The sequence below is a fragment of the Nipponia nippon genome, unplaced genomic scaffold (assembly GCF_047370975.1).
Source record: "Nipponia nippon isolate SJK-2023a ecotype South Korea unplaced genomic scaffold, ASM4737097v1 scaffold_6, whole genome shotgun sequence".
Taxonomy (NCBI): Eukaryota; Metazoa; Chordata; class Aves; order Pelecaniformes; family Threskiornithidae; genus Nipponia; species Nipponia nippon.
In genome coordinates, this window is record NW_028262380.1 from 49,476,796 (window position 1) to 49,598,691 (window position 121,896).

At 40.0% G+C, this 121,896-nt stretch overlaps 1 protein-coding gene and 1 long non-coding RNA gene across 9 annotated transcripts; one reads left to right on the top strand and one right to left on the bottom strand.

The window, feature by feature from the left end:
- Positions 1-57,609: 57,609 nt before the first annotated feature.
- On the bottom strand, positions 57,610-76,623 carry LOC148051457 (uncharacterized). Of its 3 annotated transcripts, none has more exons than XR_015699762.1 (5): positions 76,571-76,623; positions 75,149-75,302; positions 68,279-68,425; positions 62,141-62,222; positions 57,610-58,147 (listed from the first exon to the last, which is right to left on the bottom strand). It is a non-coding gene; the product is annotated as an uncharacterized LOC148051457 (long non-coding RNA). The 3 variants fall into 3 exon arrangements; XR_015699761.1 differs by having other exon boundaries at positions 76,578-76,615; XR_015699760.1 differs by lacking the exons at positions 75,149-75,302; positions 76,571-76,623 and adding an exon at positions 72,790-72,906.
- A 190-nt stretch (positions 76,624-76,813) lies between these two features.
- GATB (glutamyl-tRNA amidotransferase subunit B) lies at positions 76,814-121,577 on the top strand. Of its 6 annotated transcripts, none has more exons than XM_087736438.1 (13): positions 76,814-76,967; positions 79,040-79,190; positions 92,377-92,490; positions 95,587-95,785; positions 96,768-96,890; positions 102,416-102,529; positions 103,597-103,681; positions 104,013-104,057; positions 105,522-105,711; positions 112,265-112,398; positions 112,813-112,891; positions 118,440-118,574; positions 121,111-121,577. In XM_087736438.1, exons 1-13 carry the CDS (start codon positions 76,819-76,821, stop codon positions 121,237-121,239), a joined length of 1,647 nt encoding a protein of 548 aa, XP_087592564.1. In that variant the 5' UTR covers positions 76,814-76,818; the 3' UTR covers positions 121,240-121,577. The 6 variants fall into 6 exon arrangements, 5 of the variants coding, with proteins under 5 accessions (XP_087592564.1, XP_087592566.1, XP_087592565.1 ...); XM_087736441.1 differs by lacking the exon at positions 76,814-76,967 and adding an exon at positions 77,357-77,391; XR_015699666.1 differs by lacking the exons at positions 118,440-118,574; positions 121,111-121,577 and adding an exon at positions 108,857-109,047.
- Positions 121,578-121,896: the final 319 nt, after the last annotated feature.

Sequence of the window (121,896 nt, forward strand, 5' to 3'; positions counted from 1 at the left end):
AGAAAATTACTGTTGGCAAGAGACACCTAGGATTGTGCATAGAATGGATTTTCCTTTTCACAGCCAGTGTGGAAAAATACATAAAGTAGATATCTACATATTTAATTCTTCTAGATTCCAGCTGGATCCCCCTGAGCACTTGTTTCTGTGAAGCAGAACAACGTGGGTGCCTCCACTGACTCCAAATACCTTACTGCATCAGGATAGGGTGTTTTCCACAGCAGTAAGAGATACAGACTCCCTCAGGACAGATGAAAGAGCTGAACTTGTTTTCTTGCTGCATGTTTTATCCACCGCATACGCAAAGAGCAGCATTGTCATTGGGCACTTTCTCCAAAGACCGTCCACTGAAACCGTTGAGGGATGCAGATAAATAGTCCACCCTGAATGTACAGCTATACTAACAAGTTAGGAACATGAGAAACTGCCATAGCTTCCTCCTATCAAAGAGGAAATAACATGCATGCAAAGGTAACCAGGTAACCCTGACCCGATGATACACTAACATGATAACAACATGAGAAATGGCAGAAATGAGCAGCATGATATAATAACAGAACAGGGGTACCAGCTTAATGGAATTGTTAGCCATGGCAGAAATTACCTGGGCAACGATATCCCAAACAGCAAAGGTGTAAAAATCAGCAAAATCAGGACCAATGGGGAAAGAGTAAATGTTTATTGGGGGGGGGGGGGGGGACGGGGGACAGGGACACGACACGACAGGGGACAAAAGTGGTAGAAAAAAAGAATTTGCAAGGGGAAAAAGGGGAAAAAATTACTATAAAAGACAGCAAAATCATTCAGTCAGAATTGACCAGAGTACCCATCAAGCAGTCATGTGCTTGATCACCACAGTTTGCGCAGGTCAATAAAACCGCTGCTTCCATCATGCCTGCCTCTGACTGACTGACTTGCAGAGTCACAAGCGAACAGACAGATTTCCCCTGGCATCAGTGAGGGAATACTTGGAGCACTCTAACATCAGCATGGAAACACCTCACCTTTTCCTCTCTTACAGGAAATATTTGCAAAATTTGACAAGTCTCAGTCAAACTCACCACGTTGCAACAATTTCAAACCATATTTTTAGCAAACTTAGTGGTCAACAAAAATAAAAAAATAACTACTCTACATACACTAGTCCTTTTATAATTCTCAGTGCATGAAGCCTTCTACAGAAAATGTGTAAGCTTCGTTACACAGGAAGTTTCGGAAAGCTTTTTTTATAAGCTTTCTAAGGATATTGTTCGCTACATTCCACAAAGAGAGCTACTTACGATGAGGGAGAGGAAATGGATTGCCAATTATATGCTTAGCAGCAGGCCTGTCACAGACAACAGCACCGTTCTCAAAATATTGACACCAAATCCATCTCAAAAGGAAACATTTTCTACTAGGATAAGCACTCAGAAAAACCCAGGGACTGATCTAAACGTGACTGTAAGATTCTAAACGTCTGAGACTCACAAAAAGCAGGCTTTTAAATCCCAACCTGCTCTCCCATATGACCTTTTCAGCTTTCTTGGCTGGAGAAAACCTTTAGTCTAAATGATTTGATCTTCACTGATTCTAGACCCGTCTGATTTTAGATAAGTATAATTCTTCCATTTTCTTCCAGGAAGGTAATTTCCAGTTTGATGCACACTTTAGACACTTTAAAGCTTACATGAGCCTAAGTCAACACTATCAGCTGCACCCTTTTGCATCCCCTGCCTGCACAGCTGCCTCTCTTCTGGCACATGCATTCAGTGAGCAGGATCTGGGAGCTGTCCTGAAGTAACGTAAACAACTTAGGGTATTTGTCAGGCTAGTTTGTAAATCCAGATCTTATCCCTTGCATAGCCCCACAAATATTTGTTCACGCATAGACAAGGGGCTGTATGGGGCTCCTTCAAGAGCAGTGCCAGGTTACGTCAACTTTTTGGGTGTAAGAAGCCAAGAATCAAGAACTGCCCTAACTGCAACACATTTTAAAAAAAACAAACCAAGCCAAAGCAACCCGCCCCCAAAAAACACTTGAAAACCAGAATTATTCTCAAGAGACTTGAAACCTACTTCTACAGATTAAAGAGGTTTGCACTAGTGATGCTTGGATAAAATATTGAACTGCTTAGTCTGCAATTACCTCTTCATTCTAAAAGCCTTTTTTGGGTGTGAATTAGCAAGAGGAGAGCAATGGCAAGTTTGCATCAATTAATTGTTGATGGATTAAACTTCGGATTAAATTAGTTGAATTTACTCCAGCGTAAGGCTGAAATAATCGTAACTAGGACAAACAGAAGCTCTCCTTGCCTACCTTAAAGGTTTGCTTTAGTACAGCTATTACCAATGGCTTTGTATTAGTACAGCTATTCCAAACACCAAAGCCCAAGTGAAGTGATATTCAAGACATACACCTAAACTTCAGCTGAAATCTGTTTTCTCTGTTAATCAAAGGCTTTTCGGGCATTCCTACTTAGATCGCATCTAGGGATCTTTAAGACCTGATTTTCAAAGGTTTGACACAGTTTTACAGGGAAAAGGTGAACAGACTTCAGAGGAGAAAAATAATTCTTGGAAACTCAAGTTTTTTCCTAGAGATTCACGTTTCACCTCAAGCATGACACTCATTCAGGAATACTTTTTAACACCACTACATTTAAAATTTTTAAAAAATACAGGTTTGGTTACATAATCAAACCAGAGGCTAAGCATCTTCGCAGCAAAGACAAATAAATTTTAATATATAACCTAGTCCTGTATTTCATATAACTTAATCATATAGTGTACAGAACCAAACACTCACAAAAAATAAGTCAGCACAGCAAAATAAAACCCCGAAGAGTTCTTAAATGCCTTTGCATTTTCTACCGTATCGTGGAGAATATTAGATGGAGAGGCCATAAATGGCAGATTTCAGTTCATATAAACTTGTTCCAAAAGCCACAGATGAACTCTGTTCTGACTTACCACAAAAGAACTGAAGGCTTTGCCATTGGGATTTGTATCAGGAAATACTGAGAGCAAGCACAAGGAATCGCCCATAACACTTCTCTCTGGAAAAAGTGTTTCCTCATCTGATCGATGTGTCTTAATGGTAGGCAAAAAGTTAATAAAGTTTAATCCAGTTTGCACAAGCAGTTCCAGAAATCTCTTTCCAAACATGTGGGGAAAAGTTCCCAGATCCATCCAGGCTTTGTGCAGCTCTTGCCATAAGTCACAGCAGACCTGTGACCACTCTTGCCTATGTACAGCTGCTACGTATATGTTGAACACGCTACACGGATCCTTGGCTTTTTTCCTCTTTCAGTTGCTAGATACCATCTACAAGAACACTTATTTAAAAAGGAAATCCTTGGTCTTCAGATGCAGAAGTTTCATGGCTTCTTTCTCAGAGGAAAAAAAATGTCTCTCTCTCCCAAACAGAAATAATGGTAACATTGCTCAGAGAAGGAGATGCCAACAGAGCAAAGACTTAAAATGAAAAGGACAATTACTCAAGGGTGTAAAGGGAGGCAAGTGAAATGTTCCAATCAAGTCCTGAGAGAGGATTTGAGAGTCTGAATCTTACGCATCTTCGTACTCCTGATCCATGGCTGACTCCAGCATGTTCAGAAGAGTAGCCTCTCTTACCATCGTGCAAAATACACAAACCAACCCAGGGATTTTCACGTTCTACTGCTACATCAGCGAAAGCTCACATTATATGACTCCTTAAGGTAACATTAAAAATACACAAATCCCTAAAATACAATATTGCTTCTGTACTGCTATACCACAATTAAAAGAAAGCTTATTCAACTGAATTTTTACAACAAACTAACTTTACAGAAACAGATGCTACTTCATACACAGTGAAAAGGTCTCTTCACAGTACACTTACGTAAGGCATCATCTCTTCCAAGGCAACAATGGCACTGTGTGTTAGAACAGTGCAATGTCTAACTTTTGGTCAAAAGTGGTTATCAAATTTCTATTTTCTACCCAATACAATTTTTAACTGATCTCTAGAATTTATTTCTAGGTACCAGCCTAAAGGAAGAAAACCGTCTCCCACTCAAAGCGAATGCTGCAGCCTTTTACTAGCACTAATAGATGTTCTACTGAAGAATGCCAGCCATGACTCAGACTTGCTTCCTCCACACAGGAGATGTTAAGCTTTGACATTTGGGAAGCCCTGCAGTCATTAAGCTGTGAATTTTCTTCCCCACCTCCTCCCCGCCCCCCCCCCCCCCATTTGTTTCCCTGTGTTTTAAAGTGGAAAAATAATATTCTCCTATCAGCAGCCTTCAGATGAAGCTGGGCCTTTAAGAAAAAGATCAACTAAGACACACAATAAGGAAAAAAAAAAAAAAAAAAGAAGAAAAAGAAACAGGAGCTGGCAGAAAACAAACCACAAGCTAGACAGCATTGTTTCCATGACTAATATTTAAACCGTTACAGCTATACAAAGAAGAGTAACAAGGAACCTGCAAGAATTACAGTACCAGTAAACTCACAGAAGTCATTGTTCATTGTAGGAGCCTCACAGCCAGCTCCAGCCTTCTCAGCAAGGCACTGCCAGATCCTTCACACTGAGCTGAAAGGAATTTCCATATTTTAAAAGACCTAAGCACGGAAAGCAAGCTATAATATTTATTTGCCCTTTAAACAACAAGCACACACACACACACACAAAAGAACAGGTTACATGTACACAGAAACGAGTGAGTTGTCAGGATGCATGCCAGCTACACCCTTCCCATCAGAAGCTAAACAGGGAAAGGCGTTTTAAGAACCTACCTAGAAAAGAACAAGACCCCATTTTCAGTCCCAGCACCCAAGTAGAGATAAGACAACCAGTAATTCTAACTACTTGTTTGATGTAAATCACAAAGAGTCAGCTGATTAGATCTAGCCAAAATTGAGGCATCCTGCAGATGCAGAAATAAATAGAGAGGAGCCATTTTCCACAGGTTCAGAGCGCTGCCACTGCAGGGAGGCTGGGCTCAGCCCAGCTGACAGCATTGCTCAGTGCCATTACAGAGACCTTTTTTGTTGGAGCTCTGAAAATTTAGGACAATGCAGAGAGTCGTGTCAGCTCTCTTTATTAAGGTCCTTCCAGAGATTTGTTTGACACTATATATTTTCACCAGATCAAAGGATCTTATATGTATGTTAGGCATGCTGCACTTTCTCCCCTACTCTCAAAGTTTGAAACAAAGCATTAAGAACCAAGGTATGAGCCACTTAGCTGCCAAATAAAGATCAAGGATGATTAAGAGCCTCTGGCAAATAAAGATCAAGGATAGTTAAGGGCCTCTGGCAAACCTGATGGTACAGTCCGTCCCCATCCAGCTTTAAAAAGGATTGAATCAGAAGCCCTTACTGCTATTACACAACAGAATTTTTTTGAAAGTTTCAATTCATTCCCTTTAAGATCCATGAAGTTCAGTACCTGTTCTTCCTGCCTATGGTAACTTCTGCTTTTTCCTTTCTCTGATCTTCTGTTGTATTTGAATTAAAATGTCTGTAACGGCTGTTCAGTAGTAGGCTACTAGCTGACATTAATAATGATACTGCTACTCTGAAATACCGTGTTCCTGTTATAAAAAAAACAAAAAAAAAAAACCAAAAAACCCACAAAACAACAAAAAGCCACAAACAACTGAATGAAATAATTAACACTTCTTCCTGATCAAAACTCAGATTCATAGTTTGAAGGCGTTTAAGAGCTGATGTATGAATCCAGCTCTATGGATATGGATAAGTAAAAGCTGATCATAAAGAAAAGAGTTGATCACAGGGAAACAAACAAAAATGCCCATCAACTTTGATTTCTACTGAACATTTGGATTACACTAGAAAAGAAACACTACAGAAATGTCTCTAGAGACTGCAGTTTGGGGACTCACCATTATAGCCTGGGATGCTTTAACAGATGACAATGCCAGACTGATTAGAAGTTATCCAGCTGAACATTTTGCTGTCAGAAATTGTGATTAGTGAAAAGTTAAATACGTTGTAATTGACAATTTTTTTTTTCCTAAGAAAAAAAAAAAACCAACAACCAGGGAACAGGGGGTTGTTTCAGGCCTTGTTTTAACATAGAAAACAAGAGATTTATACCTGAAGTATTTAAGAATAAAACATTTTTATTAACTCCAAAAGGTAGTTTAAGAACTGCATTCACCAGAAAGATTTTTTTTTTTTTTTTAAATTCCTTTTCAGGATAGAAAAAACATGTGTTTTGATTACAAGGAAAAACTTCATTTCTTCCCATGTGACTACATCTCCCCTAAACTAACACAGTATCCTCGCCTATTCCTCGTCTCTTTGGGGATGCTTGTGGGAATTCCAGGATTCGCTGCCTCGTAAGAGATGCAGCTGTGGTCCACTGAGAAGGGTGGAAGCATGAGAATTTCCAATCCTGACAAGACCGCAAGGAGTGCGCCTCAGATCTAAGATTCCAATACTTCAATGCACATTTTGAAGTGGGGAAAAAAAAAAAAATAATAATCCATCAGTATCCAGACGTTTTTGTGAAATATCTTACTTCATTTTTACTTTACTGAAAAATATGGAATGCAATTTCAGCCAGACCTAAATTCTTTCTACGGAGCCAAGCACAAAATACAGGATATCTCCACGTAACTACATTTGGACACTTCCTCATTCCAATACAGGAAAGTCACCTTCATTTGAAAGCATTATAGTCATCGCTGCTTAACAAAAGGATTAAGAACCACTCAGGTAACTAGTCCTTATCAAAGTCGTGACCAGCAGTGGTCCTCAGTACAGCAAAGCGGTGCACAAACCTGGTTATTCCATGCCAGGGGAGGAGAAAATTGAATTCCATTAACTAATTCCATTAAAGCTGATGGCAGTGTTTACTGCTAATATTACCAAAACATCTACCACTTCCTCTCACTTCAGATGTTTCCTCTCTTTCAGCACCTCTAGTGGGAATTGTGTCTCAAAGTACACTGAATGCTTGTCATTCACCAAGGCTTCTTTTTTGGAAGTGTATCATAGGAATGACTATATATTGCAAGAAACACATATATTGCATCTGAACAACTATTGTCTCTGCCTTTGGCTCATTGAAGCTCATTCAAAATTTCCTAAAAGCCACCGAATGACAGTTTCAGACTGAACGTACTGAGAACTGTGGATGAAGCACCCACATCTGAGTAGGAGCTTGCATAAAAATAAAGAGCAGAACTGCTCCAAAATCAAGTAGCAAGTACAAATCACACGGCAACATTATGCTTTACGTAGACACAATCTTCACTGGTTCAGCTAGTGACGATCTGAATTTTCACTGCACATATATTTCTTATGGAGAGGCTCTGTATTTGTTTAAATTTCTTCCTCCTCTGTTTTTGGTTGTTTTGGGTTTTTTTGATCTGTCCCGTTCTTGGTCTTCTTTTTACCTCTAGTCTAGAGCAGCATTCAGAAGAAGAATCACTGAACACGTATGGGAACATACATTTTAAAGACTGCTCTGCAGAATCTGCAATTCTGCATCAGACATTTTCTTTATGGCCAAAGCCTTGGAAATAAAATTTTGGCACAAATTATAGAATACCCAAGTGGACTCATACACTGTGTGTATACAATACACAGAGTGGACTCTGTGCATCATAATTCAAATTATTCATATTCTAATGCATTGTAAACTAGTATGAAAACTAATTTACAGAGCAGATGAAGGTCATGCAACTATGGAGAAAATAGAAGCAAATGGACATTTTGTTCATTCTCAAAGAGAATAAAACTGTTTGCACAGTGTGGACTGTTCTTCAGAGGTTTTTAAGGTAAATATGTTTTTATCAAACAGGTAAATACAGCAAAAATGAAAATCAAACCTCTTATCAGCTTTAAATGGTTTCCTTTTTTAATATCTATCTTTCAGTCCTTATGAACTCTTACTTACCTGTCTATAGTTAAGCCAATAGCATAATGTTCAGAAATGCCTTTTTTTTTAATGTGGTAATCTGTGCCAGAACTACAAAGCTTTTTAGGTATCTAAAAATACAATCAGGCCCCTACGTGTAGATTCTCAATTCCTGTCTTAAAAACAAAAAACTTCACTTTTTCTCAACTCTTTGGAACAAAACAAGAACAAGTGACTGGCAGGAACCTATTCATAAAAGATTATTCTTGTTTGTAGATGACAGACAGCAAAGCACCTTTCTTGGAGTTGCTGGCAGGCAGCTAGGCTCCAGAGGAGAGTGGAGATAAAGACAGAAGCCACCACAGTGATGTCTGTTTGCTCTAGATGGCTCCTTAGGCAGCATGTGAGTTTCTTTGCGTTGCCTTTCAGAGGTGCCTTCTTTCTCCCTTTTTAGGTGACTTAAGCACCTCCTTCTAAATTCCGGATTCTGTTTCCCATGCCAGACATCTAAAAATCAGGCCCTGCAGAACATAATTCAGAAGCTCTTATTCAAACAATTCATGTTTTGTAAAAACACCCTTTTAAGTGGCAGCAGAGGAGCTACATTTAGAAAAATGGAGGGGAAGAGAAGAAAGCTATTCAGTAACAAAACAGACAGTACATGTCAACATTTTGTACGTTAGAAGTGACAGTACACCTTTCTTCATCTACAAAAAGAACAGAGTCAATGATTTAGCTGTTTGTCCAGAGGCAAAAATGATTAAAACATTGAACTGGACACTTCTTGAGTAAAGTGACGGAACAGTTCATGTAGAGAGCATATATATTTATTACGACTCAGCCAAGTTCCAGAAAGGGCATGTAGCAACATATACACAGCTACCATTGTCAAACAAAGAACTTCTACAGGTCCTTTGGTAATTCAACAAAACAAAACAAAAACACCTTGAGACAGCTAAAATACTTTCTCAATAAATCTTGAAGGTTCACTTTACACCTCTGAGATGCCATTTTGTTGAATCAAATAAATCTTAAGTCTCAGAGGTGAACTGAAATTTCAGAACAAGTGCACATGCCTGGGACACTCTTAGATTTAAAAGGTTTTAAAGTGATTTAGAAAATCACAAATGGCTGTACATATTAAAGCTGCAGTGTCCAAACAAACTGAGCTTGAGAGGAAGTGAATCACAGTCCTTTTATAACATGTTCAGAGGCCTCTCAAAACACCAGTATACATAAAATTCAAATGACATTAACTCCTTTTAGAAAATGGGGCTATACAACTGCGGGGAGATCCATCTCCTAATCAAGTAATTTAGTTATTGCCACAATGACTCCATTCATCCCGAGATAAGAAATCATACTGGAACAGAAAGCCTTGCTTCTTTAATTTGTTTCCTGCCTGCAGGCTGAGGTCCTGCACACGCACACAGCCCCACTGACCTCTCTTGAGCCAAGACTTGTGGACCATTTTCTGGTGAGAGGCCATATGACAGCATTTCCGTAGCTTTCAAGGTACCGTCTTCAATATAACAGTAAAAGAGGATGCTTCTGGTTAGTTCAAATTTAATATACTAATAGTATTCTGCTTCTGTAAAATTTAGAAGCATATAAATAACAAACCATTACAGTGACAACTACCGAATCTCTATGTTTATAGAAAACTGGCAGTTCATAAATAGTAAAGTGTGCTGTTAGCAACAAAGTACAACATAGAGATGCTATTTTTCCTAAAGATAGGGAAACAGTAACCATTACTGAAATAATTCATTATTTATAGACCTTTGAATTTTAAAGCCACATGACTGCACTACAAGTTTGCTATTAAAATTCAGAAAAGTATCTGTTTGCTATCCCTTTGATGAATGTGCTAAAGGCAATGGAAACAGTAACTATTGCTGACAGATTTCTCAATGATATAGTGGTGTCTGCCACTTAATCATCAATACAGGTTTTTAAATGAGCCCTAATATTGCCAAATAACTATCATGTAGCTTCATTAAAGCTAAAACATAGGAGTCCTGTCACAATTGGAGATGGCAATCATGCATCTATAATTTGCATCACGGAAGCGTTACAGTGGGGAGAAATACACTCCAAGGCAAACTTCCCTTAGGGCTCACTGCAGGGAACTTCTAATGCCTCCAGAGTTAGAAAGGAACACAATCACATTTGATATCTAGTCAAACCATGCCTTGAAAGTATTGTGACAGCTCTCAGAGTCCTTCAGCCAATCTGCATGACTTTTGCAGTCAGAATCTTTTCCCTTTCAATTTCATTGGGTACTACCCACCTTAGTTTTTCCTCAAAATAATTTCCTTCTTGTAATGCTATCAGTCAGAAAGATCCCAAGAGTAAAACACGAATGGACAAAACAACAACAAAAAAGCCAAACCAAAAAAACTTACCTAAAGTAGTCAAACAAGCTATACAGAAGAATTAAACTGGAAAACTAAGAATACGTTCTGTAGTCAATCTCCCCTTGTTATAATGTTTGGATGCTATAACAGCAGCAATGGGGCTATCCTGGAGACATATTTTCTATCCAAATTGTAGATGATTCCAATATGAGTTTTTTAAAATAGGAAGCTTGCTTGGGAGGAAAAAGTTCTTTTATCAAGGTCTGTTCAAACAAGAATTTTCCATCTTATCTCAAAAATGACCTCTTTGTCAAACCCCAAGTAAAGTTTCCTTGAAAGATTTAATGAAGCTGTAGAGATCAGGACTAGCTACGAGACTGGGAAAGACAAACTTCAGAAGTTTTATTGGCAGGTAAATTACACTAAGACTACTCTGGGAGGCTTAAGCTGACTTCTCAAAAGCTTCCAGATTCAAATTTCTCTCCTGTTAGGTACTCTTCTTTCCCTCTTCCTGCTGCACACACAGGAACCTTGGAGGCTTTTAACAAGTTGTGCCTATGCTATCCTATTACAGCACCCAGGTATGTCTCTCAAAGCCCAAATCTGTTGCTTGCCCATGCTGTGCTGGCCTTGAACCTCATTCAGGGCATCATAAAAGTTGCCTTGTTGGAATATTGCAGAGGAGAAAAAGAAACTCGGGACCCTCCAGTACATACCCTCAATCAGCTTGGATTCTTTAACATGCACTTCCCATTATCCTTGCACCCCACTGTCACCCCACTCTCATATGTGGCACCACTCTTCAAATACACACACACTTGGTTGACCTGATGTTGTCACACCAGGAACAAAGTGCCAAGGAAGTCCACTACATCACGTAAGAAACCTGTTCCAGATTCAGTGCCAGTGGGTTACACGTGCACTCCTTACTGGAGCTAAAGCCTGCCTCATTTCTACAGTGATGAAGGTGAGCCACTTAAGTAATCTGGCCACAGTGCCCAGTTCCACATCCTCCTACTCACCGGCTTTCGCACACAGCAACCCTCAGGCTGGAGATCTTGATTCAGCACTGTTAGCCAAGGCCTAATGTTACTGCCACCCCTGCCAAACAATCCAAGCCTGCCCAGCAACCAGCAGCATCCCACAGATGGTCTGCTGGGTGAGGGTTTGTAACTACACCACTCTTGAATGAATTGGTAAATTAACACTTAAAATCTTCACTGAAGTTTGTGTCTCAGAACGGACGTTGTCCATAGTCTCTCCTGCATGGAAAGCAAAAACTTGACACAAAGAGAATTAAGAGGCTGTCACAGCTGCTTAGTGTTCAGTCACATGTGACATCGAGGAAACACCTCCACTACACAGAATGAGTACATGTTGTATGGCTTCCACTGTATTAACAATACTCTTGTTTCCCCACAGATACCAGGAGAAGACTGCAGAGAAAGGGAGCTCTTTCAGGCTAAATAACAGGGAATCTTCCCTCCATATGCAATTAGGATGAAGAAAAAAGGATAGCATCAGCATACTGTTACCAACAGTTACTCTTCTGTATTTTCACCTAGTCGGGTTTTTTGTTTGTTTTGTTTTAATAAGACTATCAGTAATGTTCTGCTAATAAGGAAAATCAATTTGCTTCTAGCAAACAAATACACCAGCAACAAAGGTGAAAATTCTCATTAATCTCTCAACACATAGCTGAGACTTGGAAAACGCTGCTTATAGAGAAAATCCTTTGTGTCAAATATATGAAGTGTGGGCATCTTCAGAAGTGCTTAGAATGCTCTTATCAAACCATCAAACCTTGTCAAAAACTTGCACAGTTTCAGATTTTGCAATAACCTTGAATCCCAGCCTGGGTTGTCAAAATTTTTTGACCCAATTGTGAGAGATTTATGCTTTGTTAAAACCTAAGATGATTTTTTTAAGTTAGAGTTGAACTCCAAATTCAATATATGTGATTCTAAAAAAAAAAAAAAAAAAAAGCTATAATTGCTTTAAAAATGCCAGAGAATTCCTAACAGGAATCTAGAAGCAAAATCAGCAACTTGTGGTATGTTCAAAGGTTGCATTTTGGGGAATTTCCTCTAGTGAAATCTCTGAAATACTGGATTATTTGAACCTATTACAAAAATATCACATGAACAAAAGCATTTTTAGTGGAGTTCTTTCATAACTCAAAATTCTAAGTACTTATGAAACAATCGAGAAAAATGTAATCCTTGTTGTTTCTAGCTTTTTTCCAAAGATTACCAGAAGTAAGGAGAACTCATCTGAGGATGTACCACCTTCCACTAGGGTCAACTGCTCAGTGTTAACTTCCCAAGACAGTGTTGTTTTCTAGTAGAGAGACTTGAGTTATTCTATCACATTAGCTTCCATAGGATATACTGTCTGGAGAACTGGGAAGAAGAGCAGAAGAAGAGACATAGCTGATAGAGTACTTCCTTCTCATCATCCTCTTTCATGCGATTTCCTCAGATTCACATAGACCTCAGGAGATCACTTTCAGGGAGCACATTTCTTGATCTTTCTAAAGGAAGCAGCAAAGGGGGTAAAAGACCTCTGTCTTGTAAATATTTGCATGTAATTCCGCTAAAGACAACTGGTGAAGTTCTTTTACTTCTGCATAGGAGATAATGATGTCCTTCAATAGCAAGCATAAAAAATTCTGGCAGAATCTGGATTTGTGCTGAACTGCAGCCAATATAAGGAAGACTTACTTGCACAAAAGGCAACTTGGTACCATAAGAAAGTTTGGTGGCAGTTGGTAGTACACAAAGTTCCAAACAAGAACATTTCAGAGCACATTATCATTTAAATATCTCAAAGGAATTTCCAGAATCAAAAGCAAGATGAACCTGCAGAATGTGCCCAGAAGACTGTGGTCAGTTAATGAAATCAAGAAAAGCCCCCGAATTACACTGCAGGATGAACCCTGGCAGCCTCAATATCCCTGGGAAAAAAATAAAAATAAAAATGATGCAACACAAGCACTTCTCCACTTTTCTTGGAGAGAAATATTCAAGATATTGAGTTATATCCATAGCATGTAAAATGCATTATAACAGGGAAACATTACTTTAGCAAGAGATATTGTTATTTTTTTATGAATTTATCTTTTTCATCGGTTCAGATCAGCAGCTGATCAAATCATAGGTCTGCTTCCTCTAAATCAGAGGCAAAGACAAAAACATGAGGACTGCAGTTGAGCTTCTTCTCCTAGCTGTGTGTCACCTGCTTTTAAGATCTCACAATATATTGCAGTACACAATATACTGCACAACATACTTGCAGCGCAAAACTGTTTAACCACCCACAAGCTGATGTAACACTAGCACAAGTTGAAATAGCATATACCATACTGGATTTACTTCCCCCCCCCCGTTTCTTGCAGATGCAGGCTTGAGCAAAGTAAGTTTCAAAGTCTTGCTCCTCAGCTAAGCTTTCTTAAGTTCAAGAGGACTCAGAATAAGGATATGTGTCCTGAAGTCACCTCTGATTTATTTAGTTTCAAATTTCTGCCAAATAATTGTTTTTCCCCCTCAATCTCTGCATGCCAACTAAAAACAAATAAAAAAAAATTCAGTCTTGCAAATACCTTACCGAATCTTGCAACAAATTGTTTTAAGAGCAAACCTACAAAACCTATGAAGCCAGAGATCAGTTAATGTCAGTACAGACAGAAGCAGTAAAATGTCCTACAATATTTAGGTTTAAATTGAAGACAACGACTATCCCCAGCTCAAGAAGGCATACTCACAGAAAGTAGTGAAGCCCTAGATATTGCGCAGAGATGTGAGGAACCTCCATTCTTGGAGATACTCGAAACTTTACGGAACAAGGCCCTTAGCAACCTGCTCTAGCCTTTGCATTGGCCCTGCATTGAGTAGGGGGTTTGACCATTTGACCTCCAGAGGCACCTCCTAATCTGAATGTTTCTATGTTAAATATTGCTCAATGCACAAACCTCCATTAAGTACACATACAAGCCTGGATGGTGCTCGATGACTAGAGATGCATTCACACATACACTAGTTCTATTCCCCGTCATGCTTTTGTGTGTTAAGGGCCTTGCCAGGTACTCTATAGTTGGCAGCTAGCAACAAACCACAACATACAAAGAATATTTTTGAGATTTTGGAGAAACTACAGGATAGCGTATAACTACATCTAATAGTGATAGTACGAGCCTTACTAATACTTAACCTCTGCAGCGTCAGAACAATTTAGAATGCTTGTTGTCAACCCTGATTTCAGAGAAGAACCTTCACTGCCTACAGGAAAAACTACATTTATGATATATCTATTCAAAAACAGTGCTCAAAAGACAGCCTGAGGACCTCCTAGCTATTTACCAGCTAGCTACCTTTTCCTGATTCATCATGTTGCTGCAGCAGAGCTTCCCTGACTGTGGGCCAAATCTGGTCTGGGCAAGCTACAGATTCTTTGCTTTCTCAAGGCCAAGCCTGAATTCTGCGCCATAATCCCAAGACACCATATGGAATAAAAGAAACATGGTTTGCAAATCATCCCTAAGGAGGGAAGAAATCCACAACTTTAGATTCAGAATTTTACAGAACTTGTGTAGATTCATGTCAGTTAATGAGGCTGAGCTGGTCTAAATCAGATGAGGAGAATCTGGTCCTGAAAGTCTCGTTTTCAAAACGTAATGTACCTGTGCTGGTTTTGGCTGGGATAGAGTTAATTTTCTTCACAGTATCTAGTATGGGGCTATGTTTTGGATTTGTGCTGAAAACAGTGTTGATAACACAGGGATGTTTTCATTACTGCTGAGCAGCGCTTACACAGAGTCAAGGCCTTTTCTGCTTCTCACCCCACCCCACCAGCGAGCAGGCTGGGGGTGAACAAGAAGTTGGGAAGGGACACAGCCGGGACAGCTGACCCCAGCTGACCAAAGGGATATTCCACACCATGTGACATCATGCTCAGCACATAAAGCTGGGGGAAGAAGAAGGAAGGGGGGGATGTTCGGAGTGATGATGTTTGTCGTCCCAAGTAACCGTTATGTGTGATGAAGCCTTGCTTTCCTGGAGATAACTGAACACCTGCCTGCCTATGGGGAGGAGTGAATGAATTCCTTATTTTGCTTTGCTTGCATGCGTGGCTTTTGCTTTACCTATTAAACTGTCTTTATTTCAACCCACAGGTTTTCTCACTTTTACCCTTCCAATTCTCTCCCTCATCCCACCAGCGGGGAGTGAGCAAGCGGCTGTGTGGGGCTTGGTTGCCAGCTGGGGCTAAACCATGACAGTACCATATATTTATCAGAGCAGGACTCCATTTTGTTAATGTTTGTTTATTCTGTTACTCCAGCATTTGGTAAACTGTTTTCATGTCCAAGACATTTAGTGTTATTGCTTCTTAGGGTGTACATGGAGCTGTAAGAGAGCTTAGAGCTTGATTCATACGACTAGTTACACGTGTTCTGTAATTTTGTCATGGATCTCTTACACAGCAGTCAGGCTGCAGGCTTAATACTTGATTCAAAGAAAAGAATAGCTGTATTACATGAAAAGATTGTAAAATGCTGGACAGGTGCTGGGAAACTGCAGCTCCACACAGTTATGGGCTTGGGAAAGCACCCCCATTTGGCCACTGATAGATTTAATCACATTGTCGCTGATTACCTCTTTTTCCCCTCTAAAGATCTGCCCTAAGTGATTTGTCTCTAAATTTCTTAAGACTGAAAGGATCTCCTGTGAAAGACCCAAAGGTCAGCCCTTAAGCCACAACTTTCCCAAGTCCTCTAATCCCAAAACCTGCTGAACAAAGGTCTGTCAGCATGGAGGCTCTTTGATTCCATACCACCTCAGATGCACCCCCTTCCCATGGTATACAGGCCTACTTTACTAATTCTCCTAGGGACCTTCCTTTGTGGCTGTCTTTGGAAGCATACTCTTCCTCACCTCTGGGGGAAGATGCTAGAGATTATTTTGCTTTTCCTAAGCATTTACCAGCATCTAATGAATGGTATCTGTAGGCCCTACTCTGTGTCTGGTGCCCATACAGAATCCCAAACTCAGAAGACAGCTAACTTCTAGGTTATAAAGTGAGGGAAGGGGGCTTAGGAGGCACTAGCTACTCATTCTTCCCAACATATGGAAATCAATGAGGTATTAATTGCCTACTGGAATTCAGAATACTCTTAAAAAAGAAAATGCTACCTATGCACCCACAGCCCATTTTGTCAGCTTCTTATATCAGCTATTCATGCCTTCTCCCCTTGCATAATTCGTCCATCCCTACTAATATTTTTAAAAGTCTACTGAAACCATTATACTGAAAAAAGGAGAATCATCTTAAAATTTAAGACATATAAGTTGTTATGTTTTTGGAAACTGAATAGAATTCATTAGAGACATACGTTTACCACTAGCTTCTGATCTTCCTGCAATTACCTATTCTTCAGAACACCAGAGAGATTTAATAAAAACTGGTTCCTATATGCTGAAGCATTAATTCTTGTGAAATGGAAATCACCTTATCTAAAAGAGGATGAATAGAGTGTAGGACATCATGAATTACCTGTGGCAGAAAAAGCATCTTGCAAAACACGAGGCAACTCAGACGCTTGCTGTAGCGTCTGCTATCATTTTTTATGAATGGACTTATTCTATTGCGTTAATTTTCTTTTCCCTGTTTTCTTTTATAGCATAGAGCCCAATCCGATAGGGAAATGACATACCTCCCGCAGGATTCTGAATGTCCTTCTGCTTCCCTTAAAACAAACAAGGATCAAGGGGGTCCAGCACATCTTAGAGCTCTCATTTGCATTCTTGCAAGATGAGTCCCATATATATTGTCAGCATCATACTGATGACTGCATGGAACATCAAGAAGTTAAAACCAAGATATAAGTCTGAATGAAAAACCTAATGTCAGATTTCTCTCAAGTCTGGACACAAGTCCAAATTTTTTTAAATTGCCATACCCTTCAACTAATCTAAACAAATCCTACAATAAATTCATGGTATTTCAAAATTGTTACAGATGGTCAGTGCTTAGGGGCAACCTGATGTCTATATAATGCACTTTTTGTTTTCAGAGGACAGTCAGGGCTTTCTGATGTCACATAGGACATGCAAAACTGAGGCACACAAAAAAATATTAGTTAGTATTGACTATTTTTTTCCTGAAGCTCAGAAAAGAACTTCGAAGTCCAGAAATTTAGTTGTACAATTGTACCTCATTATTAAAAACCAGTGACAAAATTGAAACTGGATACATGCATGCAGCAAACTGAAAAGTAAATGCAAGAAGCGTTCCACACAGAAAACTGCATGCTCCCTCAGCCCGTGTGAGTGAAGGTAGTTTACAGTCTGCTTTGTAGCACAAATATCTCATCAGTACATTGTCTCTTTAGAGTTCAAAGTTACGGGTGTTTAGAAACATAATTTTCAAAGTCACATTGCTTTATGACTGTTCATATGTCTAAAGACTAATTAACTGTGACAAGCTGACCATTAGGAAAAAGCATTCATACACATGACAAGATGACAGATGTTTTAACACAAATACAATGCCATCCTAAAAAAAAAAAAAAAAAAAAAAGGAAAGATATGACAGGTTTAAGTTTCAATTAATTAGACATGTTTTAGAATACAGTAATCATTTTCAAACCAATGAACCATGTTAAACTAGGAATACAGTATTCCTTATTTTAAACAGTCATTCTACTCTCAAAATCAAGTGATTTAATAAGAAGGTATTACTTCTGTGCACTGCAATCTGTTCCCTTTCACTATTCAGCCTTTACTGACTGAAGTAAGGGTTTACTACTTCTACTTTCATTTACCTAGAAAAATGAGAGACAATAGGAAAGCAAGAACATAGGATTTCATTTCAAATATTTTTGCGATCAGCAACATAAAATAATCCCCAACCTTATAATCCTTAATTCTAATGACACACAAAATTGAGCTCATATTTCTATTTTAGAGCATAAAGCCTGGAATATTTGAGGGGAGAAAAACCTAGCAAACTACACCCCATATTTCCATTTCTTTTGTAGCCTTCATACCAAGAAAATGAAGGCTTTCAGTAGTACTCACCCAGCCTGTTTTACTCTACTATATTAGAGAACTTTTGCAGACGTGACTTATCCCAAATTCTGGATTATTCTGAAAGCCCGAGAGCTTTCACAACAGCCTGGTGGGCATGTGTTTAAGCTGCCCCTCACCTGACTGTCAGAGCTTGGCATCTATACTAGCATTAGTCCAGCTCATGCCATAAATTTCAGTAGCCTTTTAAGGAAACATTATGGCACTCGGCAATTATTGCAAGAAAGCGATAGTTGCATCTTTTCTTTTCATGCAGCAGCTAAATTCATGTCCAGTAACTACAGGCATGACTGCAAAAATGGCAGGAGTACCCTAGGCAACTTTACACTGTTGCAAAGATGCATGGGGAGAAGTATTTTAGGGCTAGTGCTGCTAAACATGTAATACAAAATTCTTATCTGGAGCACGTTCTCCTAGGGGTTTGGTTTGGAGGGTTTTTTTGTGGGTGGTGGTGGGTTTTTTGGTTTTGTTTGGTTTTTTTTTTAAGCAATTAAATGTTTTTGTGGGCAATGAAATTGCAGTTTTCCAACATGAAAAATTGCCCTCACCTTTTGCCTGGGCAAGGAAAATAAAGTATTACAATTAATTTTCATTTGTTGAAACTCATTAACAGAGTCCCAGCAGTGGCCTGTTACCACACATCAGAACATAATCCGAGTCTAACAAAACTAACTTCCAGATTACTATTTATCCACATCCATCCAAAGCCACAGAGTCTTTGGACATATAAGCATTCTGTCAGAATTCTAGTCACAAGTTTGTACCACTAAAATAGAATTTTTTAAAGCTCCCCTTTTTGCAACTGTTCTTACTCAATAAGAGCTCATAACAACTGTACCCTCAATAAGAGCTCACAACAACCGCATGAGTGCAAAAAAAGACCTGAGGTGGGCACACCATTTCTCTTACCACCCTTGCACCATAGCAGGATACAGATTAAATTTCAGTACAATCTAATGGATTCTTTTCTTTTTACAAACCCCTGAGATGTGATCCCAGCATTGTCTCCCTCACGGGCCAACGCGCAAACCACAGAGCAGGAGAGAATATTCTGCACTCTGGCACAGTGGAAGTGTATTCTCATAGATCACTGGTGATCAAGAAGAGTAATTCTTCATATTGACTTGTTGCATAGAGATCACCCTAAGCCAAAGGAAACACTTTTTCTTAATTAATCTACCCAAAATTCCTGTTTTACTCAATGCAGTAGCTCCTGCTTTTTCCCCTGCTAAGGTTAGACTTGACGCTAAAAAGTTCATATCCATAGGCATATTACTCAAAGTCCAGGATTTTTGTTCAGGTCTTAAGCCTGTATCTAAAAGACATAGAAGGGGAAGGAAAAAAAAAAAAAAGATACATGACTCAGCTTAGCCAGTATGAGTTTGTCCTGTGGTACTTAGTGCTGCCATTTTAATCCTTCCAAAAAATGTTACATATTTCAGGGTCTGGAAAAGCCAACTGTAAAAAAATCAATGTGTAGTAAGTATTATTATTGCCATCTACAATTTTGTTAGTTCCTTAAATATATGTTCCTTCTGTGGAGTCTGGCATCCATGTAATAAGCAGGGACTATGTAAGTACTATGCAACAGAAAGTATCAACAGTAATAATGCAGTAATAATGACAGTAACAACTACTTACATAGGCTGAAACACTTCTAAAAACCCTGTTTGCATTGTGTAGTTCCAAACAGTGGAAAGCTAAGGCAGCTTGACAACTTCCATACACTGCAGCAGAGCTATGCTGAGACTCTGAAGCTCTGTTGGAGGGAGAAATATATGCAGAAGCAGAGTACAAAAGGAACATAAGTGGGATATAAGAACAGCTACCCTGAAATATTTATTATCATTAGTAATTAGTTATGGGACTTTTCTGAGTAGTATATTTCCTTCAGATCATCATGTTTAATAGCACCCAACAGATAGTCCTTCCTAAAATTGTCTCAACCTCTAACCCTTGTATAGCTTTTTTGAATTTTAAAACACCCTCTGACAATTGATGAAATCTAAAAATTTAACTACTCATTGTGTGAAAAAAATAAATTCCTTTTGCTTAAGTGTTCAATCTGACAATTTTCTAATTTGTGTGCTATGGGAAACAGCGAGTGGTCTTTCCCTAGTAACTTTTTCTCTTCTTTTCATAATTTTACAGGTTTGTATCATATTCTCTTAGGCTGACTCTTTTCTAGGCAGAGCACCCTTAGTCTCTGCTCGTGTGAAAACTATTCCATATACCTCGTCATCTACTCTAGTTCTACTGCATGTTTTTCAGAGTTAAGGATAGTTAAGTACGCTTTTATTTCATCCCCTTTCCAGCTCATTCATAAATATGTTAAATGGCAAAATCCCAGAATCAAAGTGCTAGAAGGAAGTTTCTAACAGTTACCCTTCTCCATTGTGAAAGCTGACTATTTTTACCTCAACTTCATTTCCTGTCTTTAAGTTAACTATTCCTCCACAGGAAGACCTTGCCACTTACGCCATCAAACTTAATTTCTTCAAGAGCTGTTTATAAGGGCTCTTTTCAAAAGACACTTGAAGAATCTCAGCATACTGTACTAAGCAGATCACACACATACATGCTCATTGACACAATTCAAAAACGCTAGGGGAAAAAAAAAATCTAGTAGATTGGTGAGGTACAGTTTGTCTTCAAGGCTGGAGGGGAGGGTAAAAATCCCTTTTATAAGGGTGTTTAATCCATGTTTATAAGACAATTAAAATTATTTTTTTCTACTAATATGCCCAGAGTAGAAGTCAGACCTTCTGGTTTGTTTTTTCCTACAGATCTTTAAAAATGTGCACAAATTTTCATTTCTAAATTCTGAGGCCACTGGAAGTAACAGATTTCACCTCTTAGCTCAGTAGTTTCATAACTGAGAGATCTCTTAAAACTCTTGAGTGGATAGCTTTCACCCTTGAGATCTGTAAATACTAATTTTACCTTTTTTAATTAATAAAATCATACATTACTGCTAAAATCGCTCTTAATGACAGTTCAGTAAGAGTAAATCCTCAGACCTGTCTCCTGTAAGCAAAAGTTCCAGTGTGAGAACATATCTATACTGTCCTGACCACAGGAGTGAATGGTAATGCACCTCAACTTGGCTAGAGCCACTGGAATGAAAATAATATCATGCTATATCTTAGGTTAAAACAGACTACACTTCAGCATCCTGTTCCTTAGTGGTTCACAGTTTGTTCTCTTTGATCCAAATACCAGAGTATTTAGATTTTCTGTAGGATTTTTTTGAGTATAGACAGATTTAGTGGTTTTTTTTTGTTGGGTTTGGTTTTTTTTTTTTTTTCCTTTTTTGGGGGGGGAGGGTGGGGGTGTTGAGTTTTTGGTTGGTGTATGGAGTGTCAGGTTTTGGTTTTTGCAACAGACAGCACATTGTATACCTACGAGGCAAGCAATATTACAAGAATAATGTAAACACATCTTCTGTCCTCAGTTACAGTTGCGTAGTTTCAGTATAATATTAACTCCAGTAAAGCTTCTCTAAATTTTTGTTGGTATAATTAAAACCAAAGTGTAGTAGCGCTAAAATAAACAAACCCACCCAAACATGGTCATACAATGAATTCCAAACATTACATATCCTAATAAATTTATCTTTGTATTAATGATAGTCATACCTTTAAAATCAACAGGCCAGAACTACCTCATATCCTATCAACCCATCCATACATAAAAAGTAATCCAGGCATTGCTTTAAAATGAAAATACTTCTGCTTAATCCTATAGCTAAAGTCACAATCAACTCTGTAGATTACTCATTATGTGTCAGTGTTCAAAAATGTACTTGACTGAAGCCCTACGCGATCAGGCTGCTACAGCTGTGTGGAACCAACATGGAATTCGTGCACCACCGCCCCATTTCATCCATTACACAGCTGAGGATTTCAGTTCCAATTCATTCTATTTTGCACAGAACCGGGGATAAGGAGGAAAGAAGGTCTTACGTAGAACCTAGTTCTTGAATGACCAACATAAATAAAAGTTATAAACCCAATACTAGTTACAGGTATTCTCCCTCCTGAGACCAGAACTTTGGCTGTGCCAAGAAGGCAAGGATAATCTATGAAGTATAGGAGATACTTTCTTCTTCCTCTAATCTTTTGCACTGCAAGTAGTGCTAGCAGAGTACTGTGCCCTCAGAGCATAATTATTTCAATACTCCTTTTAAATCACTGCAGTTATACATCTTCTACTACAGAGCTCCACATAAACACTCAGCTCTTGCTTTTGCATAGACTCTGCAGTAGGAGCAAAATCCTTTGCTAGGAATTATATTAAGGCACATCTGAAATTAATGTCAGCATTCAGAAGAGGTTGTTCTACAAATTTCTGAATCGCTGCATTAAAAAACTGCATCCTTGTTCCTGTTTTTCTCCATGACTGTTTATATTTTCTAATTCTACCAATTAGATGTACTAAAAAAAGTTGTAATTTAAAATCCAATTGCTTAAATTCAATTGCATCAGCAGTTGAATGATCTCTCAAAATTCTGGAGTCAGAGGTAACCGAGTTTAGGTATTTTTCAGACAAATTGGCAGGGGATTAATTAAATTTCCAACATTTTTATTTGCTTGTTTTGAACCCAGATAATCTTTTGTTCTTTTCAGTTGACTTGCCTTCTAGCACGCACAAATTGAAAAAGAGAGATCAACACCATCAGCATTCTTTGTACCTCAACTATATATTAACACACTTTCCTTACTGTGAGTACAGAACTTTTATATACATCTTAAGGAGGATTATAAATATAGAAGCACATATTTCTGCAAGAGTTTTATCAGAGGTAGAAGTGAGTAAGCATGAATTACGTTTATTATTGCACAGCATCTTCGGCAATTAGAATTTTTTTTTCCTCCTAGATTTTATTACAGATATAGGTAATAGGCCAGATCCATGTCCCATTGTGGCAAAAGAGTTTTTCCACTAATATCAATAGAAATTGAAGTGTTGAATTTTGTATAAGAACAGTTTAAAGACCCTTGCTTATAAACACCCTTTTAAATTGTTCCTTATGTATTTATGCTCAAGTTTAGGACTGATTTTATCTTTTTATTTATTTATTAAAAACCCAACAAACTTCTGTGGCTTTTCTATCTTGGACCTTACTGTCAAATCAGTACCCTAAACTAATTTTGCTGTACTAGCTATAAATACTGTACTCCAACCGCTGCACCTATTGTGAGCACACAGCAACAGGACAGCCAGAAGGAGAGGAGAAATTTACACACCCCCTACTCCTCTTCAGTTAAGAAATGTAGCTAACTGCTTTTCCAGAGTTGTTTGTGCCTCTCAGCTTCAGGGGATAAAATATTTTCTTGCTCTTCTCAAACTGAAGCAAATCCTTGACACTGCAGCACTGTTTGAACTTCATGATGCTTCTTGCTTCTCAGGAGGTTTTTCCTGTGTATGCGCAACAGAGAGAAGCTCTTCCCCCACCTTTCTCCGATGAGTCAGATATTAAAAAGCAATTTTGAACAACTCTTCATATTGTATAGCTAAGCTTTTTAGCAAAAGGAAAAGCATAAGCAGCTCAGAATAAAATCTATAGGGCTAGCGTCTCACTGCTTTAAAACTAAATAGTGACAATGGCTCTCACTGCAGAACTTTTTTTGCTAATAGTGTGTATATGCATATAAATACAGACAAGTCAGAAAATGCACAAAGAATAGTGAACTGGAATATCTGGAAAAATAAACTACATGCAGTGTGTGTTCCCAGTACTTCATCACAATACAAACACAAGGTTAGCTGAAATAAAGACAACGGTCCTCAGAAGTTTTCCCTACAGACCAATAATTTGTCAGCACAAATGATATTAGTGTTCAGTAGATGCCGAGTTTGAGATTTGTCATTCTCCAATGGGCAAAACAGACAAAGTTAATACTTGGGATCTGGTCCTGCACATAAGCACTCCGTGCTCTCTCTGCAATACACTGCCTTAACCAATAGTGTTTATGACCATGTTTGTCATTTGTTTCTGAGCCTGAGCCTTTTAATCTTGGAGCTAAAGGAATCATCTCTGCCTGCAGAATCTGAGGCACGCATATTTCACTGCTATAAATACCAAAGTTTACTACTAAAATTACTCCAGTGTCTGTGAAGATAAACCCTTCCTGGAAGTGGCTGGCTCCACGAAGGAACTAAACGATGGAGTTAAGTAGGACATCTGCAAAACAACTCAATCTGAGCATTCAATCAGGTGCTGATCTTTTCTCCCTGACAACCAATGATAGGACCCGAGGGAACAGCAGGAAGACATGCCAGGGGAGGTTTAGGTTGGACATTAGGAAAAGGTTCTTCACCCAAAGAGTGGTGGAGCACTGGAATACGCTCCCCAGGGAGTCATGGCGCCAAGCCTGACAACATTTAAGCAGCATTTGGACTATGCCCTCAGACATGGTGTGAATTTTGGGGTTGTCCTATGCAGGGACAGGAGTTGAACACGATGATCTTTGTGGGTCCCTTCCAACTCAGGATATTCTATGATTCAGCCTGAAGCCTCCCCACCACTAGTAAGGTTGCTAAGGACAGGGGATATACTCATGTGATCGGTACAGTCCATAAAACGTCATTCCTTATACCAACATTTTTAGTATTAACCATGCCAATGCTGTAAACACGCAAGAGTTGTATTAGAGACAAAAAGTGGATGTTGCATCACAGGCAAAAAAGGATGACTTTCATGACCACAGGAACAGTCAGTGTTTCAGAAGATATTTACGGGACCCCTTTTTCTGTAGCATGTGAGAATTCTTTAAAATATTAACTAATATTTCACCATCTCCCCAACGAACTGGAGTGTCAGCAAAACGAGCAAGTCTCCTCTCCTTAATCTTTTATGCAAAAAAAAAAAGAAAAAAAAAATCACAATAGACAAAATTCACGCAAGAATTCTGTCAGTCAGGTACTAAAACAACTCTCCAGAATCTCAGCCCAACATCTTAATTGAAATATTGTCCTTACAGATTCAGTAATTCCTGAAATGCAAGACAGTCCTTTACCGCATGGTCTTCTCTTTATCAAGCAGATAAAAAGCAAAACAGACCTCATTGCTGTTGTCAGAAATAGTAGCTCCTCCCAATCATTAACAGGAGGTGCAGGTACAGAAGAATAAGAACATGGCAAAGAAATAACTCCAGGTCACAAACTGAAATGACTTCTCTAACTGATCAAGAGTGAAAAGGGGTTAAAAGGAAAACCTGTATTGTACAAAGTCAGGATGCTTTGTACTTGGAGCTCTTCGAGTGTACTTGTGGCTACAGACAGTTAAACTAAGAGTATTTTCCATTGCTGATAGTGCCCTTTCCTAGTGCTATTCAAATCCTTTAAGTTTTCATGGTTTGGCTAATCCTATTTCTCTTTAAATCACATTAAGCCCTTCCATATGTCTTAGGAACATTGAAAAAAAATGAACACGTACCTTGCAAAGACAGCAGAATAAGTCTCTCACACGCAGAGAAATGAGCTGGCTAGAATTCATCACAGCTACGTTTACCTTAGGTACACAGCAGTGAAAGACATGGTTAAAGGATTGGGCAGCCTCCAAAGTACTTTCCAACTCCATTACTGCAGCTCTTGGTTACGCTAGGTCCCATCGACTGCCTAGGCAATAGACACTGCACACCACCATTTTCCAGTGTTTTGATATCAGACATAATAATTCCTTTACCAGCCAGAACATAAACCTTTCAAATGCCATTGCTGTTGAAAACTTAAAAAAAAATATAAAACACAGAACACTTGTGGATGTGCTAACAGGCTTCAATTGAAGACAGTTTTGCTTGCCCTGCCATACTATGCTAAAGCCATACACTGCTGTAAGCTGAATATCTGTAATTCATTATTTTTACATGTAAACAGAGCTTTTGTGAGCAGCAAACATCTGGAGTTTGAAAGTGGGTATGCTGCATTCCATATTGCAAGTTAACTTTTAAAACTACATTCAAATGAACTTACAGTTATGTTCAAGGACTTGTGTAAGGTAGTTCATTAACTGCTCTGAAATCCTTTGTTCAGCAACAAGACAGTTCAACTGCTATCCAGAGTGACATACTAACATTTTTGAACCCTAATCTATACGGACTGTGTTCACGACTTAGTAGATGCATCAGTCTGTGACCAATTCATTCTTGGCGATTCTGCTGATGCTGAAAACAAGGACAGGAATTAGTGCCAGTTTGGATGATAAGTTTTTCTACTGCAGACACTTCTTCACCAAGAAATGGACTGGTATCACCAATCCACTCCATAATAACCAATTAAGTCAATATTTTCCATCTACTGACAAATTAATTTATGGTCACTACTAAGACTGAATTTAATTGAGAAGCCTAAAGATGAAGATAGCCATACTCCATTTCCAAACTCTGAAACTCTTACAGCTACCGCTTTTCAGACACAGTCTTTATTTTTGTGGGGGCAAGTAGTACCTGTTGTTACTAACATAAGCGACTGAACCCTATTAGTTTTTTCCCTACATACGGCTCTCTCTTGAACCTCCTCAAGTCTGAAGCTTCACCTGCTGAAAAATGCTGGTTTTGTGTATACACAACCCAGGTGCATAGCCCAACCTGCTATTAACTTTTCAAATACTGCAGAAAACTAATTTTCCTGGAGATTATTTTTCCCTTCCAGACCATAAACCTCTTTTTTTTTCTGAGCCACGTAATGGATATGTTTCTCACAGCTCTATCCAAACCAATGTAATTTTTGTACCTTTCAAGAATATAAACCTCTCCCTTTTGTACAACAAATCATCACAGAAAAGTTTAGTATGATAGGCTGGGACAGGCCTATACTATTATCTCTTAAACGAGTAGCACTGTAGCTTTCACTGTGTAGTGCTATGCCTGCTAAGTTCCAGTGATGACAGTAAAATATGAGTCCTACCAAAAGGATGCTCTGCGTCCCCCAAAAGAAACATCATAAACACTGCACTGACAAATACAAAAACATCAGGGTTTTATTAATAATTGCTGGTATCAAAAAAACCCACAACCTTTTTTTTTGTTTGTGTGTGCTTATTTATGTTGCTTATTGTAATTATTGTATGGGAAGACATATAAGTTGAGAAAACAGCATTTGAAGCCACACTTCAAGTCACCATAATTACATTTCTCCGATTTTAGAGATTCTGATTCTCAAAACTACAGACAAAAATACTAAGAATTGTAACATGGATAGTAGTTATCTATGGGCCCAACTCTTCTTAGACTGAAATAAATTTATTAATAAAAAGGAAATTAAATCTTCAGAAAGCTTCAACTGGATCATCTAAGCCTATTCCTGTGCATTTAATTAAACAGAGAGTTAAGACATCCAGGACCTTGCGTAAGACGTTCCATCTTTATCTTGAAGAGTCAAACATTTATTTGTAAATTGAAATTAAATATCTCCTGGGTAGAAATATTGGTTAGGTGTATGTACTACAAACAAGCTTCTAAAGAAGTGAGGTCCAGTTATACATGGAATAAACTGAATTTAGACTAGCTAGAATGAAGACTACCCAGAAAAGACCGCCACCAACTAACAGATAGAGTGGTGACTGGGATTCAGGCAACATACACCAAAGCAAGCAATTTTATAACTTACACACATGATCAAGGAAACAGAGATGAAATTGGAATTGGTTTATCGAATAATTACCTTCACCATCAGCATGTTTGGAAAACACTCATGATTTCAGAGATCCTAGGAAGAACTATATGGGGGGTGATTTATAAACACCAGGCATAGAATAAGCTTTGTTTGCCTCAACATTATTGTTTAGAATGTACACTTTCAGATACTCACTGCCGCCCCCCCCCGCGCGAAAAGAAAGAGAGAGGTGACAAATTAAGTAGGGAAATAAACCAATGTGCTAATTAATGATGACATTTATTGTGTGTTGGGCCAGTGTTGGGCTCTCACTGTAGATAACACGAAACCCGTGTCCTTTCTAAGCTCAGGCTATACAGTCATGTTTTCTTCTCTTTTGCCAAACTGTACTATTTTAATAGACTCCTGCAATGAGAGAAAGCCCTACCCACTAAAGAGGTGAAGAGTGAGACGTTATCTATATTTTAGATATACAGCATGCTATGTGTTTCAGTTTTACTTCCTTCTTATTAAATTTCTAGTTTAGAATGACGTGGGACAAAATAGATAAAGTAGAAGCAGGGCATTTCTTCAAAGCAGAAATCTGCACAGGAGGAAGATATCAAGAGCTGGACCAATAGCTGAGGAGATGTTTTTCTCTGAGTCGGGCAGAGTTACACTACTGCCTTGAAAAAGTTTAGACATTGAAAATACAACCTGAGAAAAAGGAAGAGGAAAGAGTGATAAGCACATGGGTCTTTACAGAGTGATGACTGAAAGCCCCAGGAGTCCCTTTGGGTTTCTCCCACACCCATAGGTGAAGCTTACTGCTAAGGATTAAGAGAAAGATTAAGACAAAAGTAAGTCAAAACATGCTGACAGTAATCAGAAATAGCGGTTAAATAACAACAGCCTATACACCCTCAAGTGAATAAATAATACTTGCTATGAAAAAGTTTCAGTCACTCTAATCAGCTACCAGTCTCAGGCTCCCAAAGGAGCAGGGTATAGAAGCGCCTGCCACTTTCATTAGCACAAAAGGCCAAACTGGAGGGCTATTCTCTATGCCTAAATTTAGCCCAAGAGGAATTGCATTGTTTCACCTAGAGAGATGAGATGTTAGCTAACCTGTCACCTGAAGGCTGCAATTAAGACAAGGTGACCACAACCTGTGTTAGCCAGCTGATCCAACCTAGAGCACACTGAAGGAGAGGGCTACTTTTTGAGAAAAAACACAGCTCATTGTTAGAAAGAGTCCTCTTGGGGAACCAAGGGGAGAGACCACAGGCGGGATACGCACCCAGACTGATGTAATCGTATAGCTAAAATAACACATTCCTAAATCAGCTAAACTTCAAACTTCTTCCTCATTTCAGGGCTTTCAGCAATTACCCCAAGTCACAGTAGTGAAAAGGAACAAAACCAATACCACGCTGTGTCAATCTGAAATTCAGAGATGAAGGGAAAAAAAAAAAACACCAAAGAAAAAGAACAACCCAGGGAAAAAGGAATTTGTTGTAGAGATTATGAGTGCACTGCCAGTCAAATCTAAGAGCTCTTTAATCTGAAAATCACTTAATCTAACAACATAAAAATGCAGAATTCATTTAATTGTTTACAAGCTGTTATGAAGAAAGTGATATTTACTTTTTTTACTTTTAAATATACATACTAAGAGTGGTCTACATATTAAACAATAAAAAAAGTTGAGAATCAAGTTTTGAAATACAGTAAGCTCTATTCAATTATTTGAAAAACTTTCTGTGTTAAAGATAATTTTTTGCAAACATTTTATGATACTGACAGGCAGGCATAACTCCACTATGAGTATATGGTATACGCTATGTCCAGGTATTGCCTTTTTCAGCGCATTTTCAACAGTAGCAACCTTGCAAACTTTATCTCATCTATACAAACCAAGTCTGACACACCTTCACTTGCCTATAAAAGCACTTTTATTACCATGGAAAAAGTGCGAGATTTAAACCACATCTGGCAAAAGACACTAACAATGCTTCTCCCATTTAAAGTAGCAGATGGTGATACCATAGATGACAACACGCTTGGCAGGACAGAGTCATCTGTCCAGCTACTGAAGCCACACCATTAGTGGCTAGCAAAATTCAGTTTCATTGTGTGAAATGAAATCAGAACAACTAATGCTGGGGAACAGTTTGACTGCTGGATTTAATGAATATATGACAGCAATTCTGCCTGTCTAAAATTCTCAACAGTATCCTATAACCCCTTCTTTTCTTCAAGATACTGCTTTTCCTTTTGCAGTTTATTTGCTTTGTAAGCGATAGGCTCAGATGTTCATTCTTGTCCTTTTATTTCCATTGCAGTAACTTATAAAGACCCGATTTTACAAGACCAACTTTGCTCTATACCGGCGCCATGCTTGTATTGAGCTTCACTGGGCAATTATTTCTGTAATCTACTGTACTGTCATCATGCCTGGGGCAGCTGTAATATACAAACTTTCATATAAGAGGGATTCAAGGCATCATGAAATCAACAGAAGAGTTTCCTTATTGGACAGTATAGCATAATCAAGCGAGAGTAATGGAAATAAGTCCACAGCTATGCAGCATGTTACATATTGCCTTTGACCAAGCTGTACTTGATTCCATATAAAAATCATTACTTTTGTAAACAACACTTGTCATTTAAAAGTAAAATTCAGACTCTAACCCATCTTCTCTATATTAAAGAGAAAGCACAATTGTCGGTGAGATTATTTGAAGTTCTGTGAGTACAAAGCACATGGAAGTTATAAGCACCATATCTTCAAACCTGCATAAAACCAAAATTTACACCTTCTGAAATCAGCAGTGTTATTTACATGGAAGCTTACCCCGAGAATCCCTCTCTTAATAGCACCCATGCCTCTGACTGCCTGTTGTCTCCCTCTCTTCCCTGCCCCTACAAATAATTCCCTTAGCTCCCCCTGAATCACTCCCTCTACTCCAATAGTCTTTCGCTCTGAATTGCTTGAAGATGAAGGTGTGACAATACAGTATTTATAAGAAGCATTCTTAAGCACAGCTCTCATTTAATAAACAGCAACAAAGCTCTTATTAAATAAACAGAAAGTGTTTTTCATTGTAACATGGACAGAGTAAAGTCCAAGCCCATTCCTGAAATGCAAAGTATGACCAAGAAATTATAAATTCCCAGACATCAGCACAAATCTGAAACTAGAAAAACAGGATAATGTCCAATCTAGAAGAGATTACCACTGAAGGATTTACTTTTTATAGCCATTACATGACTAACACCGCAATGGTAGGCTAGCCTGCTGCTATTCCTTGTCAAAATCTCCAACATACTTCATGAAGAAAGAATGTGAGAACATTTTGCAATGCTGTTATGATTATAGCACATGCCTCAGTTTTTCTGCTTTTTTTGGTAGCATTTCTAAGACAAATGACCGAGTCAAAATTCTTATATTAAAATTAAGATAAACATGTGGAAATTTGCATGTCCTTTTTGATGCGAGATGCAATCGGTCCTTAGGAACAGAATGAAACACTCCCACTCAAAAGCATACCTTGGCAGTCAATGAAACATTCCCCTCTTCCCACACATACACAACTGGAGATTAACTTTGAAAATCAGGAACACTCTCTGCAACAAGGATCAAAGGAACCATGTGAAGAAAAATGCAGAAGATGGAATGGAAGATACTATTCATGGATTTCAGAGAGAAATCCGAGTGTTCCATCACCCTCTTTCTGAAAGCACTTTACTTGGGCACTCAGAACAAACCACTTTGACCTTCTATGATCCAGAACAGTAATTGTTGGTTTGGTTTTCAAAGAATGCTTTGTCTAGCTTGAACTCATCACTAGGTGTCTGACCTTCCTTAAGAAGTGGTTGTCACACACCCACTGTCTGAAATGGAGACAAGCAAGGGTACTGACCTACGGACCCAGTCTCGCAGCCTGAGCAGCTAGCGTCATAGAGATAGAGTGGTCCTAAGAAGATGTGCCAACATCGCCTTCAAGAAATATTTGGAAAGGCTATATGAAAGGCAAAAAATCCTCAGCAGAAATCTGGAACTCCTGGGTGGTCATACAATGACAAAACCTGAATCAGAGACCAAATCAAGTGGAGCAGAAGGTTCTGGCCACATAAGCTTAACCTGATTCATCAGGTTTCCAAATCATATCTTTTTTCTGTTTCATCTTACACTGCAGAATCTCAAAGTACACAGCTGGTTTAAAACACAAACAGACAAATAATCAAACTACTAATCCATTGCTTATTTCTGCCTTCCAAAAACTGAAAAATAACTTAATTGTACAGTCTAACAAGCTCCATGATTTACTTGCTGGGCAGTTCATTATTTCATATAGATGTCTTTTCTGGTTTGTTCAGAGTGCATAAAAGATGCATAAGCCCTCGGTGCCTATATGCATTCATTAGATAACATAATACTAATCAACCCTCTCATGAGCAACTAGAAACCTAGCTGGATTTCCAGGGTGAACACCCAATACAGCTAAATGAGAAATCAATACAGCTCAATAGCGCATTTTGCAAGACAAGTGCTGCTTCTACTCCTGCTCCCATGTACGTAGCTTAACACAAAGATATACAACCCGAGCGGAGAATGTCTCACCTAGAGTTGCAGCAGAGAACATGCCGTACAAGCAGGCTAAAATGTCAACCCAGTCAGATATTTGATTGCATGTACTTGATAGAAAGATAGAGTTCAATTTCCTATGCAGCAAACAAGATACTCTTGAGCAACTTGAATATGCACTCAAGTATCAGTTAGCAAAGATATCATAGCTTATTAAAATGAATCACAGTTCTACAATTTAAAATAGGAATATTCATAATTTTAAAGCCAAAACCCAGTATTGTACGGTGTAGTTCTTGAAGAAATATTTCTGGAAAATAGCACAGCTAGAAATAGAACTATATACATTATATATAAGGATGACATTGATCAAAGCCTGTTTCTGCACAAAAGGGTTTGTCAGATGGAAGAGGATCACAGTGGTGTAAAGCTATTGGTTTTAGCTAGCTTCTCTTAAGAAAAGATACTCTTTTCTTTAGCCTATACTATCAATATGAGCTCTTCTTGAGATTCAGTGTGCAATGTACGAGGGAACCCACAAAATTAACCCATGTGCTACCTCCAGTCTGTGATGAAAGGCCTTTCTCACTGTTTCCACAGTTCCAGCATAGGCAGCTACCTCTTGCTACTCTGTGCTGAGTGAGAGCATCTCAGGCTGGAGCAATGAGGAAAATACTCATCTCAGTACTGAACTCACAGCATGTAGATTAGGAGGTTTTCCTACCTTAACAGAGGACAGCAGGAAGGGGACAGACTGGTTTTATTATAAGCTATACTCTCTCCAAAATTAGAAGACTGTTACAAAATAAAAGGCCTTTAAAAATATCTTCTATTTGTGGTTTGTCTAAAGTTATTTTTTAATGCCCCCTCCTCATCCACAGCATGTGGAACAATTATGGTACCGGAACATTCACAGCTATAAACTGAGTAATGCAATTTTTGACCCTCGTTGCAGCCATCTTGACATGAATCCCGACAGAGACGAGAGCACACGCATTTCTATGAAGTGTATACAATCCATTCGTTTTTCCCCAAAAACCTTAACTGCAACCTCTCCGTTGTAACGCAATACATGTGTTGGTCCCAGTTCAACAGTAATGTATGCCTACGCCAAACCCATATAAATTCTGCACTCATATCAATAAAGTTTTGTATCCTCATCCATCATCTCCACTTCAGTCAGCCAGGCAACATCAACACTGCCATTTCCCCTGCCTTTCACTGCTCCTGGTGTGAACTCATGCTCCCCCCTTGCATTCTGCCCCATACAGGCCTTTCATACAGTTTTCAGACACTCATCTTACTTTTCTAAGTCTGGCAAAAGGCAATTTCAGAGGGTCTTTTACACTCCTGGGGTTTTCTTGGTGGGAACTTCATCAAGGTACTTCCTTTTTCAGAGGTTACTGTTACATGTCCAGAAGAAAAGTCTGGGAAAGAGTGAGGATCTGAGGGACAGACCTGGTTTTTACCCAGGAAGGATGGGGAGAGGAAAACTCAAATTTTCAGACTTGCTAAACTGTTCCTGCTCTAGTATGACAGCAGTTCTGGAAGTTTCAGAGAAGAAAGTCAAAGAACAGTGCTGGCTTTCTTAAGTAGCTTGGATGAGCGACTTCTCTTTCCCAGTGAGCAGCCAGGTAGGGAGTGTAGTCTCCCACAACCTCAGGCCCCTGCAAAAACACCACACCAAAGGCTGTAATCACATTAATAAAATGGGACACCTCACCGAGCTCCCCTTGAAAGCAAGAAGATAAGTAGCTAACTTAGCAAATTAAGATCCCAAATAATAAAGACTGATAAACCCACTTCCTCAGAAAAGCTCTAGTAGGCACGAGTTTAAGAACGTCTAAACTTTAGTGCCCCTTTTTATGATATACCATAAGGGTGAAAAAATATAACCGCAACCTAATAAACTGCTTAGCTTTTTTACTGATTTTTTTTTTTTTTTTTGGTTTTGAGGCCACTCAGTTCCTCAAAGAGCTAACACTGAGCACTTCATTCAGAAAGAGATGTACACGGGCATGCAAACAGCACGAGTGTTGCTCCACACTGAAGGTCAGAGCTTCGTTATTCCAAATTGAGACTCCTCCTCGCACAGGGTCACAAACAAAGGCTCTGAAGTTTATCATCAGGCAATGTTCAGCATTCGGCATCTAATGCTCGAACACTTCAAGAAACCTATAACAAGGCAGAAAAAAAATGAGAACAGATGGAGGGCCATCTTCAGTCACAAAACATCTTCGTGTTATAAAAACCTACCTGGAACGTGCATTTGAATAATAACTCAGAAAGCTGTGTCCAGTCTCTAGAACTGCTTTGTCCTGACTGTAACAGATCTGAGTGGAATTTTTATCCACTAGTGATCTTGGGATGAAATTTGATTTGGAAAATGTCCCGGGGGGGGGGGGCGAGTTTGGTTTTGGTGGTTTTTTTTTTTTCAGTTTTCTTCTAACAGTAAACCTTTTTATTTAATAAAGAATACTGAGGGCAAATAAAGATATTAATGATATATAATCAAATCCTATCTACATATGAAATAATTAGTGGTCTTCAAACTTCATTGATTTACTTCCCATGTTCTTTTAAAGCCATTTGAATGTGACCCTAGGGCAAATAACAATGAAAAGCCGGCCTGTAAGAAAATGTTTTCACTGTTTCACTGTCTTACTTAGCATCACAGTCAAGAAATAGCTACACCGGCATCCTTGCCAACTAGGTTCATATGACAACTGCTACTCAGATTATTTGGAAGCAACAGCCCAAAGAAGCTGTCCTAGCAAGAACTGCAAATTAGTGGATCCTTATTCCTCATTTAAAAAGTACTCTGGAGTATAGTAGGAAGGATCAAATTAAATATAATTTGGGAAATACCACTGCTATATGGGCTTGGAGCAATGTAGCGTCTACTTAGATTTAACAGCTATTTTTCTTTAAAGGGTCTGATCTGAAAACCATACACAAAAATCCTTAGTACTTATTTCAGTTGTAATGGCATTTCTATATTAAGAGTGAAAACTACGAGATCTGTCTCACAGCTTCAGCTCCCCTTCCCAGCCCCAGCACAGATAGGCAGCTCTGTTCATGGAGAAAATACAGAGGTCCAGGTTCCCTTTTTGGACCTGTTTACAAGAACACGTATAGATCTATGTAAGCTCCTCCACAAAAGGCTGCTTGAGAGACAGGGCACACTAATTTAACACCAAACCAAGCCCATGTGTGGTCAGCTCTGAGAATGAACAGAGCAAACCCGAGTCTATTTGTATCTTGCATCTACCCCAGAGAATGGTAGAGAAAGGATTAGAAGAAATGCTGTGCCAGCTCCCCTAGCCAGCACCTCCTATCTCAATTCACTGCTTTCCTCCTGTCCTTTACAGGATCAAAAAGGTGCTATTTCAGATTTGAGTTCGTATTAACAAAAGATATGTATATCCTTCTTTTGATCTCTTTGGATTTTAACTTTCAGTTCCTGTCCTCCCACACATCCCATTCCTGCATGGTGAAACCACGCCAATTCCACTGCAGAAGACTTTTGCACTCCTACAGACCAGAAGCTAGACATGCACTTCATAAAGGCTAAAATACTTGATCTACAGTGATCTTACTACCACTAACGCAAAGACAGTAGTCCAAAACAGGTTTACTAAAATTGTTGAGAATGAACAAAAAACAGTCCCACCCCACTACAGAACACGAGAATGAATGCTCTGGGACAAAACCCAGCAAGGGCGCCCTTCTGAACTGATGGTGTGATGGTACAACACATTAAAAGAGTAGCACAGAAAACCAAATACTCTACACAATTGAAACACATGCAAAATATTCCAACTGAATTTGTATCAGTATTTAAAGATCAAAGATAAAATTATTTCAGACAGGATGCTTCTTTTCCAAACAACATGCTTAAGATCATTTAAAAAAAAAAAATAAAATACCCGTTTCAATTAAGATTTTGGCAGTGGCTTTTGAACATCACAAGTTTGTTAAATTTTACGTAAAGCAAAATAAAATTACATTCTCAATGGACTTCAGCAAATTAAATGAAAATATTTCCAGCAGCTTACTTGAAAAGGGATATCATTAAAGTGCTGTATTCAATCTTATCTGTAGTTACCACTTAAACTTCTAGTCACGACACATTCATTCAAAACAAAATAGCAGATTGTAATGTGGGCTGATATCTGAAGGCATTTCATGAGCATACTCATGCTGAAGTCTAAATTTTACATGATCACTAGAGAGATTACCTTTGAACTAGTTACAAAAATGTTTTAATTTCTTTGTTCTCTCTCTGAATTAGCATGTGGCATTGGAAAATTTAGTATGATTTCTTTCCATTTACTTCCCTTGACTAGTTAGCTAAAATAAGATGCAACATAAAACTGCAGATCATCTTCCCTTCTAATAGTAGTGGGGGCAGAGGCAGAAAAAAGATCATTCAACTATTCAAATTACATAGCTTTCAAATTTACTGTCCAAAAATCCCAGGTTATGGACACGACAATTACATCCATTCCTTTTTTTGTTGCATTAGGACCATGATTTTCCTCTGTTTGTAATCAGTAGCACTGATGCTTCAATATGTTGTTAAATGGAAAAATTGCTTTGACACTTGTCACTACATCTTAAGCTAGAAAATGAGTGTGGTTCTTAATCAGAACAGACAAAAGTACTGTACCGTTTGATGAAAATTACAATTTGTAACTGGCTCTGTGTAAACCATTCTAACCTAATGCCAAGTCCTTGATGACAAGTGCTGCTAGGAAACATTACTGGGCAGCTCTATGCATGCAGACGGTTAATTCTGACTTCAGTGGAGAACAGTTCATGAGATCATGTACGCTCACAATGCAATTAACTCTTGTTTATCATTTCTCACATATCTGCAATGTTAGTGTATGTGTGGAGCACAGATACTTTGCATATCGTTTTAACTTTTCTGTTCGAGGCGTCCAAATCTATAAGGATTTGTATGCCTTTTCTTTTTAATAGGAAGAAAGGGACTAAAACACAATCAGTTTACAACCAAGCTTTGTCTCTACTGCTTGCTTTTACGATTCCATATATAAAAATTAGCTAGATTTGTGCCTACTGTAGCCACCTGCTGAAATTTCAACACCAAAATAAGATCTATAATTGGATACACAAAAACAGGAGCTCTGAAATTACAGCACAACAGGCCCAAAATTTGCAGCAGGGATAGTGGAATTCTGCAGCAGTGTTTATATGTAGCTGTCAGCAGTTGTACACCCACAGAATCTACTATTAGCAGTAAAAAAAGGCCAAGAAAAAAAAAAATCCCTTGTACACAACCTCCTACTTTTAGCAGCTCTAATTTGCTTTGCCCTTGCAGGAGCTTTTCCCTGTTCCCTCCCCTGCTCCAAAAGGAACGTATAGGACCCATACTGCACAGAAGAAATGCACGGGCCACCGCCATCTTTTCCATAGCATGTTTAGGAATCTAGATAAAGGGGAGATAAGAACATTTAATTCTTCAAGGCTTCCTCAAAATAGGGCTAAAAAATACTGTCTTATAGAGTGAAAACATAATTTTTAGTGAATTTATTTTTTTAAATAGAAGCCACTTACATTTATTAGCATCTCATATACTTCTGTGATGATTAAAATCCATACACAAGGCACAGGTAGAGAATGTTCTAGTCTGTTCTTCATGCATAACTTTAGTTTGCAGTTTTATTCACAACTTAATACCTTAGCATTTCATTTTTTAATATCCCACTGCAGTACCAACCCCAACAAAGCTCCTTGTACAAAAGGAATATGGCGTTGGCATGTCACGGCATACTGCATTTGATACTGGAGACACATTCACAGCTCAGGCATGTTCTAGATCTTCTCCAGCACTGTTCCAGGTGGCCTCAAGAGTACAAGAGCAAACTTTAAAAATCTCCAACATATGTTGGGGATCTGGTCTGGGACCTCAGACAAAACTTCATCCACAGTGTTGATGCTGAGCAGAGAACTGAGACTGAAACATCTAGAAAATACTACACTGACCATTAAGAGCTCCGATATGACTCAGAAAAGAAAGACAAATCTACTGCAGGCTCTCTTGAATTTAATGCCCTAACAGAAAACATCATGTATAGATGATTTTTTTAAGTATTCTTTTTGTATGCTTTTCAAGAAAGAGACAAGTTTTCCTTGTTTGCTTTTTACCTTAGAAACTTCAGGAGTCAGAGACCTTTATTTCTTCTGCTGAACGTAACTGGCAACAGATTCTGTCATGAATGCTCACACTTTATTTGGAGAGGTGGGCCAGAAAAACATCAGCTGCAGAGCTGCTGGCTTCAACTGATAGACAGCAACTGTGCCCACAGCCCAGGGCTCCCAGAGGAGTTTCCTGCTTACCTAGAGTACAACCTCCTTTTCTGATGGCTGCTTTTCCTCAGGAGGCAGAGAAATCAGCCAGAGCTGTTGATAGGGTGAGGTGGAATTGGTAGAATTATTATTATTATTGATACTCCCCTTTCTGCCTGTCCAGTCAAGGAGGCGTTGTCTAGGGAGCTGCTCACACCACTGCCGCAAGGACTGAGAACAGCTCTGACCCACAGAAAACGTACAATGCTCTGGGGTTCTTGCTTCTCTTTCTCCCTGGCCTCCGAGAGAAGCAATGGCCTGTAGTTCCATATGCAATTTACAATAGTACAAAGAACATGCATGATCAAGGAAGACCAGTGAAACCGATAAGGGACTGTGAAAATAAAAGTTAGTTAACAGAGGCAGGGAAAGAGAATTACAACTTCAGAGCCCAAATGAATGGTCACATCTCAAGTTGGACCAGATATAGAAAAGTCAGCTCTAACAAGCTCATCAAACTACTGTTTTGTTTTGGTGGGTTCCCCCCCGCCCCGCTTCACTTAGTAGCATTCAGTAGGTTTCTCTCAAATCTTCAGTCATGGTAGTTTTTATATTACTTAGATGGAAGCTTAAGCCTCTAATGTATTTCCTCACCTTTGTACCAGTCAGAGGGCACAGCAACTGTCAGTTACTGCTTACAAAAAGTACATTTTAAGCTATAGTAACTGTCTGAATAATTTGAGTCCTAATATCTTAGCAGTAGCAATCCAACTTTAAAAATTACTTTTTTTTTTTTCCATTTCTAGGCAAACCAAAGTATTATCATTCCCATGTATCAAAAATTGTACATTAGCTTAGAGATTTACTACATTGCATCTTTGTTCTTTCTCTCATTTTGGACCTCACTGGACCTGTTCCATGTGTTAGAGGGACAACCAGCATTGCTCACTATGCACAGCTTATTGAGGAATGTAAATTTGCTACCAGCACATTTTCCACTCCCACTACACACATTCCCATCTTTGGCCCACCTCTTCTTCTTCTTCCACCCTTCAAACTCACAAAACAGTCCTTTCTCATTCCCCACCAGTCTGCCCACCATGACATTTGTGGTTCCCAGCCCCCTATTAATAGTCCTCCTTTCTATCTCTCAGTGGCACATCTGTTCAGTCCCCAATTGGTTCTAGCTACTGCATTTGCTTTTGCCCTGCTGCAGCAGACCATTTAGCCCAGGGTCCCATCCCCGAGAGTGACATTAGGGGATGCTATTTAGAAAAAGCAAGCAAGCCTCACACTGCCTGCAATCCATTCCTCTGCTATTCCCCCGCCATCAAAAAGTGTTGTATTAGAGATGCTAGAGGATACATCCCTGCCTAATCCTTTAGTATCCATTTATTGACCTGTTGTACATGATTTAATCTAATCCTTTTCGAACCTGCTGAAATTCTCTACTTCTACAAGCATGTTCCAGAAGTTCACTGCCTGCTGTGTAAAATACCAGGGCTTCATATAGTGCCAAGATGCTGCCCTCTGTCCTGTTATAATGGCCCCCATTTTGCTGGTTCTTTTGGCTGCTGCTACTGCACATTCAGCCAACAATTTCAGAAATCTCTCAACGGACTCCGAGATATTCCTCTTGTGTTGCAATTGCTTGTTCTGAGCTTGGCTCATTATGTGGCTATGGTTCAGATTACTTTTACTTAGATGCATCATATCACTTACCTGTTCTGAAGCTTGATCTGCAACCTTCCCACCACCACACATGCACACAGAGCTTCATAAGGTCCTGCTGAAGTTCCTCACCATTAGCACACCACATTTGACTTCTGAAATAAGCTTAGCAACTGCACTTTTGGGGATTTCAATGTTTATCTCCTTTTCTGACTCACTGATGGTGATTCCTGAGGATCCCTCTCTTTTTCAACCCAAGAAGTGACTGATTACTGTTCCTTCCATCCTGGAAGAGGGGGCTGGGAAGATGCTACAGATTTTTTTCTCCTCTTCTAGACTGACCATGGTACTCAGGTTTCCTTTGCACCCCTCTCACACAACTTCCTTGAGCAAATGAAGCACACAGCAGCAAAGCAACAAACCTGCTGCTTCCAAAGGAACAGCGAGATTAACACGGGCAGGAAACTGAACTACTCGGATACTTCCCCCTACCTGCACCTGAGGAAACGTTACTACATTGTCAGAAGACGCCGTCATCTTTCCCCCATAGCAACTTTGATCATTGGCTCTATTTCAGGCAGTGCAAATGGGACAAGCAGACAGAAACATTTATTCTCACCACAACTGAAACCTTTTCTCCTATTATAAAACTTGCATCAGCCATCACCAAAAAAAAAAAAAAAAAAAATCTCTTAAGGTCAGGCAACACTACATACGGATAACATCAACCCCACCTTGTGAGGACATATATGACAATCACACATGGTTCAAGGAGTCCTGACAAAAAGTTCTGTTCTTTCAGGAAGAAATTTTTAGGATGCCTAGCCCTGCAGACACAGCTCTGTGTTGCATGCAATGGAACTGAATGCTGTAGTGCCTTGTGGGGAAAAAAAGACCCATAGAAGCAGGATAGGAAAGAAGCAATTGGGTCAGCATTTATTGAGAACTAGTAGGTGGAAATTTGTTAACTTGGAGGAGCAGCAAATACGGGTTTTTTCCACAGTCCTGTACCTACAGAGTCAAATCCTGGCTGACCCCTTTTCCAAGAGGAATGATCCGGCTTTGTCAGGAAGGCGTGCATGTCACCAAGACAAATTATTTCTTTATTAAATTAATTGCTATACAAGAGACTGAGACCTTTCCTTTAAGCTCAGAGGGAATCATACTATGCCCATGTCGTTGTTTGCCTTTTGATCTGCTAAAGAAAAATTATAGGTACAATATCCATTGAATGTATCTGAATATTCTTGGCAGTGTTGTTAGTGAGATGATGAAATGGCAGAATTCTTTGTAAAAGCAGTGCTTGAAGAAAGAAAATGTAAAAAAGAATGAACAACAGCGTTTACTTCCTTAATGAAATTGTGGCAGAACCTTGAGAAGAGTGATTCTTTTCTTCAGTGGTTGTCTCTTATCAGCTGCTTCATCTGTTTGCTTTGTTTGTCTGTTAGCCCCAATTGTGATGTGCTGTTGCTGCTTGACTAGCTAGATGACCTCAGCTACAATAGCTAAGGGCAGTGAAAAAAAAAAAAAGTCAGGAGTTTATAATGCCTTGTCCTCTTTCTGAAATGCCAGCTTCAATTTGCCTAGAGCCAGTGGTTCAAAAACATACAGCACATAATTACTTTTTAAAGAGTTAAAGTGTTACAGTTGAGAGATAAGGAAAATAATGCATTTAAAAAGGGGAGGGAGCTACTCCTGTGAAACAGTCACTGCTTTCAGTTCCCACTAGGAAACAATAAAAATTCCAGCTCTCCATAACTGGCATTTCTCAAAGATGCAGACACTGAGCACCTTGTAATCAAAGTCCTCCTTCTTTAGTCCACCAGATATTCAAGCATGCAGTGTCCCCAGCTCACCTCATTATGTACAGCCACTACAACACCTGAAACTGCCTGTCACACCACTGTTATACCACATCTCTTCTCCTTTAGCTTTTTTTTTTTGTTTTATAACTGTAATAAGGATCATTTTGGTGAGTAGTGGTTTGTACTCGAGCAGTTAAATGAAATTTAAGATTGTAACAAAACCTACAAGGCATCAGAGCTAGCATTCATAACAAACACTGTTTAACAGGAACATTATTATTTATGGGCAGAATGGTTCTGAAAATAAACTCCTACGCATGTTTAATGTCTTCTTTCCTTTATTTTTATTCTATGGCAGTAGGAAGGATTTAGAAAAACAACACAACCCAAAACAATGAAAGACAACTTGATGACCTGCAATGACTAACTATATGCAAAATTGCTGTGCAAAAAAAAAAAATCAGTTCAAGAGTTCTTCAATCTACTGTATATCAATAGATAAAACATGACAAAAATGTTCATTCAGAAGGAATCTTAAATTAAATTTCAATCTAATAAAGGCCATTTGTCTTCTCGATGACTCATATCCAGGAATGAAGAAAACATAATGTACATTCTCTTTGTCATGACCCCTTTTTCATTTCTTATTTCCTGATGTATATCAGATTATTGAATTTTACAAAATGATGAGGAGAAGATTTGGCAAGTGCTTCACTCCACAAACTTTCATTATTTTTAAAAAATTATCATATTTGAATACGCTCAAGTTTCAAATAAAGTTGAAGTATTTCTTTAATTAAGCCATTTTAGCTCTTAAAGTTAACCGAAAGACACCTGTACAGCCCTAGCTAGGCTGTGTTTTTATTCTTTATCCCATAAAACTGCAATGATATGCCTACAGGTCACCGCAGAAACTACAGATCACTTTTATAGAGCAAGGCAGATATGGAGGGGTATGGAGTTTTTGCTTTTAAGAGGAGATGCACATCCAGGTCATGAGCCTTGATCCCTAGTTCTCCCATACACAAATGTTCCCCCATATTTCAGTACACAGTAGAACTGTGGAGCGTGAGCTCCTTGGATTTGGGACTGGAAATACTTTATTTGGCTGTCAATCAGCACAGAAGGCAGAATCCACTTCACATACACGTTGCTAATCATAAGGAACCCAACATGGCTAAGATGCTAAAACTTCAAAAATTTGCTGCATTTAACAGGAATGTCAGGCACTTCTATTGCCCATTACTTCTTTCAGTTTATGTGAGAAAAATGGGACTTGTTTGGACACCCTGTTTACGGTCTGCAAAAACCCACAGCCATCCTTTTCAAACTAATGTCTGGTAAGAACAGCTAACTTTTCTGCTGTTCTATCTGATGGTGCCATTATGTGAAAAACTGCAATATACTGGGTAGAGATTTTAAATTATGTTTTTCATGGTAAGTAAAAAGCAAACAACTGATGTGACAGTACAAAATGCCAGGCATCATTCAACCTCCTCAAACCTTCCTAGACAACATTTAAAAGCCAAAAGCTATATTTAGGTCTACGTGACAATGGCTTCTGCCTTGTAAATCCATGATTTATTAGTCCAGGGGACAGAGTGCATTTTACCAAGGGAATTCCCCCAGTCAGTAAGTACCTCTTCAAAAATGGGCAGTACCAGTCAAGGGTGAACACCGCAAGGGCGGGGGGGGGGGGGGGGGGGAAGTTGTTCTAGTCAGACATATCAAGTCAAGTTCAGTTGAGCCCCACCTGCAATTTACAGCTACTCTTCTTTCTCAAAAGTCTTCAAAGGGGTAAGCATGGTAAATGTGCTTTCCCTTCCCCATGATATAAATAAGTGGATTAAAAAAAAGGCCTTTTTGCAGTAGCAAGTGGTTAGCATTAATGGTAGAAACACCTCACCACACTGTGTTATCACAAAAGAAAAGAACACATTTATCAGAGATATTGTCATGAAACACCTCACCGCACTGTGTTATCACAAAAGAAAAGAACACATTTATCAGAGATATTGTCATGAAGTTTGAGAATTATTTTGCACTACTCTTGACTAGACCTAAAGCTATTTCCACAGTTCACGTCAGCATGATACACATACACCTAGATAGGCACGCCAATTTTGAACAGTGTGTATGCATGTCGATACATATTCACGTACTCACATATTCACACACACTCTCAAACACATACACACCCCCACATTGTGTACAAGAAAACCATGAGGCATCAATAGGGGAAACTTCATACAGTCATTCACTATGGCATGGAGACTACCATGTTGAAGACTACCAATCAGTTGCAGTGTGATTTTTTTTTTTTTCCCCTTTTAACAGGACATTTTAACACAAAAACTTCTAAAATGGCTCAGTTTTACCAGAAAAGAACATTTTGGCAGAATAGCTTATGATCCCTGGGGAATCTGAATAAGCTACCATCTATATGAAGGTTTGCCAATACTGTTGCATTTCAGCAGTGATGCTAAGATACTACGTTCCGCAGTGAAACGTCAGGCTGAAAAGCACATTCCGTGCAGAGCACCACACAAGCCAGAAAGGCTCCTTATGAGTGGCAATATTCAGATTCCACACTAAATCCAGCAAAAACAGAACTGAAAAATTATAAAAGTAAGTTGAAGATATATACTGTGGGCTTTGACATTTTAAAAAAGCCTCAATTGAATCTTTGGGTTATGGGGTGGGAGGTATGATTTGGGGTTTTTTTTGTATGTAAGCACAGTTTTTGCTTGGCAGCAAATATTTTGGGCATATTAGGATATTTATTACTTAACTTATGAGGTATCTTAGTGCTATATAAGGTGTCTTCAGTTAATTTAACTTGCAAAAGTGCCAAGTACAGTTAGGCCCATCACAAAATTAATTTTCAAAATCAAATCAATAATGAACTACGGATGAAATTACACATTCATCAATATGGAAGTTAGCCTACTTGTCATTTATATTCCTTAAACAGATAGTTGGCATGTGCCTTTCCTACGAATATTGACAAGGCAGAGGGAACACACTGTTGTAAGATTTCATGGTTAATACTATGACAGATGATTTTGACTGATAAATCAAGTTCTAGGCATGAGATCCAGCTGTTTTTCTACCTGCTTTCTATCACATCCCATGACACGTCACATCTTTCTGCCTCAGTGTCCCCAAAAGGGAAATAACCACTCGCCTCACAAAGTACAGCGAAACAGAATCTGTTTCTAAGCTTCATATAATCTAGACAGTATCAATATAAGTGGAAGACATTCAAGTACCTTGCAATAAGTGGCAGTACCTTGCAGGATCAAACCTAACTGTACAGTTCTTTGAAGATCAAATACCTGGTGACCAAATGTAGTCTATTTGAGGGCAATATTTACCTTTAAAACTTAAGAGAAATGCTACCTATGCTTATTAATATTAGTCAAATCATCACCTATGCCACTGGTTTACAGAATAGCAATCATGGTAAGATCTCCAGATTTTTGAACGGTACTAAAATTAGAGTCAGAGCAAACAATGAAGAATAACACAATCAGATTCCAAAGGATTTGGATCATTTAGGTAATTAGGCCAGCAGATGGCAAATGCAGTTCAGCGTAGAAAAATGTAAGATAATTGGTCTGGGAATATGTGCTAAATGGAACAATCATATAGCATGATGATTAAGAAAAGGTGCTATTTGTGGGGAAAAAATTAAACCATTGGGGGGGGGGGCTATAACAACATATTAGCAAATAAAAAAAATTTTAAAAGTAAATGGTAAAAGGCATTTATTAGAACCTATAAGGTATAATGTATGTGAACTATTTTTACAAATCAAGAGATCCAGCCAGGAAGTGATTTAATTAGGTAACAGGACCAACTAGCATGAAAGCGCGAGTATAAGCAGAAGCTTTCAACACCTTACAGGATGCGTTTGGCGTCACATAGTATCGAATCCAAAGTCAGTAAAGTTCTTTGAAGATCAAGTACACTAGGATATAACTAAGGCCTTTTGAAGCTTAAAGCCACAAATGGAAATAAGCCTAGATAAAGCAAGAAACACTAACCTACCTGATTAATAGTCAATATCTCAACGAAAAAGCAACTTAGGGAAACTTCTCGGTCTCCCCATTGGAGTGGTTGGGTTTTGTATACGATACCAAAAATGTGAGTTCCTCATCTAAACTAGGCAAACCAAGGACTCTAAACACAATTTTAAATGACTACACTATCAGCTGTTCTAGAGTGAGTTTCCCAATTCTGGTCTAAAGCAAAGGTCCCTTTTCTAATACAAATTTCTTTTAAAAGGTTGGAAATTTAATTTTTGTTAAAACTTGGAAAATTCACAACCAGCTGCACTAGTTATATACATAATTTTTGTGCCATGGTGATCCATAATTCATGTAGAAATAAAACCTTGGTTCTAAGCATTGTGTTGTCCAAAAAAGATATAACACAACAAACAATAACAGCAACAAAGAGTAGAGTAAACAGATCTGGGATGCAGCTATGTAAAAGCATTGCAGGGCTGTCAGTTCTGGTACAAACTGGTCCTCTTAAAAATTAATATAATACAAATGCGAAGACGAAAGGCTAAGCTAAAAGGAAAGATTTGCGGAACATTGACACATAGGCACTGCTACACTTAAAGGATGTTATTACATATGACCACTGACATTGTAGGACAATGAAAGTTATGAGGAAAAGTACAGGCAGTCATGGCCCATTTTCACTAGAAAAGATGACATGGAGATGTGACAAAATAGAGATTTTTCATAACTACTGTCTGTTGTTAGTTATTTTTCACACCAGTAAAAGGCAAAATCTGCAATTAAAAAAAGTCAATCCTGTTTGTGCCATCAGACCTATTCAGAGGTCCACACAATTGGAGCAAGATTCAAGTCCAAAACTTAAAAGTTACAGAAAAGGAATCGAAATAGGAAAACAGCAGAACAGCTGTAAAAAGCAGACAGGTGGGATTAAGATATCAATAAATATTAAAAAGCACATGCCTAATCCTAAAATATCATTAGTTCTTGTAATAAAACAGCAAAGTTCTTCCCTTACACCATTAATTTCCTTTTTCATCTTAACCTGCTAACTTTATTTTGTGCCGGAGCTATCATATGAAAGTGCTTTGAGTGCTTTTCTCTGATTGCACTGGCAGAGTTATATGAACCATTACCTATCATTACCTTTATTTCAAACCTGTCAGTTCTTCCTCTTTGTAGCCAACAAGCTGTAAGAAGGGAAAAAATGCAGTCTCTATCAGAGAATAAAACCACCCATACAAAAATGAGCTGAAAGGAGCATGTGAACAAAGGAGAAGGGAGGGTGAAGAAAGGGAGAGATAAGAGACTTGATAAATCTGCTCGCTCTCTCTCTGCAAAGGACATTCTACTCTCCTGCTATCTAAAAATAAATAAATAAATAAACAAACCAACCCACAACACTAACACACAATGCATGCTGGAGCTGGCATCTGCCCGTGATTCTCCTTTCTTCTGCCACGCCTTGTACTTAAAATACCTCGAACATTCCACAAATATTATGCAAATAAAAATAACATTGATACCACTGCCTCATGCATGGAAAAAATGTACATAAATGGAGCTTGAGTACATGAGAGAAGATGCAGTTCCCTCAAAGCTGCATGTATCTTATGAAGTCTTTTTCAGTAAATCCTTCATGAGCCACACAATGAGCTGTGAGCAATTAATGTTAATTAAATGGCCCCCTCTAACTGTAGCATTGCCAGTGACACATTAATGACCTCAAGACACACTTGGATTTGGAACTTTTTTCCCCCAGGTGCGTGCCAGGCTGCCTTACCTCTGTAAAGCTGTGGCATGCTCCAGCTGCTACTGCACATGTATGGAACATCATTCCCATTTGCAGTCGCATGCACCATTCACCAAACACTGAAGGAAAGTAACCATTACACAAGAGCACTGCAGATACAGCTCAGAGACTAAAAACATGCCAGTAAGCTTTGATTTGCCTGCTTGAAACACCCCGAGAAGCTACATGAAATTGCAAAGCGATGGCGTACTGACAGGCAGACCATCATGAAGGCAGCTAAGCTAATGCAGCAGAAACATGTTCCAGAAGCTTGTTTATCACAGTCAATGCCCCGGGTTAGTAGCAAGTCTGCCTCTTAACATCTCAAAAATGAATAAGGAAATGAAAAAAAATAAATAAAAATCCTAAGTAGAGAGTCAAATCCCCCCCCCAGTGTAACACCATGGACCAAATGCCAGGCTACGGTGCCCTACTGTCTCTCAGTAAGTACTTTATTAGAAGGCAAAGGAATACAAAAGATCAGTTATCCCTGTACTCTGGAAGTATAATGGAAGCCACTGGAAATGACCAGAGGAAATAGTGTAATGAAGTCACAAACAGACAGCTGAATTCATAGTCATTCCTAATTTGGCCATTATCTACAGAGTGAACAGCAAACATTCATCTCGCATATGAACAGAAGATAAAGAAATCTAGCAGAGGGCCAGAATGACACGCAAGTATCCTTTGAAAGCAAATGCCTCTGGAAAATACTAGATATTCAATCAAATTGAATTAACTGACAACAAATGCTGAAGTTTAGTACAGCACTTGACAACTTTTATCTCCAAAGCTATCCAAAAAAAGAAGATAGAAGTATCTGGGATATGTGTTAAAGAATGAAGCCAGAGCATCTGCCGTGGCAAGCATGTTATTGGGCAGCTGGAAGAAACTAAAAGGCTGGCTCAAGGAATCTATCAAAGAAATGAACAGACGGAAAACTTATGGGACCTGATAACAAAGAATGTGCAAACAGTGGCAGAACGCACCCAGGGATTGCTGAGCCCAGCTGATACCCCAGAAGTCATTTGATGGCACAGAAAGGATTCAGATTCAGAAGCAGATTTCCCGTCTTGTTTTGAAAATATACCCATGCTCTATAGCCCACCTATAGGCTCCTCCTGAGCTGTGATTTACTAAGACCTCAAAACAACAAAACCTAATCTGTACACATACAGATATTTTTCCTCAAGGTTGTTTTTTGCTTGTAGGACCTCTTCTCTCCTTCAATCTCTCTTGAATGATGTAGTGCAGTTAAAACACAAGACTAGAATCAGTTTAAACTTGTGATTTTGGTGGGGTTAGGGACATGTAGAGATATTTCCACTGCTTTTCCAAGATCTAGCTAACAGCAGAGTCAAGTATACTAAGACGTAGGGAGCTTTCTGTGACTGTGATAAAGAGAAGCTCAAAGAAAAACTGTTCCAAGAGCACATATGGTGCAAGAAAAAGTCTGAAGAATAAAGTAGTAGTTTAAAGCAGAGAAAAGTTATGATGATGGCAGTATACATTTCTTGCAGCTAATATGCAGCTTGTCACAGCCCCTAAAAAATCACAGGTTAGTAAGTATGAAAACTAGAATGTAATAATGACATTGTGCATTCCAGCCAAAACAGAATTCACATTTGAATTTTATTTTCATTTCAATACATGAATACGTTCACTGAAGGCTACAGACTCTGAGCACAAAAGACCCAGATAAGTTCAGGTATTTTTATTTAAAAAGAAAAAAAAAATCTGTTTCAGTGCTTGGATCCAAAAGCAATCACTGAGAGATGAAAATACACACCCACTCAGAGGCACGAAGAAATAGAATCATAGAATCGTTTAGGTTGGAAAAGACCTTTAAGATCATCAATCCAACTGTTAACCTAGCACTGCCAAGTCCACCACTAAACCATGTCCCTAAGCACCATGTGTGCACGTCTTTTAAATACCTCCAAGGATGGGGACTCGACCGCTTCCCTGGGCAGCCTGTTCCAGTGACAGTTTTCTGCCCAGCAAAGCGTACGCCTGCCCAAGCCACGAGCAGCCAGTTTCTCCAGGAGAATGCTGTGGGAAACAGTGTCAAAGGCTTTACTAAAGTCCAGGCAGACAACATCCACAGCCTTTCGCTCATCCACTAAGTGCGTCACATCGTCCTAGAAGGAGATCACGTTAGTCAAGCAGGACCTGCCTTTCATAAACCCACGCTGACTGGGCCCAATCCCCTGGTTGTCCCGTACGTGCCACGTGATGGCACTCAAGATGATCTGCTCCAGAACCCTCCCCGGCACCGAGGTCAGACTGGCAGACCTGGAGTTCCCCGGGTCCTCCTTCCAGACCTTCCTGTAGATGGGCGTCACATTTGCTAACCTCCACCCAACTGGAACCTCCCCGGTTAGCCACGACTGCTGAGAGATGAGGGGAGGTGGCTTGGTGAGCCCTTCCACCAGCTCCCTCAGTACCCTTGGGTGGATCCCATCCGGCCCCATAGACTTGTGTGTGTCTAAGCGGTGTAGCAGGTCGTTGACCATTTCCCCTTGGGTTATGGGGTCTTCATTCTGCTCCCCGTCCCTGTCTTCCAGCTCAGAGGGCTGGGTACCCCGAGAACAACTGGTCTGACTGCTAAAGACTGAGGCAAAGAAGGCATTAAGCACCTCAGCCTTTTCCTTATCCTTCATCGCTATGTTTCCCCCCGCACCCAATAAAAGATGGAGATTCTCCTTGGCCCTCCTTTTGTTGTAGGAAAAGACTTTCAAGAAAAAAAAAAAAAAAAAAGAATGGAGAAAGCGGAAAAAGGGAGAAAAGCAATCCCAAAAAAGCAGGAAGAAGTCTGCAAATTGCACTGCAACAACAACATTGTAATTTGTTCATATTAGGCTTTGATACGTGTGAAATTCTGAACACAGCTAGAGCAAAATGAAGCCTGCTACAAAAAAAATTGAAATCTTCAATTTCCACAGAGAAAGGTCCAAATATAGCAAACATGTCAAGCTATTGTCTGCTGCATCACATACAGTTAGAATATATCAAGTCTTATCATTAGCATTATTTCATTTGAATTACAATTGCAGCCATAGTCCAGGGGATAATTTCCAGAGATTCCATCAGTGCTTCAGGGGATTCAGAATCTAAAACAGCAAGCAGCATACACAGGAGGAATGGGAGAATATTAAAGCATACCCTTTCAAACGAAAAGTGTAGGCTTCTTCCACCAGCAATCTATCTAGCCATAAAATAAGACCTATCTAGTACAAGACTTGCATTATCCCAGGCTTGGTGAAAATCTATCATCTATTCATAAATGCCCCCCTTTAAAGAACTGCATGAGGTAAACGAGAACAGATTCTAATAAGGCTCTACTGAGTAGGTCTGCACTCTCATCATGCACGGTCATGAAACTGAAGCAGCCGATAGTCACATATCTAACATTCCGAGCTTAAAAGGAGAGCATATGACTAGTCAGCAATTGAGGAATACTCTTTCCAGAAGTGCTCCATATCATAGGGTTCCACTAAGGGACACATCTGCAGCTGCAACACACACTTGCACTTTCTCTTGTAGTCTGCAAAATGGAATAATGCTGGCTGACAGAGAGCAATCAAACTGACTAGCTGTTTCTGGCATCTGGGCTCATGCAGAAGCAGAAATGTTAAAATGCTGCCTTGCAATTAAAAGGGAAAGCCCAAAACGTGATGGGTGCAAGTGAATTGTACAAGTGGTTCTTTCGGCACATGCCATTTGAAAAGTGTGCACTAAGTCTTTCCAACAATTTGACCTGTTTGAAGGCAGTGTTGTAGCAAAGTTCCTAATGAGACCAAGGAACACAAGTTGTGCATGTGATGCTTCTCTACTATACTCGTGAATTTACAGCTGGAATGCTAGGTGAGAAAAAACATCAGTCAGATGGACTTCTCTTCTGCAAGAAGACTCTATTCTCTAGGAGGTTTGCAAACACAGTATGCAAAGAAGTGGCTTATGGATGGAAAAGAAAGCCACAGTCATAAATATTGTCACTTATATTTAGTGTTACCATGGTGCCTGTGAAACTCTTTCTTTTGAGCACTGTATGAACAAAGATGAAGGGAAAAAAGTCCACCACAACTTGAATAAGAGACAGCAGATGGCAAAAGGGGAACGATGCAGGAGACGCAATAGGTGGGAGAGAATAAAGAGCCTTAAAAACAAGAGACAAATATCTTACATTTAATGTGACAGGTTAGATGGAGCTAGTTGATGAAGTCAAGGAAAGAAGTGACAGAGGTCAAACAGAGCTAAGGAAATTATCTTTAGAGCAGCAATTATCATTGACACAAGTGGGTCAAAACTGCATTACAAAGGCTAGGAGAAAGGCTGCTGGCATAATCGAAGGATACAAGAGAAAGGAATGAGGATGGCTGGGAGGGAAGACTAAGGCTTCTGTTTCAGCCATCTTGAGCTTCAGCAGGTGCACAGACAGGCCCAAGGAGATAGCAGACAGGCCCAGATTTTAGTTTCATCAGGGAAGCTGTAGAATACTTCTGTATCTTGTCAGTATCCAGAAGGTATATGTATGTCTATTCAGAAATCAGATCTTCAAAAGATGAGATTCTGAAAGACAGAGGACTAAAAAGAGTGAAGCTTTTGGAGATTATGGGGATGAATTAGGATGGTTTGGAGAGAAGGACAGGATCAAGATTCAGGAGGTACAAAAAAAGAATTCAGCACATTCTACATACTACATAAAAGCCATGACAACACACTTAGCAAAGGGAGTGGTGTTGTTGATCCTTATTATTTCTGTGTGAGCCCCACTATTACTCTGCATGCATGTGCATTAAAAAACAGAGAGGAAGTAGAACCTCAACTAACAGACTGCTAACTCTTGACTGACAAGGTAATCTAGGAACCACTGCAGGGAAAGTGCAAGAGCCTCACCAAACCGAACCAAAGACTACAGATAACATGCTATGCTTGTCAATATTCAAACTATGTTTTCTAAATAGATTAGTAAAGAAAAACAAAGAAAAAAAAGTCTCAAGTGTCATTTGCCAGGTTCCTACATCTGAGATCTCTTATATGGGCTTTATGCCGAGACAGTTTCTGGTGGATTGATTCCTCCAGTCAAAAGAAATAAATCTATGCTTACCCTAAAGGACCTCACTATTATATTTACTACCATCCACATCGCTTCTCTCAAATCTTCTTGAAAATTGCAGGGTCTCTCAAATCTTCTTGAAAATTGCAGGGTTGAATGGAAATGCCAGAAGTATCTTGAGATCTTTTGACCCATACGAACCCTGACAAGCACTCCTCTACTGCTAACGTGCTCACTGAAGAGTGTGACAAAGTCCACTCCTTTCTCATACCTTGTTGAAAAGCTGTGTTAAACTCTTGAAAAAATTGTCTTTTATGCTAAAGACTAGCAACATAACTTAAAGGTTTTACCAACCTGAAGACAGGTTCAGTCTTTTTGATCAACTGTTTTCAATTTTTTTTTAAATGAGTGACGAAATTCATCACACAGATGAAGAGAAGGGGGAGAGATACAAGACAGAAATAATGGGAAAAATGTGTTCTTTAGAAGCCCTTAAACTACTGAGTGTTGTCAGATAATTAAGATCTCTCAGGCAATTTTGTGGGCTTTGCATCACAAACCCTATAGAACCTAGCAATGGACAATACAAAAGCTGCTGAAGACACAATATCTTTCCCCCCCCCTCCATCTTCACAGGCTGACTTTGTTCCCAGATCTTTGCATGTATCAGAATAGTCTTGGAAGGAGAGGTGTAGCCAACAATGGAAGAGTGACAGGTTATGACTACTTACAGGAGCAGGATTTTTTTCAAGTCCACAGGACCAGACACAACCTGAAGCCCTGAAGGTGCTGAAAGTGTCAGCTAATCTGATAGTAACGCCTTTATAAAAATTCATGATGATCAGGTCACTGATTGGGGGGGGGGGGGTGAGGGGGGTGGCGGGGAAGTATGTTATGCTGGTCCTTAAGAAAAGTAAGGAGGAGAACCCAAAGAACAATCTCACCTGAAGCCCTGGAAATCATGGAGCACATCCTCTTTGAACACATTTCCAAACGCACACAAAACAAGAAGGTAATCAGGAAAAGTCAGCACTGAATTATTAAGAGTAAGGCATATTTAGCCAATCTATAGACTAGTAAGCTTGAGAAGGAGGAAGTGGTGGATATAATCTATGTATATTTTAGTAAGTTTTTTGGAAGAAGTATGGGCTGGCATAACAGACTGTCAGGTAGGCTGAAAATAGGCTGGACTACTGTGTTCAAAGAGTACAGTTGAGTACTGACTGCTCAGTGGTTGGCAGTCAAAAGTGAGAAACATACACCAGGGATTGATATCGGGGTCCATATTGTTCAATAACAGTTGAGCAATAATAATGAGAATCCAGAACAGCGCAAAGTTTTGCACCTGCAGTGGAATAAACCCATGCACTTATATATGCTAGGAAGCATATGGGTAAGTTTCAGCCCTGTTGAAAAGAATCTGTAAGATATAGCAGACACCAAGCTGAACATGAGTTACAAATGCTCACTTATAATGACCAAGGCAAACCGAGTACTTGACTGTATCAGCAGATGCATGGCCAGCAAATTGATGGGAGTTATTATCCCCCTCTACTGGGTGCTGGTAAAGCATCAGGAATCTGTGCCCAGTTCCAGGTGGATATGGAGAATTTGAGAACATCCAGAGGAGGATCACCAAGACGGTCATAGCCTAGAGAACATGATTTGTAAGGAGCAACTGAGGGAGCTGGGCTTCTGTAGTTCCATGACGAGGCTAAGGGCTGCTAGAAGGGATACAAGGCTGATGGAGCCACATTCTTCTTAACAGTAGCAGATGATATAACAAGCTGTCTTGACCACAGACTGCAGCTTTGGAGGTTCCAACTGGACATCAGGAAAAGAACATTGCAAATTTGTGTCCTAGAGCTGCTTAATTTATATGGGGGATCAACATATTCCCTGGTCAACCTGCCTTGTGTCCAAAGTGCAGACAGCTCATGCTAAACTTTGTCCTGTTGAATCTAACAGCCAGGTAAAATACCTCCAACTGACATACCAAGAAGTTAAGAAAAAAAAAAAACAAAACCAAACAAACACAGTATAAGCTCTACCTGCATAAGGCCTCCAAAACGCTGCACTGACTTACCCTGAAAACTTTTTTGTGTAGGGGGTAACAGGAAACAGGAGTAGAGATTGAAGTAGAGAGCATGTCTCCCTTTCTAAATATCTAGTATTCTGAAGTCGCCATAAGAAGGGCTTTGCAGGCCTGAGCTGTCATTGCATAACATTTCCAAATCATACTCTTTGCTCTGTGTTTCCCTTCTAGCCCAGATCTGTAAGTTTCCTGTTTACAGAAGGAAAAACCTAAGGCCCCTTATTTCTAGCTACTCTGTATGCCTGCAGTAAAACTGTCAACATTGAAACGCTCATGTAAACAGGTGCATATTTTAGTTCTTTCTCCCATTGGCATAATAAGTATTATTAAAACTAGGGCAGGCAGCAGATTTTTAAAAGGCTTTAGTTATATCAATGGTAAGTTTGAATGGATTTTTAGTCTGCTGTAGTAAGGCAGTAAAATATAATAGCCTCTTAACTGACACATTGTTATCAGTCTTATTATGGCTTTCTTCGTGCCTGTCAGTGGATTATGGTAATTTTTTAGTCACGGGTCTAATCAAAGTAGAAGACTGAGCTACTGACAGCTCAAGAGAGAGATAACTGCTTACATACTGTCATGAAATTCTAACACAGGCAGAAACTTCAGCATCTCTCTCGCCCAACTCTCCTCCTAGTAAAACAAAGCAACTTTTGGAACAACAGGTTCCTTTTCCACATCAAACAAAGGAACAAGGCAACAAAGTTCAATGCTTTCCCTCAAATTAATACAGCATTCAGAACAAGAAACCTTGTTCTTCTAGGCAGCTAGCGTGGTGCAGTTTAGAAAGGGTTTTGCGATCACTACTGTAAACTCATCTTAAGATCTACCTATCCAAAACACCTAGTCCTGCTTATTTCTGAGGATCTGGTCAAATCAAACCATTACACTGCATAGCAAAAAGTCCTAAGTAAGGCTGAAATACCATTTTCTCATTCAAGCAAGCAAGCTGCATTTACTTTATTTTTCAAAGCACCAAGGAATCGCTTTGTGCAAGCATTATACAGTGGCTTAGAAGGGGAACAGCCAGGACTGTAAATCCACGCAGGGTGTGCAGTGTGTATGAGTAGGCATACGTTACATGTAATGGATATAATCACACTGCAGCTCTTGGATTGTGTCATACATGTGGGGATTTCTGTTCTTCTCAAGCTTTGTGGGTTTCTACATAGTGGCTTTCCAATACTTAAAGGGGGCTTATATAAAAGAGGGGGAGAGACTCTTTACAAGGGCAGATAGCGATAGGACAAAGGGGAACGGTTTCAAACTGAAAGAAGGGAGATTTAGATTAGATGTTAGGAAAAAATTTGTTACTCAGAGGGTGGTGAGGCACTGGAACAGGTTGCCCAGAGAGGCTATGGATTCCCCGTCTCTAGCAGTGTTCAGGGCCAGGTTGGATGGGGCCCTGAGCAACCTGGTCTGGTGGGTGGCGTCCCTGTCCACAGCAGGGGGGTTGGCGTTAAGATGATCTTTAAGGTCCCTTCCAGCCCAAGCCATTCTATGATTCTACTAAAGTAGATACATGTACACAGAAGATCCCAGCATTAAAAACCTTACAGAGCATAAACCTTTTGCGTTCCAAAAACAGTAGTTCCAGTGTAATTTGTACTGAACTTCAGAGGGACAGATTAAAAACCGTGAAAGCTGAATTTATGCATAGATTTAGAGTGCAGACAAAACACTGCATGAAGGCAGTCCACATCAGCTCTCTGATAAAGTCAGAAAGTAGAGGAGCTTCCACTTTCCATTCTCTTCAGGCCTACCCCATGTGCCAGCTGCAGTGATGGTCAGTGACCCAATACATCTATTATAAACAGCACTGCAAACGGTAACGTTTCACACTGGCTACCGAAGAATGAAATTACACTAGTGCTTTATCCCAGCTGATGTGAGCTTGAAACACTAACCTAGAAGTAAAAGGATTAACTGAAGAACATAAGCCTGAGATCCCATCTACTAGACTGTCTACTGAACACTAAATTCCTAAGTGGCAAACAAAGACAAACCAACCAAAAACCCCAGACAGCAGACTGGTGGCACACATTATCTCACCAGCATTTATTGCCACTGATAGTACAAGAGAAAATGCGAACAGCGATCCAGGAAAGTAACACGCCCTGCTACCAAAGACAAGAACAGCAAGTTTTTGCTGAAGTTAGTGGCAATGTTGCCACAGCCTGGATTTCATTAATATGCCCTTTGTATATAAAAATAGCTTGTGAGTGTCCTGAAGCTTGATCTGATAGCAAGTGACATTCCTTCAATAAAGTAATTTTTCTTTCTTTCTCATGAACCTGTGGGATGTCAGAACACTGAGGCACAAGAACCAACACTATAAAGGCGCCTAAGAAAGAACCTGTTCACAAAACGTAGCCTTTCCCAAACATGGCAGTAACGGTCTGAAAAGAGGCCTTTTACATTTGACTATTTGCAAGTCTTCTGCTTCTTCTTCCCCCGCTTCTTTTTTATTTTACATTAGTTATCAACTGCTAAAAAGGCTACGATCAAAAACAAGTTTGGGCAAGTAAGCTAAGGATTTAATCTTCACATAAAAGAATGCAGACAGGTGCTGAAGTTTTAAGTGTTGCCTGATACTCCATTTGCAATATCAGGAATGGTACAAATCATACCCAAAGAACATCTTTATAAAGAAAGGCAAAACACTAAAAAAATCCAAATTTGTTTTCTATTGTGTGCAAGCTGAGAAAAGTTTCATTTTACAAAATCTGTTTAAATTCCTGGGTACTTGAATGTCCATTTTATTATCAGTCAAGTACAATAATAAGAACTCCACAGAGCTTCATGAGTCATAGTTGGATCCAAAGCTGACTGATGTAAAGGTGAAATATTATCTTCTCATGGACTTTAAAGGGTTTTGGCTCAAGCCTATAGCAAAAGACATGAAATGAAGCACTACAAAAACACTTGAAATAAGATAAAACACTTCTTAAGATTAAAGACAAATTATTATACAAATACAGAATCTTCATTACTTACTGCTTAACATCGTAGGATTTAATGCTATTTTCCATAGTTTCTACTCTTCAATAAACTAAGGTTATCTGCAATAGATATTTCTGCAAGACATTTCACCCTGCTTTTGCAAATCCTTAATCTTTTCCACCAGTTTTTGTTACAGACTTCAATCTCATCCATCCTTTTTAACAGCATACTAATTTCAGAAACTACTGAATCAAGCTTTAGCATAAACAAGTCAAAATGTAACTTGAGGGCAGAAAGCAGCGGAACCTGAAATATTTTCCAAGTAAGAGTGATATGGAGTTCGCTTTTGTGGCTGAAGGAAAGGCACTGCAAGTAGTACAACGGGGTTCAAATTATATAGCTGAACAAATACCTCCTACTAAAATTCTTCCTTTTATAGGTCTCCCAATTTACTGTCCTCTCTGGACCCATCATACATTTATCTCATTCACTATCTTGAGTCATATATGGGGGGAGGAGGAAGACACTACTTCATTCAGTAACCAAGTTCTAACTGATCAGCACTATACAGCATGAATTCTAACTAGTGTTAATGAAGCATCTTAAAAGTACAGTTTTCAATAGGTCAGTGATAGGCTCTGGGCAAATACTATGTGAGGGTTTTTCTTTTTTTTTGTTTGGTTGGTTTTTTTGTTTTTGTTTTTTTAAATGTTTTCCTTGTAAATAAGAAAACCTAGCCAAACTGGAAGAAACTTTTTCAAAGCTCCTATCAATACTCATCTTTTGTTCAATGCTATAAAATTCCATCTCATTAACATATGATAGACATACATTTATGTTACTGATACTACAGACTAGTAAGTGCCCAGCAGTTGACAAGTGAGATATCAATAGAAGAAAGTATTGCTCTTCTAAATGAAAGCCATGTCAAATGCCAAAATTGCAAAATGCTGAGATCTGGGATTACCAGGGATAATAAAGTCATGTGCCTCACCTTAACATACACTACTTGCAAGTTCTGCTCTAGCCACACGGTGCCCATCTCTTTTAACTACGCTTTTCAGCCTGGCACTTCAATACATTATTTTACATGGACTCAAGTACAACAGGATGCCAGCTTGACTGACAAGCAAGTACTGCCACTGCACAACAATGCAGCAAAATTAACATTTTGAGTTTGCTTTCCCTAGGAGGTATTCTCTGCCTTCCTAGTGGTAGGCTTCCTGCAGGGGCACCTGCTAATTTAAGGTGCTAGAAGGTTTAGCTGATAGTATAACATATACTTCTTGGTGTTATTTCTCACTACCACAGCAAGGACAACTACTGACTGCAAAATTAATTCTAAACTGTCCCTTTAAAGATAACTGGACAAATGCTAACTTCTCTTTCAAATTCCCTAGAAAAGGAACTTATTTCTCCCTCTACTCTGCTACCACCCTATAAGGTTCTGCTTGTATAACTGGCACAGAACAGGTAATATGATTTATGCTGATTTTGGCCCAATAAGGGAATAAAAGCTAATAGAAGGAGCTGAGTGGTGAAAGGTATACAAATTAAATATGGATTCCTTGATATCAACTTTGACTAATGTCTTCAGGGGATCCAGTATTTACTCTTAAGGGATTGAGGGCTGGGGGTTTTTGTTTGTTTGTTTTAGGGTGTTGGGTGGCATGGGGTGTCCTTTTTGTTTGCTTGTTCTATTGTTGGTTTTTTTGGGTTAAGATTCAGTAACACAGGTTGGTCAGCTGTGAAGGTCACCAGATAAGTACATGACACTAGCGTGTTTTTCTGCCTGTGTTCCCTGTACAGTGCACCTAAAATAACAACATCATCATATGCTACTTAGTGGAATTGAATCAATTATATCAGATTGCTGTGTTGTGTTCAAATACATGAAACCCAATAATGAGCATTTGGTTTATTGTTCGCCCTTTTCAGGAAACTCGGTCTTGTGGGAAATGGACAATCAAAATAAAACACTATGTTATAGCCTGTGGGGAGTGCTTCTGTTCCAAAAACAACGATAAGTACCATTGTCTTTCATTGTGGAGGCGTCCCCCACCAGCATGGGCTACTGTGATTAACAGGCAAATACAGAATGAGCCACCTGTATGCTACACAACAGACTTCTGAACAATACCACTTCTAAAGACCCAGAAGTATCAGGCCACAGATGGTGCTTTAAAAATCATCACTAGGGCAATTTATTGCATCTCACCTCAATCTTTATTGTTGCAATTATGCAACAATATATGCAAATCAGTCACTGAATTTCACAATAGCTATAATTCTTTTTCATTAAATCCATGGGATCACAATAATAATAGTAAAAGTAAATATTAATAATCCACATCATAGCCTCATGGTCCTGCATCACCATCTCTGATCTGGGGATCACCTGGACAGTGAAAGTCAAGATGTCACACATCTTAGTCCGGACGGAGGTCTCACAGTAACAACTTTTTAGTGACCAAGGATGCTGATGGAAATACCCAAGTTACTGAGAAAGGATAAAGCACTTTAAGTTTTGGACAGTTCCCAGACTCTTGTGACAACTGGCACCACTTCAGCCTTTCCTCTTTAGTTTCTTTTGTTGTTGTTTGTTTGTTTTAAAAATAATTCCCTTCTTAGGGGATTAGAGACTTGCTGCTCTTCTTTCTCTTTTAAAATTGACCCTCTGAACAAACAAATTTAGGTATGCTGTGACCTGGGAGGAGGTCATATTCTTTCCGTCTGGTCAACCATACTTACTAGGTTGCACTGTGATGGTTTCTCAAGAACTTTGGGCAGAGGAGATCTTACAGTCTCTATCAAATGCAGTTCAAGTGCACCAGCCAGATGGACAGAGGTTGCTTTCCTGCGCGAACTCCAGTCCACTAGAGTCCTCTTCGCTAATCATTTTCATCTTTTTGTTATTTTCCATACAAAGGACTGATTCTCTCCAAAAACAACTCTTGAAACACATGCATATTCTAACATTCAAATCTACACTCATATTTCAATCCTATAAGGGAACATTATGAAAACGAAATGGCAGAAAAATTAGCTAAAAAGACCCTCACATCCCTAAAATTCTATAGGCTTCTGAAATTCTAGCAGACAATTTTGGATCCAACAGGAGAAACCATATTGTGGTTGCTCCATATTATGGAAATTTTATGATCATCACCTCTGACTGCAAGATCATTGTAAGTTAAAGACAGATTTTCAAAACAAGTCTCCTGTTCCAGCTATTTCAGAGTAATAAAAAAAAAAAAAAAGAAAACACACATTACTCAAAAAAGTAATTTTAATGTGCTACTGAGAAGTCAAATGGACTACAACAGCATTAAATCCCAGAAAAATCCCCCAGAGAAGACTGACTCACCATCTAATTTTTTCAATTGCCATCATAAAAATTATTTCTGTATTGCAATCATTTCTCTTCCAGGGAAAGAGGTAGAACCTGCCTTCTCTCAAGCAGAACAATTAGTCTGTTAAGAAAAACTACATAACTTCTAATAGTAATTGGAAAGCGTTCGTATCAGAAGTTAGTACACTTCGGCAGGAATAATTAACTGCTCAAAGCACACAGTGAAGAACAGCTTGCTAGGTATCAGTTCTGTTGAAGAACCTGGTGGTTACATTGGATCACAGATATGAATTGAATAATTTTATGTTTCTTTGTTTTAGTACCATACAGTAAGAAAAGCAGATGTGCCATCCGTAGGCAAAAATATAAGTGGAAAGATAAATGAAGTAACTATTCAGCACAAGTAACGCATCAGCTGAGCTATGGATTCACATCTGGGCACATTTCAGGAAAAACATGTACCAAATGGAGAGGGTTCAGAGAAGAGAGATCAGGGATCCAAAAAAATCAGATATGAGGAAAGACAGACACAGGACTATTTAGCTTTAAGAGATCAAATGGAAACATACTAGTAAGTGTCTTACCGGATTATAAAGAACTGCTGCAAAGAGGAAGGGATTCATTTGTTCTGCCCATCCACTGTGGACAGGACACAAAGTAGTAGTCCTAATCACAGAAGAAGAAGAAAAAAAAAAAAAAAAAAAAAAAGAGAGAGATTTGTGGTAAATATTAGGAAAAGTTTTGCATTAGTAACAATAGTGAAGGACTGAAATAAGTTGCCTGTGAGGTAGAAAATATCTACTGCTGGTGGTCCTTGAGAACAGGTTAGACAAACACCTGTCAGGAACACCACCGAAGTACAGGCCCAGACACAGATGACTTCCTGTGATCCAAGAGTATTTCACGATTCTTTGCATACTCTCTTCCTTTTCAAAGTGTTTTGTAGCATGCTACTGTTACCCATGTTAGCCTGTCTCCACTTTTTGGCCTAGGATAGTACAAGTGTTCATTCACTCACTGAAAGCTGTTGCAAGCAGAACTGCCAGGTTTGAGGACTCGGAAACAATGACTAGTATTAGCTGAAAAAAAATTCATTGGATAAAAATCCTATAGAAAATACCTGAATTTGTGAGGAAAAAGAAGAGTAGTCTAAAGAATCAAGTAATAACTTCAGAAGTACAATCCACTGTAAGATTTCTTGATGGCTTGTAAGAGCCTGAGAATATTCTTGCTAAACCAAAGCTATGCGTTACTGCAGCTGAGAAGCAATACATGAAAGTTGTCAACTTACCCAGTATACTGTGCTTCATTTCTTTCACAAAATTTGAAAGGCTATGTAAATTCTAGGAAGACATACACATCATCGTCACCTGACACATACATGCACATACTAATTTTGTTTAGGAACTAAAATAAATTAAGAAAGAGAAATTTCAAACGTGACAAAGCAAGAACACTGCAATATTCACATGCCCTATCCTTCTCTGTGTTCATTTGTCAAATAAATCACAGCACACCAAAGCGCTAACCTGACTCCCTTCTCAAAGCATTTAAGAATTTTTTCATCCCTTACACAATTTAGCAACGATAGTATTTATTTGTGGAAGGAGGAGGTGGTAGATAAGAGAGAGTTAATGAAAAGGGTTATTAACGGGTAGCACAGTAGCATTAATAAGCATGGGGGAAGATGGGGCAAATACTTTAGTAATAAATAACAATTATTTGAAGCATTGCACACTGGCAAAAAGTCTCTGGGAGTCTTTCGCCTTATAGAAATAGCTGTTGTACCACTGCACTGATTAACCTCTTAGATTCGTTATGTTATTTGTCTTCCAATAAGAACGGACAACCAACAGGATGTCTACAGGCTCCAGTAGGATGATACAAAATTTCATGCAACTTTCAAGGACAAACACGGCAAGTTAATCAATATTATAGTTGGATTGCTACTTATGCTTATTCTATCTTAAAATATTAAAAACAAGCATAATTTTAAGACATGTGTGTCCAGTTGAGTGAATAGGCCCTATAGAGTATGAAATCTTATGGGACTATTTGTGCAATCAAGGAATTACCCAGGTTAGAAAAGACTAAAGGGTTTGACCCAAAATATTTTTTTCCCTCCATCCTTGAGATTAATTGTGGAATGAGGTAACAATTCAACACAGACACTATAATCAGCACCTGGAACTTCATCTACTTGTGAAGGACAGAATCAAACAACATATTCATAAGGAATTTTAATTTACACCTCAATTTTACTGAATTGAAAGGATGAGCGTGCCATTCGTTTCTCATGCCTAAGCCAAGGCATAGAATAAGTGAACAGCTTGTTCTACTGCTGGCACAAATGTAGAAGCAGCACAACTGGAATCCTACACAGGACGGCAAAACCACAACTGTATCTCAGCCAGCCTTCCTCACAGGCCAGCGCATTAGCACAAACCCACACTCTGTTGTGGTTTGTGCCAATACACCAAAGCACAGACACATGCCTCATTCTCTGCTGCAGGGGAGATGGTGTTCAGGTCTGGCATACAGGTGGAGGAGACAGCAGATACAGAAAAAGTTGCCTGCCCCCAAGTCCCGGTAGCAACGGTGATGATGCCTCTGTCACCCTAGTAGAGGCTCACTTGGTGACTATATTCAGATTGGGTCAGACTGTAAGAGGTCATTTACTTCCCTCTTGCGTAAGAAGGGAAGAACAGGTAGGGCGCTTACTTCCCCTTTCCTAAGGAACTTCCCTAAAGGCCCATATGTATACACATTTTGATAAACCACATTTCCTCTGCTGACTATATTTTCCCTCCGCTTCCATTCCAACCTAGTTGAATGGGTTGTGAGCCACTGTTTGGCTAGCCCCGAATTGTCCTAATATGTAAATTAGACTCCCCCCTCATTTAAATACCCTAGAGAGCAATTTTTCCTGCATTTAAATCATTGTACCACCCATTACATGGACAATTAATTCAGCCCCAAGTGTTTGCCTACACTAATGAATACATAACTAATGAAATGAAGATTAATTAAATACTAGTGCAGTGACATAAGATAGGAAGTACAATGAGTACTAAATTTTACTAATGATGTATTTATGAAACGTATGAACAAACTCTGAAACTGAAGGTTAAAACATCTATGAATCTAGACAACAAAAACAAACATACAACTCACTCACTGCCAGCATGCAATACACAATTACTGTATTATATCTGTAGTAATTGCTGTGGCAAGTCAGTACTCCAAGCAGGATGCAGCCCAAGCCACAAGCCATCAGGCACTGCATTCACCAGTTTACTACTAGGTAGCAGAGCAGGTGCAGCCCATTCATAAAATCCTCTACCCAATGAGTAGACTTTCTGGACTGGATACCAGCCTAGACTACATTAATTTCATATGGCTGTAATGACACTGTCCTCACTACACCAAGGTTTGATTTAAACTAGCATTGATGAAAACCAAGCTTCAACCGCACCACAATTTGGTTTGCTGCTACTGATTACAGGAAGAAAACACTCGGCCACGTCTGCACTTTGCTAATACACAAGCCTGCTGAGAAGCAATTTGACTTCCATTATAACTTAGAAGAGCATCAGGTTGGTTTTAAATTACATTTTAATGCAATGGTATTTAACCAGTTTTTCTTAAGTCCTGCATTGCCAACACCGAGTGGAAAACTAATAATGCTTTATTTCCTCAGCCAAAACCTTACCACCTCTTCAGCTTTCTCACACCATCTTTGGGACAATCTGCTTAAGACTGCACTATCTGAACATGCTCTTCTACCTGGAAAATCCTCATAGGCTTAACATTCTTTTGAAGGCCCCTCAAAATATTTTTCTTTTGCATCATTAATGCTATTGTCACTGAAATTGAGGCCATGGGAATTCCATTTGTTTGCTGCTTTGCTGTCCTTGGAATGGAGTTTAGGGAAGCTCTCTTGTATCAGCTAAGGGTAATTATGCTAAAACTGGTATGTGTTTGTATTATTTGTCAGCAGTTGCCACATTCTCCGCACCAAAACAGAGGTAAACAGAGGTGTACCCTGGAACACTGTGGGTTTTGCAGTTATTTTCTCACATACAAGTGATGATGCAAGAGGGAACAATGTGAACCTGAACCCAGACCTACTGTAACGGTGCTGAAAAAAAAGTAGAAACAATGCTGTAAAATCTGGTGGAAGATTTATATTACTATTATCCTCCAGATAATTCCACAGTTGGATATGAAAGCCAATATATAAAGTGATTTTCAGCTATCTCTTTCAAAATTAATCTCCGAGAAATAGCCCAGCGGACAAATACTGAAGGTCAGATTTTTTTTGGTTTAATAAGTAGGTAGATAAATAGCATTAGACAAGCCATGTTTAGGAAGCCTAGGTCAATGGTACTTAAATAGCAGTGTGCAGGATGGACAGAAACTCAGAAGCCTTAGGAGAGACAGGGTTTCTTGGCATCCTGAGCCGCTTGGTAAGTTATAGTGGATGGTCTTCTCCACAGTGCAGAGCTTCCGAGAAACTCCAGCTACACCCACTCTGGGAAAAAGAATCACTGCTGCTTGCAGACTGCATTGCTGGGTGGCACTAGTGAAACTTGGTGATAAATCTGCTGGGCTCACCTGCCAATCCTAGAAATCCAAGTCACGTTCAAAACTTCCAGCCATGCAAAGGAAAGCTAGGCTTTTGCTGTGTTCAAACAGGTGTCAATGTGAGAGCTGCAGAATAGATCTGAAATTAATCCAAATGTGTGTGGGATAATACAGCCCAACATCTAGATCCCTGTGTGAAACCTGCTGTCAAGATCCATTTATAGCTGAAGTTTCAAAACAGACAAAGGAATTGAAAGAACTCAGAAGTACTTAAGTTCTGACTGGAAAGAGCCATGTCAGGTACCTGAGTCTGTGTATGAGTGCCCATGTGAATTTAAGGATAAGGAAGCGGGGGAGAGGGGTAGCTAAATCAATGTCTCCCTCAAGTTGGGGTGGTAGGCCTGCAAGAAGAAGAAGGAAAAAAAAAAAAAAAAGTCCAAAAGCATTAGTTTAGGTTTTCTGCCATGTCTGTGATGAACATGCTTCTCTCTCTCTTCTCAGAGGGATTTAGAACAAGAATCAACAAACTTCTGTGTCAGCAGCAAAGAGCCATAAAGGTTCAACTATGCTCTGACCTGGTCCCATTACCACTAGACACATTTCTGTGCAAGTGAAAAACAGGATAGATGAGAGAGGGGAAACACCATCTACCATCACTACCATACATCTTGTTGATTTCACCTCACTAATACCAGGGCAGATCATGTAAATTACCTGCCCAGGGCCTAGTAAGTTTGGTCTCTTGAGTTTTCAGTTCGGTATAATCACTAGCTTGATTAATCGTGTGGCAGTTCCCTAATCCTGCTCTGCTCACTCAGAGGATAAGCACTGGATACTAATGTTTTTAAAGTTTGCAGTTTTTTTAAAGCTTCTAGAGGCCAAAGTCCATCTTTAATGCATATTATTAGTTCATTCCTAAAAATCAAACACCTGACTGATTGAAGCAGGTTACAGATGCCCTTGAACCTTTTGAATAATCACAGTATGCTCCTGATTTGGTTTATTTCCACTTCTAACAGCAGTGAATCAACAGCTTCCATTAACTGAAAGTACCTAGTGCCATCCTAGGATCTCAAAGATTGGATACTCCATACTCTCTTCATATTTACTTTACAACATTTCTGCAGTTAGTAGTTCTGTATCTTCTAATTCTAAGGTACATTTCGATATTTGGTATTCCATTTAAAGTCCCAGCTGTGGGAGTCTGGTGGCTTCATGAGAAACCAAATCCCTAAATTTGACTTTATATTGTTAATTAAAGTGAGTTTAAAGAAAAACTGAGAATATGCATCTTAATTACTTGGCTTTTTTTTTTTTTTTTTAAGCTGTTAAAAAACAAACACTTACTACTAATAAAAAGAAAGAAAGGAAAAAAAAACAACCTCACCCCTGTCTTAATTTAAGCCAGTTTTGTGATCTGGACTGGGGGGTTCAAACTCTCCACACTAAGAACTGCCCTTTCAATGAATTCACATCATATGGATTTGGAACCATACTTAAATGCGTAACAGAAATTCAACCCTGCACATCTAAGTGAATAGAGCCACACTGTGAAGAGATAAGCTATGAATGAATAGCTTAATTGGACACTTGCAAAATTAACTTGTCAAAAGTAATTACTCAATACATGATCCAACTGGAAATGTTTTATATCAACCACAATTTAAAATAGTATTTACGCTATTCCTTGGCCTTTGAAAGATATATTCACAATGTGCTGCTTATTTACTATGCTACTAGCATGCATTTGCAAATCTTTCAAGCACTCTTTGGTACAAAGAGACAACAAATTCATTTTGTGTTCATTTCTGAAGAGGTTAGCAGATACACTGACTATATTTTTCATGGAAATTTTCTCATTCTTTCTTCTCCTCAAGTTAGAGTAAAATCATCCTGACTAAATATATGTCTTTGCTTTCTATGTATAACTTTAAAAATGGATTTTAAAATGAAACAGCTGGAGACTGAGAGACATTTAGTGATTGGGAAAGACCAAGAAAACATGACCACAAGCAAGACTGTGCCATTACAAGACATCAGAACTCACATAGAAACTACCATGGAAGGCAGTTTACCCCTTTTCATTGAGGGTATAAGTTACTTTGCATTACCAAACGCTATTTACGCATACTTACAATACAGTATGTCCAGCTTGTTGTACTGCTCTCATCATTTGTCTCTTCCAATCACTGAGTGCCAGTAGTAATACTTGTTTTAATTTCTGTCCATTTGTTTTGTGTGGCGTTTTTCCCAATTAATGCTTAATTCCACATTTCAGAACACTGCAAGAAAACAACAGACAGGTTTTGGGGAAGAGGACTCCAAGAGGAGGTTAAATCTCTCCCTCTCAGGACCTAAAAGAAATAGTAAGTTTTGCATGACTCATATAGCAGTAATAAAAAGCTCCCTGAACTAGACAGTTCTATCTAGTACCATGAGATAGCAGATCATAATGGGAAAAAGAAAATCTCTTGATACACAGATCTATTTCTTTCATCCATGCATAAGGCAGCTGCATACCTATTCAAAAAATAGTGTCTTTCCAAAAATAGTGAATTTCCATCTTGGTAACACGGGAAGCAGTAATCCAAAGCATGCCGTTGAGGCCAGGTACATCACATAGCCTTCCAATATGCAGTTGCTACTGCATGCCTGGCCTAGCAGAAAGGTCCTTCTGTACATTCACTAAAAACATATGAATTGTCTAGTGACTGGTAGAGTATCACTTCTCCTCATACTGATACTACCCTGATGAAAAATGGCTTCCTGTGCAATCACTTATGTATTGCCTTGATGTACACAGTAGCAGAAAAAGAAGAGAAGAGAGATCAAAAGTATTGTTAGAACAAAAGCCAGCAATGCATTCATATGACATTACCACAACTTAGGCCACTATAGTGAGGATCAGGAGAGAGAAATACTACTAGAGTAGACAAAAAGTTGTGCTACCATACTATAAACGCTAATACTTTGAGAGGAAAGAGAAGGGCATATGGCAAAGCTAGAAAGGTTGGTGTCTAAAGTGGCTTAGGCAAAGGCATTATTGCAATTATCTAACACATGCTAACTCTCTTGGTTTTGCTTCAGCAGCAGTTTTGGGATCAATCCCAAACTCTTACTTAAGTCCCTGAGAGTTTTGTTTGAACAAGGCCTGTAGAAGCAGCCTTCTGACACGGTTGAAGTACACTGTGGTGCTGCTGGCTTGTACCGAATTCCTTGCACATGCTGCTATACTGGACAAAGCAAGGAGGAAATACAAACTTCAAAGATTATCCGGTTTATTAAAACTTAATGAGCCATTACCCCAATAAGTGCAACGCACACAACACCTCTTACATTCTGGCTTCAGACTGCAATTTACTAACCAGTTACCGAAGCACCTCAGTCCCAAAGCAGTTACTGATTGATCAGTTATTAAAAGTTTCTACAGAGAGAATTTCACTTCCATAATTGGAAGTTTAAGGGCCAAATCTGAGATGATGTAAAAAAAAAAAAATCCAAAACCAAACCCCCCCAAAAAACAGCACTTAATTATTTTCCTTACCTTTAAAAATAATAGTAAAAGAGGTATTCTACTATCAATGTATTTTATAAACTGGCATACTTCTTTAATACAGCTGTCGTCCACAAGACTGCACAATTATTCATACTTTTTCTAAGGAATATACTGGAAAACAAATGCTCTGTGATACAACATGTACAAAATACCACCCCAAGAGTCTTCAATGGGGCCACATTATCCCACGAGCAACCAGGTCACAAGTTCAAAACAAAATAAAAAAATTCTGGTTAGTCAGAAGCCTATGTGAAACAGACTGCTGTTACTGGTGGGCAGCAGTTCACAGCAGTCAGCATGAACTGATGGTGCCACAGAAAGCCCAAGAACAGAGTAAGCTACACAAGATGAAATACTTGATTCAATTTTGTTAGCAGTCCTTTCCATTAGGACACTAGATACACAAGTAACAAAACAGGAAATAGGTTTGTGCTGCTTCTCTGTGTTCTGTCCTGTTTTGTACCCAAAGGCACTCACTTCTCCAGGTTGTCACAATATGACTCTCTTTACAAGCTTCCAGTTAATGCCTGTGACTAACACACTAACTATCTTTACCAGCTCCATGGAGAAATCATAACCAGGATTCAAAACCAATGAGCTTCTCTGAGTCTGCAGAAGAAAAACCATACCACAAAAAACAACAAAAAAAACCCCACCAAACAGCATCTCTCCATCTAATCTACTAAATAGCGGTACTTAATTTTTTTCTGTACTTCACTAGTCACTTTGGTATGTGAGTATTTGGCATTTACACAGGAATAAGTATTATTTAAATTGTGAGATGGATGAATAATTTCAAGGGCACTGCCATTCTCTTTTCATTCTCGGGATGACGCAATGTTTACATTTTTTATTTCACTATAAGAAAAGCTACCAAACACATAGGTATGGCATAAATACAGTACAGAGAGGAAAAAACCCAAACACCACAAACATTCTTGTCGCTTATTAAAAAAAGCAGAACATAAATCAGATTTTGCTTCAAATGCCACAGGCACTGTGGGAAGATGAGGACAGCAGTGCAACTATATAAGTAATAAAACTAGGAAAAAAAAAAAAAAGTCCCAGAGTACAGACATTATATCCAGCAGGATAAGGGTTTCAACCTGTGTTCTTCGAGCCCATTTGGGTGATACATAACGCAATGTATAGGTGTATACATTTGAACGCAAAGAATATACAAACAGTCTTGAAAATAAATAACCCCTTATAAATCAATCCTAAATAAGCAAAACAAAAGCCTGTGTTGTTGCATAGAAAAAATGTGAGACAGGGCTGTCTCACTTCAGGATCTGGAACCTTATTCAAAGCTTTTGAGCACTTATCTGCAGTACTTTCCCTCTTTTTCCTCATTTCCATTTCTGCTGTGCTTTTAGTGCAGTAATTAATCACAAAGTTCCATCTGGTCAACCATTTTAGTTCACATTCTTATTGCTTCAGACAATTAAAAACAATCCTTAGTGCTAAGAACAATAAAGGCAGCCCCTAGAAGCACTGTGCTAAGGCTCTGGAATATAATTTTCTTTTAAAATATAACCTCTTCAAATTGGCTTCAACCTAGAAGTGATCTCACATTTTAAATAAATCCCTCTCTGAAAAGCACCACCTTGACAGAATTTAACACTTGAAACTATCTTTAGATTGTTTTAGATTAAAAAAATTAATTTTTAGACTAAACTAATGTCATTATTGTAACTGGCTTACTCCAAGCATTATGTTGCTTGACAACTCTTTCAAACAATTCCTTCACTTTATTCATGACAGAAGTCAATTAATAATTGAAGGTTTTGTTGATTATTAATGCCATCTCTTAGTCAGGGATCAGTCTTTGATGCGTATTCCTGATTTGACTGTTCAACTGAAGTTTTTCTTCTTTAACAAATTTAGCATACATCTTTGTATCTATTTTTTCCTGAGGTGGGGCTGTCAGCTGGAATCTTATAAATGAGTATATGAAACTGAAAGCCGTAAACAATTTAAAAGGATACCAGAACAGACAATCTATACCTCAAGTACAGTTTGGAAGATACAGTTTGTCTAAAATTAAATACTTTGACAAGCATCAAGACTATGTCAGGCTACCTTCAGAAACAAGAGATTAGGATTTAGTCTTGTACTTTGTACAATAGCATTTAGTTCCTTCCCTTATCCTGGGGTCAAGGGAGAAAGTTCTTGTTCAAGTACTGGTTACGTGAAACCATATGCTGCTGAAATCTTATATCCCTGACCTTATATATAAAGTCATAGATAGCCTGCAACAAGAGTTGTAACAAGAGTTGTGGCTCTTAATTTAGGAAGTAACAGGCCTCAGACATAACGCAGCTCTTTGAAATTTCAGTTGAAAATTGTAAACAGAAGAAACAAAATACACAAAAATGCAATGCAAAAAGTAATAAGACACAGGAACAAATTAGGCTCACTTCTACATGCTTTTTCTCTACTCCATATAGTAAAGAACAAGGAAAGATAAAGTGAAAACCAGAGGCTGGAAAGACATTTTAAATGCTTTCCTGCAGATGCCAACACAATTAGAGAGAATATACTAGTAAATTTTAGATCAGCTGAAATATTATCAATCACTTTTCTTCTGCATGCTCCATCACAGACACTACATGCATGAGATTCATACAATAGGTTTATGGACTCTAATCTAGACACTTTGGCCTAGTCTCTGCTGTTTCCAAACGTAGCTCCTGTTGCTTGAAAAGCATACTATAAAAGAAAACCACCACAACATATTCCTTATAGACTGAACTGGATCTAAATATAAACTCGACATGATTCCTCAACTGCAACTCAAGCATTTAGAAAACATTGTATATTATAACAGGTCCAAAACAAAAGGAGTAACCACCCCAGAAGTAAATCATACTGCTTTCCAACTAAAATAAATTAACATCTAGGCAGCTGGAAATCACACCAAAGGTAGCATAGGCTCATAATGTGAATTTTCTAATAACTTAGTCATGATACAACACCAATATAGCAGTGATATACTAGGAAAACCTCTTATGCCTAAAATAGCTGAACTTCACACTGGAAAAAGAAGAGTTTTATTTATTAAACAACAGGATTAGCAGTAGTACTCACCATAAGACAAGGTTAACTGGTGCTGAACTCCCTCAAACAAACGCTGCCTGTGTTTTTAGGGAATGGGCAACAAGGTTCCCCAGCTACAATAAGCCCAGTAACCACTTGGCTTCCAACTAACTCAGTGTCCTGAGACACAAGGAGGGTACTATGTACCAAAGTGCTCGTTATCAAGATTGCCAACACCTGATTCAAATCACACATGCAGTCACTTGCTCATTACAGCACTCCCAGGCAAGACATGCCATGTGAAAACCATTACAGAAGAGCCACAGTATAAGGGTTTCTCATGGCTGAACCAAAGATACAGGTTCTCTCCTACAACGAAGCCTCTGAGGAATAGTGAATTCACCTTCTACAGTAATACCAGGATCTGCATGTTACTTTTATATTTCCATTACTGTTTACAGAAGTTGCTTGTGCATGCATATTTATCATGGTAGTTTTTTCTAGCCGAGTCTGGCCTTTATTTTCAACTCATGAGTAATAACACTTTTATGAAATAAAATCAAACAGCACTACCTGTCTGTCAATAGAAATTGATGCCATTTTGTACATTAACAGACTTCGACCCCTCAAACCATGAGGCCCTTCATATCACCCAGTCTATCACTGCATGCACGCAGGCACACATGGTCAGCAGATCATAGAAGGCAGCTCTATTAGCTCCCTAAATACTGTCTCCTGTGGTCAAGAGAAATACCCTTTTCCAATCTGCAAGATCAGGTACATTTTTTTTGTATTTGCTATCTCCCATTGTTGGTAGGTAGACAAACTAAATCAATAGTCCAGGCTGAAAATCATTGCCCTTATTGGTTGAAAGCTGCAGAAAAAGACGACAATTTCTCTCTTTATACCTGTAGAGAAAAAAAGGCTTTCAAGGTACACAGGTGATCTTAGGGGCCTAAAAGTGTGAAAACATCCCTTACCATAGTTTGCTTCCAAACTTAACAATCCTCTTCATCACTCTTCCCTGTAGGGCAATGTCTGATTATTTGATAGACTACAGATCTACTCTTTCAAAAGCCACACCCTCCGCTTCAAAATCTAACAGAGGTTCCTGCCTGTTCCTTATTTCACATGCTGAAATAAGACACTGCAGGCAGCCTGTGAGGTATCTAACAAACACCCCAGTCTGAATACCCCATTCCCTGCTATACCAAAAGGAGATCTCACAGTCCACAAAAGGACTAAGTATGTGTGCTAAACATGGCTTGCAAGAAAGCAGAATTTAGAGCTCAGACCTTATAAACCGAAATTCAGAGGGATCTTCTTTCAAATAAATGGGACAGACTGCATGTTTATGGTTTAAATGATATGCTGTTGGGTTTTTGTCCTCTACAAAATTCCAATTTCCTCTGAGGCATTGGTTAAATTCCTACAGTAATAAGAAACTCAGACTCAGAACAAACTGTCCCCTGGGTCTACCCTCTCTAAGACAGAAGTCTACATAGTTAGTACTGAACTATCGTTGTACAAATCTTTACGCAGTGCTGGAGATACTTTCCTATTCCAAGCCACGGCATGATGTATAAACACACTGCAAAGTAGAGGCTGCTGCCCAAGGTACACAAGGAACAAATATGTAGCCTTTCCTACCTCAAAGTAAGCTGCTGGGTAAGGCAATTATTCCCTGCTTGTCTGTGATTGATCAGCTTTCTGTATATGGATGTGTGAGCTTTCATTTATTACCTACTTGGTCACTGGCACAGGGCTGCAAAGAAAAAGGTCTTTCTAACAGGATTTTTTCTGGGAAAGGAATTAAAATAGCATTGAGACAATTTAAATCACAGACAATGTCACTTTCCAATCCTCTTCTCTATGTAAGACAACACCCATACAGCTAAAAGTTCTAGGGGACTTGTTTGGGATGCGGAAAGTGGATTTCAACCCCTCTGTGCTGTCTACTCCCTTTTAAATAATATGCACAAAGGGCACAAGTCTGTGCAATCAAGGCAGAGTAAGGCTTTAAGTAACATGATTTTAATATTTATAAGGTTTTAACTTCTTAGTGATTATTTACGAAATCTTCTATTACATCAGGATAACAGGCTTAAAAGAAAGTAAAATAATCCAAAACTTACCATTTTTACACCAGTAAAAACATTTTAGAGCTATATTCAGAACCTATCCTCATACCTCAGTTGAAATGAGCTGTAAGTCTACAAAGTATCAAATAATAATTAAACCCAGAGTTCATGGAGAACAATTGTTAAAGGAGTAAATTTATTGCAGAAATAACAATCATATACTAAAGCTTCAGCCTGAAATGCTTTCATCACAATACATTGCATAGGGTCCCACTAAGTCCAAAAGACAATGCCATTTTCCTCATATCAAAATTATCAAAAACTCTTACCTATTCCATTGGCTTAAAGACTGCTGTACAGGCTTTACATTAGGTTATCTCATACATAAAGAGGTTCACAACAGGAGCGAAGGAAGAGAGTCACTCCGATGTTCTTTCATTCTCCACAACATGTCAGAGATGGCCTGTGGCCAGTTCTTCTTTACTGGAAAGGAATTTTGTCTTGGTCACACTTTGATGTACGAGGGAGGGATATTCCCCAAGAAAAGGAACGTGACAAACTAATTAAACTAAGCTATATTGTATACGTAACTGTAGATCAGTATCTGCTGAAGGTATCTCTCAACTGGTTCTTCTTATAAAGAACCTCCCATTAATTTAACTTATTTAAAATATAAATATATTAGAAAATTAGTGCTATGGAACAACCATTATAAAACATTTTCTTAGTTGGATAAATTATCTTCCACATAATTCTGAACCACTCAGCATCTCATATTTGAGCTTGGGAAGACAAGAGGGTATAAAGGTTGCAAGATACTCTCAAGTGTGTATATGCACCACTGTCCTCTGCTGGAAGAAATCAGCCTTACTCATGTTTGTGACTGATTAGCTTCTATTAGCAGTAGCTGACATAGAGCAAAGATGACATAAACAACAGCTAATGTACATTCCCATTTAAGCTCCACAGGCCTGTGGCTTAGGACAGAAGGTTGTTAATTCTATTGTCTGTGCAATGTAGCTGCGTAAACAGCATTTAAGATGTTTGCATATGCCCTGGACAGTGATCTTTATTACTATGTATTTGTACAGCAATAACACCCCCAGGCCTTGCAGACACTGGACCTTGCTGCTCTACAGACACGGAGCTGAGATCCAAGATTGCAACTGCATGGTACCATATCATTTGATGCCCAAGATTTGCAAAATGCCATCTATAAAATAGCAGCAGATTTTGTATCAGCGTGACACCAAAGGAAAACCCTACACAACCCCTTTGAGGACCTGAGCCTAAGACATTTTAAACAACAGCTAAAAGAAAGACACAAATGCAGTCACTGTCTCTTGCTCCAGCATTTCTAGGACAAGCATTTATCTTCTCAGGACAGGCACAGAACCTGTAAACCCAGTATCAAGGCCTCTAGAGACCCCCTCAGTTGCAGTGCAGCTCCTTCCCATGCTAATGCTACCACATTTTTGAGTGCCTGGGGAAACGCCTCTCTGGGAGGAGGTAAGCACGAGAGCTGTGTGCGAGGTCGACTTCCACCTGCTTGGTAACTGGGCACCATTACACTGAGACACGAAGCCAGGAGAGGCCTTTCCACAGCAAAGGTGAGGGACAAAAGCCCCACATTCACCACAAGCTGAGCTGAGCTGAGCTGAGCCAGTCTTCACCCGGCCCCTAGTGAAGGCGGGGAGGCGTGTGCCTGCAGCTGGCTCCCCACCCGAGGGGCAGCAGAACCTTTCACGGACCCTTCACCTCGCCAGAGCCTCCTGCGCCATAACTCCCGCCCGCCTCGCTCTCCTCAGGTGGCGCCTGCCGAATTGGCGGGCTGTGCGGGGAGGGCGGAGCCAAGGCGGGGGGCGGAGCCAAGGCGAGGGGCTTGGCGGGAGTTGTAGTCCGTCCCCCCCAACCCGCCGCTCGGCGCGGCCATTCCCGCACGCCGGACTACATTTCCCAGGGGGCGCTGCGGGAGCCTCTCAGCGGCGCGCAAGGCAAAATGGCGGCAGCGGCGGTGGCGAGGGGGTGCGGTGGGGTCTGGCGCCGGGCGTGGCAGCGCGGCGCCGGGGGTCCCGGTCCCGCCCCCCGCGGGCAGCGGTCCGTCGCCTGTAACGCCAGAGGCGGGGCGGTGCCGGCGGGGAAGAGCGGGTACGGTGCCGGGACGGCGCGGGGAGAGGGGCCGGTGGAGCCGGTTCTCCGCCGGGGCATCCCGCCCTCAGGGCGTAGCCGCAGGGTGGGGGCCGGGCCCGGTTTCGGGCCGTCGGGCTTGGGCCCGAGCGCAGCGGCTGCGGGAGCTGGGCGGCGCCGGCGTGTCGGGCCCTGGAGGTGCCGTTACTGTGTGACAAGCAGAGGGCGAGGTGGTAGCGGCCGGGCCCGCTGTAAATACCGTCTTCTGAGCGGTGTAAGGCTTCTGCAGCTTGCTGATGGCTGGCAGCACCGTCTCAGCTCGCATTTATCTCACACGCCCCCCAGAAACCCCCAAAGCAGTGTTTGTCTGTGCAGGAGGGCTGTTGTCACTTTGACACGTTTGGCTGTGGTAGGATGCCCACACAATGCGAGCAAATCAGAAAAGGTTAGCATTTATGTCTTCAGAGTACAAGCAGCAAGGCCTGCACCAATTTTGCATTTGAAGGGTTGTTCTTCCAGTGGAGAAATATGAAAATTTGACAGTGTGCCTGGAACGGAGCATTTTATTCCTGTTGCAACTGAAAGTTATGGCATGTACAAGCTTTGGTGTTCTCTGGTGAGATTCAGGTTTCTCTCTGCACGACTGATCACCTAAGTGAAGTTATGCAGACACTGGCAGAAGTATGCTGCTGATTCCTTAGAGACACAAATAAATATAAACCTTGAACGAACATGGCAAGAAACTCCAGGTTCCTCATCAGTGTTGTTAGTAGGACTCAAGGACTGACTGATGCACCTACCTTTTTATCTGAGTGTAAGCCAACACGCTGATTGAGCAAAGCCTTATGTAGTTTTTAATGCCATGATGTGACAGGGATGCATCTCTAATGAATACAGGAAACAATGAAATAAATTGGCCTCCAAAATTAAAAAAACCCAACTCTTTTTCTAAACCTTGAGGTATTTTTATGAATAGTTGAAAATACCAAAGAAAATACTATGTTTCAGTGAAAGAAAATGTATTGGCTCCTTTAAACATCTGAACTTTAATCCTTTATGATAATATTCTTCCTAAAGCAGCGATAAAAGTGGCGTCTGCATCACTAGTTTGGTGTTTGTAGCGATGTCCTCAGCAGTTGGAGGGCAGACAGAGAACTAAAATCATGGCAATGTATTATGTTCACCTTTGGAAGGAACACTGTACTTGATATATTTGTTTGATGTTTTTCCATAGCTCGCTTATCTCCTGTAGGTATCTGGGTACTTATACTGCTGAAGTATTCTGCCATAGAAATGTGATTTCACCACTGAAATATTATTTGTGCCACTTCATTTGTACAAGGCCAGATAATTACTTACAGAAACTGTCAAGCAATTCATACTGTAAAGGTGACCTTTTTCTCTTGTCCATAAAAAGGTTATGGATGTGAGAATTGCAATTACTTTTTAGATCATACGGAGCTGCTTTATTCTGTGGAGTATGTTCAGAGAGCAGTAGCTCTCTAGTTGAAATGATGATTTCTCTATTACCAGATTACTAATGTTTATGCTAATATGCTACTAACATTGCTCTGGAGAGCCACCTTTCCCAGAATGCAAGTGACTAGCTGACAAAGAATACATAATTTATTATGCCACCTGTCTGTTGGAGATTTATCAAACTACCTGAGAAGTAATAGATATTTATGATGATTTTGTGATTTTCACAAGGTACCAAATTAGGGTTCATCCAACATGCAAGTTTGCCTCATTAATTTCTCTAAGATTTCTCATGTAAGGAAAAGTTAAAAGTTTCAGACCATTACCTTTATTTTTTACAGCATTGTTTTCCGTATATAATGAAGACACTTTGCCATACAGTCCCCTCCATATATATTGTCAATTAGTCTCAGTTCTCCAGTATTGCGGCACAACTTTTGCGATTACACCGTAGATAGATTCACAACGTCATTTATTTTTTTTTTTACAATTACAGTTTAATTTTTGTTAAAAGAATAAATGAAAAATTATTAATTCTTGTATTTTTAGATGGTTGTGGGGTTTAATGTCATCTATATTTAAATTGCATTTCTCTTCTCCTCTTTCCTTTTCAGTCTTGCTCCATGGGTACCAGTTGTGGGTCTGGAAATTCATGCACAGATCAGTTCCAACTCAAAACTTTTTTCTGGTTCCCAAGTCCAGTTTGCAGCACCTCCTAACTCTTTGGTATCGTTCTTTGATGCTTCTTTACCAGGAACTTTACCAGTAAGTTATGCTTCAACTTAATTTATATCTGGATTAATGTCAGACAACTTTGAGTATGTTTCTAATATTTTGTTCTTCCCAAGATTTAACTAGAGAACTACTTTTACATATTTTTTCTATTTTCTGGTTGTTTGATAACATGAGATGCCTCGTACTATTTCTTGTCAGTTTACTCACGCCCTAGTTATCACTACAGATACTTGATATCCTCTGCAAAGGAAAAAAATGAGTGTCTCTTCAACATACTGAATGAATTGCGGTATTTCTCTGAGGCCAGAGTGGGTGTGTTTGGTTAGTATGCCACACAGGAAATTCGTTAAATATGAGAGATACTTAAAATCCTATGAGAGAAAGACATCTTAGATTTCCATAGTGGCCATTTGATGTTACTTTGCCATATGTTTGTTTATGTAGCTGTCATTTGCCATTTGGAACATCTCACTATGGAGGTACTTTGCTTCCTAAGTAGAAAGTCTCTGATTTAGGAAAGTGTGAGGTATTCCTATTTCCAGAGCAAAACAATTATTTAAAAAAAAATTAATCTGTCTGAGACATTGTGGACTAATAAGTCAGAACAGCTAGCTAGCACTTAGCAATGATATTTGTCAGTGACAACGTAATAAATTTGTGAAGTCACAGCTTAATTATAACTTTGTGATGGCTATGACAGTACTGCTGTAGAATTCTCTGTGAATCTAACAAGTTCAATATAAAAATAATACTTTAAAAAGTATAACAAGCTATTACTATACAGTGAAAATAAATATTGAATAGACTTAGCATTGCCTCATGCAACAAGCATGCAGAGACTATAATGGGGTCAAATTAGTTAATGCAAATGTCTTTCACTGAGTATATTTATTAGAGTGGAAGTTTGAATTCCAGTTGCAGATGTATTTTTTTAATTTATTGGAAGCTTTTCATCACCATAATACAACCTTAAATAATATTCTGAAATTGATAATTAACTTATGGCTGGATTTCTAGGGTCTTGGTATATGCTGTGTGATCCTTAAAAAGAGAAATTAGTTGATATATTCATTCTGTATTTGCCAAGGTATTGAAACCTAAGAAAGTGAAGTTTAGATGCTGATAAAATTTGGACTTCACTCTGGTCTCAGTGGCAATTCAGGGCTGAGTTTCAGATCTAACTATATGGAAATTTTGAAAACTTTCCAGAGAGAATGGGAATCTTATGCAATCGTTTGGTTTTAGAAGAATCCAGTTAGACTTAAACAAGGAAAATGAGTTCCTTTCATTTGGGGGCAGGGCTAGGTTAGGGAGTTAATAGTCACAAAACTTAAAAGGGTTCAAGATTTTGGTTTTAGACCTTCTACTTAATATTTGTTAATGCACAGAAATCCTGATAAATTGTCTAATGCTTATCTTCAGTCAAGTAGAAAAACTGTTCTTGAATGAACAAATCTGTGTATTTATGAAAAGTTTCATTTTTATGTACATTACTATTTATCGGGGGGGGGGGGGGGGCTTTTTCCTCTGTTAAAGTGCGTGACAAATGAGGCTTGATATGACCTTTGTGAGAAAACCCCAGTACATGAGAGCTTTGGCAGAGAATATAACTGCACCTGAGAAGCAAAAAGTAGGATGGTTAGGTTAATTTAAAAGTAGTGATGCTATGTTAGCTTCTACCAGCTGCTTTTATCTATACAAAGAGAAGAAAGATTTTTCTCACTGTAGTACTGGTGAAAATAGAGTTGAAAGTGAATGTTACAAAATACATGTTCTTGCATGTTAGAATGTGATACAAAATCCAGTCAGTAGTCATAGCTTTATTTTCCCGTTGTACTTGCTGCACAGGAATTAATGTTAGAGACCAATGTTTGTTCTGGAATCAAACAGTTGGGCTTATTTTCTTGAAATAATTATATGTGTTTGTATATGGCAATAGTATCTGAAGTAGAACTGGATTTTGGTGGATTTTGAAAGACGGAAGGTAGTTTTTGAAAATTTCCAAGTGTTTGTAAAAAAAAAAACCAAAACCAACACTTTAACAAATGTTAAGATTATTGCCTAATAAGTCTCTTTAGAAGGTAAATATTTGGCCTTTCCTTTTGACTCCTTTTTTTTGTTGAGAAATGAAAAAAACAGGAGCAAAGTTTTAATACAGTAGTGGTGCTGTCTGTAGCAGAGGGTAACTGCTGTTACAAACTGAGAATTATAGGGGCAGTTTTCAATGTCACAGGGATTTAAATTTACTGTGGCACCAGGAGATGGTTGTGATAGACAACCATGCTAGTATTTGCTGCTTAACAACAAGACCAGAAAGAATGGTGCTAAAGGGTGCTTTTCTGGTAGCTATACATTTCTGAGTCACTGATGAGTGTGAGCGCGAGCTTTTGCTGTGCTCTGCACAGGAGAGGGGAAACTAGAAGATTGTGTTTAGCCCTCTTCCGTCTTTCCTCTTTATATTTTCTTCCTGTACTGTAATACAGCTTATTTTATGCTTCTGCTGCAAGTAGACCTTAGGAGGACCATCACAGGGTTAATGTCATGGCCATTTCACTGTGCTGCTCTCATAATGTGCCTGTGAGAGACAGCTGCAGGCATGAACAGCTATGCATGTGCACTTCTGTTTGGCATGAGACAGAAAAAATGCTGTGGCAAAGCTTTGATTTAAAAAGTAGATTTAGAAGTAGTGAGACTAGACGGCACATCCCATGCTACTGTGCACACTTTTTGTGCCCTGTGGTGATGGAGCCCCTTACCACTAGACCAGATAGCATCTTACTCAAGTTACTGTAGGGATCTCCTTTCTTTGGGACTGCATATGACTACATACATTGCATTTCATGTAACGAAATGTGCAAAGGCCTGTTTTTTTTTTTTACCTGGTGAAAGGACTTGGCAATGATCTTAACAGGTCCTCTAAAGACACCAAGTTACGAAGCAAGTTTTATGCTACACGTGGTTGCATATAGTGCGTCATACCTGCAGATTGATCTAAAATTCTTCTGAGGATCCGTAAAGATGGTTGCACTCCCAGTCTGATTCATCCTCTTTGAAAATTCTGAGAATCTTTATAAAGGTTTATAAAGATAAGACTGGGCTCACAGAGAATCCATGATTATCTATTCTCATGATTGAGGTGGCTGACTAAAGGTTAATTATAGCTCAGCCACAGAAATAAGATGGTAGATGTAGTAGCTAAAGGCTGAAACCTTTTTGTCTGTGCTTACAGTCTTTGTTCCTAATCACACAAAAAGATGCACATTTTACGTTTGTCTCCTGCATGACTAAAGTGTAAGCCCGATCCTGTTTCTTTGTTGGCAAGTGTGCTAAGAAATAATCTAGGATTTACATAACCAAGGTTTAAATTAATAAGATTTGAATGAATGTTAGCCATACAGTCTTAAGTATTTTGAAATTTTTGACACCTTCTCATGCATTTGAATTTCATTCTCTTCACCGTGTGAACAGCATCTGTTTTATCTTTTTTTAAGATAGAGTTTTTGGAAACACTTGGTAATGATCAAGCTCTCTTTCTAATGAAGAAAAGATAAATACCTTCTGACCTCAAGAAACAGAGTAAGATCTGTGTTGAACATCGCTGTAGAATATCATGTGAGATGCATGATTTTATCTGAATATACAATTTTTTCCTGCTCCACTGGACGTCCTTGAAGGCTTGACAACTCACTCATTGCTGCTATTCTATATTGACATTTTCATATCCTCTTGTTTTAAACTCCTTTAGTTTTCCCTCTGTAGTGTTAGAAGGAAGCATTTGGGTCCTACTGTATCTTCTCTCACCTGTGTAATGACAGTCAGGCAACCAGATCTGCCTTTTCATGGAAGAAAGCAGGGCTAGAACAGCTATTAGCCCTTGTTCCTTCTGGTATTGCATCACTGGCAACTTAAATTCCAAACTCTGACTTCTCCAAAGCTGAGGAATGTCACTGCAACACTCTGCAGTACCAGAGAGCACTTGTATCATGCTGTTGCCTTCCCCACCCAGCAGTGCTGCGCTGTTGAGATAGCTGCCCAGGGACGTGACAGGTTTAACACCCAGTTTGGGGATGTAGAGGGTGCTTTAGTTGCCCTTCCTATATTGACATGGCATCCATCCTTGGCAGTGGCAGATACCCAGTGTTTTTCCAGATGTCTTGGGTGATAGATTATCAGACCTTATGATGAATTTTAGATGTTATTAATATACAGAATTTACCTGATGCATTTGCTTTCAAAGGCACCGAGAGGTTTGTGTGAGATTTTGGTGGATCTGCCTGTCAGCTATACATATTGGAACAGAAACAGCATTTGAGACCAGAATTTATACTTTACAGCTTGAAACTAGGTTTTTTGATACCCTGTGCCTGTTAAATATGGTGATTGCAACAGCTGCTTTACCAACTTGTGATTTCAGTTTTGTTTTGACATTCCTGCTGGCATGCATATGAATTTACTGCCTTCTTGTACTAGTTCGCTTTGAAAAAAATCTGCTTCTTAGCTTGACTTTTGATAACTACATTTTTAATTGCACGCACCTTTCTTGGGGAACTGGACAATCTTCCCATCTTTGTGTGCATGCTGGTTTAGCTTCCGTTACATAAATTTTCTTCTTTTCTTTGAAGCCACGTGATGCCTAGGTTGTTGTATCCGTGAGCTCTCCTCTAAAAATAAATTAATGGCAGTACCTGAAGGAAAAAGAGAGTTCATGCTTGTTTTAAACCATTTTCTTATGTCTAGGTTCACTTTAACTGCTTGTTACTTCTTTCAGTAAAACTGTGATAATTGTACTTAGGGGGAAAAAAGGAGATATTTTCTTAGAAATTGATGGTACCTTTCTGTTACAGTCCTTTCTTTCCTGATAATATTTGGGTTTGCGACATGTATCATCAGTGGTTAACAGTCCTTTGTTGCTCATACAGTCCCAGCTTGCTGGACTTGCAGTCCCAATAAGCCTCTAAAAAGAAAATCCAACATAATTTAGAAAAAAACTAGGGGAGTGAAATAGGCTTTCAAACCATTGCTCGCTGAGAATGCCTTTGCAGTTCATAGACCCTTAAATTTCTGAGTGCATGATGGATTAAAGCCTGCCTACATAATTTCAAGCTGTTAATCAGTTCAACGCTGTTGTACTGGTCAGAAGAAGTCTTTGAAAGATGAGGGAGGCCTGCTTCAGGCAACTTTCAGGGCTGGGTTATGGTGGGGGTTGTTCCTCATTCTATTTCTTTCTCTTTCGTAGGATCATTCAAAGCCCCAGGGTTACCTGTGGAACTGATCTCCTTCAGTGGGGGCTGAGAAGTGTTATACTTCCTCAGTTACTGCAGTTGCTTAGCTCAACTTCATTTCATACTTAGCTGTAAATGCCATTTTTCTGGAGACACCTCTGCTTTTGTGCTTTGAAGTATTTGGTGACATTTGTTGCTCTTCTCTCAAGCTTTGAAGGAGTCCCCTGTAAGGTTTTCTCTTGCTTTTTGCTATGTCTCATTTATTTGTGAGAAGTTCTGACACTCATTCTGGGTGTTTTAATCTTTTTGTCAAGGCTAACAATTCCCGTAGGGCTTTGTCTCCTTAGCACCTCAGTAACTGTGCTACCTATTGAGCTCTCTTTCTTTTTGTTGTTTGTGTTGGCTTTCCTGTTCATCCTTAACAGGTCCCTCTGGCTGATGTAAACTTGCCAGTTAGAACGGCAATGAGTTGATAAAACATCTTGCTATCACCTATTTCAGTAGATCCGTCAATGGATCAGTGATGTTATCTATGTATTTTCTCTTATCTCCTTTTGTGTTGGGTTTTTTTTTATTGCTTTACCATTTGCTTTATACAGATATTTTTCTACTTCTTAGTGAGGAGCAGGAGTTTGCAGTATCTTGTTTCCTTTCTTTCACACAGTTCTGTTACTGCAGTTATTGCGCCATCTTTGATACTTTTGGACAGCACAACCATTACATGACAAGTAGACAGATCAGTGTCCCCCCTTTTTGGATTCAGTCTGAAATTGCTGCTGAAACGCACACTAGCTTTTTGCAGTAGTTTTTCTCAGTGGGCTGGGAATTTCATTTTAAGTTCAAACCGTGAGTGGCTTTTTTGGAACAAATTTCTATTACTTCTGTTATCAGTCACTATATATGCTCTGGCATCCTGAATTGTTTGATTTAATTTTCTCTCAGTATGTAGACAAACAGTCTGGTTCCAGGTGACTCCCTTTGAGGAAATCCAAGGTAATACATTGTATATATGTGTATGGAAGCAGTGCTCTGTTAAGCAAAAGTTTCTGTAACAATGGTGGTTCTACCAATTTCTTAGCGTTTTAACTTTGCAAACTGACATCTTGCTTCTTCATTCTTCTTAACAATTTTTTCTTTGAAGAGTTTTTCCATTGAAAGGCGTTTAGGAAACATTGTCCAACAGTAATGACAGATAATTGTAGGCTGGGACTTTGTTCTCATCATGGTTAGCTGTCTGATGTGTAATGTTGCGTAACTGTCAGGTTTATGTATTTTGTTTGAAACTTATCTTGGTGCAATTAGGCTGTAATTGGTTCCTGGGGTAAAATTAGTTTCTTTCTTTGTGTTCTCTCTGATTATCAGCCACCTTGCCATTCTATACAGAAACGCTAGTTTTGCGATTCACTGCCAGGTTCAGCCAAATTTGCCTCAAAAAATTTTAGGTTTGTAGAGGTTTTTGTGAATATATTAGCAAACGCATGAACAAGAAATCAGTGATTGAGTCTCTTCTCCCCACTGATCTCAGCTTTATTTGGGCTGCTGCTATTCAGATATTTGTGACACTGTATACTCAATTTGGGATGTTTGATGAAATGGGGAGAAGATGGGGGGGAATCATGGAGGCGAGAGTGTTGAGGTCACTGCTTAGGTAAAAGAAACTAGGACAATTATGTATAGGAAATTAGTCTTCGTTGGTTCTGCTGTTCCAGAACAACTTTGTTAAAAACAAAGAATTTTAGTTTGCTTTCTTAATATCTTTTTGCAAGACTCATTGCATTGTGTCGCCCATTGTTTTCCTGAATTAGTATATTCTTTTCTCTGTGTGTGATAGCCCATTTCTGGTTTACTCTCAATTTGGATGTTGCGCTCTTAAGAGATGTGGGTCAGCCTGGAGGGAAAGATGGCTACCTCTTTGGGGAGCAAATAAGCATGTTTCAGGAGATGGCAAATGGCAGAAGAAGGGATGAGGGAGTCAGAGCAAAGGGCTGGAAGTTTTCAGTGTTTATTTAGTGTGGGCTCTCAGACACACAAAGATTGCAAGAAGGAGCAGAGGGCAGATAGCCAAGACTTAGAAATGTTAGATGACAGTCAGTGTATATCAAAGGTCAGAATTTGTTACAACTCGGAAAACCACAGAGCTGGCCCTCACCAAGCCTACAAGCAAAGGACCATCTGCAAGGATAAACAGGGCAGGGGTTGGTTTATAAACTCTATTCTGTCCTAAGTGCTCTGAATTTTCTCTATTTAACAAGTTAGTTATATTGAAGAAGGCAGATGGTATTAATGTTTAAAAGCCTTTTTTAGCCTTTTTATTTTAGCTCAGTGTAGGAAAAAAGGTCTCAGAAGGTCCACCTCAAAGCTGTGGTTGACTTTGGATTTGATCATGTTCTGTAACTTAGGTTTTAGCCGTTGCTCAGTCCCCTACCTCCAGAAGCAGTGAAGTGTTTTCAGTGGATCTTACTGTATTTAACTTGGCCCGGATCAGATAGCATTAGCAATGGTTTAAATTTCAGCTGGCGTAAGAGAGGGAGCATCCTTATGACAGGTCAAAAAAAGCCATGTGGCAGACACAGAAGACTGTGCTTTCACCAGGGATGGCATGGATGTTAGAGAGATACTGGACTTCTTGATGGGAACACCATAGAAACAGTGTCTGATTATGGATATCATGAACCATTGTATGACCATTGTGTTGTTCTGTCTTCCCTGTGGGTTCTCCTGCTTGGAACGGGTTCTGCATGGGCGAAGTTTATTTGGTTTTAGCTGCTGCTGATGGGATGTGAGACACGAAGATCACTGGTTTGGGGCAGTGCCACTGGGTTGGCTGCTTCCCTACCACCCCAGAAAACAGATTTATTCCACTGAGACCATTGAGCACTTTGCCCATGCAGTGGTCTGAATGGATTTTTCCTTCTGTGTTTTTTTTAGCAAGCCCTGTGTCAAAGGGCTAAGAAACGCAGAAGTTGGTCAGTATTTAAATAGCTTTGTATCTATTTGTATCTTTCTGTTTTTCTTACTCCCAGGGGTCAGCATATCTCCCTACTGCTGCTGGATTTTTCTGGTCGTCACTAGTGCTGGAAGATGCTTCCTCCAGTTCTAAGCCTTGTGATATGAGCTCTCAGACTAGCTCTTCAGCTTTGAGAGAGTGTGCCCTCTTATTCTTTGAGTACACATAAAGTAATGTACTTGGGAGCTGGGTACTTTTTAAAAAGTCAGAGTTGCCTGGTTTTAAGATACGACTTGAATGAGTGTGTGTTGCATCACTGTAAGCTGATTTTGCCACCAGACAAGGTTAGGAATAATAATATGTTTTGTATAGCAGCATATATCTTCGGTACCAGACTGCAGAAAGATAAAGTTACAAAATATATTAAGGTATATTTAATGCCCCTCCCAGACATTCCTTTGCTGCTTCAGCTTCTCAGTTGCCATTTTGTTCTCTTTTCTTAAGCTGGAATCTCTTTCTATTAATCTAAGATCTTACTTTAAAATGTTTGATGCTTCTTCCCCTACTCTCTTGCCCCTTTCCTTAGGGATAAGAACAAAATTCTCATATTAAAGCAGGAAATATGCTGTGAAGTATATGGACTGAAATGCAGAAGACCCTAAACTGAAGCTGGCCTTCTTTTTAAATTTCCCCTGCAGTTAGAGACCTCAGGTTTTGGAACATGCAGGCTCTTTGCAGACCAAACAAATGACAAGACTTAGGTTGGCTTGTTTTTTAAATTTTTACTGTATGCTTAGAGGGATGGGGTCTGATTGTAGACCTGTTGAAATAAATGGCTCATTTGGGAAATGGTTAGCTCTGCATTTATTGTAATGTACATTCTGTACATGCATAGCTACAAGACAGTTACGTCCTTCTGTGTGTGTGGGAGGATGCCAAGGAAGAACGCTGCGTTGAAGTACTCATCTGCAGTGTCAGACTGAACAGTCGCAATTACAGTTGGACTAAGTAGATACAAGAGTAGTTTATTTTGAAGTTTAACTTATGATAGCACTTCAAAGAACGATATATTGGAGCAAGTTGGTAGTTTTAATGCAGCAAGAATAGTAAGACTGAATATATCCATTAGTGGAAGCAAATAACAATCAGAGTGATATGAAATGGGAGTACTGGGAAATATGATTAGATATATCTGTAGAGGTTTCTAAAGATTACTGCCTGGTCTACAGAGAGCTGGCTAAGTACATTGCACTACTTCCTCCTTCCAGCTGTTATTTTGAATGAAAAGGAGGTAAAATTAAATGTTTTTTAGATAAACAGTCCTGTAGTTGTCTGATTAATGCTGATTTCTTCATGATTATAAGTAGGAATTAAGGTCTTAAGATAGCAAAAGAGAATGAAATCTACTTTATTAAAATGTGTGACCTAGAATCAAAAACTTTTAAAATTTCCAAGGAATTACTTTGATTTTACTGTGTTTAGTACAAGGAATACTTTGTTAAATAACTTAGGCTTCCTGGGTGCCACTGTTATGGCAAAGATTACTTTTGTTTGTTTGTTTGTTTGTTTTTTAAAGATAGCAAAAATAAACTTCTTCCAGGAGAGAGACCTAGATGTTTCTTCTTTTTTTTCCTCACCTACCCTATATAATACTCATTAGCAAAGCAAGAAGCTGCATACCTACTCTCTTTAAAATGTAAAAATGATCATTTACTAAATATAGAAACATATGTCTTCACCTAAAAGGGGGCCAGCTTTCTTTAATGTGTTAATATAAGGACTAAACCTGCTGTTAAAGAAAAAACTGTTAAAAAATTGCTTTTGGTGGGAATTTATGCCGTTGAAGGTATTGTGTATAGTTTTGTATAGCTATTGAATAGTCTTGTATTTAAAACCAAGGTCTTGACTAAACTGACCCTGCAAATAAAGATGATAAATTTTTAAAAGGAGTCTTTCCACTTGTGAAGTAGATGTAAAGAATAGGCGAGTATCAGAAAAAGAGAGATCTTGGTTGGATTGTTCTTTCATTCCTTTAGCGCTCAGTTACCATGGTGCTCTAGCAGGATAGCGTAGCTACAAGGGAAATGGTGCTGGTGTTGCGATGCCATTGTTAAGGTTTTTCATGAGTTTCCAATACAAACAATTTGCATTTCCTTTTTGTGATAGCTCTCTAGGAATTTCTTTAAATAAATACCTAGGAGAGATGCTTCCATATTAGAAGACCAGAAATATTTAAGAAGCCTTTATAGGCTCTTCTGTTTTGTCCATAGTTATTGCAGGAACTACATAGCTTGCTTTCAAGGCCAGCACTTTGCTAACATACCAGACTGGCAGCTTGTCAGTTCAAGCCAGTAATTTAAATCTTTGGTGCTAGTCAAAGCTGTCAACTTAATAACAGCTTACTGCATAAACAAGCTTGGGGGACTTATTCTAGGTCATTAGTATGGGAAGTTTTACATACCGAATTGATGTTTATCACTGTGCAGTATTTGAAAAGCTAGGTTTGTTTGAAGGAAAAGTAGTAGTTTGCTTAAACAACTCTGCGTTCTGCACACAGCCTTGATCACTGGCCTGGGTAGCAGTAGTCGCTTCAGAAACGGAGCAATATTAAATAGATAAGTTTTGATTTTTGAGGAAGTAGAGGGTCACCTGATTTTTTTTTTCCGAGTCAAACAGGGCAGAGGAAGCAGACTGGTGTGGTAGACATCTCAGCATGCCATAGTGGGAAAGATCTGCTTTGCAATGCCTTCTTGTCACCACAGAGGTATCAATAAAGAAGCAGTACAGGAAGTGGCACTAGTGAATGAGTAATGGTGCATATCCAGTGATTTGGCTAGTATGACCCAGTACGCTGGGGACACATACACATTACAGTCATCTAAATACTACTTAGCAAATAATCAATACTTCGCATTTCTATGCCAGTTTTTTCCCAGAGCCACCAAAAGAAACCTCAAAACAGTGTTATCCCTTAGGGCAATGAGTAAGATACGCTCTGCCTTGTTTGAAGCAAAAATTGAAGAGCAAGTGGTCAAAGGCAGTAGTTGTGGTATAATCACGAGCTAAACTCCACTTGTGTTTGAAGAATGTGCTATGAGGCTCTAACTGACTGCAACTCGGGAGTTAGGTTTTATCTCGTTCTCCAGTTACAATCAGTCACAACCCCTGCACCATCTGGAAATGCAGCAAGACACCAGTTCACTACTTTGGTGCAGTGGTGTTTTGAGTCTACCCAGTCCTTACGGAGCCTTAATGGTTTCTGGTGACCAGTTGTTAAAGGGCTGACTGCCATTGTCCTCCCTAATTTGTAAAGCTGAACGGGATCATGCCATAAGGCTTCAGTAGGAGGAAATTTTGCCTGTGTATTTAGAAATATTATGATATTTTAAACATTGAACAATTGGACTAGCACTGTTACAAGCTTCCTTAAACAGTAAAAAAAAGTATCTGTACTGTCTGAAAGCATTCAATTGTTGAAGACAGGAGCATCTACTATATAATGAACTGCAGGTATGATACTAAAATAAATTAATATTTTCTAGTTACCAATTTTACTTTAGATTACAGTCAGGACTAATTGCGTTCATTTTGCTGTGGATCAGTATTTCAAAGGAAAATTGTTCTTCCCTTTTTCTCATTTAAAATTTGCTTTATGTATCTTTTAAGTTTTTTAATAAATAAAATATGCCCGAACAGATGTGTTCTAGTTAGCCATATATAGCTACACTAAAGATCTGAAAGTTCCCTCGTTAAATGTCTTAAATATTTAATTTCTTGTCTGTATAAGCGATTTTTAAGTTTCTGTTACGTGAAGAGTTTCTCATATTTTGTCTTATTATTTTGATTTTTGAAATATTAGATGAGTAAAGCAAAGAGATTCCTTTTCCAGCTGAAGACATGGGATGATGGGAAATGTACAGCTGCTTAATCTGTTTTCAGAAATCAGGCTGGAGAAAATAAAAAGTAAATACTGTCAAGCCTTTTATGTTCTGGTCAATGCAGATGAAGTCATCTAGATTCTTTTACATAATGCGCCCCTTTAATGATCCTGCTGGAAATTGACTTCTTGGCAGCTGTACAGTGCAGAATAAGATGGATAAAGTTCTGTTCCTCTTGCAAAATACTGTAAGTGTGAGCATGTCAGAGTTGTACCAAGACAAATTCAGTTGTTTTTTCTTTTCAGTTTTATCCATTTGATGTTAGTTAAACCAACTGTTAAATTAATGAGAGCACATTTGAAAAAAACATAACTTTGAAACATGCTCGTTAGTACTTTTTGGAGTGGAATTTTCTTTTTCCTCTGGATCCTGACCCTGCTGAGGAGATAAAAGGGTATAGCACTGACAGTGATGGGTCCATGGTGAGAAACTGCGTTTAACTCCTTTATCTCTTCATGAAGGCCTTGCTGGGTCTTCAGATAATGTGGCGTTCTACAAGAACCTTAATCCCACAGGTTACCTGGGTACTGGAAATGCATCTATACTTGTAGCCATGGGATCAATTGATGTCTCTTTGGTTCTGTTTTAGCAAAGCACATAAGTGTGCTTAATTTTATCCTGGTTAAGCAAAGCATTGTAATCTATGTGTAGATACTCATGAATTCACTGTGGTTCTGTGGTTACACATGTTCTGAAGTGTTTTACTGAAATGCACTGCAGTCCTTAGTGCAAATCCCCTGTGTTTCCAGTTCCCAGTATGAGTTGACAGCTGGTTACAAGTCAATTGTCATTTGCTATGATTTGTCTTTTGAATCTTGGAGGGTGCAAGAGTACTGGTTGTTGGCAAAAGTAGAAAGCCAGAACAGTGCACGCCTCCTTATGTGGCATGACAAAACGACTGAATGGCTTGTTTTTTCATCTTAAAGCTCTGCAGATTTGTAGCTACCACGACTTTAATGATGAATAAGAACTACCCACACAAGGAAAGAGAGATAATGGTGGCTGAAGGCAAACAAAATTGAATATATGCTCCATATAAGGCAGCGTGTGGGAGACACATTTGTTACGTACTGAGTATCTGAGCAAAACCATGTGTCATGTTTCCTTAGGTTCTCAACAGGAGATGTGTAGAAGCAGCAGTGATGACAGGCCTGGCACTCAACTGCAGCATAAACAAGAAGTCCTTGTTTGACAGAAAACACTATTTCTATGCAGATCTGCCTGTAAGTATGCAGTATAGCTGGTCGCTTTACGACTGTAGGAAAGGACAAGTCTGGAGTACGGGTGGCAGTAGGGGATGAGTGAAGAGATGCTTTTTCTGGTTTCAGTCAGTGTTCTGCTCATCCCACCAGGATGCTGCGCTGTGCCCTGATGAATAGACAGCTGTACCCTGGTGCTCACTGATTGAATATGATTGCTCTGATTGCTGACTCCTTGCTTAGCTGCACGATTCCGGTAGCTTAGTGTAATTGAATTGGGAGCTGGAGCTGCTTTGCCCCTTAAGTTCTCCGTTCCTGGTGTTTAGTACTAATTGTCTGTTAGGGTAAAAGCAGCCTGATAATAGACCTTCATTTAAAGTGAATATATAACAAACACAGGTTCCAGTGGTATAAACATAATAGTGTCTTTTTTGTGTGTGCTTAGGGACCTAAAAATATTTAATTTCCCTTTAAAACTTTCTCAGTCAGTAGTTCCAATAAATTAAAAAAAAAAAAAAGAGAAACTGAGTGTTTGCGGTGTGGTTTGTTGGTAGCTTTCATATTTGGTAGAAGGTGTCACTAGAAGTCAAATGCATTTTGCCACACTTGATATGGATGTAGAAATATTGAAATCATTTAAGAACCTGACTTCTGTCATTGAAACAGGATGCAGCAGTGTTTGAGCCTTTTTCTCTATTTTAATGAAATTAAACCTTTCTAACTTTAAACATGGTTTTTTTTTTCTGTCAGCTTATTTGTTCTGAATGTTCATTTTAACACTAAGCTGTCAAAGGGATGACCCTAGTTTTACTTCCTCTGATTTTGGGTTGAAGATCTGATGACTGCATTAAAAGAAAAAAATCTGTTTCTGTTTTATCTGAGAAAGATCAGGCGTGTTAGCTTATCCTCTCTTTAGGTGGGGTGTCCCGGACATCCAGAGAAGCAGAGTGGGAGATTTCTCAGGTCCCAAATTAAAGTGTAGAGCTGCTCTATTATTAACCAGACTACTTACTCTGCCACTCTTTTGTTCAGGCATTGGAAATATTTTGAAGTTACACAAAACATATTCAAATACAATTGCTTCCCACCTTAGAGAATTACGTTATAGTTGTCCGCTGGAGACCTGGATCTCAGAAGAGATTTCTGGTCTGTTTTCTTCTAGGTTGGGAACTTGTGGCTCTTCTGTGAAGCTGATGTAATTACTAGTTTGGTTTCTGGGGATAACTTTGCTAATATTTGTGAGCCATTAAGAGGCCCTTTTGTTGGGGGCTCTGTAGTGAGCTACCGGGAATGTGAAACACAAACTTAGCAGTTTGAATTGCCAATACTTTTTTTTTACTTGTAAAACTACCTTAAAGCCCATTTCCTGAAGGAGAAAAAAGTGAAATAGCAGGAAATAAACTTGACTTTCAAAATTCCTCTACACGTCATAAAGAAACACCAAAAACATCACAGACTTGTTTGCAAGCCACCTTTGGTGTTTCTGCTGTTAAACGAAAAACAGTCTCTCATCTTCTTGTGATGTCTGCTGCTATCAGCCTACTGCGTAGAAGCTATATGGAAGAATGTTGTTATAGGAAAGAAACCACATCGATGTGTTCAGAGGAGAAGAGTGAGATGGAAGAAGGTGTGTACAACACTAAGTGGGCAGACATGAGTTACAGGATCCTCTGGTCAGATAAGCATGGAAATTTGGTCAGGGCAATGCTGACACATTTTATTAGCTTGAAACATGTAATTCTGGCTTTCTGCTGGCTGACTTCTGCAGTTCAAGCACTGACAATAAATGGCCCAACCTTCATTTCATAGTGAAACAGTCTAGTCAGGAACTCAGTAATAAGATGCAGAGTTTAGGCTAATGAGCTGTATAGAACAGATAAAATAAATCCAGCTCTTAGGGTCATTTGACAATGGGATTATTGTTACTCCTGAAAATGGGGCTTTGGATGGGAAGTAGGATTCTTGTTATTTATTGTCACTCACTATTTCAGGCTTTAAAAAAATCATTTTAATGAGAAGTTTTAGGAGATGGGAAGAGCTGTGTGATTAGCATAGGCTGCATAGAGTCAGTTATTTTATTTTTCTTATAGTGATTATGGCTAGAAGGTCATGCACTTTATTGCATATATAAATTGAGCTGTTCACAGGGCCAGACCATTGTTCTCCATTCCCATGCACTGTCACCATCTCTACATTTTAGAGGAAGCTCGTCCTCCTGCAAAATATGCAAATGCTCCTCCCCATTCATTAAAATCTGTCAGGCTTTTTTTTTAATTCTCACCACTGGGAGCATGAGCAGGCTAGGAAGGAGGAAAGAGATGGGGACCCTACGTCAACAGAGGAATTGATTCACTTCTGTGTTTTTACATCATTGCAGTTATTCCAATACCTTGTCACTGGCAGCCCCTTCTCTGGCTAGCAGTTTTCCCTTTGAGTGGAGTCCCAGGCATGAGGTAGCATTTATCAGCTGTGTGCCTTACATGGGGTTGCAGTGTCTATCTTTTAAGTTGCTACATTAATGAAATTGAACTTTCTCATTTTCTTGATTTCCACACTCCCCCCCCTTCCCTCTCCCTCTCCTCCCCTCTAATGAGTAAAGTTCTAAACAGGCAGAGAGAGATATTCAGCCTGATGGGAAGATGAGTGATAGTCCCAGCTTGGGGATGGAGGTACGGTAACTGGCTTCAGACGAGATTCAACATGATCACGGAACCACAGGCGTGGAAGAACATCTTCTAGTCCATTTCCTGCCCCAAGGGAGTATCAGTGAAATTTATGTCATCCTTGGCAAGTGGTTGTGCAGTTGATTACTGATTATTTCAGCATTAGTATAGTATCTTATACTTGCCTGTATTGAGGAGTGCTCTTATTTTTTCCAGACTGCCAGCTTCTCACAGTTATGTCGAATTCTAGACCCATCTTCTAGCTTGCTTCCTTTCCAGCTAAGCCAAATAACTTCTGAATTTACATGTGCATGTGTTCTATCCTCTTATATAGGTCACTGTGGAAGATGTTGCATTTTCAGTTTTGTTCTTAGTCTATAATATTTGCACTTGGCCATGCTGCTGCTTTCTGAAAAGTGAATGTTTTATTTGAGTATAAATCTAATTTTGTTGACAGGCTGGCTATCAAATCACTCAGCAACGAGTTCCTATTGCAGTGAATGGAAGTCTGTCATACAGTCTCTGCATAGACAACAAAATGAGCCAGATGGTGACCAAAACTGTGAGGATTAAACAAATTCAGTTGGAGCAAGACAGTGGAAAGAGTCTCCACGATGACACAAGGAGCCAGACTCTCGTTGACTTGAATAGGGCTGGTAGGCTTGGATTATTTTCCTATTTTTCTCCTCCTTTCTGTGTAAGATGAGTCTTGAAAGGTAAATGGGTGACAGGGAACAGGTGGAAAATAAAAACAGCCCGATGTCTCTCTCCTTGAAAATAAAAATTCATAAAAATGACCATTACACTTGAAGCAGGGGAATACTTTAACTTTTTAATGGTCAGTGGACCTTTCCCATTGCTTTGGTTGATGGCAGTTGGCAATAGCAAGTTAGAAATCTGTTGGCTCCAGTTTGCTCAAAACTGTATGTGTCAGTCACAAACAGCCACTCAACTATTTAAGCTCTTGCCACTGTATGCCTTGTTGTTTAAAAAAAATAAAATATCACAGACCTAGTGAATCAAGTTTGTGTATAGAAGGAGCAGCTGTTGGAATTTGTCAGTGCATGAGTCAGATGTTTCTTTTAATTATTAGCTTTGAAAAAATGTAGATTTTATTTTTAAACTTCGAAATTGTAAACGGAGTGAACAAATTAGCATACACCATGGGCAGCAACCTGGATGGCCAAGCCTAACTGGGACACAGTGTTCCGGTGTCCATTGAAGTTAACGGCTGTGGCTGCTCATATTCTTTGAAAGCTGGATCCTGAAGCTAAAAACTAGACTACATCTGTTTACAGTTCTGTCTGTTCCAAAATTAGTTCAAGATAATTGAATCTGGAATCAGATTGACTTTAAATGGGAGTTCTTCTAGAGAAAGACAGAAGAGGAAACTGTCCTTCTAATCTGCACGTCATGAAAGGGTGGAGGATTGTCTGCCGTTTGTCTGTTCCTTTAAAAAAACAGGAAAAGTTTCTGTGGCAATCTGCAGCCAGGCCCATAGTGACAGTTACTAAATAATACATGGGGGTTTATTTTTTTCAAAAAAAGCCCAAGTGCTTTCATGTGTTTAGCCAGTCGCACTCTAATATGCCAAGATCAAAAGCTATTGTTGAAATCTCCTGTCTCTTTCCCTGATAGGAGTCGGCCTCATGGAGGTTGTTATGGAGCCTGATATGTGCTGTGGGGAAGAAGCAGCTGCAGCAGTCAGAGAGCTTCAGCTCATTCTTCAAACGCTTGGGAGCAGCCAGGCAGTCATGGCAGGTACAGAAGGGGGAAGGGCATGTTCCCTTGTCACCAGTAATTCTCTGCATTTGCAGGAGTTTTGCAGCTTCTGGTTATTTTGCTCTGTGGTTGCTTATAAAGCATAGCCTTTTCTAGCTGTTGTTTTTACAATCCTCAGAGCCTGTCCTAATGTCTGTCGTGCTTCAGGTGTCCTTATGGGCCTGCCTTCATCTGCAGAGCTTTGCAGTGCTAGATTTTATATTGCCTCACACAATAATTTTACAGGATAAACCTAGGCAGGAAGGCATGTCCCCAGGGTTCTTGTGATGTTTCTCCTTGTCTGTCCTCATCTTTCTTGCTACAGCACTGCAGCACAGAAGATCTGTAGTAAGGATTAGTTGTAGAATATGGAAGTTATGGGACAAAGTAGTTGTGCTAGTTTTGGCTGGGGTAGAGTTAATTTTCTTTACAGTTGCTAGTAGGGGGCTATGTTTTAGATTTGTACTGGAAACACTGTTGATAACACAGGGATGTTTTCATTACTGCTGAGCAGCGCTTACACAGAGTCAAGGCCTTTTCTGCTTCTCATCCCACCCCACCAGCGAGCAGGCTGGGGGTGCACAAGAAGTTGGGAAGGGACACAGCCGGGACAGCTGACCCCAGCTGACCAAAGGGATATTCCACACCACATGACATCATGCTCAGCATATAAAGCTGAGGGAAGGAGGAGGAAGGGGGTGATGTTTGGCATGATGGCATTTGTCTTCCCAAGTAACCGTTATGTGTGATGGAGCCCTGCTTTCCTGGAGATGGCTGAACACCTGCCTGCCGATGGGAAGGAGTGAATTAATTTCTTGTTTTGCTTTGCTTGCATGCGTGGCTTTTGCTTTACCTATTAAACTGTCTTCATCTCAACCCACGGGTTTTCTCACTTCTACTCTTCCAATTCTGTCCCCCATCCCACCTGGGGCAAATGAGCAAGTGGCTGTGCAGTGCTTCATTGCCAACTGGGGTTAAACCACAACAGTCCTTTTTGGTGCCCAGTGTGGAGCCTCTCCAGCACACATCACCTCCTCCTCTGGTGATATTCTGAAATCTTTGCCTTCTGGCCAGTCCATGATCACTTCCAAGATTCCTGGGCAACTGGGGTTTCCTGTTCAAGCCTGTTGTGTGATTAGTGCGACCCACTTACTCCACCTAGCATCAGTTGCATGATGTGGAGAGGGGACCCTCCCTTTGAACATCCAGCCCAGCACCAGCAGTCGGGGTGCCAGGAGGAGCTGTGCTTCAGTACCAGCCACTTCCGAAGCAGCTCGAACCCCTTCATATGCTGCCAATATCTCTTCCTCAGTTGGAGTATAGCGGCCTTGGATCTATGTATCCCCAACTCTAAAACCTTAGGGGTCAACCTCGAGTCTCCCCTGGTGCTTTCTGCCAGAGGCTCCAGGTGGGGCTGTTCTCCCTGGCTGTGGTGTAGAGCACATTTTTTACATCTTGTCCTGCCCAGACTGGCCCAAAGGCTGCTGCATGAACCATCTCCTGTTTAATTTGTTCAAAGGCTTGTCGTTGCTCAGGGCCCCATTTGAAATTGTTCTTCTTCCAGGTCACTTGATAGAGAGGGCTTGCAATCAGGCTGTAATTTGGAATATGCATTCTCCAAAAACCCACAACACCTAAGAAAGCTTCTGTTTCCTTTTTGCTAGTTGGTGGAGACATAGCTGATATCTTCTTGATCACATCCACTGGAATCTGATGACGTCCATCTTGCCATTTTATTCCTAAAAACTGGATCTCCTGTGCAGGTCCCTTGACTTTGTTTTATGGCAAAACCGGCCTTCAGAAGGATTTGGAGTATTTTCTTCCCTTTCTCAAAACCTTTTTCTGCTGTGTTGCCCCATATGACAATGTCATCAATGTATGGCAGCTGTGCTGGAGCCTCACCCTGTTCCAGTGCAGTCTGGATCAGTCCATGGCAAATGGTGGGGCTGTGTTTCGACCCCTGGGGCAGTCGGTTCGAGGTGTACTGGAGGCCCCTACAAGTGAAAGCAAACTGTGGTCTGCAGTCTGCCGCCAAAAGGATTGAGCAAAACGCATTAGCGATATCAATTGCGGCATACCACTTGACTGCCTTTGACTCCGGTTCGTATTGAAGTTCTAACATGTCCGGCACAGTAGCACTCAGCGGCGATGCCCTGGCCATCTGCCAGCCCAGGCACATCGCCATTGCTGTTATCAAAATGTTCTCAGGCACATCAGAGTAAGATGATAAGCAGTACTGCAGTACAGCAAGCAGCGAAAGCAAAAAACAGCCACTAATGAGCACTAGACTGTAATATACAGTAAGGCAAGCAATACCCATGGCAAGCACGGGAGCCTATCAATTAATAGCTAAACAACAATAACAGCTACAAGTTTGATCTACCACATTCCAATCAAATCTGTCATTATCTTGAACCCTTTGAGCCTCACGTTGGGTGCCAAAAAGGACTGTCGTGGTTTAACCCCAGCTGGCAACTAAGCACCACACAGCCGCTCACTCACTCCCGCCCCAGTGGGAAGGGGGAGAGAATCAGAAGGGTAAAAGTGAGAAAACTTGTGAGTTGAGATAAAGACAGTTTCCTAGATAAAGCAAGAGCCACGTGTGCAAGCAGAGCAAGACAAGGAATTCATTCACTCTTTCCCATCAGCAGGCAGGTGTTCAGCCATCTCCAGGAAAGAGGGCTCAATCATGCTGCATGAATCATCTTGTAAGTTGCGTATCAGGTCTCAGCTAGTCATAAAATGGGTGTAGGCAGTAAACTTGTGCTGCTGTCATGGATGAGACGGAGTAAACGACAGCGCATAGCAGATATGGGTGCCAGGGTTAATTTAAGAACCAATGAGGTTGCGGCTTTTACCCTACTTGATCATTTCACACACTGCCCCCCCTCTCCCCTCCAGCATTATGTTCACTAGGTCTCAACTTCTCTTCCCACTAGGGAGATCACTGCTGGTCTGGGGAGGTGGGCCAGAAAATTGTGTTGTTTCGTGCTGTGCAGCAGGCTTGTAGATACCGCTCAGGTGTTAGAGGCCAAGGTCCGTAGGCATCCCCTGGCATTTGTCTCCGTGCATCTCCCTGATCTTCAGGATCCTCCCCCGCCTCCAGGATCTCTACTGCTATCTTTCTGAGACCACTTCCTCTTTTGGGAACACCTGCTTTTGGCACTGGCTCTTCTTTCTGGAACCCTGAGGCCCCAGTTTTCGCAATAGGTGATGGGCAGAAGCACAGCGTGTGATCTGCCTCCTAACTGGTGATTCTGTCTCTTGTCTCTCTATTAATCGGAGGATTCGGGTCATGCCATTTTTGCTCAGTCCTAATGTTATCAAAATTTACAAGCAGCCCATGGTTACAGCTAGCAAGGAGCAGGCTTTTGCTTGAGACTTTAAAAGTACAGTTTTGGGCATTCATGCCCTCCACACATACACCCAATTATCAGCTGCCTATTAGTGTTCACAATGTAAGCTATATTTTTGCCTGTGGCAGTTGGCCTCACTGTTGTGGCAACAAATTCAGGCCATAGTATAAGTGGATGCGTCTTCTACGGAACTGAGTCAGAGTGGTGCATGTATCACCCAGGAAATGGGATCCAATAAATGTTGGCTAGTGATGCAAATCTAATTTAATGTAGGGGGAAATAATAATTGCTACACATTATATATGTCGCTGAATCTTTTCTCACACTAGTGTTACACATGTCAAATGGCGAAGGGTTGTTAATACTAAGCAGCCAATTTGCATGCTTCTTTAAAGGCCTTCGTGGACATACATATATACCATCATTTATCACTACTGAATTTGGCCCTAAGATTGCCATTGGAATTGTACTGTAATACCTTTTACTGCAGTGAGATTTCTGACTTTAGAGGAGAATTCCAGTGTTGGGATTATTTTTCCTCCGGTATAGTTGGCTTTAAAAGTATTTGGATTTTTTTTTCAAGGTGGTGTTTTTAAGGGCTTTCTACTGTGGTTTTCCCTCATCATAGTTACGTGCTTTCAAATAAGGGCTTTACGTTCTCATATTTTACTTCATTCTACTTGTGTGTTCAGTGAAGACAAGTGCCCAGTTTTAGCAGGTGTTATTTTATTAACAACAAACAGATGAAAAGATTATTTCATTGCAAAGTGGAAGGAAAAGAAACTGGACTTAAAGTGGGTTTACAGGAAAAAAAGCTTTTTTAAGAACATTTGGGGCCTGGCTCTCCTTTCACTTATGCCTGATTAACTTCATTGTCTTGTCACATTGACACCTACATCCAAGTAGAAGCAGGTCATGTCTCAAAATGAAGCAAGGGCAGGACAAGACTGTTTCTCTTCTGGAACAAGTACTCATTTCACCCCAAAGAGGGAGCACATGCAAAACACTTCTGTTGAAAGAGATGTTGGGTTATTCCAGCACTTTCGTCCTTCATTTACATGTCTGGCAAGACTCTGTGAAAACAGAGGAAATTAGTGCACTGTCATCCAGCCTACTTTGACAAAGTGTACCAAGGCTTCTCTAGTCAATTTACATCTATTGACCAGAATGGATTCTGAAGCCATAGATGTCTTCACAGGTTTAACTCTGAGCTATTTTGCGCTCTCTTTAATAATGCTACTGTATCTAAACAGTAAGTGTTTGTTTCTTCTTATCTGTATTTGAAACAAAAAAAGAGGAAGGCTACAGATGTTCACTGTGCAATATGGGAAAAATGATGTTTCTTTTTAATACAACCTCTCCTGTTTGTTTATTCCCACCAGCTGAATAACTGTGGCAAGCCTTTTCTTCTCAGAAGGAATATCTTTAGAGGAACAAAACTTAGAAAGATACAATTACAAGTTACTTGTGGTTGAGTCATTAAAGATCTCTAAGGACATTATTCCATTTTGGACTAAAGTGCAGGATGCTTTTATATATAACTTCATATTCAGTTTTTGGCAGCCAGGGAAATGTGGGGTGGCGGAGAGATTGCAGTTTCTTGAAGGAGAGGAAGAAAATTACAAAAAATACCCACTACTTCTCACATTTTGTCCTTGAGCTGTAAATTTCCAAGAACATTTTAGTGAATTTGTTCAACATAACTGTAAGTTCTTGTGTTCCATGCTACCGTAGTATATATCCATCAAATTCTAATTCCAAAACGTATTTTTATGCTGTTTTTAGAGGAATGGAAGCTCACAATCCACCATTTTAAATTGCTTGTCTAATCCTGCCCTTTATTTAAGAGCTGTGAATCAGAAGGTTTTTTCACTATAGGCTTAGAGGATCCGTGCTGCACTGCACGATGCAGTTTTCTCTGAGAAGAATTATGAGCAATAATTTTTTTTAAAAAGTAGCATTCTCAGGAAATTTTGAATGATTGGAGGCAGAGTCTTGAGATGGAATCACAAACAGAAAGCTATGATGAGGTGGTTGTTACTCCTTTCTGAACGTATGGAAGTCTGCTATTAATGCTCTGCACATAACATGCAGTTTATTAATGCATGCGAAGGTTATTACTCTGGTTTACAGGGCAGACTATTCTGTTGATGAGGTTTCCTTTTACAGAGGGTCAGCTGAGAGTGGATGCCAATGTTTCTGTGCATCACCCTGGAGAGCCTTATGGAGTGAGGACTGAAGTGAAGAATATCAATAGCATACGATTCCTGGCAAAAGCAGTAGGTAAATGATGGTTGCTTCATTACAGGAGCATTGTAGATATTTTATGTGGTCTGACATGAAATATGTTGGGCTCCTGAGTGCAGTAATTGGCCTTAAATGCCCTGACTAGCTTCATCTGGGTGTCCCATCCATGCACCTTGCCCATGGGTCCAGAAGTCCCATTTAAGCTCAAGCTGGAGCCTTCAGACTTTGCCTGAGCTACATCACAGGCATGCCAGATTTCAGTCCTGCCTCCTGGTGGACCTTGGACCTGTTCTGTAGTCTTGTTCCCAGTTCTGTCTCGGGACTTACCTCCTGCTGCTTCTGACTGAACTCCCTGGATAGACTGTGGACCCAACTCATCCCCTCGCCTTGACTGAGACTGTCAGTGGACCCTTCCTCTCACATGCCTCTGCCCACGCTGTTCAGACCAGTGGGACTGCACCAGACAGTGAGGGCGCTGCCTGTGCTGTGGTCACCCTCGGCTCCTGGCTTATCCTCCTTGTGGAGCAGCCTTGCTCTTGTTGCTCCCTGACAGAATAAATCTTAGTATGGGGTATTGTGGGGATAGCAGCTGTGTTAGTCTGCAGTTTTCTTGCAGAGGTAACCCTCTGCCTGCAAGAAGAATAAAGCAGATGATTCAGTGCCTAGCACGTTTAGCACTGAAATATGTTAGCAGTAGCTCTGTGTCCTTCAATGTAGATGATTGCTTTCCACTGAGTACGGTAGGTGGTGTGTATGAAGTTCAGATGCAGCTTGGGTATGAGCAAGAAAGGATGATTATTACATCTCCAAAAGAGTGATTGGAAGGTCAGTAGGAATATAGGGCTTGGCTGCAGTGCCTGGGAGAAAATGTTTTCTATTTAAAGGGAATGAAAGAAGATGAGGAAAACACACAAAGAAAGAAACAGTGCTGGAGAGAGAGACAGTGACTGATAATTCTGCCTGTAACTACTGCTGTTGATTTCATTAAGGTTAAAACAACAAACTATTCCATTATTGCATAGCAGTGAAAAATGAAATAGTGGAGTGTACAAAAGCTAATAGTGCAGTATAATAAGCTTACTCTTTTCTGTTGTTTCTGTCAGACTATGAAATACAGAGGCAAATTGAAGAACTTGAAAAAGGAGGAACAATTCTGAATGAAACAAGAGCCTTTGATTCCAAGCTTGGGTGAGTTTTTATTTTGGAGGAACATCAGGAATAGCAGCTTTAGAGTGCCGTGGATACCTAGTGACATGATCAGGAGAGGTAACATAGCATAGTCTCCTCACAGGTAGTAATTTGTTCTTAAAGTTGAGGCTTTTTCACAACAGATTGTATGCTACATCACGCAGTGTCTGTGTGAAAATGACTGCCCTGTTACATACACACATTCTTTGAAGTGGCTTTAAGAAACTCTCCGGATCTTCATGAGGCGAAGTTTTTGTTTTGTGTTTTTGCCATAAAACTAATTCTGTGGTGTACCTCTTACTACATCTTACTTGTTTTGTTTTTATTTTAGGTGCACTGTATCAATGAGAGACAAAGAAGGAAAACAGGATTATCGGTATTTTTTGTTTTAATAAGTTAACATTTCAAGAACTGAGAATTTATTTCATTTCTTAAGTGTAGTCAGTGTAATGAGTATGTAAAGTTAGTCAGTATAGTGAGTAGGCATTGGAAGTTTACCTTCCACTGGAAGGGGAAGAGACCTATCAAAATCAGTGCTAGTCTGAGTAGTTGAGATCTAGAACTGTGTCTCATCTCTGCTAAAACCCATAGACTTTTCCCAAAAACTAAGCTGGAGTACCTTAGCTCGAAGCGGGTAAGTTGAAGGTTTACTTTGTGGCCAGTACAAGTGTATTCTTAAGAATGCCTGACATTAAATGTAAGAATAGTCTGACTTAAGCATTGCTCCCACTTTAAGTAAATACTGAGGGAAATTATTTTCAGATAGCAGGCCCTGCCTCTCCATACTTAAATCTACATATATTCTACCACTGATCTTACTAGAGCAGAGCAAGGTTTTTGAAAACACCCCACAAACTTTAAATTTAAATCTGCTTTTTAAATTATAGTTTGTAGAAATGCAGCAGAAAAGGCAGTGATCATTTTATGAATTCCTTATTATGGTAGAGGCTGGCATGAGGCTTATTTAACAAGACTAATTCAAACAAATGCAAAAGAAAATTCATGAAAACCTAGGCAAAACTGGTGAGTCTAAGATATTTCAAATAAAGACCAGAAAGATTATTACTAGTACTAAGATTATGATCAGTATTAAACAGTGTTTTTCAGATTTTTTGTAACTTACTGTGACACATTGTACATTAAACTTAAAATCTATGTTTAGGCAGATTTGAAAGAGGAATTATTATAGTAAATGTAAAGGGTGCCCAATGTCCTTTATTCTAATATTTTTGAACCCCTCATTTGATCGTGTAAGAGTGAGGTTTCTGCTTCAATCGCAGTTATTCAAGTGGTTTGAATTGGCCTTCTCTTTAAGGGAGCCTTTTGTTCTGTGATGGCACCCTGCTGAGCACAGTAACTTTGCTTTTAGCACAGCATGAGATTTCATCAAGACTTTTGAAGTTAGTCTGGAAAAGGTTGCAACCTGCCCAGATCACTCCTGGCAGCTGGCTGTCAATCTGTGTTTTTCCCTGCCAGTCCACTCGCGTTTTGTCCAGATCCACAATTCATGCTTGATGCCAAAAGGAACGGGTTGTTTCCATATCTATTATTATTGTTGTTATTTTTTATTATTATCTTGGGCGCAGAAGTGTTTTGATTACCCCTTTTCTATCATCTGCTCTTTGACAATCAGTGGCAAATACTCAAAGAAAGAAAATAGGGGCTTTATAGCAGTTCAGGGGCTGATCTCTTATTACTTAACAGTGCTATACCAAGCCATGAATTTTTAATATTTTGTTCGGTTGAAATAGTAATACAACTTCCAGGTAAGCATAAACTTGTGATATAAATTTTATTTCTTCTTGTTTAGCTTCCGACTGAAAATAATCATTTTCACTAGGTTCATGCCAGAGCCAAACCTTCCTCCATTGATTCTGTACGATACTAAATCTTTGCCAGCTAATCTGAACCATCAGCAAGTGGTAAATATTGATTGGATTCATGAGAGACTTCCTGACCTCCCCAGTGTGAAGAGAGCAAAGCTTGTTGAACAGTATGGAATTCTTCCTGAACACAGCTTCACCTTATTGGTAGGTCTATTGATCAAGTGCTAAAATAAGCCTAGAGACTTCAAAGTTGCACAGTTTTTGAGAAGATTTACAAATATCATATTAACCAGCTGTCAGTTCTCATGGATGGTTTTAGTTGGAAATACGTGCAATGCACACTTTGTACCTTGAAGCCGTACACACAGAAGGGTGGGGAAAAGCAGCCGTACACAGTGTGCCTAGGAGAAGCATTTCTCATGCAAGGTGCAGTCAAATAACTATTATTTAATATTGATCTTGTCTGTCTACACATGGATGCACCCGTGACTGACTGCAACAAATGTACAACTTCCTGCTGACAAATCCTTGTCTGCAAGTGCCTGCTCTTCTTGTCTTTGGGTCTGGTACGAGGCTGGGCACATTGTCAGTGTTTAACAAATTAATAGACGTGTTTTCCTGACTGCAGAAGCAAAACCCAAAGTTTAAATCTTTCAGCTTCACATGCCCCAGTTGATCTGGCTTCCACATTATTTTGAAAAAAAACCAGACTTATTCTTAGGTAAGTACAAAAAACAGCTGTACAACATCAACTTTGACCTCACAATGCAATTTACCAGGGATAGGTTCAGAAGAGGGGATGAGAAAGAAAAGGATGTGGCAAATATGAATATAAACAAGGACATGACAGCAAAATTTCGTAACTTCCAAAATCATTCTCAAGGGCTTTGAGCTTCTTAAATACAAGCTGCATCATCTCCATTTGCCAATGGTAACTCTGTGTGGGAGTTAGTATACCCACCCAAGATTAGACATTTCACATAGCCAGTTAAGCTAGGACAGTGTCCTGCTTTGGTTACCTCTGTGATTAGCAGAGACAGAAGGAAAACGACTTTAGGGTAAGATTCAGAGCGGAACCGTAAGTACTTTAAATTGTTCTCTGGAGGAGTTCCTTCCCTTTGACTATAAATGGAGGGAGAGCAGTGCACCTGACTTAACTACCTAATATCCTTACTTTATGTGTCTGTAATTTAATACACTTGTCCAGAAACTGGTTCTACAGAAAAATAAAATGGTTCTTTCTTCTGAAGAAAGCTGTTAGGAAAACCGCTCTTGTGGTGGTGTGCCATTTTAGTGAGTTGCAGATCTTTTACTGTTTGGTGGGCAGGTGAGTCATAAGTCTCATCAAAGTCGTGAGGCTGCAGTGATAGCAGCAAGAGGGGTCAGTAGTGTCTTACCTTTCTGTTTCCTTGTGTAAGCTGGAAAACGTGGTTTCGCAGCCAGTATTCCTGTCCATGCGTGCATTTTTTCACAACAACATGTTTCTCACATAGTAAACAGAGCTCAGAAGGGCAGATAGGTTCTGAACTCTTCTTTCTGACTTTTTTTATTCTTCTCCCCCTCTGTGGTGGGTTGACCCCCGCCAGCTGCTAAGCACCACTAGCTGCTGGCTCATTCCCCCACCAGGAGGGGACGAGGGAGAGCATAGGAAGAGCAAAAGCGAGAAGACTCGTGGTTTGGATAAAGGCACTTAAATAAGTTAAGGAAAGAGGAAGGGAAAAACCCCAAAGTGATGCAAATGCAATCACTCACCACCTTCCACAAGTAGACTGATGGACAGCTGGTCTCCGACCAATGACTACCTCCCCAAAAATCCCCTTCCCTCAGTGTTTCTCGTTGAGCATGGTGTTATATGGCATGGAGTATCTCCTTGGTTAGTTTGGGTTAGCTGTCCAGGTTGTGTCCCTGCCCAACTTCATGCCCACCCTCAGCATACTCGCTGTGGGGGGCAGAGTGGGAAAAAGAGAAAGCCTTGACGCTCTATGGGTACTGCTCAGCAGTAGCCAAAACACCAATGTGTTGTCAGCACTGCTTTATTCACAAATCCAAAACACAGCACCCTACGGGCTGCTCTTAAGAAAATAAACTCCATCCCAGCCAGACCCAGTACACCCACTCCTCTCACTTGGCATCAACCCACTTCTTGCGCGTTTCAGTTTTGCTAGTAGTGATGGCTTCTGCTGTGTGGTTTCTGTCGTCTCTATCAACTAGCCCTATATGTTTGCCTCATCAACAACCCTTTCTTTCCACCTGTTCTCTGAAATCACTATTGCCTTTGCCTTTTCCCTTTTAACTTTTTTTTCCTTTTTGCAACATGTAAGACAATTAATGAGCTCCAAGCTGAAATTTGGGATTCAGCTTGTAATAAGATAATGCATCCATTTGAATGCATGAAGTGAACGCGTTCTTCATTGCGGGTCTGCTTTTATTGTGCATTAGAATGTCAGTGTGTATACTCTCCATAAAAGTTGCTTGCCTGTTCACTGAGAGACTAGTTAACCTTAATTCATCTGAAAACGGTACGTCCATTGCTGTGTTAAGCTTGCATCAGAAGCTGCAGAAGATTGCTGATAGGGCCAGATGCACAAATCTAATGAGCATTCTTTCAGGTTAGAGCGCCCAGGAGTGCTCATTAAATAAATGGCAGTGGTAGAGGGATGACGCTAAAATGCAAAATCTCTGTTCTGCGCCAACTTGTTAGAAAAAACATTATGCGCCAAAGTTATAATAAAACAACACCATACTTCAGCATGCAAGTTAGTTTCCGAGCTTACTTCATGAGCTTTATTCTCATATACAAGAGCTACCTGTACGTACTGCAGTACTGAGAATCTGAGACTCCTGCTTTGCCTAATTATAAGACGTACTGAAATGTAAGGAGAGTGTTACCTATTAATATCTTTATATCTGAAATTTCTTAAGCGTAAACTGCTACATTTTTGACAGCTCTGTATAAATTGCAAAAATAAATGAAGTTTCTGATTTTCTTCATGCAGAACCCTTCTTGTTCGTAAAGATACAATTCTTTGAGCCACGTAGACTCCATGGTATTTGGATACTCAATTTCTGCATGCAATTTCTACTTTGCTGTGTCAACTGGCAGGCTGGCAAATACTTCAGTCAAGAAGGATCTCTGACAATGTTGCCAGTTATGGTATTATAATATTTTTGTCTTGCTTCCTATTGAGACAAAAAAATAAGATGTATTGGCATAGACATTAATGTGACGTTTTGTTTTCAAAAAGCATGCTGAAGTCCAGGGAGGACCATCCAAAAAATAGATCAATTGTCACAATACAGCCTTAGAAAAAAAACAGTCTGATCATTTCCTTTCTCGTCTGAATTCCAGGTCTTCCTGTACATTTACTGTTCCCCTGCTTACTCAGATAAAAGTAGCAGTTCCACTTGGGCTTTGGCTCACTGCTTTGGTGGAACAATTACATCGGTGAATCCTTGGAACAGTCAAAAGTGGGATGCTGTAGAAGTTGGTTTTGACCATTTTGTTTATGACATGCCGTCCTCATACATGATGGTGTGCAGGTGACTTTATGCTTATTTTTAGAACTTAAATTGCTTTATAAGAAGCTATAGGAAAAAGTTTGAACTTTCTTTGACTGCTCTGCTTGTCTGCTTTAATAGGCTAGATTTTCTGTTTTTTTCCCCTGACGATCTTGCGCATTTTTGCAGCAGTTGTTACCTCACAGTTGGTTATTGTAGGAACTGTGATGGTGAAAATGGGAATAAGAAAGCAGAAAATGACATTTTATTTGTTAAATTGATGTAGTTCTCTTCTTCAGTTCTTTGGGAAACATTATTGGTCTTTAAAAGCATAAGTTAGCGTTACAGACCCAATGTCCCGAAAGATTGTACCCATGGTATTTTGTAAAACAATGTATTGTTTTAAATTTGTTTAAAAAGCAGCTGGAATCACTCCACCACTAGTTTTTTTGGCATCTCAGTACTATTAAGCGATCGTTTTAAACCATGTTTGAGAAAGAAATTTGCATCTGGTTGAAATACTGGTATGTCAGATTTCATGCCAGTGAGACTCTAATGAACAAGTTACGGCATATTTGGTGTGTAACGGGAGCACCGAGTGGGCCTGAATCACAACCGTGGTGCTGCAATTCCAGATCTCTGATTTTCCTTCTATGAAGATTAAAATACGTTATTCAGAATTAAGTGAGAACAGTCAGTTAGCGTTCCTGTAAACCAGCCTGTTAGAGCATGCAGTGGTTTTCAGCTCAGATCTATCGCAAGGGACAGGGCTGTGTGTTGGTAGTTGGAATGAATTTGGCGTGAAGAAAGTTGACCAAAATGCAGAACAAATTAAAGTCAAGTTCAAGTAGTACAATATCTAGAAATTGATGCTAATCAAGTTATGCCTGCGTTTTTCTAATATGGCAAGAAAATAAGGAAAATGTTTCATTTCTGTCAGTCATTTTCATGTTTTGACATTTTGCCGTATTCATTTCAGTCTAGCATTGCTGGGTTTTCCTACGCTTTGGCTACAGAAAATGACAGTCACTTTAAAAAGCCTAAAACTAAATGCAAAGGAATTCTGGGGAATATGTCTGGTTTTGCGTGCACAAGTAGCGAGTATGGGGTTCAGTACCTGGTAGCATACTTAAGTCTGTCTGTCTGTCTGTCTGAGTATTCCTAGGCTTTTCTCCTCTTGCTACCTGGAAATCGTCTTACTAAAATGTGAAGGCTGGGTGTGTTTGTCCTTGATTTTCAAAGGTCTGGCAGCAGGGTCAGAGCTGTAGCTCCAAGCCAGGTTGTTGGCATCCAGAAATCTGAATGCGCCCACTGCTAGGGATACGCTCTCCAGCCTATACGTGATGACGGGGTTGGACGTGCTGCCTCTGAGTTGTGTAGCCTGCGTTCAGACATGTGGCACCCGCAGACATTGTTTTCGTGTGCATAATGTTGTAGCTAGACCCGCTCTGCCTGGAGCGTTTGTAAAACCTTCTGCAGCATGTGTAAAGAAACCAGCATTTATACGTGCTCACTTTTTCCTACCTAAATTGGACAGGTGTTTTTGTGGAAGGGAACCCGCTGTTTAAATAATCAGTGTTTGTTTGTGCTAATGAATCCTGAGGTGAATTAGAAAGAGTACAGTATTTAGTAATGCATCATTTTAATAATTCCACTTAACACACACGCAGTTTTTAATCAAGGTTACTGTACTTTGGTAATCACGTCATTCCTTTACTGTTTTTTTAAAGCCAGATTTGTTCCTCTAGTCTATTTAGCCTTAGATTTTACATTATTTGATTACAAAGTAACTGCTAGTTAAATTTGTAAGAACACTGGAAAAGAAGGGAATTATGTCTGTGTGTATTAGATAGCTAGCTAGGGGGAGTTACAAGATTTACCTTGGTTGACAAAAGACCTCAGTGGCTTTCCTAGGCTGAGAACTTGGTGTCTTTGCTCACGGTCTCAAGGTAAAGGGGACGGGTCTGATTTTTGTCACACCTGTTTTACAGCACATCAACCATTAATCTAAGTACATTTTGTTCTGTTTCACAGAACAGAGAGCAGTAGTCTGCAGTCTTCTCAAAAGCCATACATCATCACCAATGAAAAATGCGGTATCAAGAGCTGTTGGAAGTTTGTGTTGTGAAAGTTTTGCGGAGGAAAGTCTAAAATTCTGTATTGCTATGGTGATAAATCTCCTTTAAAAACAAGGGCGAGTGAGACTGTTTTGACGGGATGTGTTTGAGCGGAAAAGTCAGGCTTTGGTTTAGTACGGACCTGCACTCTTTTTGCTCAGAACTGTTCAGAGAGATCTGGCTGCAGTCAGTATGTGCTTGGAAAATGTTTTTGCTGTGATGATAGTATACTTAGAATAGCTCCTTGGCTGTCTCTAAACTGTTACCTCTCACAAATTCTGAGAGCTGGCTTGTCCTCCTGTGCATTTATGCCACGCACTGCAGAAGTCCAGTGGCACGCTGGATTTGGATTCCTCCTTGAAAAGGCAGGAGCTGCCGCTTAATATCTCTTCAGCCTTCGGTAGACCTAATGAGTTCTGTGCTACAGTTAAAGATCCATCAATGCCTTGATGACAAACAGCACAGCATTCACCAGACTGTGCAGTGTCTGTTCTTCTAAAAACCATCTCAGATTTCACTTAGGCTATAAATTGAATCCCCTACTGTCATACCTTCTGAGCATTTAGGGTGCTGTGGAAAAGCTTACATAGCTTCTCTGAAAATACTAGAAAAAGAAAACCTTGATTCTTACAGTGTGACCTTTCCGTATTATTGAAGGGTGAATGCAAGCTAAACTTATTCCTTAAATCCAAAATAAATAGAAGTGATTGCAAGATCAAGAGTGAAATGTCTGTAGACAGTTTCAAGAAAAATCTCTTCTTGGTAAAAGGTGGCACAACAGCCTGTCAGATGGCAGCATTATATTTTCTAGCATTATACATATTTAAAACGCATGAGGAGATGAGAAAGCTTCCCCCAAATGCTAATTTTAAGGAGGAGTTAAGAAAAAAAGATCACTCCTTTATTGGAAGTTCCCTTGAAACAGACAGGCTGGCAGATAAGCTGTATGTACCCATTCCAGGCGTAACATAGTTTGTTTGCTGTTATGTTAATAAAATGACTCCAAAGTCTTGGGACTTTACAATGAATTTACAAAACCAAGTTTACTTTAGGACTAAGTATTTATACTACAAATGTAATTGTATAATTAAACATGTTTGCACTCTGGTATCTTTTTGATGCATGTAACTTTTCTTAAACAGAATGAAGACGGATTAACAGAATTCTTTGAAAATGTGGTAAAAGAGACCCAGATGAAGCCAAAGAAAGTGATCGGCTGGATTCTAAATGACCTGCTCAGTTATTTGAAACAACATTCCCTTACAGTAAAGGAAAGGTCAGGCTTCTTGATTACTACCGTGGTGAAACAGAAGTGATCCTTTTCTCATGTACCATGAATGGTATCATGTCACTCCATTGCTCGCTTCTGCTTTAGTTATTATCTGTGAAGTCTGTTACGCTAGGCAGTACTACGTAGGCCTTGACTCTGTCACGCCGAATGAAGTTAACCAAATACCTTGCAGAGAAGAGGACCGTGTAGTTAAGAGTAACAATCAGAGCCTTCCTTCTTTGGAATATGACAGTGGTAAGGCATAATCAGGCAATCGGTACCAAAGTTGAATACAGTGTATCATGAGGAAAAATACTAGCTTGTCATGCAAAACGGTGTGATCTTTAGGCAAGCAACAGTAGCGCAGATATATTACTTCACCTTATTCTCTGAGGTAACTTCTGCCCCCTTTTTCCCTAGCCCAGTCAGTTCTTTTCTCCTGGCTGACCTTCTGAACCTTCTAGAAAAAAAAGAAATTTCTTCTACAGCAGCAAAGCAGGTAAGTACCTTTTTGATTTTACTGTACTTTGAGCCTGTGGCTGCTTACTCCATTCATGTAGCAATTTTGTAATCAGTCAGTGTGTACCAGTACATCAGTTGCTTTAAAAGGAAATTACTTGGGAGTGTTGATGAAGGATTAATTTTGTATCTACTATATAAATATGATAAATGAGAATGCCTCGTGTGTGTATAATCTTACAGATATATCTGCATATTCAGTGTTAGAAGTGGGCGCAAGCCAAATAGCAGATTTAAGCAATGTGAACTGAAATCAAATAAATAAATCCTGCTTCTGAACAGACTGGACGCTAGATCTCAATTTCACAGTTCAAGTCAGACCTGAGTGAAAGGTCAGTGGGAGTTAATCCATGACTTGCAGTTAAGCTGAGAATATCTACCGGGTACTAAGGGACAGTAAGGTCTACTTTCCCAAGCATTAGCATGTGGAAAAGGGTAGAATTCACCCGAGTGTAGTCACAAAAAGAGTTCTGCTTTGGTGTACCTCTGAGGCAAAGTGGAGAGGTCTGGCCTTTCTTTTATCCTTGCTTCTTTGAGCAAGTGCTATCGTGGACGTCTCAAGCAAGTACTGATGGTAAAGCCAGTTTTCCCCTCTTTCTAAATATCATCTTGCTTAGGACAATCTGAAAAATCAGCTTTTGATGATCTGTATCTAAAATTGTGAACTGCTTATGATGGGTACCGTGACTGCTGTGTCTGTAGACAAAATTTGGAGGTTTTTTGGGATAGGCACAAATCTGTCATTCATCTCAAATTGTTGCCAGCTCATTTATGTGGAATGCATTGTCTTTTCAGATGAATTATTATCCTCTAGACAAGTACATTAGATGACTGCTTCTTCTCAGGTGTTTGTCAGTGAAACTGTTAATAAAGATATTTAACTTGCATTGTCTGCTTTCAAGGTTTTAACACTCTGAAATACGCAGGGCGGGTTTCCATCTTTCTAGCACTTATTGATTTAATCCAAGTACAACTTTGGAATAGCACTGAAGTCAGTTCACTTTTTCTTGCATGATGATTATAAACCAAGTGTAACTGTTGCAAATGCGGCTCTTTACCCTCCTTGGAGACACTCACACTTCCTGGTTTGTTGTTTTTGTTTTTGGAGATGCTTGTGGTTCTTAATTAAGTTGGTCTGGTTGTTGGTCTGCTTCTGTGAATAGCCAGCTGCATGTGACAGGTGTCATAAATAAGGATTTAAGTGCCTGACTTCAGGCACGTGCATTTGGAAATTTTGGATTGGAAAAGTAAAAGCTTCAAAAAGGAGATAAAGTATTAATAGGAAAAGCATTGGCATGCAGAGCGGTTCTGTGCCTGCGGGGTTATGGCACGCTCGTCGGTTTGGTGTCTGCCTTTGAAAGGGAAGCTTTGCAACTCCGGTCTTAACTCGCATCTTCCTTGTGGAGGTAGAGACAGGGTACTAAGGCTCTTCTACGGGAGTTGCTTGCGTTGTGATCTATTTGTGTGCCAGCACTTCTGACAGGTTATGAAATGTCAAGAATTTCAGAGATGCTTTTCTTGTTTAATTACCAACTCCTTGTAATGTGCATGTTGTCCTCGGTGTTCTGAAATTGGACACAGAGAAATAACAGTACTCTTTGCCATCACTGAGTGATGCTATCAAACTGCAGAAACCTTGCCACATTTAGAAAAGCATTTTGGTTGCCTGGATGTTGGAAGAATAACAAATGTTTATAACAATTCTCAGCAGTAGGCAGAGATACTGGGTGGCCCGAGGGCAGAAAGGGCTATATATACACAAGAGCAGATGACTTGCAGCACTTGGGGTGGGGGAGAATGAACTGCAGGGGTAGAGACAGATCCGACGAGAAAGGACGGAAGGATTCCATCCGTGCGCAGACATGCACACACGTACATGCTCGCTGCAGGAAGCTGTTAACAGTTTAAATTTTTTAAGAGGTTTTGTGTTCGGTCTCTGCTGTGTAAGGCACTAAAACCCAGGCAGATAAAAGCTGTGAGCACTGATTATAGACGCGGACCATTGTATGGTAGGATGCATATGCCACGGAAAGGGTGCTGTGCGCTTACATAATTACCACTTAGGTAATTACAGAGCTCACACCCAACTTGCCATCAAATACAGCATCCTACTCCAGAGGTCTCCGAAGCAATTTCACACTGGTGTGCCTGTCCAAAGGGGAGCAGCTTCCAGCTCTGCCGGCGTGCAGGGCTGTGGGGTGAGCGTGTCCTGGACCAGGGCACCTGCACGGGCCCGTGCTGTGGCCCACCCCAGAGGCTCCGTTTTGAAGCCCGCGGTGGGAGGTGCCGGTGCTGCTCACCCAGGGCCGAAACCAGTCTGATGGGGAGTGCGCCCGAGATGGGGCCTCGGTCCTCCTTTGCAGGGCTAGCAGCGAGTACATCTCTGGCATAGGGGGCCTGCCTTTGAGTTACGGCATTGCGGGAGGAGGCTGGTTCCTGGCCCAGGGAAGCAGAAACTTGCCCCTGCTGCTGAAGAGCCGTGCTGGAGCAACTCCTCACGGACATCCTTGTCACGCGTTCGTCAGGGATCTGTAGCAGGGCATGAAGCAGAGCAGACCCCAGGTCTTGTTTGCTTCTGCAGTTGCGTAGGTCGCCCACATAGGAATAACTTCAACAGACCCACTTGGCCACTTGAAGTAGATAGCAGGGAAATGAGTACAGTACACAAACCTAAACAGAACCATCTGCTTTGACAATTACGGCCATACCATCTGGAGGACTGGACCCAGCCTGCCCCTCACATTTGTCAGAGGCTGAGGGACAACTGCCAGACGTCGAGGCTTCCATCACTGGAAAGGAGAGATGCCCACAGGACTGAGTGGAGTGGTGCTGCCTGCTGCTTCCCTCCCACCCTTGGCAGCAAATCACTGCAGATAGGGTTTCCAGTTGGAGCGTTCTCAGGCACAGCAGTCAGCTGGCACGTTCACCAGTTGCAAAATGTTTGATATGGTGCCTGTGGCAGCCAGACGTGTAAGTCCTGATTAATTCATCTTGACCAATGGTTTGCTGCTATGCCTGTGTAGGTAGAGACCGCAGAACGTCATTAAAATCTAATCACGCTCGGGCAAGAATCAATAGTAGAAACTACTGAGATTTCAGTAATGGAAATGAGGCCTGAGATTCTCGTTTTGGCTCTGGAGACTTCATAATTTGATCCTCCTGTTCTGGTGCAGGCAGTTTGTGTAAATGAGTTGAAATCATTTTTTAAACTGCTTTCTTTAGATTCATTCTCCTTGCCAAGTGGAGAAACACATTTTTAAAAGTGCATCTTTGACAGGTCTTGGCCACATCTCTTTCTGCTTTCCTACACACCTGTAAACAAGCAAGGGCCTTGTTAACATTGTTGCTCTACTAGCTGAGCGGAGATGCTTGTTACCAAATGGAAAAGTACACATGATGCAGATGTCACAGAGAAAATCTGGTGCCTTCAAGGTTTCTAATGGGCAAGCTTTTCTCCGTGCCAGGAGACGTTTGGCATAGGAACAGCAGGGAATCAGAGCCGGATCTGTGACTGTCAAACTGTCCTGGCCCTGCTCTGAGTCAGCCTGATGTATGAGTTGCTCCTGGGTAACTCTGCCATGGTCGGCTGCGTAGATTTTGTTTGTTGCAGATTTTCCCCTCCTGCAGCCCATGGCACCCTGCTTGAATACATACCAGTCCGAAAAATCACATCTGCCTTTTTCCAGGAGAGCGATAGGGCTTATTCATTGTCCAGCCCCCGATTTGTGCAGCGCTTCGGCCTCCCCAGGGTGTTTTGCTATGGGCTGTGCTGTGCGAAGAGGACAGGGCCCCCTCTGAGGAGTGACGTACCGTCCCGGTGCCTCGCGAGGCCTCGAGGACGGAAAGCTTTCCGCCTGCTCCCTCAGGGAAGGAGCAGGAGGGGGCTGCCTGGGGTAGCAATGGAGTGCAACATAAAAAAGGCAGGCGGCTGCAGGCAGGTTCAATCTTTGTTGGATGTATTTCTTTCCAGGGGTATTCCAGATAGCACTGGCATGATGATTTTTAAGTACTGCGCTAGAAGGAAGATCTTGTAGAAGACATCATATACTGCACTGATTTATTTAGATATAAACAGCTGAAAGCTTTACTTACAGCGGTCGTAACTCTGGCTGCTTATCAGTAACTTTAATATTGCGATCTGCCTTTAACCCTCTTACAGGGGAAGACAAGATGTAGCTGCCACAGTACAGCCACGTGTCGTTACCCTCTCTCAAGGTCTCCAGCAGAGCGATAAGATCCTATAGAAAGCTTTGGGGTACCGCTGGCAAACAAATCTCCTCTTGCAGGAATTGTGTCAATGCATGGTTCTTAAGTACCTGTTGTGGCTACAAAATTGTTTAACTGAAGGTCTTTTGTAGCAGAAAATCCTTCACGCTGACGAAAATTGCTGGGGTAGTTAAGATACCATCCCACATGCTTCATTTTTCCTAAGTTGTCTTGCTGCCCTGCTAATTATTTAACATGCAGTTTGAATGCCCCTTCTCGTCTCCCCATCCCAGCCTCTTTTTCATCCTACAGTGAGTATTTAATGCAGAAATTTCGCCGTGACATCCATTTCCATATTGGTACACAGCAATGGCCCAAACGTACAATTACATCTTCAGCTCAGGATGGAGCACAAGCAGCTGTTTTAATAAGGGTTTTCTTTCTCTCCTCCCACAGCTCTGAAATAAGAGCAAAGGGAACGCAGAAAATGACTGCCCAAGGAAATTGGTTTTTTATAAATGTTCTCTTCTCTCAAGTTTATTCCAGGGCAATAGCCCTGCTACAGTGTAGGAAAGCACACTAGCATTAACAAGTGGTTATTCCGGAGGCCTGGGTTTGCCCAGCATTCCAGTACTGGAGGTGATGCATAGGTGAGCTGGAGCTGCTGCATTCGTTCTGCTCGGCCCCATTTTTCTTCTGCTTTGTCACGCGTATCCTCATTACAGCTTGCTGATGAGGGCTGGTAATGGGATGAGTTACCTGGGATTGGACTTGGTACAACAGTCAGCTAATCGTCAGTTCCCGGGCAGAGACATTTCTCAGGGAAATGCATTTTCTTGCTGCTCTTAGGCAGTTCTTGTGAATAATGCGAGACGAGCGCGAGCACTGCCTGAGAAACAGCCTTGCAGCGGGTGACGGTCTCTGCCGTGGTGCCCCCCTCTCCCAGCGAGGGAGCCGCGGCTTAGTGCAGCCAGGCAGAGGGGGGCTGCGCTCGGTGAACTTCGCTGACCAGGTACCATCGCTGGTAGTAGCGGGCAGCTCCCGGTACTGCGGTAGGCTGGAGAGCTCCGGCTGGGAACCATTAACCTGCCCTCGTGCAGTGAGCGAAAACGCTTTGTCTTATTTCAGGATGCAGAAAAGGAGGGAGGGTACAAGAGCTCTGTCAGCGAGGCACAGGATTCAATCTTGGGTTTGTTCACGTTTAGACAATCTGCTCTCGCTTTAACTAAAATCTGGCTTCTTGGATCGGTAACTGAAATACTGCATGTAAACAACATTGATACGTCAAGACGCTGACCTTCGCTACTCACTGTGATTTTCAGGTGCTTGCGGAATTGTGGAAGGGAGAAGGGAAGACTCCTCTTGAAATTGTTAAAGAAAAGAAACTTGAACTGATACAGGATCAAAACGAGCTTGAACAGATCTGCCAGGCGGTGATTGATGGACAAGAAAATGAGGTGATTATGATGGTGCTGGGAAGCTTGTGCACTATGGCAGTCTGTGGCACTAAAAAGGGGGGTGAAATGGCCTTTTTTTTTTTTTCTCCCTTTGATTGGCATTTGAGCTCTAGAGCCAGTAGAGGAGCATTAAAGCTGCTGCTCAGATATTACCAGGCTTTTCTTCTCCTTTCTTATTTTACTAAGTGTTTTTTTGGAAATTGAAGCATACACAGAACGATCAGCAGAAGAAATTACCAGTCTGGCTAATGCGCTAAGTCATTCTGAGAGACCATAAAAATTTAATGCAGGAAGGCAAAACTGTGGGGCTCTCTCCCTCTTCAGCTATACCGCCATTAACCCGACCTGGCCACCCGGCCGCATAACTCTGATTTTTATGTCATCTGTTGTGATATTAGGGCAACGCTGTTAAACTGTTCTGAAGCTGGAGATTGAAGCTACCTCCAGCAAGGCATGTATTAGTTATGGAATGAGAGACTGCATCAGAGGCTGGCAAGGCAAAAATGTTACTTGCATCTGTCTCCGTCCACTGCCAAAGCGACGGGCCTAGCTGGCTCTCCTGCCTGACAATGCCTGTGGGTGGGGAGGAGCCGAACCCCCGCGGCAGCGGTGGCAGCGGCTCCAGCGCTGCTGTCCGCCCTGCCGGTCTGCTGCTGGGCTGTGGCAGCAGCGCAAATGCTGCAGTAGGAAAGATGGGGGTTTGGCTCTCCCCCATCTCCTTGGAAGGACACGCAGCAGCCCGTGCGGCTCATCGGTCTCCCAAGGTCTGAGCTGGGAAAAAGGGAAAAAAAACCTGTTGAGCACGAAGGGGAGGAGTGGGAAGGGATCTTGACAGAGCCTAAAATCTGCCTTATAAAAAGCAAAATGAAAACAAGTGCTTATATGTTCTCTGGAGCAAAAATGTAAAAGCAGAAGTGAATAGCTTACTTCTACTATACACATTGTCTAGATACATTTGCCATTTGGAAAAAAACATTAACATCTTTTGAGAACAGTACCACCCACCCCAGATCTCATTGGGGGGGTGCTAACAGCGCTGCAAGAGCTTTTGATAAAGAAAATGAGCTTGCAGTAGGTCGGCATGACCTCCATCAGACTGACTCATTTGCAGAGCCTGATAAAAGCGCTGCTGCATTTTCAGACTGGTACAGAAGCACAAGCGTGGATAGAAAAAATGTTAGAACTGACTGGGAAGTGCAGACGCTGAAGGTCTGTAACTACACTCCCATTTCAATAGTAATGCACTCTCCGAGAATTTAATTCCTCCCTGTTTTCCACTGTTTTAGTCAAGCCAAATGCAGTAGAGCGGCCTCACTTCCCTGCTTTTTCCAGGCGATCTTTCGCCGAGGCAAAAGCTGCCTTGAAGGCCTGTAATTCATTGCTTTAAATTGCTGTGAGAGCTTACCTTACAAAATAGAGTTAGCCGAGTACTTGACAGGGGGAAAAAAAAAAGTATGCCTTGCTTTTTGATAGGAACTTTCTTTAAAATCAACTAACTTGCAGACAGTTGCTCAAGCCAACACTGAGCACTTTATGAAAACGCAGTGTCTGGATTGTACTGTATTCTGCCCCATAGGGGTAATTTCTGGCAGATCAGGAGCAATGAGTCCTTTCCATATTGTGACATGACAGAGAAGATTTTAGACCGCCAATAATTGGGATACCGTAATGAGTAGCAATATTTGCATTTGTGCTTGGTGTTGGCACAGGGGGTGGTTCATACGTTTGCAATCCTTCCCTTACTATCTGTAAATATGCCGTCCAGTTTCATCGAAGCTGTCGTGTTCTGCCCAGTAACTCTGACAACGCAGAGAATGCCTTCCCTGCCGCGCAAACAACACGAAGGCCCCAAGCTTGTCTTTCAGCAGCAGCGTCTCCTTTAGAAATGCCTGACAGTGAAATTCCCAATGCTTTTTTCAGTGTCTTTACTTAGCTTTTAAATGTGGCCCTTGCTATTTTGCAGGTGATTGTGCATCAAACACTAGATGTCTGATAGGAGGTCCTATTTCTGATCAGTTAATTAATTGCTAAGTTGCAAAGGATGCCTCGCTTAAAGGAAATAACATGCTGTTACAAAAACACCTACTTCTGCACTTGAAGGGCCTCACAAATATTATCAAATAGATTGTGATTTGATGCAAATTACTTGTTATAACAGAACAGTATGTCGAGTAAAAAGGTAGAGCCTCTTAGCAAACAGAAGTGGGTCTCATTTTTCTGGCTCTCTTCCAGAAGTCTCTGTTCAAGTTGTAGACACTGTTAAAATCCAAAAGTGCTTTCTGACTTTTTCAGTAAGAGGAGATCTTTCTATTAGTCGTAAGGCCCTGCTGCTGCTGTAGGGACGTGCTGTTGTCTCATGGGAGCAGGGCAGGAGCTTATTGCAAAGCTGAAGGCAGTTTTTATAAATAACAGCCCCAAATACAGTATTCTGTCACAATGGTCCAAAGGACAAAAATATGCGTACCTTGGCTGTGAATGAGTGAAAATGTCCAGGCTTACTGTAACAGTGGTGTCTGTTGATTTTTTTTCTCTAAAGGTTATGGCAATAAAAGCAGGAAATCGAAAAGTTCTAAATAAGTTAATTGGCCTGGTACAAAGAGAAACACAAGGACGATCCAATCCTGTTCTGGTGAAGCAATTATTAGAGAAGAAGCTGTCAGAGTAGCCACAAGAGAAAACCACCCAAGTGTCCACAGAAGACACGTGCTTCGTTCTGTCTGGTTCACTGCAAATGAACTTTGGTGCCTCCTCGTGTGTCCTCAGGACTGCTGGTTATTCTTCAAGCAGCGTTACGTCCTAGCCTTCCCCGGGCGCATCAGCCAGGGGCAGATGAGCAAAGGAATAGGAGATGATGCAGTCATTGGCATCCCCCTCACTTCGGTGTGGCATTCGGAAACGTGATTTCCACACAGCCGTGGGAAACAAGTTCCCAGAGGTGCCTGCGAGCATGCAGAGAGCTGAAGCTGTACTGGTTAGCTTTGCAATAAAGCAAGCGTAAACTCAGCTTTTCTAGCTGCCTTTTTGTGAGAAGGGAGATTCACACATCTTGGATGCAAAATCTGGTGGCGCATGCTAATAACTCACTGTAAATCAGTGTGAGCACTCTAGTAACAATGATTAGGACACGTGGCAGTCATTAAGACGCCCACGTGTGCCTCCATGCCTAGCAGAAGGGAAAGAAATGTCCACTGCTACCATTCTTCCTGGTTTCTGAGGGATGGGGAAAAGACGAAGTCGCTGGCTGCTTAAGTGCATGCCTGAGGCGAGTGCCACAAACATCTAAGAAGGAGCGTCAGATTGTTTGCTCGCCTTCTCCTTGGTG

Bases quoted from the DNA above. Each gene is read 5' to 3' on its own strand.
- GATB (XM_087736438.1), top strand. From the start codon at position 76,819: ATGGCGGCAGCGGCGGTGGCGAGGGGGTGCGGTGGGGTCTGGCGCCGG. The intron at 104,058-105,521 runs GTATTTTTTGTT...CATTTTCACTAG, and splicing joins GAAGGAAAACAGGATTATCG to GTTCATGCCAGAGCCAAACC. The intron at 112,892-118,439 runs GTAAGTACCTTT...TGTGATTTTCAG, and splicing joins CTTCTACAGCAGCAAAGCAG to GTGCTTGCGGAATTGTGGAA.